This window comes from Talpa occidentalis, unplaced genomic scaffold (assembly GCF_014898055.3).
Source record: "Talpa occidentalis isolate TD23 unplaced genomic scaffold, MPIMG_talOcc4v2.1 talOcc4.9, whole genome shotgun sequence".
Taxonomy (NCBI): domain Eukaryota; kingdom Metazoa; phylum Chordata; class Mammalia; order Eulipotyphla; family Talpidae; genus Talpa; species Talpa occidentalis.
Window position 1 is genome coordinate 7,849,081 of NW_023605305.1, and position 114,511 is coordinate 7,963,591.

Genomic DNA, 114,511 nt, shown 5'->3' on the forward strand with positions numbered 1-114,511 from the left:
GGGAGCCCTGGGGCCCGCTGCGAAGTCCGAGGTTGAAGGGTGGGGTGCCCTGGCCCTATCCGGCGCTGGAACCCATCTCCCGCCCAGGCTGCACCCTCTTGGAGACCCGGGGTGCAGCCAGCCCCCCTAATCCCCGGACCTCAACTTCTCCCCTGAGATAGCCGAGAGAGAGCCTCAGACCCTCCTCTGTAACCATTCTTGGTGGCCTGCGGGGTAGAGCTGGAATTTGAAAGGCACCCCTGGTTCCCTGATTTGGGATTTGCGATTTGCGGGTCGCTCCCACCCAGTGTTCACAGCACACTGCGTCCTGCCCTGCCCTTCCTGGAGGCCTTGCAACGCTCCAGAGAAAATGTGCTGCTATCACCCGGCCCCCGGCCCATACGACCCATTCGGAAGTGGCCACGGGGCTACGGTGATTGAAGCTCCTTGGCTAGCAGGACAGCTGGTGTTAACTCGTTTTGAGTAAGAACGAATTGACAGAGTTTTACACGTTCACGTTACTTTCTACTCTCTCTTCAGCCAGGGGAGTGACTGCGCAGAGTGAAATTAAGGTGGAGGAATAGTGTCCCACCAGACAGCTGAAGAAATAGAACTTAAGTTTCAAAAAAGGCACTTGGGCTAGACGCTGAAGGGGAAAACGAAAGGCAGTTGCTGGCAAAGAGGACCAGCCAGCCAGTGGCACCGATGATTTGATGGCAGGAGAACATGGTACTTTTGAAAGAGGAAATGTCTTTTCCCCTAGGTTAATAATAGCAAACTTAATAAGATTTACTTATTTTTTAAAAAGGATTTATTTATTTTTTAAGTATACAAGAACTGGGGTACAGGCCAGAGCTGCGGGGGGTGTGAGGATTCACCAGAGACAGAGTGGGGAGCTGAACAGGCGGATCTACTGAAACACACCACTGAGGGGAACAGTGGGGAGTCAGGAGAGGTCTGCTGCACCATGTGGGTAGCTCCCTGGCTGGAGATCAAACTCGTGCTGCAGTGGCTGCGTCCAGCTTCATCGTTCTGCATCTTAGCCCCTTGTGCCACCAGGGAGGCCCCTAAAATTTGCTTCTTATGGTATGAAAGCATTGATGTTGGTGAGGCACCCCTAGGTGTCAAACGTTTACAAATATGAAATAAAACTGTGTGGCTTATTTTTATTTCTCGTGACCTCGGGTGAGAGCTTTCCTTCCTTTCAGAGGACAGGCATCCTGGTTTAAAGACTTGGTCATTGCATATCTCTGTCAAGAGACAGGCAAATGCAAATACCCCACCCCAGCCAGTGTCCCTGCTCTGGAGACCCTATCTGATCACGTGATTTTTGCCTTTCTCTGCAGTCCGACACTTTGCATTTCAGTGACCTTTCCACGGAAAGGAAAGGAAAGACACTTTGATTCTTTGAGGTGACGTGCGAGAACCTCATACTGTGTGACATGTGAAGGACATAACTCAGAATTCAAGGATCATATCAATGACTATCAATATTCTGGAACTTACTGCAGCCTCTGAAAAATTTGTGTTTAAAATAAAACATGTATGAAACTTTGAAATGCATCAAAATGTAAGATGGATGGATGGAGAACAAAATGGATAGATATGTGATAAAATAAATGTAGCAAAATAGCAATTTAGTATCTTTGTGGCAGGTGTACAGGAGTTAGTCACTTCTTCCAAGTTTTTGACATTTTTGTAATAAAATCGGGGTGGGGGCGGGTATATGCAGAGTCCTGATTATATGACCAAGCTATCATGTGGACACTTTGTCTCTAGAAATCATCCTTTTTTTTAATCTAAGTATGTGAAGAAATGAAGTGCTTTAAAAAGAAAGTACCACTGATAACCATGGCCTCAATGACTGACTTGGCTCTTGTAGGCAGCTCTTGGATTTAGAATTCCTTGCATCAGAGTTTGGAATTTAAATGAATGTTTAGAATTCCTTGGATCAGAATTCCTCAGATCAGAGTTGGAGATGCCCAAGATGAATGACAGAATAGTAGTAAAACTATTCTTTGTGTGGTGGCATTTAATCCTCACAAACCTTTTGGGACATTATTAAGCCCATTTTACTGATGAGGACACTGAGGCATAGAAAGAGGATGAGTAACTCGCTCAAGGTCTCAGAGTTGGTAAGTGGTAGGTTAAGAATAGTGACAGTCGATATATGATGGGTCATACTCATCTTAATGGAAAGGTTAAGATTAATCTTAATGATCAGAAGATAATTAAGTTATCAGAGGAATTACCCATGGGATTGTACTAGCTATTGTTTGTCTGTGCTGAGTTACATAAAGGGCTTCCTTTGTTTATCAGAACCAAGCTTACCTATGGTAAAACAATTGTCTCAGGGCCTCCCAGTTGGCCTAGGGTGATGTCTCAGCATTTTCACCACTAAGGCTTAAGTTCGATCCCAGGCCAGGGAGGTGACCCACATGGCGCAGCAGACCTCTCCTGTTCACCTGCTGCTCCCCTTAACAGTGTACCCCACTCTGTCTCTGGTGACTCCTCTCACCCCCTGCACCTCTGGCCTACATCCCAGTTCTTCTATACGTAAATAAATAAATCTTTTAAAAATGATATTATTAAATAAAAAATAAATAAAACAATAGTCTTCAAAATGTGCAGAATTATAACTGTGATCTTGTTAAGGCCATGTCTCCACTCCTACCTCTGCTGACTCACCCCCTGGATGTCATGATGTCTTCCATTCCCTCTAAATATGACATTACTGAGTGTCAGAGGACTGCAATTTCTAATGCAATTTTTCTGCCTTTATATAGGGCAAGCAGAGAGCATGAAAGCCTATCTAAAGAGCACAGATGGTTTTTTTGTCCTGAATAAAAGTACTACGATTGGCAGGCACAAAGACTCAGACCTTGTTTTAGAGGTAAGATTCTTCCTCCCATTCCCTACCCTCTCCATCCCCTAATCCTCTCCCAAAAATCCTGGTTGTTCTGTGGACCCCACAGCCTTTTGAAACACACCCCCCTGTGATATGCCACCTAAGTAACCATGTGCCAATGGATAGCTTTCCCTGGCACAGGCAGTGGGAAATAGGACGAGCTCTCTGTCCTCTGCTGCCCATGTCGGCCATGTCCCCCTGCATTGTCCCCTGCAGCCTGATGGGTGGTTTGGAAGGTGGGTCAGGCCTAGAGGGCTGGTCTCAGGCAGTGGCCTCTCACCCTTTCCAGAGCTTGGGCCATTCCGAGCTCACCACCCTCCTCCAAGCAGTGAATCAGGGTAAGCCCTGGGCTTAGCCCCAATGTTCTTTCACTTTATTCTCTAGTTAGCTGTGGTTTGGTCCAGCGCCTCAGCTCACTGACAGCCAAGGAAGTTGGATGAAAGAAAGGAATCATAAAAAACAGTGACTTTGAACCCTTCTAAATATTAAAAAGGGTTAAAATATTGAAACGGAAAGAAAATCTGTAGCTATGAAAAACAGGTCTCTCTCTGACCTCACTCAACAGATTTTTTAAAAATTTTATTTAAAATAATTGTAGGTTCACAAGAAATTTCAAAATAGGAAAACAGGAAATGGGACGTGGTGAGAAAGAGGTGTTCGGGATGGTTTCCCAGTTTCCTCCAATGGATTACATGTTATGTAACGATAGCAATATCAAAACCAGGGAATTGATCGAGTGTGTGTACAGGTCTAAGTGTTTTATCACTTGTGTGGATTCGTGTAGAGCCATCAAATGTAGACCCATTCCATCATCAAGCTCTCGCTTGGGATATTCCTTCATAGTACTACCTCTCTATACCCCCAAATCCTGAAACCAGTAATCTCTTCTCTAACTCAAAAATTTTTATCATTTTGAAAATGTTACATGATGGAATCATACAATATGTGACCTTTTGAGATTGTTTTTCCCCCACTCATCCTGGAGTCCATTTAGGTTATTACTTTGTCCCTATTTATTGCTGAGTAATATTCCATGGCATGAATATACCACCATTGTGTAACCATTCATTTGTTGATACTTGCAACTTTAACTGAACTTTCTAGAAGAATTTTTGTAGGTTTCTCGGGATTTTGTGCATAAACAATCATGTCATCTGTAAATAAGAACAGTTTTATTTCCCATTTTGTGACCTGGATGACTTTAATTTCCTTTTCTTGTTTTATTGCTCTGGCTAGGACTCCTAGTACTCTGCTGATAAGAGTGAAAAGAGTAATATAAATCTTTATATTTGCTTGTTCCTTTATATTTGCACTCAATCTTCCACCATTATGTATGATGTTAACTGTACTGGTTTTGTAGATGTTTTCATCAAGTTGAGAAAGTTCCCTACTTTATTCCTAATTTTCTGAGAGTTTTTACCATAAATTCCAAAGATTTAAAAATAACTCAATGGACCTCTCTTTTTGTGATTCTCATCTATGTTTTTTTTTCAATATTTATTTATTTATTTATTTATCCAAGCACTGGGTACAGTCAGAAGCGCGGGAGGGTGAGAGAATTCACCAGAGCCAGAGCGGGGAGCAGAGCAGGCAGAGGGACCGAAGTACACTGCTGGGGGGAGCAGCGGGCGGCAGGGGCGGTCTGTGCGCCATGTGGGACTCTCCTCCGGTGGCCGGGGAGCAGCCGGGGATCAAACCGATGCTGCAGAGGCTGCGGGCAGTTTCGCAACCCGGCGCTCAACCGCTGCGCCACCGGGGAGGCCCATCATCTATGTTTTGATCTCCCTACAAGGACACAGAAAAATCTGTTCAGTACATGAAGTGGGAAAAAGAAAAAGAATTGCAATTTCTTCCTTATCATGGCAAGGGTAGATCTTAGGTAGATTTACCTCCTGTCTAGCCAAAGTAGAGACAGAGACCTCTATTTTGAAACTGACACCATAGTCATTTTTAAAAGCCCAGGTGTGGGTGATAGGCAGAACTGAGCTGAAATCTCATCAGGCCGCTCTCTGGCTATATGACTTCAAGCGAACTATTTAAATACTCTGCATTCATTTTCCCTGTTTGTCCACAACTCACCTCACAGGATGATTATGCCCAGCACTCAGTACTAAGCACGTGGCACCATGATCATTATTACCATCTTGTAAAAAAAAAAAAAGGGAGTTGGAGAAGAATCTGAGATTAGCGCTGAGATGAGTCACTGATATGAACAGTTTGGAAAAGGGAACTAATGTGGAAAATTATTATATAGACAAGAATTGAGTTGCATTTGTTACATAAAAATGATTGACTGCTCACTGCTCCTTGGACTTCATTTAAGGAGAAAGTAGCCACGGCCAGCAGCAATCACACTGATTTATGAAGGCATCGGCTGCATTTGCAGAAGGGTGAGTTTATATTAGCTCCCCGGAGAACAGATGATACATGAGTTGCCAAATGTTTTGTGAATAGGTTTTTGATGGGCACTTCTATCTTTCAGATAAATCCTCTTCCCAGCGCTTAAATGGATTTGGGAGAGGAGTTATGCTTTCAGAAGGGCTGTGGGAACACAGCCTGCTCTGAAAAATTGAAACCTGCAGACTTGACAACATCTTCCAGTTTTATAAGACAGGAGGAGGTGAAAACTGCCTCTTTGCTGACTTCATTAGCCTCTTCTGATTAGAAGAATCACCCTTGATCAGCTCCCAGCTACTCTGAGTAATAATTCATCAGTCAATTTATAATTTATGTTATTTGTGCCACAAGAAATCATTCTACTCAATAATTACAGTAGAATGTATAATACAATATATAATACAAAAAATTCACCCTTGAAATTACCCAGAGGTTATATCTAGCAAATAAAGAAGACTGTTTTGTTTACTGGATAAATCCTAAAGAACAAGAAGTTGTGCTTCTAAAGAGTTTGTGTGGCTACACAATGTTTTGATGGTTGAGATCATAATATTTTGATATCACTTGTGCTGATCATGAATGGTAATCACATGCTTCTTGATTTTTAAAACTTGGGAGAAAGCAAAATATAAGCAAGAAAACCAAAGTCACCTGTAATCTTAGGACTCAGGGAAAATCATTATTGATATTTGCAGGGTTTTCCCTCCAGTCTGTATGGAGTTCGGTTTCCCTAGTAGCAATTGGAAGCCATTTTTAGCCGGCCTGGGCTTTACTGTTATTATACTCCTTCAGTCACGCCACAGATATTTACCTGTCGCCTAGTGCAGAGGCAAGCCCAGGATGTAGCAGTGGCAGGATCAGGCAAGGTCCCTGAAATCAGGCAGTAGTTAGGAGAGAGACATACGTCAGAGGACCCAACAAACGTGTGTTTGTTTCCATGTCTGCATTGGGCACCCAAAGGAAAGGAATATGGAGGGCAAAGAGGACTCAACTGGACAAGCAGAGAAGGGAGTGGCATGTGCAAAGGTCCTGGGGTGGAAGAGAATATGAGCATTCAAGGGACTAAGAGAAAACCAGTATGTCTAGAAGTAGAGTGGGCAAGAGAGCTAAGAGGCAAGTGGACCTCCTTCATGCCACCCAGAGGACTTGGTGTTCATCTGAGGAGTAAGGAGAAGAAAGCACTGAAGGATTTTGAGCAAGGGGGAGACCCTGATTGCCAAGGGCAAAGGGAAGATTTCATCTCTCAGGGGGCTAGAAAACCTCGAACTTGCTCATTTCAGAACTGAATCTTGTGAATTATAGTTTGTGTAATTTTTGATGTCACTTGTGAATTATGGTCTTTAGAGTTGAATGTGGCTTTTACATGCTACTGATCAAGGGGTTACAATCTGCCAGAGTGAAGAAATATCACAAGTCAACCATTGTTGAGCTTTTTATAGTATAACAGTTCCCGTCAAACCTGAGCCCCTACACAAATATAGGGACACTATAGGGTAAGGAAAAAGTATCAGGCTTTTCTGCCCTCCCGCCATTAGGATAGATGAGGGAACCCTGTGGTCCTGAATGCATGCCTGATGGCGGCACCTGAAGTGGGTACACCTGGGCTGAGAGACTGAGTTTATAAGGGCGGCTTCACGGGGACGCCAGCAGAAGCCAAGAACGAACTGAAGCGAAGAAAAGAAGCAGAGAGAAGGCCAGAGAGCCCAGATAGAGTGAGGATTTGCTGGGGGCACCCCTGCCTGCTGTGTACCTGGTAAACCCCAATAAAAGCCTGCAAAAAAGCCACTGAGGGCTCCAGGACTCTGATACCCCCTTCACCCGGTCTGCTGGGTTTGAAAACCTGCTCAGTGGCCATTCCTGCCCTCGACATACACGAATCAATGAAATAGAATCAAGAGCCAAAAAATAAATCCACATACACATCAGCACCACACCTCTGTGCTCTGGGGTTCAGGTGGGGGAGGAATCTCAGGGAATTGGTTCCAGCACCTCTCTTTGAGAACACCCCACAAGTACTTCTCCCCCCACCACCACCTTCTTGACCAGGGTGTAGATTTAGATTTGGGGGAACATCTAAAATTCTAAATATCTGAAGTTCCTTGTGAGTTAACAAGGTAGCTGACTAAGCTAGGGAGACTTTATACTGTGAAATCCTAAGTGAGGATTTTCAATGAACATGAAAAGACTTTTCTCGTGATCCTCGCTCACCCCACTAGGGCTGCACCATCTAGTGGGGGATTTGGGTAAAGAGGAATCGTTGACCTTCATTTTCCAGGGAAGAGGTGCGCAGGTGCTGAAGCAGTCCCACAGGACTCCTGTCTGGGGGCACGGGAGCACCGCAGAGAGACCAAGCTTGAGCTGCCTCTTTAAAGAGAAGCCTGGGGATTTGCCGGGTGTTGCAACCACATGTGCAAGGTCTGCAGGGGCTTGGTGAATAATTTGACCAGGGAGGAAAGGCCTTATTGGTGCAACCTGTAAGCCAGCTGAACACACATTTCTCTCGTTTGCAGATGGAACGTACCCTCCCTACCCCAGCAAATCCCACAAGGCTTTTAAACTGGGGGGAAATGGCTTGTCTTTGTTATTTGGGTGGGAGAACAGGTGAAGCGGCCTCGAGGGACCAGTGTGTGACCTGGGTGCCAGACAGCTGATCCTAAGCCTGGTTCTGCACCTCACCCCCACCATGAGGGGTCTCAGACCAGTGACGCCATTCTCAGTGGTGAGGTCTGTGGGTGTGACCGTGTAGGGTAAAGAAAATATCAGGCTTTTCTGCCCTTCCGCCATCAGGATAGATGATGGATCCTTGTCCTGAATGCATGCCTGATGGCGGGCACCTGGAATAGGGTGTGGGCATAGGTAGATGGGATTCAGCTGAGCTAAGACTGTGCTTTTAAGGGCGGCGTCACGGGGGGACGCCAGCAGCACCAGCACCAGCAGCAGCAGCCGCCGCAGCCGAAGCCGAAGCCGACAAGCAGCAGAACGAACGCTAGAGAGCCCAGATAGAGTGAGGACTTGCTGGGGGCTGGGAGGCCTGCCAGCCTCCCAGCCCCCCAGCCAGCACCCCTGCCTGCCATATGCCTGGTGAACCCCAAATAAAAAACCTGCAAAACTACTGAGGACTCTGACTCCTCCTTTACCCGGTCTGCATGGGATCAGAAAACCTGCACTGTGCCCCTTCCAGCCCCTACAATTGGCGTAAGTCGGCAAGATCCATGCAGACGGGTATTGGAGCCCTCCGAAGACCTGGAGGGACTAAGGAGAACAGACTTTGCCTGTGACGACGCTGGAGGCACCATGGCGGTATAGAAGATGGATACGTCCACGAGCTACAGGATGAGACCTGGCGTGAAGGAGACGCCCGAAAGGACCAGCCAACGACACCGGAAAGGACCAGCCAACGACACCGGATAGGACCAGCCAACGACACCGGAAAGGACCAGCCAATGACCCCTGAGGCAGCAGGCCCTTGCTGAAGCAGGGAGAGGCCAATGGACTGATAGACTGATGAACTGATGATTTTGGACTGACAATCCTGCCAGAAGGCGGAGGACCTTAGCAGGTTATGTTTATTTTTTGAGAATCTGGGGGTGGCCAGTGGGCCTAGATGGCCAAAAGCAGCCTGTGTATGCCCAGTGGCCAGGTGGAGGAGAAAAGCCAACTGAGAAAGCAAAAGCTGGTACTGATGATAAGTTGAGAAGCCCTGAGCGGCTGTTAAGCAGCCTGGGTATGCTGAAGAACTGTGAGTCTCGTAAAATCACCTGTGGGTGATGCCCTGCTCATTCTTGAGCGAGGGTGAGGAGCTGAGGAACCTGTCCTTGGGGGACGGGTGGGGAATGTGGCTTGGGGTGGAGCCCAAGCCGAATGCAGAGTTTGGATCCCCTACCCATGTGATTGTGCAGTGGGTTGGCTTGAGTGCAGGGGTCTGTGAGTCGCATGGGTGGCCATGAAGGCCGAGTGTTGGAGCGACTGCAGACAGAAACCCTGAGGGTTGGTGATTACCCCCAACAGAATAAAATTGCCAATCCCAGAGCTAGTGCATCCTGGGGGTGGATGCTGTGTGCCTTGTAGCCTAGACGACAGCCAGAGAAGGCCAGGAAGCCTGACGGCTCCTGGTATGTTATAGTAGATGCCGTGAGTGATTCCCCTCCCTCATATGAGCAGTGCCTTCGGCAGCAGATTTGGTGGCTTATCTGCTGGTACCAATAATTGTCTTTTGCACTAGGTTGGTGCCCTGCCTGGACTTATTTGTGTTCTGTTGTATTTTGTTATGTTGTATTTTGTTATTTGATGTATTTGCTTTTGTGGGCCATGGCTGCATTGTTTGTTTGCTTAGAAAATTGTGTATATATGTATAGACTGTATGGCAGAAAACCCTGAGGGGGTGGACTGTAGGGTAAAGAAAATATCAGGCTTTTCTGCCCTTCCGCCATCAGGATAGATGATGGATCCTTGTCCTGAATGCATGCCTGATGGTGGGCACCTGGAATAGGGTGTGGGCATAGGTAGATGGGATTCAGCTGAGCTAAGACTGTGCTTTTAAGGGCGGCGTCACGGGGGGACGCCAGCAGCACCAGCACCAGCAGCAGCAGCCGCCACAGCCGAAGCCGAAGCCGACAAGCAGCAGAACGAACGCTAGAGAGCCCAGATAGAGTGAGGACTTGCTGGGGGCTGGGAGGCCTGCCAGCCTCCCAGCCCCCCAGCCAGCACCCCTGCCTGCCATATGCCTGGTGAACCCCAAATAAAAAACCTGCAAAACTACTGAGGACTCTGACTCCTCCTTTACCCGGTCTGCATGGGATCAGAAAACCTGCACTGTATCCAGTCCTGCCCCTTACAGACCGGAATCACAGCAGTGACCTTCTAGGAGCCTGAAGACGGTGAGCTGCTTAGAACAGTGCCTGGTTCATTTCGATCATTCTATTTGTTTTCCACTTAAGACAAAAGTATTATCGCCCACATTCTGTAGGTCAGCAATCAGGGTAGACTCAGCTGGCCACACAAGGTCAAAATCAAAGATTTGACAGGTTTACGTGCTTATCCCAAGTCTCTGGGGTAAATCTACTTGCTGGTCCACTGAGGTAGTTGGTGGAATTCAGTCCCTGAAGCTGTGGATTGAGGTTCCCCACTTCCGGGCTGGCGGGCAGTGGGCGGCCCTTCCTGACCTCCAAAGGTCGCCCACATTCCACAGCCCCTGGCCACTTCATCTTCAAAGCTAGAAGCAGTGGGTGGAGGCCTCTTGTGTTTACAATCTCCACCTCCCCTTGTGACTCATTTCCCCAACTCAGCTGAAAAACTGTTCTCTGCTTTTAAATTAGGTGTTGTTAGGTTAGCCCGGAATTATCCGGGATCATCTCCAAATCACAGATTAGTAACTCTGACTTCTGCAGTGTCCCTTGTGCCATATAAGGGAGGTTCCAGGAATGAGGGCCCATTCTGCCCACCCCAGTTCATACTCCAATGCTTGGGCTATTGCTGTGGCAGGGGAGGGGGGTGATTAGGGGACCCATTTGAGGACTTTTCCAAGGAATCAGTAGGGTCAAAGCCATGGAACATGGAGAAAGGTGACTGGATGAGCTGAAAGCGCAGTAAATGCCATTACCGTCCATTTTCTTCTAAGGTTTTATAGTTTTAGTTTTTATACATTTAGGTCTTTTATGCATTTTCAGTTAATTTTTTAATTTGGTATAATGTGAAAAGTCCAACTTCATCCTTTGGTAGTTACCCAGCATTGTTTGTTGAAAGACTGTCCTTTCCCCATTGAATGGTCTTGACACTCTTGTCAGGATCATTTGACCATACATGTGAAGGTTTATTTCTGGGCTGTCTATTTTATTCCATTGGTCTATTTGTCAGTACCACACTATTTTGATTACCATAGCTTTGTAATAAGTTTTTAAATCAGGACCTCCAAGCTTTCTTTTTTGCTTTCAGATTTGTTTTGACTATTCAGTCCCTTAGTATTCCATGTGAATTTCAGGATGGATAATTTACTTCTGCAAAAAATGCCACTGGGATTTCGATTGGGATTGCACAGAATCTATAGATCCTTTTTAATAATATTAACATCTTAGGCCTACCTGGTGGCGCAGCAGATTGAGTGCAGTGCTGTGAAGCTGTCCATAGCCCCTGCAGTGCAGATTCGATCCCCAGCCAGCCAGGGAGATACCCACATGGCGTGGCAGACCTCTCCTGTCTCGCCCACTGCTCCCCTCAGCAATGTGTTCAGTCTGTCTACCTGTTCTGCTCCCCGCTCTGTGTCTGGTGAATTCTCTCACCCTCCCATGCCTCTCGCCTGTACCCCAGTTCTTGTATAAATAATCTTAAAATAATAATAATATTAACATCTTAATAATATTAAATCTTCCAATCCATGAACACAAGATGTCTTTCTGTTTGCATGTGTCTTCTTTCATTTTTCCCAGCAATGCTTCGTTCTTTACAACATATAAAACTTTGGCCACCTTGGTTAAGCTTGTTCCAAAGTATTGTATTCTTTTGTTGCTATCACCAATGAAACTTTTTTTTCATAATTTCCTTTTCAGATTGTTCATTGTCAGTGTGTACAAATGCAATTGATTTTCATGTTGATTTAGTATCTCACAACTTTACTACTGACTTGGTATATCAGTTCTAATAGGGTTTTTGGTGTGTGGAATCATTAGGGTTGTGTGTGTGTGTATGTGTGTGTGTGTGTGTGTGTGATGTCATCTGTGAACAGTGGTGATTTCACTTCTTCCTTTCAAATTCAGTGCATTTTTCTTTTTCTTGTCTGACTGCAGTGGCTAGGACTTACGGTACTATGTTGAATAGAAATGGCAAAGTCAGGTATCCTTATCTTGTTCCTGATCTGAGAGGGAAAACTTTCACTATTGAGTACACTGCGGGCGATTCACACAGGGTCTTCATTCTGTTGAGACAATATCCTTCTATTCCTAGTTGTTTACTACTTTTATCATCAGAGAGTTTTGAATTCTGTCAAATGCTTGTTCTGCATCAGATAGCCCTATTTGTCTTTCCCCCTTTTTTCTGTTAATGCGAAGTGTTACATGGATTGATTTTTATATGTTGAACCAGCAATCCTGCATTCCTAGAATAAATCCCACTTGGTCATGGTATATAACTCTTATAATATGCTGTTGAATTCAATTTGCTAGTGGCTTTTGTTGAGGGTTTTTGCATCAGTGTCCATGAGAAGATATTGGTTTATAGTTCCCTTTTGTTGAAATGTCAGTTTTTGGTATCATGGTAACACTGACCTCTCACTTTACCTTTTGAGTCTATAGTCTCCATTTATAGGGGATAGTAATGGGGCTGTGATGCTGATGAAGTGAGGAGATGCACACCCAATGCCCAGCTCCGGAAAACCTCAAAGCAGCTTAGTTAACAACAACAACAGCTTCTGTCACAGTGGGACAGCTCAGCTCAACACCCAGCCTACATTAACAGAAGGGCTTCTGTCTAGTAGTACCTGTTACCAATTTTCCAGAGGAGGCAGCTGTATTGTGAGGAATCCCTAGGAAGCTCTCTCTTGGCCTAACATTTGGCAGACACTTCCCATTTTGTGGACTCATTCAAAACTTCCTGCTTGCTTTGATTTCTTAATAATGGCTTGAAAGCTTTTGAGGAATCGAAAGTACTGAGTCCTGGGAAGAGAAAAACAAAGGCCTCACAGAGTTTCTCTCTTTGGTGGGTTAGCAAGGGGTAGAGCACCAAGACATGTGATCAGTGGGATTGGTGATGAAGGTGACGTGGGTAGCATTTGCCAAAGAACTAATGTGTTTTAATGTTTTGTAAAATACTTTATTGTTTAGAACAGTTTAAGGTTTATAGGAAATGGAGCAAATAGTACAGCTTTCCCAGACACACACAGCTTCCCCTTTTATTAACATTCTCCATGTTTGCAGTACCTGTTACAAATGATGAGTCAATATTGAGATATTATTATTAACTAAAGCCTGTAGTCTATATTAGGGATCTCTCTATGTTGTACACCCTGTGGGTTTTGACAAAGATGTAATGACAAGTATCTGCTATTATAGTAGCTTACAGGATGATTCCACTGCCCTAAAATCCCCTGTGTTCCACCAGTTCATCCCAACCTATTCTGATCTGAGCACTTAAAACAACCCCTGATGTTTTTACTATTTCTAATATCTTATTTCCCCCAGAATTTTCTACAGTGCAAACCATACATTTGTAGCCTTTTCAGACTGGCATCTTTCACTAAGCAATATACATTTAAGGTTCCTCCATGTCTTTTCCTGGTTTGATAGCTCATTTCTTTTTTTAAAAAAAAAGATTATTTATGCATACAAGAACTGGGGTACAGAACAGAGGTGTGAGGAGTGAGAGGATTCACCAGAGACAGAGTGGGGAGCAGAGCAGGCAGGTTGACTGAAATCCACTGCTGAGGGTAGCAGGGGACGAGTCAGGAGAGGTCTGCTGCACCATGTGTGTTGCTCCCTGGCTGGGGATCAAACTCGTGCTGCAGTGGCTGCGGATAGCTTCATAGAGCTGTGTCTTAATCCCTTGTGCCACCAGGGAGGCCCCACTCATTTCTTTTTATTTGGATGTATCACAATTTGTTTATTCATTCACCTTTTAAAGGACAGCTCGCTTGTTTCCTGTTTTGGGCAATTATCAATCAAAATGCTTCAAATGTGTGTCTAAAATAAATGAGTACTTATGTCTTTTTATTAGTTTAAGTCTTCTTTGATTTCTTTTGTCAATATTTTGTGGTTTTCTTCAGCTGCAGCTTATGCATATTTTGTTAGATTTATAACTATTTACCTTTGGAGGGGTGCTAATGTACACGATATTGTGTTTTTAATGTCACATTCCTGTTGCTTATTGCGAATACATAGGAAAGCAATTGACCGTATATTAACTTTGTATCTTGCAACCTTGCTATAATTGCTTGTTAGTTCCAGTGGTTTTATTTTGCTTTGGTTTATTCTTTGAGATTTTCTACACAGACAGTCAAGACAGTTTTATTTCTTCCTTCATTCCCTTTTCTTTTCTTGTTGCATTAACTAGAACATCCAGTACAATGTTGAAAATGAAACAGTCATCTTTGCCCTATTCTGATCTTAATAGGAAAGTTTCTGGCTCTCACTATTGAGTATGATGTTAGTGTTAGGACTTTTGTAGTGTTAGGACTTCTACTTTGTAAGGTTGAAAAAACTCCCCCCATTCTTAATTTGCCAAGATTTTTTAAAATTATGAATGGGTGTTGGGTTATGTCACGTGCTCTTTCTTCATTGATATCATCGTATGGTTTTTCTTCTTTAGCCCACTGATGCGATGAATTACATTAATTAATTTTCAAAAAAAAAAAACCAACCTTGCACACCTGGAATACGTTTCACTTGGTTGTGGCATGTAATTCGTTTTATACATGGTTTCTATTTGCTAATGTTTTGTTGAGGAATTTACATCTATGTTCATGTGAGATATTGAGCTGCAGTTTCCCTTCTTTGTCTGGTTTGAGAATTTTAAAAAAAGTTGGCCTCATAGAATAAATTACAAAATGTTCCTTCTGCTTCTAGTTTCTATAAGAGATTATAGGGAACTGGTTTAATTTCTTCTTTAAATGTTCAATAGAATTCATTAACAAAATCATCTGTGTCTGGTACTTTCCGTTTTGGAAGATTATTAATTATTGATTCAAATCCTTTAGTAGATGTGGGCCTATTCAGATTATCTAATTGTGCAAGTTTTTGCAGATTATATCTTCTACAAAACTGATCCATTTAATCTCTTATCAAATTTGTGGACATAGAATTATTCATAACGTTCCCTTCATAATTTGTCCTTTTAATGTCTATGGGAGCAGTGGTGATGACATGTATTTCATTCCTGATTTTAGCAATTTGTATCTTCTTTCTTTTTTCTTGATGAGTCTGCTGGAGGCTTGTCAGTTTTATTGATCTTTCCAAACAACCAGCTTTGGCTTCATTGGTCTTCTCTATTGATTTCCTCTTTTTTTTATTTCAGTTATTTCTCTTCTAATTTTTTTTTCTTCTGCTTGTGTTAGACTTATATTGCACTCTCATTTTCTAAAGTTCTCATTTTCATTAATAAGAAAAACATGTTATTTTTTAAATGAATAGAACAAATGAGTGAACAGCAATCACTTACAGAACCTCCCCTTAATGACCCACATCCTATGCCATAAATTTGGTGTTTTCCTTACAAGAAAATGGACAGTTGTCACTTGGCAACTGACCTCTCTGGTTTATCTGGACCCTTTGTGCTTTAAGTCTTGCCACTCAAGACAACCCAAAGCCTATCTATGTGGGGTGCAGAAAGTGGTCAGTTCCCTGGCCAAACTCATGCCCCATCCAGACTCCCCCAAGTTCCCTCTGTCTCTGTGCTGATTCTGCCCACCCCCCAACATTCTGGACACCTAGTTGGGGTCCAGAGTCAGACAAATCACATATCTCAACCCCACCAAGCACTAGGTGTGTGGCCTCACTTAGCATCTCTGATCCGCAACCTGGTGATGCAGGGCGTGTGCCGCATTCTGGCAGCAGTGCGGGTGACACCTAGCTCAGGAGCCCCAGCGTTATTCCTGCTCCCTGGCCATGACCCTCCAACTCTTCCATTGCAGTCTGCTGACATCGACAACCATCACGCGCTCATTGAATATAATGAGGCCGAGGGCAGCTTTGTTCTCCAGGACTTCAATTCCCGCAATGGCACCTTCGTCAACGAGTGTCACATTCAGAATGTGGCTGTGAAGCTGTTACCTGGAGACGTCCTGAAGTTTGGGTCTGGAGGGCTGGCTTATGAACTGGTCATGGAAAACCCATCCTCGGTGAGTCCCGGAGTGGGGGGCCGCGCTCTGGGGGACTTGGGTGCAGCGGGGGACTCAGATGCGGCTGCGGGGTGGAGACTGGCCAGGGTGATGGTTGCGCGCTGCTGCGCACTGGCTGCAGCCTGGGGACTCGGCACCCGCAAGCTCTGGCTGGACCTGCGGGGTCGGGGGGACGCGCTTGCTCGGGAGATCTGCTGGGCATTCCTTGGAATTACATGCCAGAAGGGTGCGGAGGCCATGCAACCTTAGCGTTGTCCCAACAGGTGTTTGCTTCTGGAAACAGCAGGTGCTTCTTTGTAGGCAGGTCAGCGCGCTGTCCAGTCCTCGCTTTGGGGCCCGGGAGGAGCTCTCAGGCGCCTCAGCGGTGTGTGCGTCCTGAGTGGATGCTCAGCCCCAGCACCTGTTACTCTACCCCATCAGAGCATCCCAGGGATCATGGCCTAAGGTCCCGCCCCAGTTTCAGCAAAATGTAACGCGAAACATGCCGGTGTCTGCTCAATCACGGGAACACACAGTGGCCGGGAGGCAGGACAGGGTGTAAGGGACCCAAACTTGGTCAGAATCCCAGATCTGCCACCTGCTTGCGCAGTGCGCTCTCAAATGAACCATTAGACACCTCGGAACCTCCATTTCATAATGTACAGGGTAGGGCCGGTGACAGCAGTGACCCTGCAGGCTGATGGTCCAGCTCATTGATGGCGAATACACAATTCCTATCCATTCCCTGTGTTCCGACAGAAGAGGCGCGTCCTAACCCCCCAGTGCCAAGCACTCTGCATAGACGAAAGCCTGTGAGGCTTACAGGCCTTTCCGGGAGGCGGCTGAGCATAAATAAATACAATGGAGAGGATCCAGACAGGACCCTGGGGTTGGGGGCCCAGAGCAGCCTAAATCTAGGCTCCTCTTGTCTAGAGCTCCCTCAAGCTGCCCAGCTGGGATGCCCCATCCACATTTAGCTGTGAAAATCTGGGCCAGTTTTTTTCTGCTGTTGCTACCCAACTGCCTTATCCCGCTTGGAGCAACATCAAAGCCTGTTTGTGCCTGGAATGCAGCAGGAGCCTGGCAGCAGGAGGAGGGGCTCCTGACCCAGAGGCTGGAGTAACCAGGTCTCTCAAGATGGCACCCTTCCCCCAGTCAGAACCACTCTGCAGATCACTCCAGGCCAGGACTCCTAATTTGGGGTGCAAAACTGGGTGTTTCTCATTAGACTCTATTTCCTATTTTATGGACTCACCAGGAAGCTAATTAGAACTTGAAAGGAAAGAAAAAACTGTAAAGTAGCCAAACTAGTGAAAATCCAAATAAACAACTTTGTGAACAGCTCAAAGTCACCTTCTTTAAGCTCCAAGACCTAATAGCAATATTTAACCTGGCGGTCTGTGCTCTAGAATACACGATGTGATTTCTGGCATTGCAAATTCTGAACATAATTTATCCTTTCTTGGGGACTTAGCATCATGACCCCATTTTGAATGCTGGCAACCGTCCAGGAGCTGTTGAGGTGCAGGCGCTTTGCCCTGGGGCCAATGGTGCCCCTGCTGGCCTCCAGTGCTGATGTCTGTGATTTCCAGTCTAGGGTGTCTCCTGGTAGCCTGGTGAATGTCCTTCCTGGTTTATCAGATGCTTTTCTCCGATTAGACTGCAGTTGTGGGCAAAGCAAACCACACAGGGATCCCCTATAGCCGCATGTATCCTTGGGGAGCTTAGCTTCTCATTCCGGGAAGCTGTGTGTGCCAAGTTTCTCCACTGTAAAGTCACTGTTTCTCACTTTCCATGCTCTCTGCTTTGGACGCAAGTGTGTGTGGAGCCCACCAGCAAAGGAGAGGGGAGAGGGGCAGCGACAGTGGGCATTAGCCCCAGAGCCTGCAGGAGGGCATAGCCACAGAGGGTGGATCCTTCTGCAAGGAAGAGAGTCTCTTTTCCCCGTTTATTTACTCGATCAGGTGTTTGCATCAGCATGGGCCAGTGTATATCCACTGTGTCCTTCGGGTGATAAGCCAATACTGCGTTTTCTATTTCATTGTTCAGACTCTCCTACCCTTGGCCCCTGGCTCACTTCCCAAAAGAATGCCCCGCCCTTCCACTTGGGATTAGTTCTTACTGTGAGACGTGCCAGGTTTCTGAACATTTTCCCCACCCTAGTCCTAGAGTAAGTCAAAGGTCCTCTTACTTATTCCCTGACTGCTGACCACTTGGCTCAGTCAACACCTACAGGATAGAATGTACTGGGCTGGTGCTGGGCACAGCCAGTGATAGGCTCACCAGTATTTTTCTCTGGGAAAGAAAAGTGTGAGTTTGTCGTGTACAGTTTAGCAATGCAGAGAGTGTACATCACATTCTCCATAATTAATAATAGTAAAATCTATAATGCTCTGTATTGCGAATTCCACGTGGCCCATTGACTCACAGGGAGTGTCACCGGCCTGGACAAGCGCTTGGATGATCCCTTATTGGTATTGAGTTTACCACTGCAAATGGCCAACGAGTGAGTTCCCAGCCTGAACATTGGTGGATATTTTTGTTTGCCGGTATGAGTAAGGCAAAAGCAAATTAAGCAAGGTGTGCATCGGAACTGCACGTGTTCATCAACGACCCAAGTGATTTCTTTGCTGCATTAGATTATAGTTTTTCAGTCCTGGAAAGCCTCGACTTTTGGTGCTACTCACAACGTAATGACTGCAGACAAGACGTGCTTTTTTATAATCTGTATTGCTAACATTTTCTCCATTTCTTCTTAAGTGTAGACAGTCAGCAAACAAACAAACAATAAAAAAAAAAACCCACAAGTTCTGATTTATAGCGCCTCCCAATTTCTATGGTATAAATATTCTCCTCATGACTGACTTCAGGCTACAGTGAAGCATCGCCAAGCAGGGCTGGAAAGAGATGGGGGCGGGGTGGGGGGTTGTTCTGCAGCATCTCCAGTGTGCGGAGATGATTATAAAATATAAAATATAGTTTCTTCTATAATTTAATTTTATGAATGGCTGTGTTTATCAGCCAGCTTACAAAATTCCAGAATATTTAATGATCAGCTCTCATGAGTGGGCACTGCTGACTCAGCACCCCCAGTGCAGCACAAACGGGGCATAGATCCACCTGGATGCAGGTGGGGTCCTCGAGCTGCCTCCCAGGTGCAGCATATTAATAACATATTAATAACATTTCTCTAAGCAAGTTGTCAGGCTCCTAAATAATCCCTTTTCCAATTGGCTGATGTACTGTGGTTTCTCACACCATCTATTTCTCTTATTTTTTTTTAACTCAGAAAATTTCTTATTCTTCACTAACCAGTCACCTAAGATTCCTTTGCCAGTATGGAAAGGAGGCATAAATCATGACTTCTAATAACCCAGACACTCCAAGAGCACAAGCATTGGAATCAAACAGCATCCCCACTTCGGGCTGTGGGACCTTGGGCAAGTCACTTAACCCCTCTGAGCTTCAGTTTCTTAATTCACAAAATGAGGGTAAAAATGCTTCCCCCATCCTGAGACTGTTCTGGTGATGGGGTCACACATGTGAAGGGCACCGCATGGGCTCTGGCACCTGGTGGCTTCTCTCCACGGTGACCCACAGCTGTCACGGCCTTGGTATAACTCACAGAGGGCAGGGCACACAACAAGCTCTCCAAGGGCCAGCCCTGGCTCCCGCCCTGCCACAGCCTCTGGGGCTCGCTGGCAGAATCCAGGTGGCCTGTCGCATTCAACCTGCACCCTTTATGGGGTTAGAAACACATTGGAGAGAACACAAAGAACAAGTAGACAAGATGAAAAAAAAATAATGTATGATTTCTTGAGGTAATCATTGACCGGTGATTGTTCAAGCTTATCATAAACACATCAGAGGGTGTGGTCCCCTGAATCCAGATGGCTGACAACCGGCTATTTTAAAGGAAACTTGGAAGAAATCAGAAATATAACATATGCTTCCTCAAAAATAAAGCCATAAAACAACTCTGTAACATATGGCAAGAGGATAAGAAAGGAAAGAGGGAAAGGAAGAAGATGTTGGCACATGTTTTTAAACTGGAATATCTAAAGACTTGGTAACTGACCTTGACCCCCAAACTCCAAGGACTTTCTAACATGTCCAGCCCAGAAGTCCAGCCTAGCTTTTAATGTGAGTCTTTTTTTTTTTTTTAAGATTTATTTATTTATGCACACAAGAACTGGGATACAGGCCAGAGGTATGGGGGTGGGTGAAAGGATTCACCAGAGACAGAGTGGGGAACAGAACTGGCAGACTGACTGAAATACACTGCTGAGGGGAGCATCGGGGAGACAGGAGAGGTCTGCTGCGCCATGTGGGTAGCTCCCTGGCCTGCTGGGGATCAAACTCATGCTGCAGTGGCTGGCGATAGCTTGATAGCTCTGACTTTAACACCTGCACTGTCAGTCTTTTTCTTACGCTTGCTTTTCCCCTGCCTGTTTCCTTGTCACCAGCAAGTTTCTGGGACAGGGGTGGACGGAGATTGGACAAATGTGAGCCTGAAGAACAGGTCCCCCAACATAGGCAGCAAATCTTTAAACTTAGATTTGAAAAGTTTGGGTTTTTTCTGCCAAGATGTTGGGCAGGAGGCTTGGTGAGGGAGACCCAGACACAGACAAGAGAAGTTTTCAAAACAGATCCCATTCCCTTTCTATATCTACCTGAACTTGGGGACACCCTTCACCTCTCACGCCTCATTTATAAAACAGGAGTAAGGAGGGCCTCCCCCTACAGGCCGTTACCGGTTTAGCCACCAAGCAGCAGGAGAAACAGCTTTAAAACAAGACAGCCAGGCCCAGCCCCTCTGAGCAGCGCCTCCCCATGGCTGGGCGGGTTTCGATGTGCTGTCCACTGAGACCAGACCCACACAGGGTCAGAAGATGCCATCATCTACAGATATTTACAGAGCACCTGCCAAGCCTTGGGTGTGCTGGATGTGGGTGAGCAAAGGCTAGTGAGACCATCAGGGTCCCTGCCATTCAGAGCACTTGACTTTGGGGATAATGGAAGCTAAATGCCAGGGAGTCTGACATGTGAATAGAAGGAGCAGACCGCAGGGTCTGAGAGCTGACTCGGGGCCCAGAGTCTGCCCTTTTGCTCTTCACCCAGCAGGTGAGGGCCTGCCCTGCCAGTGCCAGCCGTTTGTTCTAGCTGCTGAGGATACAGTGGTGAGCATGATGGGCAAGAAGGCCTGATCCTCTTAGAGGTGACATGTGACCGACTCAACAACTCATTTCCAAGTCTGTAGTCCAGCGAGAGTCACCAGGCCTTGCTCGTCACAGAGCACCAGGTGTATTAAATGAGGCAATGCTTGTGAATCTCTCGGCAGGTTGCCCAGCATGAAGCAAACCCAGTAAAATGTGGTGTGATGGTGTGCAAACTGACCCAGGGTGGAGAACACCATCCCCAACTTAGAGCAAGTCTGGGAGGGCTTCCTGGGGGAAGTGACTTATAAAGCTGAGGCCTAGGAACAGCAACTAAATGGGACAAGGGGATGGAAACTGCCCCAGCTGATTGTAACCGCCCCTGACCCTCTTGTCTGCCCTGCAGGCCTCCTTCCCATGGATGCATGGCCCGACTCTCTGGTCAAGGCCACAGCCGCCTCGAGCCACTCAGCGGCCAAAGGAGTCATCCTCACCACCACAGATGCCCTTCCATCAGGGTGCCCGGCCAACACCCGTGCAGAGGAGCTGGTCCCAGGGGTTCCCTAGGCCCACCATGGCCCCGCCTGGCCTGAACCAGCGGCCGGTGAGCACCAGCGGGCGGATGTTCTCCTTCGTGATGGACAGCTCCCCAGGGGCTCCCTTCATCAAGCAAGGTACCCCCAGCTTCCCTGTTCTGGGGGGTGGGCAAGAGTTATGAGAATGGGTCTTGCATTTTGCTCATTTTCTCTGATTCTAAAATCAACCTCGTCAATGGTTGGGTGCTGGGAGGGACAGGGATAAACAGAAAGTAAGAAAGGAGAGCTCAGCTGCCACCTGAGCGCCCCTGTTGACTCCTTGGTGCCGGTCCCTCCAGCCCCTGTGCACAGCCCGCACCCCTGGGGAAGTGCGTGTGTGAGTGTGAGTGTGCACACAGACAGGAGTGTGTACCAGGGTTTAAATGTGCACACTTTGTCTCAGATGTGCAGAAATATCTGCAGCTGAACCTCCGTTGTCCACAACAGCCCCAGGAGGTGTGTAACTGTTATATTACCATTTTCCAGGTGGGAAGAAACTGAGGCCTATTGGGGAGAATTGCCGCCAGAGGCGACAGATGCAAGGGTGTCCAATCTAATGTTTCCAGTCAAATTTAAGGCTGGTTTTCTCAGTGACTGTCACTCCAGCCTGGTCAGTTGGACCACACACAGCCTCAGGGTTTTCTTCCCTCTGCTTCTCCCCCTTGGAGCCCTGATGGCATTTGGGGAGATTTCCCGTCTGTCTCTGTCCTCTTGGGCTCGTCAGCCTCCCTGCGGAGTTGCCACGTGTCTCAGCCCCCGGCGTGGCTCCTGGGTCTCCTCATGTCAGAGGCCCTATTCTCTGGCCTCGGTGTCCCAGCCCCAGGCCCTGCTGAGTCCCCAACTCTCTCAAACACTCCACACCCTCCCCGGGTCTCATCAGGAACACTCACACCATCACCTCCCTCCACCACTGAGAGAACCATCATAACCACAAACGGAGGAGTCCGTGAAACCCGATGTTGTCACTCTCATGAGCATCATCAATAAAAGAACCCTCATGTCATCACTCCCTCAAGTTAAGAAATTCAGTCATTTTCCCCCAACATTTCCATATAAATGGACTATTACCATATAAATGGAATATTACTGTATACTTTTAAGTATGCAGTAAAACAAAAAATTTTGCAGAGAACCCCACACCTAATTCTGCCATTAATATGTTGCTGCTACACTCTTTTTAAAAAAAAAAATTATTTATGCATACAATAGCTGGGGTACAGGCCAGAGGAGCTGGGAGTGAGAGGACTCACTAGAGACAGAGTGGGGAGCAGAACAGGTGGCTCTACTCAAATACACTGCTGAGGGGAACAGCGGGGAGACAGGAGAGGTCTGCTGCACCATGTGGGTAGCTCCCTGGCCAGCCGGGGATCAAACTCGTGCTGCAGAGGCTGCGGATAGCTTCACAGTGCTGTGCTTAACCCCTTGTGCCACCAGGGAGGCTGCTATACTCTTGAGGGCATATCTACCTGTCTAGCCATCCTCGTATTCATTCATGACTCCGTCTTATTTATGATGCATTTCAAAATAAATCACACCTATCTGCAGTCTTCCAAATATTTCAGCATCCAAACAACAGGGTGATAGTATTTGTCTTTTGATGTAAAAGTAACACGCAGTATGTATCAGTTATCAATTAGCGCATAACAAATTATCCCTAAGCTCATCCTAAAGCAAAACAAACCAACAAAAGGAAATGTATTGTTTCATGCAGTGTCTGTGGGTGAGGAATTTGGCAGCAGCTTAGAAGGGTGACAGTGGCTCAGGGCTCTCTGAGCTGTGGTCATCTGAAGGCTGGAGAATCCACTTCCAAGATGGCACAGGCTCATGACTGTTGGTGAGAAACCTCAGTTCCTCATACACAGACCTTTCCAGGAGGAGAGAGGAAACTGCCCTTCTATGCTTTGTTGTCACCCTCCTCCTTCCATGGGCAATAAAAACTCAGGGCCCAGGCCAAGTCTTAACGGCAAGAACTTACAGGAGGAAGGATTGTTGACAACAGAAAACATGTCGGGTGACTCCTTAAAATATGCTGATGTACTATATTTTTCCCAATGATAGAATCATTTCACCCTAACATCAGTAATCTACTTTTTGTTGTTGTTGTTTTTAAAGATTTGTTTATTTTTATATAAGAGCTGGGGTACAGGCCAGAGGCACGGGAGGTTTAGAGGATTCACCAGAGACAGAGCAGGAAGCAGAACAGGCAGATTGACTGAAATCCACTGCTGAGGGGAGCAGCGGGCGGGACAGGAGAGGTCTGCCGTGCCATGTGGGTTATCTCCCCAGCAGGCCAGGAATCAAACCTGTGCTGCAGAGACTGCAGACAGCTTCACAGCGCTGCACTCAACCCGCTGTGCCACCGGGGAGGCCCTCAGTAACCTACTTTTTAATATTCAACAATATATCGCAAACACCTTCCACTCCAGTAAACTTACTGCATATATGGATGTTTAAAATTAGATGCTGTTCATGCATCATTAATGCTGGACTTTACGTTTGTCTATAAGATCAGTCTGGTTGAGCTATTCAAATCTTCCCCATCTTCAATTACATTTTTGATGAGCTTGATCTATCAATTATGGAGAGAAGAATATTAAAATGTTTCATGATAATGATAAGATTTCCATTCCACCTTACAATTTGGTAATTTTTGCTTTGTTTATTTTGAGGTGGGGTTATTAGGCCCCTGCATGTTTGGAATTGTGACATCTTCCTAGTAAACTGGATATTTTTTAATTAGGTGGCTCTTTTCTTTCATAATAATACTTTGACTTAATACTGTTTGATATCATTATATAAATATAACAGCAAAAAATTGAATTAAGATGCTTCCCTTTTTTATATTTATTTTAAAGGTTATTTTTTAAAATCTCACTTCTCACCTATTCATTTTTTTATATCCAGTTACATGTCTTGGCAGGAAAGGATGTAGTTGGTAAAGGAGAACCAGGGAAGGGTTCCAGTCCTGTGTTTCTGGTACCATGGCCACCAGCCATGTGTAAGCACCTGAAACATGACCAAGGAACTAGATGCTTCATTTTCATTCATTAAAATTGAAAAACCAACATTTGATTCAGTTATCAGAAGGTTTTAAACAGGCTTGGAACATCTTAGAAATGTGATTCTCCTTTTTCAACTATAAGCTTTTATGAAATCTAAATATGGATCAAGTCTTTCCATTGAAAATTGAGCTTCCAAATTGAGATGCATCACACATATAAAATAAGCCTGTTCAAAGACTTGGTACCTAAAAGAGAAAGAATGTAAAATATCTCAGTTTTGGTCCTGACTACATATTGAAGTGATAATATTTTAATGCATTGTGTTATATAAAATGTTATTAAAGTTAATTTCATCTCTTTACCTTTTTAATGTGACTACTAGGAAATTCTAAATTGTATTACATAGCATGCGTTATTTTTCTATTAGACAACTCTGCAGTAGTCAGTTAAGACCCAGCTCTCAGAACACAACGGACGGAGGGAAGGGACTGAACTAAATGAAGGTTTTCTGAACAAAAAAAATTAAGTCAACAAAGAAGTGCACCCCCATGTCCTTTGCAGCATTACAATTGCTAAGATATAGAAACAACCTAAGTGCCCATCAGTGGATGAATGGATAAAGAAAATGTGGTGTCTGACTTTGGATGTGTCTACCAGCACAGGTGGTAAATGACTTGGGCATAACTGAGGGAATTTACTTGTTTCCTCTTGGGAAGAATTGTGTTGGATTGGTTGTTTTTGTTGCCTTTGAGAAACAACTAGGAAATCCAACCCATTGAAATGCACACTTAGAACTCTCCTGTGATCCCAGCCTGTTCTGGTGCATAGACAGCGAGGTGGTTGGGAGTCCCTCCGGCTGGTGATCAACAAGCAGAGCTGTGCCTTCCCCAAGACCAAGGCCACTGGCTATGTCCACCAGTGGTCCTGGGAGCCACAGACACGTTTGGGACCTGAAGGAAAAATCATGGCTCCAAACTACATTTTTAAAAATGCAAAATCAGAAAGAAGGCACGATGTAATAAGTGTTTGTAAATGTGACAATGTGACTTCATTCATTATTAAGGTTAATGGTCATTAATGTTTCATTACCTTTGAAGACAATTGGCTCAATTTCTCACTTGTAGGAAGACAAGGATGCATAACCTTTGCCCAGATATCATAATCAGTTGAAAATTAAAAATACAGCACTTCGCCAAGTCATCTCAAAAGCAGAATTATAGAAATCACCTTCAAAAGTTTCTACACCCAAAAAAAAAAGTATTCAGTGTTGATGTGAATGAGATGTGGTATGTTTGATGTGATGTACAATGGAACCTCCAAATAAAACAATGCCAGAACCCCTGAAAATCATATAAACAGTTCTGGTAATATTGAGGGTAACTAGAAAAAAAATCAGGGAAACTTAAATGCCTATCAAGTAGATCTTAGTTAAATACACTTTGACAATCTTGTACAATAGACTGCTAAAAAAAACATACAGTATAGCTACAGACATTGGAAGGTATATTTTATATATTATCAAGTGAAAAGCTGGAGAAAAATCTCTATAATATAAATTCCTTTCTGTTTTTTTTTTTTTTTTTAAGATACAATAATAAAACGTGCGAACATTTAGTGCTCAGTGTTCTACATCAGGGACCAACAATATTTTGTGGTAGAGCCAGACAGTAAATATTTAGACACAGTGGATATTAGGTTCTCTCTGGCAACTAGTCAACTCTGCCTTTGTAGCTGGAATACATCCACAAATAAATGTAAATAAATGACTGGAGCCGTGATCCAATAAAACTTTATTTACAAAAACAAGCAGAGGGCCAGGTTTGGCCCTAGGGCCATAATCTGCCAACCCCTGCTCTTCATTATTTCATGTAGTGTTCAGTAACAGCCCTCCATACAGAGACTATTAGTGTCCCTAAGCTATATATCTGGAAACTGAGACTTAGAATGAATAACCAGCCCATGGCCATCAGCTCTTTTGCCTTTGTTTTCCTGAGTCTTTTCTCTGACCCTCCTCCAGGCTGAACGTCACTGTTAAGAAGAGGTGTATGCATGTGCAGATACATATGGGTGTGGGTGGATGTGTTTTAACTAAACCTAGATCCTGCAAGGTTTAGTGTCAGAGGAAAAGTCAGAGAGGAAGGGATGTCTTCTCAGGAGACCTGGCTGTATTCCTAACCTTTGGCTTCTGTCACTTCAGTTACCAAGTAAGCATCACACTAGTAGCCAGGGCTGCAGCCTAATGTCAGCTGTGGTCTAAGTACATGTAGATCTCACCCAAGCTCTTACATGGCACAGAAAAAGTCTAGAAAGAGACCCCTCATGGTGAATCAGCTAACACTAGGAAGAGGAATGAGGTGACTTCCCCTTTTCAGTACATCTGGAGTGTTTTCACTGCCTTTCTGTGGATATAGCCCACTGCGTAACTTTTTAATTACATAAAAGGCAAATCTCAGGGGAAATGAATGTGCAGGTTAATCTGAAATGTTCTCAAGGCCCCAGGAAAACTCACCATCTCCTCTGTGCTGTCTGTTGATCTCATGTGTTAGTGTGGGCCAATGCCATGGACCTGTCGGAACCATCAGTGACTGAGGAAATTCCTGGAGCAGGAATTCCCAGGGAGATTTATATGGAACAGGACCTGGGCCAGCACGAAAAGGTGAGGGGTCTTGGGGCAGGACAGAGCTACAGCAGCAAGAGGGACCTGCCACTGGCAGGGCATTCAACCAGAAGTTTGGTAACTGCTTATTTTATCCCAGATAACACCTACAACCACAAAGTAGTAAGGACCTACTGTGTGCCTGACCATGTCCCGCACACTTGACATTCAATTCACTTGTTTAATCTTCACCATCATCAACACAGATTTTATCACCCTCTTCTACGTTCTACAGTTGAGGAAACAAAAGCCCAGTGGTGTGGGGGGCAGGGCTGGAATTCAAGCACAGGTCTAGTTAACTTCCCACCCGGGGCTTCTAACTCCCGCACAGCAACTGCTGGGACAGCCCCGGGCGATGGGGAAATGTGCTAACAGTAAGAAGTGCTAACAGTGAGAAGTGGACACTGAGGCCAGAGAGAAAGGAGCCAAGAAAAGCTTGTTGAAGTACCAAAGAGGTTTGGAGAGTGAAACAGAAATGGGACACAAAACGGGTAATTTTGAGGAGTCCTGGGGAGGGGCCCATTGGTTGCACAACCTGAAAATTACCCTGAAAGCAGCCGTGCAACAGCAGCTTGCTTGCCTTCAGGCCCAGGGCCTGCGCTGGAAGGAGCTCGCAGACTGAGCAGAGCTGCCCAGGATCTTGTTCCACCTGGGAACCTGCAACTTGAGGTTTCAAGTGGTTCTGACACAGACAAAGTCAAAGCACACACGCCTAGAAATGGAATGTCAATGCTTCAAAAGAAGACAAGAGTCTTTCCAGGAACCAATATATGAAATCTCTGATGGGGCTCAGGCACACAGGGAAGAGGGATGTGAGGGAGCAGGGCATGATTGACATCCTACCAAGATGTCAGGTGTCAGACTTTGCTAACTGTTGCCGTGAGGTGAGAAGCCAGGTTCAAAGGCTGCATAATATGTGACCCCCAAATGGCTTAAAACAGCAAGCTGGGATTTCCCAGCATCTACAGGTTGACCTGGAAGTTTCTTCTGCAGGTGTCCCCTGACTTCACTCATGGAACTAAAGTTGGCCAGTGGCTTGGCCAGGTCAATGGTCCTAAATGACTTCACCCCCAGGCCTGGGGCCTCAGCCTTGATACCTGAATTGTGGGTTCTCTCTGCACCTAGCTTTCCTCCCAGGTAGCTTCATAGTGTGGTGGTCTTGGCGTTCCTAGCGGGCCAGACAGAAGCTGTAAAGCCTTTTAAGAACCTGCCTAGAAATTGTTCAACATCATTCCACCAAATTTTCTTGGTCAAACAAGTCACAGTCTGAGCTTAGGGGGTGGAGAAAGTAGACTCACCCCAGACTTAGGGGGTGGAGAAAGTAGACCCCACCGCTTGTTAGCGGAAGCTGCAGAGCATTCGTATTTTAATCCAGCCCAATTGTTAAACTATAAACATAATGAAATCACATTTTTACCTTTTTTTCTGTTTATGAGCCAGTGTGCCCCAGTGTGCCAACTTCAAGTGCAAATGGAGATAAACAAATTAACTTAGGCCAAAATTTATTTTTGGCATTTATTAGTTTACCTACTAGAAAATTTAAAAGTCGACTAGCATCAGGTATGGCTAGATCCAGGAGCTGGAATGATGTTATCAGAGTTGTTCCCTCCACCCCTCCCACCACCCTCTCCCTTCTGTTTCCCTTGGAGTTTGGCTTCTGTAGCAGGCTGGCTTCATATGTTGGAAAGACAAAGTCAAGCACACACGCCTAGAAATGGAATGTCAATGCTTCAAAAGAAGACAAGAGCCTTTCCAGGAACCAATATATGAAATCTCTGATGGGGCTCAGGCACACAGGGAAGAGGGATGTGAGGGAGCAGGGCATGATTGACATCCTACCAAGAGCACATGGAAGGCACTGAAAAAGCAGAAACCACACCCTGCAGGCTTCTTTCCACCCACCGGGGCCCAGTACAGAGCCTGGAATAGTTGCTGCTCAATAATGAATAATTAATGAGCACTTGACTGAACATGGAAGCTTGGAAAGACTTATAATTGTGTGAAGTGGGAACTTCCTGGGAGAATGGAATCTGTTTGATCTCATTTCTTGAGCTTTTGTATGAACATTTGCAACGACCCCCAGAAAGACTCCTGGCGGCTGTCAGCAATGCCAGCCCGGTGCAGTCATGACCACAATCCTGTCCTTCACCCAGTCAGGGAGCTGGAAGCTCCTGAGGCTGGCTGGGTGGCTCCCCAGGCCATGAACTGGCTGAAACTGACCATTTACCTCCTTCCACCAGACAGAAAACTGTTGCAAGAGTGGAAATCTCTTTCAAAGCAGAATTCTGTCACTACCCTTGAAAATACATCTGGGGAATTTTTGTCCACCCTTCTGACATTTTATTGATGACTTCCTGTAAGAAGTTTGGGGTGGGGTTTTTTTTTAGCCTCTTTTGAGCTAGTTCACATTATTTAGTTGCAGTGTTTATTTTCTTCCTTTTTTGAGGCATTGGAGCTCTGGGTTCCTTTTACCTGTGGGCCAAGCCAGTCAGCATCTGTTCCTTCCAGTCTATAGTTTGCATGAGCCACACAAACAAATCACCATTCCTGTCTCATTACTTCCCAGCCTCAGTTACCTGGAATAAATTTTTATTTATAGTCAGAGGGGCAGGGGATGCCAGAAAAGAGGAAAGAGAGAAAGCATTATTTCAGAACATGTTAAAAAATTTTAACTAAAAAACAGCCCTCATTATAAGCAGAATGTGATCAAGTAGAATATCATCTTCCTAATTACCTTTCCCAGGCCCCCTGTGTGCCAGGCTGAATATTATAAATAAAAAATAATATAAGTTAATTTTCTAGCAACCAAAGTTCCCAAGTAAAAAGGCTGTTCTCAATATGACAGCGTAATTGAACGCAAAAGGCAAGTTTCCTCACCACTGAAGTGTAAACAGCCTTTACAGGAGTATTATTCTAATCAAACTCTTGTCTCTATGAGTTTTCCAAGTGACAAACACAACCGACATTTTCTTAATGGATTCAGCCCTACACCCAGACCCCCACCTAGTAAATTTCCCTTCTGACCTCCACCCAGGACGAAATAATTCTGTTGCTGGGAAAAGAAGTCAGCCGCCTCTCAGATTTTGAACTTGAATCCAAATACAAAGACGCCATGATAGCAAACCTGCAGAATGAATTGGCCGACCTGAGTCAGAAGCTGTCGGACTCAGTCACCTCCAGACAAGAGAGGGTGGTCACACAGAAGGTTCTGGATGAAGACATCAGTGCCAAACAGAAAGAGATCCAGAACCTGAAAAACCAGGTAGGACTCAGAGGCGAGTCAGTCAGGGGTTTAGGGTCAACACCCAGGTAACAACTCCCAGGTGGGTCCTGGGGAGCCGCCCAGCTAGAGAAGGATGAGTCAGCATAGCGAGGTGGGTTAGCACACAGCTCCCAGGAATTAGGGAGGTGAGGTCCCAGCCTGGTGAGGTCCCAGTCTTTAAGAATATTAGATTTTTTTTTTAAAGCACCTACTACATGCAAGCACTGAGGCTTCCATGCACCAGCTTGATCTGACACGTAGCGTTATACCAGTGAGGAGATTGAAGCGGGCTCAGAAAGGCCTGGGAACTTGGTACAGCTTGCACAGCAAGGTCGAGGTAATGGTGTAACTCCAAACTAGGTCTGCTCCTTGCAGACCCCATGCTCTCACCTGCACGTCTTACTTCCCCCAACTCACTTCCATGACCAGTTCTCACCCCACCCCACCCCAGCCAGATCAGGCTGTGTGCTAGCAGCTGAGCATGAGGACAAGGAACCCCCATATCCCAAACACTCGGTGTTTTTCAAACCGTGAAGACGGTTGCTCACTGGCTCACTTATGGGGAATGTCATCAAACAAAAATTCTCTACCTGGAATTTCTGGATTTACCAGTCATGTGCCTTTCTCTTGAAACTAGATCTAAACAATAATTTTTTCTTAAAAAAGAACCACTTTAAAATTGGCTGTTGATCTTGTAGATAGAGTATATCTCAACGAAGTTGATGAAAAAGAAATTGGCCCGGGATGAATTCTGCCCTCGGTGCATTTGCTGCTTAAAACCCTGGTTATGCGTGAGGCCTTTTCTCTCTGGCTCCTGTTTCAGCTCCAGTCCTAGAGATGGTGCCCTAGAAAGGACACAGGTTGTGTGTAGTGAACCTAGGAGCTTCTCCCAGGAGACTGTAAGCTCCATGAAGGCAGACTATGCCCTTCAGAACTCTGATTGAACCTTGTCTGTTTGTTCATTTATTCATCTGCCCATCTACTCATCTGCCCATCCACCCACCCACCCATCCACCCATCCACCATCCACCCATCCACCCATCCATCCATCCATCCACCTATCCCTCCATCCATCCATCCATCCATCCATCCATCCATCCATCCATCCATTCACCCATCCGCCCATCCATCCATCCATCCATCCATCCATCCATTCACCCATCCCCCCATCCATCCACCCGCCCATCCACCCACCCACCCATCGATCCACCCACCCACACATCCATCATCCACCCATTCATTCATTCAAATAAATATTTATTGGGTGCTGATCCTGTGCCATGCCACTTCCAGGCTCTGGGAATTCAGCAAAGAACAAGATAGACCTGATCCTTGCCTTCCCTGATTTTTGCAGTCACTTACCAGTGAGGCCTGAACAAGTAGACATTTACACTCCCCAATATTTAAAAGAACAAATGACTGTCTTGACTTTCATTGTTTGAAAAAACAGCAAAGGCAGGGGGGCCCTGTAGGCGCTATCCCAGAAAACAACTAACTTGACCCCCACAAACAGTCACAACCCGTTGGCAAGCACCTTTTTTTCTATCTGAACCCCATTTTGCAGTGGCTGGAGAACTAACCCCTCCAGTCATCTTCCCGCTCTCCTGAGCCAGGTCGAGCGTGGCCTGTCCAGGTACACGGACGAGGAGGAGCAATTCCCGCATAACCATGTCAGCAAGTCACGATTTGAGTATTGTTTAAAGTGGTGAGTGATTGCCGGAGCAATCTTTTTTACAAAGAAAATATCTAGAAATAATGGCCCTGATTCATCACATGGTAGCCTCCCCCCACCCCTTGGTCTTCACTTATAACAGAAAGGGAGTGATTTAGAACAAGGCATTTCTGAACCAGAGGCAGCCATTGCTTTGAGCTCATCCAGTTTCCTCCTGCTCACATTCTAGCTTCTTAAGTATCCTGTTGCCTGCAGGACATTCGGCCACAGGAACCGCCACCCGACAGGTTGATTTATTGCCTTATATATTCTCTCTCGACCCCTGAAAGTGTGTGCATGGCGATTTGCTCTAAGACCTTCGATCCTCTCAGTATCACTGGGAGATGCTCAGCTCTGGGGCCTCCCGTGCTGCCTGCTCATCAGCAGCTGCGTTACTACCTGGAGGCAATCCCTTCTCCTGATGCTATTAACTTTCTTTCAAGTCAGTGCCCATTTTATTACCTAGTATAACAGACATTAACCATCCTGGAATTTACAACAATTAAAGCCAATATCTTTATCTTTATTTGGGGAGTGAAGGTGATAGAGATGTTTAAGGATGGTTTGGAGTTTTCCCACAATTTGAAATCCTAAAACTCTGGCACGCAGAATGAAATATTTTATATCTGTCAGAAGCACCCAGTCTGAGGGCAGTGTGCCGGCTTGCCCATCCCTTCTGGAATCTTCTCTCTGTGTGGTTCCTCTGGTATCATGAAAATAGACGCGTTAGGCTAAGACGAGCTGGAGGCATTTTTTTTCAAAAATCATTCCAAGTACCTTTTTACAGGAAGGTTGCACTTCCCCCAAAGAGAACAGTAAGAGGGGAATTTTTTTATACTCCAAGTTTCCACACATGCAAAAGTGTGGCCTTGGGAGGGAGGCAGGACAGGGCGACCTGCGTTCCCCAACTTTGGCATTGGCCCCTCCCTTGATGTCTCAGATGTCCCAGGGAGAACGGAAGCATAACTGCCCCACATACCATAGAACCTGAACCACTAGGGTTTAAAAAAAATGACTCAGAGAACCTGTGAAATCTTGATGCTTCGGTTAATTCCACCACGATTAACACGATTTTCAGGGAGTAACCAAGGGCCGGGACTATCTGCTGGCACCATCTGGTGGTGAGCCCTCCGCCCTGCCAACATGGTGACTTGGCAGCTGACAGAGATTCCCGTATTTCTGCTTAAGATGGGTTTCTTAAGCTGGACGCAGGAAGGGCTTCCTATGAAATATAAGCAATTGCTATTATCACTAGAATGAATTAACTTTCTAATGAATTAATAATTGAATATTAATATTAAATATTCATTAATAATTTTATAACCCTTTGTGGGCACAAAGATATGGACTGGTGGTCACTGAACACGTCCTCTGCTGTCCCTTCCACTAGTTAAAGCTAAAAAAAAACCCCAAAGACCATTCTGAGTCTCCCTGCCCAGCCCTGGAGAAGTGCCTGTGCTTCTGGCAGACCCAGACTGTCCGGCACCTCACCGTGTTCCTCCTCCTACAGATCGGCGCCCTCCAGAAAGGATACAGCCAGGTGCTGTGCCAGACAATGTTGGAGAGGAACTCAGAAATCACAAACCTGAAGAAAGAGGGTGAGAACTTAAGGCGGGACAAGGCCCTGTCCGCAGGTGAGCAACCTGGGGCGCCAAGCCCGAGAGCCACCGCCCCCCCACCCCCTGCTTCCAAGGCCAGGGCAGACATCACCAATCAACTGCTGCACTTTTTCTCTCTGAGCCTGGATGCAGCCTCAGAGGTGTCCACAGCTCCATAGGCTGCTGTGGGTCTCTGAATTAGAGTCATCCTCCTGAGCTTTAATGCCAGTTCCCAGGGTAGGGCCTGACTCGAAGGAAGGGTTTGATAGAGATTCCAGAGACTGTCACCTCGCCAGCAAGAACTCAGGATGCTGGGTGGCAAGGGCCCTCCATAAGCCAGCTCACTGGTCACAAACCAAATGTGGGCTAAGCGGGGTCTCTGCTTTGAGGCACGGTCATCTAACTCCTTCACCCCAGGGCACCTGGGCCTGAGTGAAGACATTTTTCTAAATGACCCACAGGGAGTTCGCTACTGTAGGAGCTGGGAGGGCGTGGTCCAGGCACAACTACCCAAAGCCGGGCCCCTTCAATCCTAGGACGGGTTTGCTGAGCACCTACCAGGTGCCCATTCCATTCTCCTGCACAACAGTTAGTCCCTGTGCTCGTGGCGGTCACATTTGGGGGTGGGTGACATTCAACAAGTAATCATGTAAATAAAATATTTTAATTTATAAATTTTGGACAAGGCAGGTGGGCAAGGCAGGTGGGGAAGGCAGGTCTCTGAGGAGGTGAAAGAGCAGAGCAGACACAGATGGGAGGGAATGGTGTTGCAGGCAGAGAGAAGACAAGGGCAAAGGCCCTGAGGCTGGAACAAACTGGCTGTGCCTCAGAGGCCAACATGGGTGGGCCTGGCATGTCACGAGAAGGGATTGTGGGTTGTGTGAAGCCTGAGGAGGTGTCTGGGCTTTATTCTAAGGGTGATGGGAAACCACTGGGGATTTTAAAGCAGGAAAGAATCCCTCTGGAGAGGGAGAGGGTGGCAGAGGCCGCTTGGGGTAGGGCACATCGCTCTGAAAGTCCCTGGTACTCTGCTGGAAACGCATGCACAGCTGCAAAAGCAGCGCACTGAGCCGCGTGTGAGTCAGTCTGTGAATCCCGCCAGCCTGGGCGCTGCCCCCTCTCTGCCCATCTCCACGCATCCCTCACTCTACCACTAGGCCTCTGCCCCTGCTCTCCTGAGCTCAGAATGTCCTCACGTGCTTGTCTGAGGTGCTTGCACCTCAGAATGTCCTGCACTGGACCAGGCACCTCGTGGGCACCAGGAACACAGAAATAAACTCATTTGTCCCTCCCCTGCCTTGAGCTTCAAGCACAGCTCGATACCACTTTCTCTCATCAGGATGCCAGTTGAGTAACACTTGGGGTGGGCTGGAAGGACCTGGGTCAACATTCCCTGGGTCCTTCTGAGCAATGCAGAGTCTCAGGCCATCTTCTCGACCTTCTCAGCCAGAACCCGGTCAGCACCCCAGGTTTCTGTGGACACGTGCAAGTACAAGAAGCACTGGATCACAGAATGCATGTACAGACGGCCCCCAAGTCTCAATGGCTCACTTCCTGCTTCCACTGGGGTCCATGGTGGGTACACTGGGGTCTGTGGTGGGTCCACAGGGCCCTTGCTCATGGCAGCCACTCAGGGAGCCACTGCCAGAGGCCATCACACCCCCAGCTTCCATGATGAGCGAGGCAGGGTCCAGGAAGGAGTAACAGGGCCTGGATGTACTCCTGGCCTGAGACAGCTGAGAAACAACAAGCAGAGCAAAGATGAGACCATGGTGTTCACACACTGAGCCCCACACAGCACATGGCACGAGAGGAGAATGAGCCGCGAGGGCTGGCTGACCAGCAGACTGTCCCTCACTGCAGTCAGCAGGCCAGAGTCGGGCCCTGCCCCGCCCAGCAGGCCCCTTAGGCAAGGGGATGGGGCTGGAGAGACCAGCACAGCTGGGGTTTGCTGGGCCAAGAGCCAGGGAGAATTAGGCTGCCCCTGTGATCTGTGGGGGGGTCCCCACAAGTGTTCAGCTAAGTACTGGTCAGCTCAGGTCTGTGGGCAGGAAAATCCACCCACAGGAGCAGAGGGAACAATCTGGAAGCACACTCCTTTCCCCTCATGCAGAAGGGAGAACCCTGATCCACGCGGGGCTTGGAAAGGCATGGCCTCCACTGAAGCCAAGATAACTCAAAGGGCAGCTGCTCCGGCGGCACCTGCCGAGCCTACAGACAAGCCCAAAGGGAGTGACCTCTTTGCAAGGAACTTAATTGTGTTCTGGGACAGAGCTGACTTTCAAAGTGAAATTCTTTTTTTTTAAAGCTTTATTTATTTATTTATTCATTTATTCATTCATTTATTTATTTATTTATACAAGCACTGGGTACAGTCAGAAGCATGGGAGGGTGAGAGAATTTACCAGAGCCAGAGCGGGGAACAGAGCAGGCAGAAGGACCGAAGTACACTGCTGAGGGGAGCAGCGGGCGGCAGGAGAGGTCTGCGCGCCATGTGGGACCCTCACCAGTGGCCGGGATCGAACCAGCGCTGCAGAGGCTGCGGACAGCTTCACAGCCCGGCGCTCAACCATTGCGCCACCAGGGGAGGCCCTCAAAGTGAAATTCTTGGCCCTAGTGCTCTTTATTCACAAGCCTTCTTGGTTGACACTTACCAGTACAACTAAGCCTGATGTTCTCCCAAGAAAAGACCCTTGTGCCATCATCCAAAATTACTGATTTGTTTGTACCCGCCTTGCCACACCGCCTCCACAGAACACAACAATGCGTTTATCATCTTCTGCTACGTAACAAGCCATCTCACAATTTAGTGGGCAAAACCTAACCAATATTTAGTATCTCGCCCATTTCTGTGGTTCAGAATTTGGGGGGAACTTAGTTCTGGCTCGTGCTCTTCCATGGGCTGCCCCAAGGCTGGGGCACCTACAGGCTGGAGGCCCCCTGCTGCTCCAGGCTGGCTGGCCCGGGGTGGCTGCAGGCTGGAGGCTGGTTCCCCCCACTTCCCCTCTTCTGGGGCGTCCTCAACATGGTGGTTGGCTGGGCCAGGGTGAACCATCCAAGAGAGAGCAGAGAAGCCACCGTGGTGTCCTTCCCAACCCAACCCAGGAAGCCACCCAGTGTATCACATTTGGTTACACTATTCAAGGGTGGGGATTCCAAGAGCCCAGGGTCGTGGCGCCATTTTGGAGCTGGCTCCACAAAAAATAATAGGCACCATTAACAAACACTGAGGGTCAGCCTCGCTACTGTATACTTTATATACGTCATCTCATTGAACCCTTATGATCACTCTGTGGGCAGATACAGTGCCTGGTGAATGGTAAGACCCCCAAGCTATCAAGTGGTAGAGACGGTTCCAAACTTAGATGAGAGTGAATCCATCAGCTGTCATCCGCCCCCAACATGTCCACTCTGCCATGAACCCATCCATATCATGGCCGCTGGAGAACGCCCGGGCCTTCTCAGCCCCAGGAACAGAGCCTGCTAGCTCTGAGATGCTTGGAGGTAAACCTCTTCCATTCCAGGCAAGCTCCAGAGGTAGCCCAGGCTTGGAAGGGGCACCCTCACAAGCAGGGTGTCAGTGGTGAGCAATCCTTACTGCCTCTTTGACCACTGTGAATTTTTTTCCGTACAGGGATAGTGTCTTCTCTGCAAAAAGACTTGCTAGACAAGGATGAGCAGGTCCAACAGCTAAAGCAGGAGGTGAATCAGCTGAAAAGTGAGAACAAAGAAAAGAATCACCAGCTGGACGCCCTCAACTCCAGAGTGAGTGTTACCTCATCATCGCTGTTTGTAGCTTGAGGGGAGATTTGGGGAGCAAATAAGGTGGAGTTGTATGACACACTAGTCTCCTTTATTCCCAGGCCCTGGATTCCAAACCTGGCCCTCCTCTCACATGGCAAAATGGGGCCGGTGCCCAAGGGCTTACGGGGGAGAGCTGCAGGATGGGCCAAAGCCAGACTTGGCCACCCAGAAGATGAAAAGCAAGGTTTTGCAGCTTTTTAAATATGGCATGTAGCTGGCCCAAAATGAGCACAATATTTATTCAAATGGAGTAAACTTTCTAATACCGAGTATCAATTCATTTGTTTTTCTCAAGGGCAAACACAGGCACAGGCAGGATCGCCTTTGGAAGGGTCCATAAAACTGCCCAGGGGGTCTCCAGGGGGTGAGGGCCACTGGGCCTCATGGCTTTCAGAGTCGCCTTCAAAGCAGAATGTTTGGAGGGCCAGGTGCAGACCGGGGCTTCCTCTTTGGCCTTCCTGCTTCAGTGCACACATGAATTCCCCTCCGAAGAGAGAGGAGCCTTACATAAGCCACTGAGGAGCTGTTTACATGTCATTTTGACTTTCTGCAAACGTTGCATTCCAAGCAGATCAGACATTCGCAAAGATGTCTCGGTGTCTGTGCGATGGGCACGATGGAATGAGTCAAGGTGAAAATGACCGACTTTCATCTCAGCTGCCAATCTGGAGGTTCACAGAGGCTGCCGCAGAGAGCCCTTCCTGCTGGGCAGGGAGAGAGCCTCAAGTTCCAAAGCAAAGGCTGGAGAGCAGTGCAGCCTGGTGCTCAGGCCGGTCGAAGTCAGAGCACGAGCTTCGGGGTCAGACAGGCCAGGGTCCAAGCCACTTCTGTCGTGAGGCATGGCTGACACCAGTCTCTTTCTGTGTTGTCCTTTTCTCTGCAGTGCTCGGTGCTGAAAGAAGAGTTAAAAAGAGAAGAGAGTCAGAAAGAGCACAGGGAAAACCAGGAGAAAGAGCTAAAACTCTATAAAACTGTGAGTTGAAACACCAACCCCCTCACCCCACCCCCACCCCCGCCATTGGTAGGTGACCTTCGGGGCATGCCGGGAGCCACGGCCCCCTGGATGGCATAAGTGCTGGTGTTTTCTGGTCTTTTTTTCACTAATGAAGTCTCAGAATTCTTTGATTTGCTGCCTCTGGCCTCAAAGAGATGAGTGAAAAGACTGTGGGAAATAGACTCTCCCAAGACTCTCTGGACAGTTTCCTCCCAGGTCCTCATCTGGCTTCCCCTGGTGCTGGGCTTGGGATGAGGATGGGGGGGAACGGGTGACCTCCTGACCCCCACACGCTGCCAGCAATTCATTCTGGTCCTCTACCCTGGACCTGCAATGGCCAGGCCTTTGTGTCCCACCGTATTGTATCAGGCTTGGCTGTCTACACACTCGCTTCCACAAAGCAGGTTTCACTTATGACTCACGTCAATGCTTAGAGCCACAGTGTGAATGTACTGGAGGATTCCACGCTATATAAGCCTACAGTTCACTTGGCAACAAAAAAGGGAACAGTAATGGACCTCTTGGCAAGACTGGTGATGACACAGCGAGGGTGGGGCCTGGCCCCAGAGCCCCTGGACTCTGTCCACCTGCAGGGAGGGCATGGCCACTTCTGAGCCCATCACGGTGGCTCTCACCAAAACCTGGCGCCTGTAGACCTGCAGGTGTGGAGTCCCTAAGCATCTAGAACTACAAAATTTTGGTTCCTATATTGATACCCATTTTCAGAGGCGTCTTATAGGAACCACCTGTTAATTTTAATTTAGAAGGGAACCACCCAAAATTGCTTCTCGGCCTTTTGGCTAAGATCAAGTGTAGAAGGGAAACCCTGACTTCAGCCAGGTTTATCAGTCCTTGCCGTTCTCTTGTCTGTTTATCAGTGTCTTCATAAATGAGTGGTTGCTCTTTAAAATTCTCCCTGACATATTTTTAATTGAGTACATCCATCTTATACCCATCCTTAAACATAAAAGAAAAAGAAAAGGTATCCTTTGATTTAGATAGAATGTGACTGCAAAAATAAATACAATGATAATTTGACCATCAAAATGAAAATATTCATTCCCCAAGTCAGCTGAACTCTTGCTCACAACCAGTTTTAATTTTCCACCCATTGGGGAGCACAGCACTCTAGGTGTGAGGTGGAGACATGCTTTTCTCCACACTGGGGTCATTTCTCTTCTCTGCCTCAAATTGGGAAACAGAAGGTTTTCATTGTTCTGTTCCCCCAGGTGATGCCCATTGTGTCTTCTACTAGCCTTATTTACATTGATCCCAAAAGTACATCCCTAAAGAAGAGATTCTAATGAGTTGATGGATGTCTTGTACTGTTTAATCCAGGATCCGTGCTGATTTTCAAAAGAAACTAATCACATGCGTTTACTCAGCACTTTCAATATATCTATATTGAAAAGAAGGTTACTTAGCCCTACAGATGTGGAATTTTCCCTCAGGGAAGAAATTACCCGAATACCAGACTAGGTGTCCATCTTAATGACCAGCTGAAATGAGTTACGAAGATTCAGCCCTTTCCAATCAAGTTGACTCTCCGGTTGTTGAAACTCTTTCAGCAAATCCAAGACATGGAAAAAGAAATGAAGAAGCTCAAGGATGAATTGAAGAAGAGTTCTACCGAACAGAACATGATCTCTAAGACGCTTCGGGAAAAGAGCAAGGTACAGCAAGGATAGTGTTGGCCCAGTGGACCACCTGGGCTGCTAGTGCCTCTTATATCACCTCCCTCCATCCTCACAGTGACACCATGTGGTCAGTGCTGGTATTAACCCACCTTGACAGGTGCAAAAAACTGAGGCACACAAAGGTGAAGGAAGTCACTAAAGTTTACTCAGAGAGAGTAGTTGGGTCAGAATTTGAATCTAGGTCTTTCTGACTCCAAAGTTCCCATGTGTAGCCACTTCCTTAGACTACCTTATCTTTGTAAATTTATCCAGAAAAGAATTGGTCCATTAAATCAATTTTTCCAAGGATGTTGTTTAAATTGAAATGGTCTCAATTTTTTTTTTGGTCTGTATGTTCTATCATTTGTTGAGAGAGATGTGTTTTTTAAATCTCCTCTTGATTGTGGACTTGTGAATTCTATTAGTATTGTCAATTTTTGCTTTATGTATTTTGAGACTGTGTAACTAGGTGCACATAAATTTAGAATTTTAATCTTTGCTGTTGGAAAAAAACCTTTGGCCATCATAAAATGCCCCTCTTCATCTCTAGCAGTATCTTTTAACTAGCCTACCTTGTCATTAATAGACTCCAAGAGCTACCCTCGATTTTATTGGTTAGACTTTACATAGCATATTGTAAGGTCAGGAATGACACAGAGCAGGTTTTCTATGATCCCATGCAGACCGGGTAAAGGAGGAGTCAGAGTCCTCAGTGGCTTTTGCAGGCTTTTATTGGGATTTACCAGGTACACGGCAGGCAGGAGTACTGGGGGGCCGGGAGGCTGGCAGGCTTCCCAGCCCCCAGCAAGTCTTCACTCTGTCTAGGCTCTCCAGCGTTCTCTGATGGTTCTGCTTCTCCTTCTCTGCATCGGCTTCTCTCGGCTTCTGCTGGCGTCCCCGTGACGCCGCCCTTAAAAGCCCAGTCTTAGCCCAGGTGAATCCCATCTACCTATGCCCACACCCTACTCCAGGTGTCCGCCATCAGGCATGCATTCAGGACCGCAGGGATCCATCATCTATCCTGATGGCGGGAGGGCAGGAAAGCCTGCTACCTTTTACCTTACCCTACACATATCTTTCCCATATTTTTCTGTCAAACTTTGTTTTAAACTTTAGCTATATCTCTTCTAAATAGCATATCATTTTTATAAAATCCAGTTTGATGACCTTTACCTTTTAGTCCATTTATATGTAATGTAATTGTTGGTGTGTTTGTTTTACATTTACCTTCTTCCTCGGCACCATTTATGCCATCTGAGCTGTATTCCTTTTCTCTCTTCTCTTGACTTTTGAGTTGATTTTTTTCTGTCATTCCTTTTTTCTCTATATTAGCTTGGAAATGTTTCAGAAAAAGCATTTACCTTGACTTAACAAAATTCAGTATAAACTGAGTTTCTTACTTCTACTCTTCTTTCACAGTACCCCTAAAGACAGATTTTCACACTTAAAACACATTTTGCCTAAGTATTGAATTCTATGTAGTGATGGAAGAATCCAGCACATTATCAGCAGGATTAGGTAGCTCTTTCTATTGTCTTTTGGCTCTTGTTTCTAATTAGAAGTCACCTGTAAGTATAACTATTGTACCTTTGTATAAGCTTCCTCTGACTGCTTATAAGATTTTCTTTTCCCTTGATTTTCAGCACTTTCATTTTGACTAATCTAGGTGTGGACTAATTTTTATCTACCTTGTTTGGAGTCCATGTGGGTTTCCTGAGTCTTTGGCTTGGGTTTTGCATTAGTTGCAGTGCTCCGGCTGAATACTACATCAGTAATGGGGAGCTTCTGAAGGCTTTGGAACAGCGGGCTGATGTGATTACATCCTCAATTAGTAGTGATGGCAAAAGGATAGCTACAATGTCTCCTGTACTAGTCATTAGGCCACACATTGTCTCTCTTTTCTTCCTCACAATAGCTCAATGATCTATTTTACAGACAAGAGATTCAAGGCTACTAGTCACTAGTAAAGTACCTACCACGGCCACAGAGCCAGTAAGTGAAGGGAATGTGGGAAACCAGCTTTGTCTTACACCCACCACTAGGCACATCCACGAACCTCTTGCAACTGTTTATATCAAAATTAACCAAAATTTAAAAAACGTTTAAATTCAGCTCCTCAGCCACGCCAGTATTCAATAGCTAGATGTGGCTCATGGCTGCCATAATAGTGCAGATACAGAGCATTTGCGTCACTGAAGATTTCTGGCACACAAAGCAGCAACGTGGCTTGGCGACCCTCCCCTGCCACACCCCAGCACTAGCAAAGACGTACCAGAAGGAAATAAAACAGAGTCAGGGCTATCAATTATCACAGATCGGAGGTGCTCATTGCCTGGCTGGGGTCCTGCACAAGGTCTGCGGGAAGGATCTACTGGCATGAGGAGGGCAGCCTCTGAAGCTGGATCTGAGGCTTGGGGCTATTTAGCAACATTTGCCTCATTTCCTGATTGTACCTGAGCCCTGGGATCAGCCGGCCCTCCAAATTATTTCTTTAGGGAATGAATTGAGCAGCTGCAGTTTCCTATAATGGCCAGGAGAGGGGAGCATGGAATGCGCCCAAGCTCTCCATCGACACAGAGGAGTAAAAGGGCAGATTTTCCCACTTCAGAAGCCTTCTACGGCTGCAATTCCTAAAAGGCATTGCTTAGCAATCCCCCCAGAGCAGTTTCCTCCAGTGAGTGTGTTAAACGTGGTGCTGACAAATAGTTATGATCATAAACCAAAAAGTAACATTTACCCATCAGGAGCTGGTTCCTGACGCCTTAGTAGGTGGGTGTTTCTGTCCACTTTTATAATGGACAACAATACCTATCACACTCATAGAGCCCTTGCCAGTGTTATCACCCGTTTGACAGGAGGATGAGACAACCAGTCCCTGCCCGGCTTTCCCAGGGGCCCAGAGCCTGTGGAGCCTGGGATCTGACAAGAGTCGAGTCCAGGGTGCAGGGCTCTGCCTTCTCCCCTAGGCTCTGCCTCTTGGGGGACTGCCTCCACCCCACCCCTGCTCAGTGTGACCCCTGCCACATGGGCTGCAGGGTCCCCACGCCTCCGGGCCTCCCCCGTGGCCATTAGACCTCCTGGAAGAATTTCCCCAGAGTGCATTAGGACCACATTAGCAGCGAGAGCATGCTTTCATCGTCATTTCAGGTTGAAGAGAAGCTTCAGGAGGATTCCAGAAGGAAATTGCTTCAGCTACAAGAAATGGGGAACAGAGAAAACCTCATTAGAGTCAATTTGGAAAGGGCAGTAGGTCAGGTAGGCTCCGTAGCCCCTCTACTGGCCCTTGTGCCCAGGTTTCCTGCTCCCACGGGGCTGGTGGGCACAGGAGGAGGAAGACACTGTGGTCTCACACTCCCGCTTATCTCCAGGCAGAAGCGTTCTGTGGCTTCTGCATCCCCGAGGCGCTCATGAAGCCTTTTCCTGCTGGGAAGCCGCCCACTTTCATTGTTTGCGGTTGCAGGACCCTGGCAAAGCAGCCGATCCTGGCTCCATGTCTGTCCCCATTAACGGACCATGCAGATCCTTCTTGGGGAATTTGAGCCTCTTACCCCCAATGGTATTACCAGCACTTTCTCTCTCACAGTGTTTGTCCTGACATTCATCACCATTTTTCTTCCTCTGGGCCCCCAGCAGCTGTCACTGTCAGTGTCCATTAACAAATGACACTTTTCTTAATTAAGTAACATCCAGGATGTCAAAGCCCAGGGCTGCTGGAGAAGGTTCTGGGTAGGGTGGCGAGTGGGCTCTGGCCGGGCTGGTCCAGGGCCATTTCTCTAATGCTCTGGACCAAAATGACCCAGGAGCCTCCCTCAGCCTGTGGCCGGCACACGGGGGCCAGAGCATGCAGACAAGCCTTTACCAAAGGGCCAGGGGGAGCAAATGGGAAACCAAGGTGGGGGCGCTGACTGTCTGGAATATACCACAACCCTTGGCTCCCTCCATCCCACCAAGCAAGCTCCAGAGACCTGCCATTTGGTGCAGTCCAAGCCATGAAGCACATGACCAGGTTTTGTCCCATGAACCGCAGAGGCTCATGGGTGTTAAGTCACCATGCTGACCATGGGCAGCATTTAAGCCCCTTCAACTAACGTCCACCATCACCATCTCTCGTGTCATTTCTCCAGAGGGTGCCGACCTCATCACAGGGAAGAGAGACTGCCAATCTAGGGCCCCCTTTGTGTTCCTGGGCTACCCCCTTCGCCTTTCCAGCACTCTGTACCCCCAACACACCCTGGGGTGCTCTATGCCACCTGCCAAAGGGTCCAGGTCCTGGCGGTGGCTCTGAGCACCCAGAGCACCCCAGGGAGACTGACGCTCTAGACTCACCCGAGGAGGGTGAGGGTCCTCTCTGCTTCCCACCCACCTGCTTGCCTCCATGTCCCTGCTACCCGTGCGGCAGGTGACCCCAACACTGAGCCACTGTCCAGAGAATTGTCCGTCTACCCCACACAGCCCCACATGTGTCTTTGGTGGCCATGGGGGACCACCACTCACAAGACCCTCTCTATGTACATCACCCTCTCCATGGGCCAGCTGGGACCCTCCCCTCGGCATGAAAGCACAGGGCAGGCTGGAGATACTCTAGCCACTTCCAGCTGCCTGACTGGGAGGTGTCCTCAGGACGTGCTCCATTCCACTCCTTGGTTTCCCAGGACTCCCCGGGTACAGTAAGCACCTGTGTCCTGGGGCCTGTGGACCTTTAAGTTGATTCAGGAGCCCTCATGGTCCCTTCAGAACTGGATTTTAGAGTCCTCGGAAACATTTTGCCAGGGAACCAAAACTCAGGGCCGCCATGTTGGTGAAATCCCAGAGAAAGTTGGGTTTCATAGTCTCGCATTCTCATGTGCCTGGGCCACCTTGAACTCAGTCTCAGAAGCCTCGATTTGATTGAGCCACACTAGCTCACCAACTGTCACCTGAAAATGCCAAGGAGGCACCTAGGAGGCACTCAATAACTGCTGGTGGAACTGAAGCAGAGGACCCTGGCCCTACATGCAAGCCTCCAGCAAGTCATTGCAGAGCACCTGCCGGGTGCCAGGCACTGTACCAGGCTCCGGAGAATAGAGATGAATCCAAAGACACACTCCTGGAGACACGTACAGTCCAAGGCACAAAATGCAGAAGGGAGCCCTGGGCACGGTTGCTGATTACACAATTGGCTGGGTCTGACAGCCTCAATATTTATTTCACAGTCTGGTGCCAGCTTAGCAATTAGGGAAGAGTGCTCCAGGCCCCAGACTTCCCACTGGATAATTGGCAGCAAATGGCACTTCTGAGGGCTCAGGACGTGTGTGCGCTGACCACGTGGGCGGGGCGGGTTAGGCGGACCGGCCTACCCAGTGATTAAAGCCTGCTGTGCTCTCCCCATCGTGGATTCCACCCCATCCAGAGAGAGGTGAAGGTCCGAATGACCCGTCATGACCATGAAAGATGTGCAGGTTCCTTACGGACTTCTCCTGCACCGGGGCGGTGGGAAGAGCCCACCCAGGCTGCCCCTCTGACTCAGTTTCCCCCTTTGTGTTACAGCTGGAGCACTTTAGGAGCCAGGTCATCAAGGCCACCTACGGACGCGTGAAGCCGTCCCAGGACAAGCCCATCACCGATCAGCAGGTGGGCGGGCTCCCCCTCTCGTCTTCGTCTTGGGGGCTCTGGGGTTCCAGGCCCAGGAGCAGCTGCTTCTGTTGTTGTTAGAGACACTTATTTTTCACACTGTTGCTACAGCACAAAGATTTGTTATGATTTGATGGGATTTCCTGGCTTTTAAAGTAAAAGCCAGTTAAACTCCCTTGAAATGTTCCTGTGAAAATCAAAGGAAACCCCTGAGGCCTATCTCTGGTCCCCAGACACAACGATTAACCTCTGTTAGCTCTGTGAGAAAATGGGGGCGGCCTGGCCCCAACCACACATCTGGGCTCATTCCTCCTGAAGAGGAGAGATCAAGGGGACCGTGGGCCTCCTGCTGTCACGACTGCCTGCCTTGTCCCTCTTCCCGTTATTCTTGTCCACCCTCTGTGCCAAAGCACGGGCGAGAAAACGCCTTGGGCGGCTGCCGCCGGCTAGCAGAGAAGGGCCCTTCTCTTTCTGGGGTCATGGCGGCAGGCTCCGTGTTAGGAATCATGGCCACGAGGCAGGAGAATCTGGAACAAACTCGTGGCAACCGTACAGGCCTCCGGTTCTAATGACCTCTGGTCACCGGAAGCATCTGGGGGACGGGCCATGTCCCCGCAGAGCCGCTGTCCAGACCCTCCCTGAGTCACTTGCCTCTTAAACCTCTCGCGCCTTCTCTCACCAGTTAATCGAGAAGATCACCCAGGTCACGGAGGACAACATCAGCCTGCAGCAGAGGAAGTGGAGCCTGCAGAAGGAGACCCAGCTCAGCAGCTCCAAGCAGGAGGAGCTCACCGAGAACGTGGAGAGGCTGAAGTCGTCCTTAGACAGCTGCCAGGTGCCCCCCTCTGCCTTCACAGGTGTCCCCTGGGTCTCAAGGTGGCGCCCCTCGTTTGGGAAATGCTTCCGCCTCCGTGGAGCGGGTTGGGCAGACACCCTCAGCTTCCCTCCTCCACTATCTTGTTGGAGACAACAAGGGCCTCCAAGATGGAGGTGGAGTTGGTGTGGCCCAGGAACGCACCCCCAGCAACTCCAGGTGCTGGCGTCAGGAGGCCCCAGCCCCGGCCAAGAAAACAACCCCGTGTTATCTACAGAGAATCCAAAGGCCATTCCTGCTCTGGAGTCACACTTTCTCCTGTAGCCCAACAACTCAGAGGCTATTTTCACCGCTGTGGCTATGTCCCTGGAGGAGCCAGGACCAGAGGGTCTGGTCGCCCCCACAGACCGAGAACCCCCGCAGGGACAGAGCTTATCCGGGCAGACAGCTGCTTCTGCTTTCTCTGGAAATCAGCAGCTGCTATTTGGGGAGTCTGTGCAAACACAGACTTGTCAGCACTCTTCAAATAGGAAACCCCGCTTTCGGACCAGCCTGTGTGTTGATCTCAGCAGGAATCGGGATGAATAGAAGCAGCCAGATTTGGTTCTTGTTTCAGCCAAAATGCCCTTGGTAGTTTGACTTTGGAATTAATCACTTGTCCCTAGAACTGAGGGCTCTGACCATCAAAATTCCAGGGCAGAGTGCAAAATCCATCAGTAAAAGCTGCCCCCCACAAAGAACAGCCCGGTGGCCCCAGTCCAGTCCAGGCAGGACCTGCCCTCTTCAAGGAGGTGAGACTCCTGGCGAGTCACGTCGGGGCTACTTCCGATGACTGTGTCTGGTCTCCTCACCGTCTCGTCTCCTTCCAGGTCTGCATGAGGATGTCTGGCTGCAGCAGGGACCTGAAGAAGGAGGTGGACCGTCTCCAGTTCCTGCAGACCAGCCCACCGGTGTCGGGGCTCCAGAAGGTGGCGCTGGACATCGTGCGTGGGGCACTGTCCTGGCTGGAGGACATCGAGAGGCTCCTCCAGGACGTGGGGATCCAGTTATCCAGCTCGGACAAAGGTCACTGGGGCTTTTTTCTGTTAGTTGCATGATTCGAACATGCCGTGTAGAACCTTGCATGGTGGAACATCTGCTGAGGAGGATTCCTAGGTCCGCGGCCAAGGGTTCCCTTCTGCCGGCAGACTCGGCTTCCCCACTTGAGAAGCTATTTTCCTTCACACACACACACACACACACACACACACACACACACACACACACGAGTGAGGTGTGATGACTGGGGAAATGAGGCATGACTGAGGCCAAGGGAAAGTTACATCAAAATGGTGCTAAATCCGATCGCTCAGCAGTAACTACCACTATGTGTGCTAACAGACTTTTTTCTTTATTTTTTTAATAATCCAGGGAAGTTTTTTTCATTTTTAATAATTTATTTATATATATTTTACATCATTGTTCATTTTTTTTTACATTGTTTGCTTTCTTCAGACTTTTTTTTTAAGATTTATTTATTTATGCATACAAGAACGGGGTTACAAGCCAGAGGTGCGGGCGGTGAGAGGATCGACCAGAGACAGAGTGGGGAGCAGAACAGGTGGACTGACTGAAATACACTGCTGAGGGGAGCAGCGGGCGAGGCAGGAGAGGTCTGCCGCGCCATGTGGGTAGCTCCCTAGCCAGGGATCGATCTCGTGCTGCGATAGCTGCGGTCAGCTTCATAGGTTGCATCTTAACCCCCTGTGCCACCAGGGAGACCCCGAGTCTTTTTTCTTTAAGAACAATTTTAGGTTCGCAGCAAAATTTAGAGGAAGGTGCAGATTTGCTGGACACCCCCAGCTCCACACGTGCACAGGCTCCCTTATTATCAAGTTGGGTCGAAGGGCACCTTGGTTACCCCTGAAGAAGCTGCACAGACCCGCCATTATCACCCAGGCCCACGGTTTACACCCGGGTTCCCCTAGTGGCGATGACGTCCCGCGGGTTTGGACTCATGTACCCGCCCTTAGAGCGTCCCCCAGGGTGTTTCACTGCTAAACATCCCCTGTGCTCCCCCTTGTCACCCCTTTGTGCCTCTTCCACCCTCCCTCAAACTCACAGCCCATGATTTTTTCACTGTTTCCATAGTTTTGTTTTTCCCAGAATGTCATAGAGTTGGAATTATACCACTTTTCAGATTAGGGTTTTTTGACTTAGAAATAGGCATTTCCTCTTCCTCCATGTCTTTTCGTGCCTTCGTAGTGCACTGAAGAACATCTCCTGGTCTTCACCCGGTGCTTGTTTATCCTCCACCCACGAGACGACATCTTGCTGCGTCCAGCTTGGGGAGGTTATGAATAAAGCCGCCACAGACATTTGGCAGGCAGGTTTTTGCGTGCACGCAAGTCTTCAGTCCCTTTGGGGAAATACCAAGGAGTGCGATGGCTCGTGGATGGTGTGACAGCGCGTGCTTAGCCTTGTAAGAAACCTCCAGGCCGCCTTCCTGAGTGGCTCTGCCATTTTGCATTCCCACTGGCAGAGAAAGAATCTGCTATTCCACATCATCCCCACCGTTGCTGTTGTCAATACTGTGCGATGTTCTGTGTAACCTCCAAGGCATTTTCTCTGGGAATGGCTGTGTGGTTTGAGGAGAGTCACTTACCCTCACTGTGCCTCAGTTTTCTCCCCTGTGCAATGAGAATAATAAGGAGTGCCTGTCCTTCAGGGTTTCTGTGAGGATTAAAATGCATTGTTCTAGGTGGGGTGCTTGCAACAGTACTTGGCACAGAGTAGGCGCTACCTATATATTTATTGATTTTTCAGTTTTACCAAAAACAAAACAAAACAAAACACCAGTGTCGTATCCAACTCTCTTTGGTATTTTCCCCCTTGGTACGTCGGAAACGCCCATGTCCATCCACACAAATCAACATCATCATTGTTACTACATGGAACCCCATCGTGTAGGATGTACCCTAATTTATTTAGCCAGTCCCCTGTCAGGGGCATTTGGGTTGTTTCCAGTTTTTCACACTTGCAGATAAGGCTAGGAAACATCCTTGCTTAGATCCATCACATCTTCGTTCTCCCGGAGGAGGAAGGACATCGACCCCTTTGAGCAACAAAGATTCAGCTCATGCCTGCTAGACACCAGGCACAGTGCGGGGCAGGCCCAAAATGGCTCAGAAACAGGTGGAATCTAAGTCACAGGTGTATGGATGTTGGCACCAAAATTCCCCCAACTTTATATTTGAATTTTTCATTATAAAAATTGGGGCACTATCCCTGCCCCCATAAATCTTACAATCTTGGTGACCATAAGATCTAGGGTGGGCCTTTGCTGAAAATCACATGTAAAACTTTCATGGTGACAGTTGCTACAAAGGAGAAGTGCAGGACTCTGTTCTGGTCAGCGAGGGCAGGGCATTGCAGGATGCATAGGAGTTATTTGCCAAAGAAGGGAAGGGGGAACATTTGGGGCAAAGGGAGCCATGGGGTAGGGTAGGGAGCATGAAGAACAAAAGGAGCCAAGAGAAATGAGAGCACAGGATGGGGCAGGGCTGGCAAGGAGGGTCTGCAGGGGGGTTGCAAAGCCCTGGTAAGAAGCCCTGCTTTGTCCTAGGAATAGCAAGAAGCCCATGGTTTTAAGTAGGGAACTCTTGGAAGGGATTTGCATTTGGAGGCGACCATCTTGGACACCAATGGAAAATATGGGGAGGAAAATGTGGGCCACCATGGAGCAGTACCAGGGAAGGCATTAGGAAGCTGTCAAAGAGAGGGGGTGGCCCACACAAGGCAGGAGTGGGAGCAGAGAAAGAGAATATTCCAGGGACAGTGAAGAGATCAATCAACAGGCCTCTGTGGTGCACTTGGATATGATTGGAAGGAAAGTGACAGAGAGAAAAGGGTCTATAGGCCTTCAGGTTTCTGCTGTATGAAAGGACAGATGTGGTTCCTTCACCTACATCCAGAGTATCCAGAACACGGAACACAGGACCAGGTTTGAGGAAGAAGATGAGCGTGAGGTGTCCATGGGACGTCAAAGTTGGGGTGCCAAGGTTTTATCTATTAATGGTGTGTCCCCCAACCTAGAAGAACACGTGCTAAACAGTAGGTTCTTAATATCTGTGGGATGGATGAGTGGATGGAGGATGGATGGAGGATGGATGGAGGATGGATGGATGGATGGATGGATGGATGGATGGATGGATGGATGGATGGACAAGACATAGGCGTGACTGGTAACACTTACAAAGGAAGTATTGAATAAGAAGGGAGAGAACCCAGAGTCAAACCCTAAGGAGACACACATTTAGAGATTGTTAATACTCCTTGCCAAATCACCCTTCCGAGAGGCTTAGGAATTTGACATTCTTGCAGCAATGAATGAGAATAGAGGTGTGATTTTCAGTTCTACTGATTCAACATCCCAGCCAGGATGTCTCCAAAGCAATCCAGAAGGTGATGCAAAGTTCTTTAAAAAAAAAAATCAAAAGCAGAAACAAGATAAGTACCCCTGCCCTTCCCATAGAGCATACAGAAGGGACTGGTTTTACCCCAACAACCCAGGGGCTCCCCTACCCCAGCGTTACTGTTGTAATCATGGCAGAGCAGACAGGAAGGTACATGAAATCAGGTGAAACGAGGACCACAGCTTTAAGATTGGAACTGAAAGACAGGCCGTGATCTGTCCTAGTAATGGTGGCCGAGCCATTTGTACATGTCCCCTCCCCACTATTTGGCCCCCTCCAAGACCGTTCCACTCACTGTAGCCAATGCCTGTAAGTTACATAAGATCATGTGTTACCTTATGTAATCTGTCAGGCTAGCAATTCCAGAAAGGCTGAGTAAGACTTGCCTTAGGCAGTATTTTTCAGACCCACCATCTTTTTCCCTAAATTCATGGAGTCAGGAGACTTGAGCAAGAGGCTCTAAAATAATATGCTCTGTGGGTCCAAAAGTACAGGATAGAGAATAGGGGGCTCCCAAAATACATGTCTCCTTGCTGCCCTTAGCTCCCATCTAACATCTCTTAAAACATGCTCTATGGAACATCCGCTGGGGGAAAACAGACTGTATTCCGGGATTACAGCTTCTTGGTTCTAAGAAGCCAGAGAAGGATGGAGGGTAATAACAGGAAGGCTGATGAGTAGGGCTCGTTTCTAGTTCATTCAGCAGTAGGGGGAGTTGATGGTGAAAGGCACCTGATCTTCTAATACAAGCAATATCATGATAGGGTCCCAAAAGGTTAAAAGAAAGAGAGGAACATGAGTATTTTCTGTATTCTCTGCTACTGTAATTCCTAACACAGCCATCTACATAGGAGGGGAGGAGAAGCAAAGGTTATGATGGTGAGGACGGTGATGGTGAGGATAATGATGGCGAGGCTGGCTAGGTGGTGGTGTTGACGGTGAAGATAAAAATGGTGTTGAGGGCCTCCCCTGGTGGCACAGCGGTTGGGCACTGGGCTGTGAAGCTGCCCGCAGCCTCTGCAGCGCCGGTTCGATCCCCAGCCGCCAGGCGAGGGTCCCACATGGCGTGCAGACCTCTCCTGCCGCACCCGCTGCTCCCCTCAGCAGTGTACTTTGTCAGACTGCCTGTTCTGTTCCCTGCTCTGGCTCTGGTGAATTCTCTCACCCTCCCGTGCTTCTGACTGTACCCAGTGCTTGTATAAGTAAATAAATAAATCTTAAAAAAAAATAATGGTGTTGATTATGATGGTGGTGAGGAGGAGGATGTTGGTGATGGTGGTGAGGATGGGGATGTGGCAATGACAGCCATGATGGCAATGATAATGCTTAGAATGGGGATGGGATGAGAATGATGACAGCGATGATGAAGGTGAGGACAGTACTGATGGCGGACAACATTCATCATTGAGGGCTTGTATTCTAGTTGCTGTTCTAAGGATTTTCCATACATTATCCCCGTCCATCCTTCCAGCACCTCTGTGAGGCAGCTACCATTATCCTCATTTGCAAATGAAGAAACTGGCTCATAAAATATTGTACAATTATTCCACCTTGATAAGGTGATTCAAGGTACTTCCCATTACTGAGATCATCAGGGGTTCCCAGTCACTCGTCAGCACCCACAAGCACTCCTAGGAGCTGTGCTCACAGTTTCTAGAAGGGCAGGAACCATGGTTTATTTAGCTCCGCCTTGGTACTTACCAGCATGTCAGGCATTTTATATGCATTGTCTACTTTTAATCCTCCCACAACCCAGTGAACTGGGTACTATTGTTGTCTTTATTTTGTGGGTAAGGAAATTGAGTCTCAAGAACATTAAGAAACTTGCTCAAGGTCACACAGCTGGGACATGGTAGGGCTAGGCTTCCTGTGTATGAGATCATCGTGATCCCAATGTCTGTGTGTTTTTCTGTGACTCTGCACTCCCTCTGATGATCCAGAGTATAGCAGGTACATCCCCAATTCCTTGAGACAGGTTCTGTCAATAATTTGGGCAGAGACAGAGCAAGGAGGTTTTGTTCCCTACAGTGAGCTGCCCCTGATGCACGCCATGAGCCATGCCCAAGTCAAGCCTCATTTGCCTTAAAGCAGAGTGGTTTGGGCTTTGGGGCAAGCTGCCAAGGTTTGAGTCTCAACTGTGCACTTACTAGTTGATTGAGCAAGTGACTTACTTTCTGTATGTCTCCATTTCCTTATTTATATAAAAAAAAGGGATAAAATCTTATGGGGTGGTTTGAGGACTCAATGACGTGACGTGAAAACAATTCTAGACCCTGGGTCACAGCAAGCCTCAGTAAATGGCAGCTGCTGTCACCATCAGCAAATGCTTGTCAATTTAACGTGACCTAAGTGTGAGTGGCACCCAGATGGGCATACGCTCAGGCAGGGCAGTTTGATTTTCTCACACCAAGGTCACTTTACCAGGAAGCCCTGCCTATCCCCACTTGACCCCAAATGGGTCACAAACACTCCATTGGGTGGGAGCCCAGAGAACCTTACCCAGGCCACCTTGTAGTCTTGACAATGGCCTGTGCATCCCAGCTGCCAAGTGGTATAACTGGGGCTCCATCCAGCTCCCTCAAGAAATAAAATCCCTGCTCTTCACCACCGTACCATCTGCCTTTTAGAATATTATCCTAAGAGATCACACCTTCGAAACTAGGTTGGTTAATCCTGGGGAATCCAGCTCTAGTACTGCAGAGGGAAACTACTTGAAGTATTGCTGGGTGATGTCATGAGCAGCCCAGCAGGCTGGAGTTATTACTAAAGATCTGATGGGTGAAGGACTGGCTGTGTGGTCCAGCCAGGAAGATAGGAAATATCTAAGGACTCATGAAAGTTGATTCTACAATTCTCCTGCCTGGTTTCTCATGCTACTCTTGATAAGAGAAAGAAAGAACTCTTTACATTTTTCTTTGCAAGCTCAGTTGTTTGTGACTTTTCTACAAGACTTTGTTACAAAGAAAAGGCTTTCCTGCACCCATAGGAAATTTTTTGTGCTCAGATATCTAAGATATGCAGTATTTTTAAATTAAAAAAATAAGTTGTGATACAATATGTATGTGTAGTACTGGGTTTGTATTTCTTTTGGTAAAGATTTATTTATGCATACAAGAGCTGGGTACAGGCCAGAGATGCGGGGGGTGAGAGGATCCACCAGAGACAGAGTGGGGAGCAGAACAGGCAGACTGACTGAAATACACTGCTGAGAGGAGCAGTGGGAGAGACAGGAGAGGTCTGCTGCGTCATGTGGGTAGCTCCCTGGCCGGCCGGGGATTAAACTCGTGCTGCAGAGGCTTTGGATTGCTTCACAGCGTGGTGCTTAACCCCTTGCGCCACCAGGGAGGCCCCCGTGTTTGTATTTTTAAAGTGTCAGTATCCAACCAAAAGAGAAATCTGGGGAAAGAGATATAAAGCTGGTGAGAGCATTGCCCCACCATGGGGGTTCACAGAGGACCTTGACTTTCACTCCGTCATGCAACAGTTATCCATCATGGGTCTATTGTGTGCTGGCCAGTGAAGACAGAGATTTCTGTAATGTTTGAGTTTGTGTCATAGACACGTGTAACTTTTGTAACCAGAAATATAATAAAGAATTGCTCCTTCTCCCAAAGGGGGAACCTGATTCTCATTATGGCCCATCATCAACTCTAAAAATGTGGCCAAGTTCCCCCATCCTCCCATTCACGTCCTTGACACCCCTCCCTTTAATTCCTCTGTGGATTCTACCATGATGGAGACTTGCCCCGGGCCACAGGTCTCAGCTGTAGCCCTGCATACAGAGCTCTACCAGAAGGTTCTCAGAATTACGTGAAATCGGTTTCTAGCACGGTGTTCTCCTGGCCAACGCCACCGTGCACGTGTTGCCTACGGAACTCTTCCAGGAGATTTCCAGCCCAGTCTAATCACCACAATTCCTGCACCACCAGGCTCCTATAATGCAGGCCAACATCAGCCATGCCGTCTTGCCTCTCCCACCCCGCCATCTTGATATCCTTGCCACACACTTCTCCCAACTCACAATTCACATTAGCCAATCCAGCCCTTCATGCTCAAGCCTCCAGGGTCTCTGTAAAAGAACAGGTCCAGGACAGAGCTAGGTCTGCCTGCCGATCCTACCACCTACATGCTGAGCTCCTCTCAGCTCAACTATCAGCGCAAACACATTTCCTTGCTGGGTTTTTTATAGCCATTAGAAAATATCAGGTGTCAAACTGCTGGCATGATGTCTGCACACAACAGGTGCTTGATCCTTGATAGCTGTTATTATAATATTATTCTCATTCTTCCCACTGGAAATTCTCAGAGTGGCGCTGTCAAAGATGGAGGCCTCAGCTACGCACATGATACCCTCTTCCTTCCTCTCTATACCCATCTTTCTCCTCCCACCCCGCCATATCCCCCTTCCAGACACAGCTCTTCCCTCCTATGTCTCTCCTTATCCTTCCCTCTCTGGCATCCACCCACTATTTTTTCTCTTATTCTTCCCCTTTGCCATCAAACTCAGAGGTGAAATGATCAGGTGGTGGGGTCCCCCAGTGAAAGCAAGTAAAACTTCATTTTTATCAGTCCTTTCAAACCAAATATGGGGGGGCGGAGCAACATGGCAGCGAGGAGACGCTGCGAGTAAGATTCCCATTAAAAAAAGTGAATAGGGAGGAAAAGCGGCAGGTCCCAGTGAGAACTGGGACACGGAAGATAAACGGGTGACGCCAGCGAACTGCCCGAAGAAGAAACTGGCCATAAAAGAGGACCAGAAGGGAGGGAAGCGCAGAACCCTGCTCCCCTCCCCCGCCCACAGAGGCGGCACTCTCCAACCGCAGAGAGGAGGAAACAACAAACCAAAACGGCCCACAAGAACAAACGACGCAGCAAGCGGGACTGTGAGTGGAAAGGAACTATTGCAGCCACCACACCCCGTGAACGGGAGCTGAGGCGAACCCTGCAGGATCCGCCGCGGCGGTGAGCGAACGGCTCCGGGCGCCATTAGAGAAGAACAAAGACCTCGGAGACGCGCACACAGCCCGGGCTGCCGGTAAGCCTGCGCGGGAAAAGCGGCGCCCTCGGGGAGCTTGAAAAGCAAGTGCAGACCTGGATCGCGGCTGCCCAGGTCCCCGCGCCTGCGACCTAGGCTTGCGGGGAGACGACCTAGGCTTGCGGGGAGATGCGCGGAGGTCCTCACTGAGGTGAAGGTCCCTCCCTGAGTGAGCAGGAACCAGGCGCCCAGGCACGGGAGCTGTGCAAAAGGCGCCATTCCCGCGCCACTGAACTGGGCTACAGCCCGCGTCCTGGAACTGAGGGCTTTGAACTGAGACCCGGGCACGAAAATTCGGGGCGTGGTTTCTCCACGACGGTGGGGCACAAGGCAGACACAGCACCCCAAAGCTGTTGAGGTGTACCCTACCATTCCCGCTCTGTTCTCTGTCCCACGGGGTGGGGGGAGGCGAAAAAACAGCCCCCCAAGGACAATAGGAGAGATCTCTGCGCCACCTAGCGACCAGGAAAAAAAAAAGTCACTAACACCCTATAAAACAGGACATTTCTTAAGACTGCTTGAAAAGGGCAGAAGGTTTCTGGAGGACCCAGTGGCCAGCCGGGAAGTTATTCCACGCCAGGCCCCTTCCGACCAGCAGTCTGAGCCCAGAGGGAGCAGGCACCACGTCTGGGGCAGACCGGGTGCGCAGAAGAGTGTGCCTGAAACCGGAGGCGCAGGGACTGCATCCCGCTTCGCCATTTGAGAACAGGGACATTTCTTCAGTAAAAACTGCCTAAACCAGCAGAAAGCTCCCCAGAAGACAGAGATGGCTCCTGGAAGAGCCAGAGGGGACCGGAGAAGTTCACCCAAGATGTCAGTCCAGTCCGAGCAACACAGTGTCCCAACGCATACGACAAATTAGAAAACAGACAGTAGGGAGTAGAAGAACCACACGCAACCTAAAAACTCCTCAGGAAAGAAGCACACCACAAAAAGAAAACCACTCCCCAGATTGCAACGACAGCAACTTGGAAGAACTTCTGAGCCTTCCAGAAAGAGAATTTAAAATTGCCATGATTAAAAAAGTGATAGATCAGAAGAAGGAAATTGAGTCCCTAAAGAGGGAAGTAAGAGAAATGCAGGAGATCAAAGAATTAATGGAGGAACTAGATGTGTATAAGAGACAGACTCTGGGAAAAGCAATGAAAGCAGAATAGATGAAATGGAAGAACGAATAAGTAATCTTGAGACACAGAAATAAAAAGAACCAAAACAGAAAGGAAAGAGAAGTACGAAGGAAAAAGAATGAAGAAAGACTTCGGAACTATCTGACTCCATGAGGAAAGGAAATATAAGAGTTATAGGAATTCCAGAAGGAGAGGAGAGAGATGTAGGAACAGAGAAAATATTCATGGATATAATTGAAGAGAACTTCCCAAATGAGAAGAAGGAGCTGAAAATTGATATACAAGAAGCAAGAAGAACACCAAACTTCCACGACGAAAGGAAAAACACAGCAAGCACATAATAGTAAAGCTCCCAAGAATCCAGGACAAGGAAAAAATAATGAAGCTGACAAGAGGGAAGAAACAGATAACATTCAAAGGAAAACCAATCAGGCTGACATCAGACTTCTCTGAAGAAACACTACGGGCAAGGAGAGAGTGGAGGGACATAGTCAACAGACTCCAAGAAAACAGATGCCAACCAAGAATACTCTATCCCGCAAAGCTCTCTTTCCTCCATGAAGAAAGAATATGGACCTTCCCAGACAAAGAGAAACTCCGGAATTTCATTAAGACTAAACCCCCACTCCAAAAATAACTACAAGGAATCCTAAAGCCAGAACCTCAGAGGGACGAATAACAACGAAAGAAGACCAAAAAAAAAAAAAAAGTTATTAAAAGAATAAATAAATAAAATCAAAGGAAAGACAAACATAATGGCAAATACAGATGCTAACATATCAATATTAACTCTAAATGTAAATGGACTAAACTCTTCAATAAAAGACACAGAGTTGCAGCCTGGATTAAGAAACAAAACCAACCTTTTGCTGTCTCCAGGAAACACATTTAGCTACAAAAGATAAAAATAGGCTCAAAGTCAAAGGATGGAAAACAATCCTACAAGCAAATGGGCCAAAAAGAGAAGCAGGAACAGCTATACTTATATCAGAAATAAAACAGACTTCAAACTCAAAAAATAAAAAGAGACCCCAATGGTCACTACATTATGATTAAGGGGACAATACTTCAAAGAAGAAATAACACTCATTAACATATACTCACCAAACGAAAGAGCACCAAATATATCAGACACTGTTGTCCTCTCTGAAAACAGACATCAGAGAAACACATTGTAGTGGGAGCTTCAACACACCACTATCAACAATGGATAGATCAACAAGACAAAAATAAGTAAGAAAACTAAAGCTCTAAATAAGGACCTAGAGCATTTGGGCTTAACAGACATCTATAGAACACTTAAACCCAAAAAAAAACGGAGTACACATTTTTCTCAAGCGCACACGGATCATTCTCCCGGATCGATCACATACTGGGGCACAAGACAAACATCAACAGATACACTAAGATTGAAATCATACCAACCATCTTTTCTGACCACGAAGGCATCAAACTAGAAATAAATCATAAAAAGAAGGCAAGGAACTATCCTACCTCATGGAGATTAAAAGCCACACTACTGGAAGACCACTGGACTAACGAGGAGATCAAAGAAGAAATTAAAAATTCTTTGAATTGAATGACAAGGAGGACACCAATATCCTAAATGTATGGGATGCAGCAAAAGCAGTAATAAGAGGAAAATATATAGCCAATAGAAGCTCACATCAAAAACAAGAAAGAACTCAAAGAAACAACCTAATCTCGAAGCTCAAAGATCTAGAAAAAGAACAACAAAAAAACCCCAGAACCAGTAGAAGAAAAGAAATAATAAAAACCAAAGCAGAAATAAATGAAATTGAACTAAAAAAACAATCCAAAAGATCAATGAAACCAAGAGCTGGTTCTTTGAAAAATAAATAAAATAGACAAACCCCTAGCCAGGCTCTCAAAAGGAAAAAAGGGAGAAAGCACAAATACACAGAATCATAAATGAAAGAGGAGAAATCACAACGGACACAGCAGAAATCAAAAGAATAATCAGTAACTACTATAAACAGTTATATGGAAACAAGTCAACAATCTAGAGGAGATGGACAAATTCCTACAACTCTACAATCACCCAAAGCTAGATAAAGAAGAAATAGAACACCTAAACAGACAATTACAAGCAGCGAAATTGAAATGGTCATTAAAAACCTCCCCAAAACAAAAGCCCAGGACCTGATGGATTTACAAATGAATTCTACCAAACATTCAGAGACGAATTAGTGCCTATCCTTCACAAACTCTTCCAAAAATTGAGAAGGAAGGGACAATACCAAACACGTTCTATGAAGCCAATATTACACTAATACCAAAACCGAATAAGGACAACACAAAAAGGAAAACTATAGGCCAATCTCCCTAATGAACACTGATGCAAAAATCCTCAATAAAATTTTAGCTATCAGAATCCAACAATGTATCCATAAGATAATTCACCACGACCAAGTTGGATTCATTCCAGGGCACAAGGATGGTTTAACATCCGAAAATCAATCAACGTTATCCAACACATCAACAAAAAGAAATAAAAAACCATATGATAATATCAATAGATGCTGAGAAGCTTTCGACAAAGTGCAACACCCATTCATGATAAAAGCCTTGAAATTCTTGGGATACAAGGAACATACCTCAACATCATAAAGGCCATCTCTATGACAAGCCAACAGCCAGTATCATTCTCAATGGTGAAAGCTGAAAGCAATTCCATTAAGATCTGGAACAAGACAAGGATGTCCACTCTCACCACTGCTTTTCAATATAATACTGGAAGTCCTAGCCAGAGCAATAAGACAAGAGAAAGACATCAAGGAATCCAAATAGGAAAAGAAGAAGTCAAACTATCACTATTTGCAGATGATATGATAATATACAAGAGAACCCCAAAAATCTCCACAGAAAAACTAATTCAACTCATCAATCAATTCAGTAAAGTGGCAGGATACAAAATCAACACGCAAAAGTCAGTAGCCTTCCTATACACAAACAATAAATCTGAAGAGAAGAAATAAAAAAAACCATCCTTTTATTATCGAAACAAAAAAATCAAATATTTGGGAATAATCTAACAAAAGAGGTAAAGGGACCTATAACAAAGAAAAACTATAAAACACTGTTAAAGAAATAGAAGAAGACACAAAGAAATGGAAAGACATCCCTGCTCATGGATTGAAGAATAAACATATTAAAATGGCCATCCTACCAAAAGCAATATACAGATTCAATGCTATTTCCAATCAAATCTCAATGGCATTCTTCAAAGAAATAGAACACTTATTGATGAATTCATATGGAATCACCAAAAACCCCGAATAGCCAAAGCTCTACTGAAAAAAAAAGAAGGAAATGGAGGCATCACACTCCCAGACTTCAAACTATACTACAAAGCCATAATCATCAAAACTGCATGGTATTGGAACAAGAACAGACATACAGACCAATGGAATCGAATAGAAAATCCAGAAATAAACCACAGATTATGGTCAACTAATCTTGACCAAGGAGCAAAGACTATGCATTGGAGCAAAGAAAGTTTGTTCAATAAATGGTGCTGGGAAAACTGGGTCGCTACATGCAAAAGAATGAAGCTTGACCACTACCTCACACCATACACAAAAATCAACTCAAAATGGATTAAAGAACTAGACATAGACCTGAAACCATAAAATACATAGAAGGGAAATATAGGCGAAAACACTACGGGATTGCACATCAAAGACATCTTTACAGACACATCACCCAAAGCAGTGATAGTGAAGAGAAGATAAACAGCTGGGACTACATCAAATAAAGAGCTTCTGCACAGCAAAAGAGACAATAACAAAAACAAAGAGAAACCCCACCAACTGGAGAACATTTTGCACCCAACACTAATGATAAAGGACTGATCACAAAAATCTGCAAAGAGCTGATGAGACTCAACAACAACAAAGAAAATAATCCAGTCAAAAATGGGCAGAAGAGCTAAAAAGAAACTTCTCTGAAGAGGAAATGCAAATGGCCAACAGACATATGAAAAAATGTTCAACATCACTTGTAATCAGGGAAATGCAAATCAAAACTACCATGAGATACCATCTCACACCAGTGAGAATGGCACATATTAAAAAAACTAGCAACAACAAATGTTGGCGAGGATGTGGAGAAAAAGGAACTCTTGTGCACTGTTGGTGGGAGTGCAAACTGGTCCAACCATTATGGAGAGCTGTGTGGAGATTTCTGGACCTACTAAACATAGAGCTTCCATATGATCCAGCAATTCCACTCCTAGGTATTACCCAAAGGACACAGAAACATCAATTCCAAAGAGCACCTGCACTCCTATGTTATAGCAGCACTGTTTACAATAGCTAAGCTTTGGAAACAACCCAAATGCCCAAAATAGATGACTGGATCAAGAAGATGTGGTACATATATACCATGGAATATTACTCAGCATTCAAAAAAAGATAAACACATGCCATTTGCAGCAACATGGATGGCACTGGAAGGGATCATGCTCAGCGAAATAAGCCAAAAAGAAAAAGAAAAATACCGGATGGTCTCACTCATAGCAGGAATCTAGAAAACTTAAATAAGGGACCAGGAAAATGAATATAAGAAAGTGAAAATCAAAATCAACAAAAAACTATGAACCAGAGACACTTTGGGGGTGGGGGGCGGGAGGGGAAGGATTGGGGTCAGAATGGGGCGTTTGCAATTGTATGGGGGAATATAAAAAAAATTTAATATTTAAAAAAAAAAAAAAACCCAAATATGCCTGCTCCTGCTGGCTTCCTGGAATGGTGGTTTGGGCCAGTCCAGAGGTTGATTCAACTTAAAGGGAACAGCAAATGGTGTTTCTGCCACGGCTCACGCAATTTTAAAATGGCTCCAGTTTTGTCAACTTTTCAAAAGACCTTACCCAAAAGGCAAAGCAGGTGACCTGAATTGATTCTTAACCTTCTTCTTGCATGTCTTTTTAAGGATTCTCCTCGTATCTGAAATATCTTCTGGAACACTATAAGAAAATTACGAGCCACACCCAGGAACTTCAGGTATTCTTTTCATTTCGAAAGTTTATTTCAGCTCGTCCTTGGCATTTGCATAGCATTGTGCACTTTGATCTTGTTAGCGCACATCCTCCCGAAGGTGAAACAATATCTCCATTTGCACATGAAGAGACTCAGACAGGGCTGTGGGGTCTTCCCGGAGGGCAAGGGCAAAGACAGGATGCTGTTTTCCTCTAGTCAAAATCTAAAAGACCTAAGTCCCATCAGATCTTAAAAGCTGCATTCAGGGGCCTTCCCTGGTGGCGCAGGCAGTTGAGCGCAGTGCTGTGAAGCTGTCCACAGCCTCTACAGTGCAGGTTCGAGCCCGGCCAGCCAGTAAGATACCCACATGGCACAGCAGACCTCTCCTGTCTCACCTGCTGCTCCCCTCAGCAGTGTATTTCATCGGTCAGCCTGTTCTGTTCCCCGCTTTGTCTCTGATGAATTCTTTTACCCTCCCACACATCTGGCTTGTACTCCAGCTCTTGTATGCATAAATAAATAAATCTTAAAAAAAAAAAAAAGCTGCATTCATTAACTGCAGTGGAAGAAGTGCAGCTAGCCACAGTTCAGGGGCAAAATTACCAAAAATTACATAATGGCTACAAGTTAGAGGCAAAATGACCCTTAGGGATTCTGTCCTTCTGGGATCTATGGCCATAATGCTGTCTGATAAACAACCACAAGGTGTTAGTGGCATTCCACCATCACTGTTCACCTCGCACACACTTGGGATCAGCTGCCAGCTGGGTCACCCCTCTCAGATGGGCTTGTGCACACGTGTAGATGTAATAAATAAATAAATAAATCTTTTTTAAAAAAGAAAAAAAAGAAAAGAAAAACACGGAAATGACTCTTTAGTTATTCCTGTTCCCCCCCTCAGCTTCAGTTTTCTTTTCTCTCCCTTCAGATCAAGATCAGCAGTTCTCAGGAGACTCAGAAGATCTTGCTGCAAGAAAAGCTACAGGAGCATCTGGCTGAGAAGGAGAAGCTGAACCAGGAAAGGCTGCAGCAAGAGGAGAAGCTAAAAGCCAGAATCAAGCTGCTGATAGAAGAAAAGGTGGTAAGGTGGTCCTGCCATTTTCTTCACAATTAGAAACTGCTGACATGGGCTTTCCCACAGGAAACTGAAGACAGAACTCAGAGGGCGAAATCTCAGCAGCCCCTTGTTGGGTGCCATGAACCAAATTAATGAAACATGTGAATGACATTAAAGACATTAACGTGAAGCTTAAGTTCTAAAGCTCAGAACAGAATCAGCCTGCAAAGGCAGGTTATTGGAATTTCTGGAAATGATTATCCTCTTTGTTTATATGTTGCATTTGATTCTCCAAATCCAAGTCATTACTGCAGGTCCCAGTGTATAACTGACAAACTGCCTCCAAGAATGTGTAAGACCGACCTCACAGTATTTCAGTCCTTTGCTTTCTCTTCATACATGTCAGGGGGGAGCAAATAACCAAAATTGCTTTCGTTTCTAGAAACCAAAGCAATTAGAGGCTGTTTGTACTGCAGGTGCTCTCTAACTTAAAGGTGCCCGAGAATTACCTGGGATGTGGTTAAAATGCAGATTCTGCTCAGCACACCCAGGCTCTGCATTTCCACAAGCTCCCAGCTGGGACGGGCAGCGCGGGATGCCTGACCACATTTTCAGCAGCAAAATCTTAAAGGAAGCTTTTCCCAAAGTTGCCTGATAGGAACCAGCTGAATGCTTGTTGAAAATACAATCCTAGGGGGCCTCCCCTGGTGGCGCAGCGGTTGAGCGCAGGGCTGCGAAGTTGCCCACAGCCTCTGCAGCGCTGGTTCGATCCCCACCTGCCGGTGAGGGTCCCACATGGTGCGCAGAACTCCCCCGCCGCGCCCCCTGCTCCCTCAACAGTGTATTTCATCAGTCTGCCTGCTCTGCTCCCCACACTGGCTCTGGTGAATTCTCTCACCCTCCTGCGCTTCTGACTGTACCCAGTGCTTGTATAAATAAATAAATAAATAAATAAATAAATAAAATACAATCCTAGGGCCCTACCCTAGACCCATTTAGCCAGAATCTCTGAAAAATGATGAGAAACTGCATTTAATAAGCCAGTTCTCATCATGGTCCAAGAGTGGGTCTTTTTTGACATTCAGGGACCTGTGATGACTTAAGGCACCTCATCACCAGGGTCCTAGGTCAGCAGTTCAGAACTTTGGCATTTAAGAAACCAAAAGAAACAATGCCTTGCACCTTCCCTCCCCCCTCAGGCTCTGATCTAATGGGGTGAGGGTGTGGCTTGTGCCTGGGATTTGTAGAGGGTAAAACCAGCAAAAAACCTAGAAATCTCCAAAATCTTCACAAACTCCCCACCTCCTACCTCACACCTCTCTGATTCACATCTCCCTTTCCAAATGTTGTCTTTTATTTTAATTTGGGGTTGACGTGCTCCCTGGTGGGTGTATGGTACATTCCTGTTCCACATTGCTCTGGGCTCCAGCCTGAGCCTCCCCGATGCCCACTTGTAGCAGCCTCCCTTATGGACCGTTCCAAAGGACTGGTTTCAAAGCCCCCTGAAACAGAGCAAAGCTTAGGGCACACTGCCCCTTGCAGAGGGGGGAGGCGGCATCACTCTCCCCAACAATGACCTGCAGATGGTCATTACCGCTCCCAAGAAGGGTCACCACTCCCCAGACACAACTGTTGACCAGCTTGACCCTTGAGACTCATCTGGAAGTACCAGCCCAGATCTTGGCACCAAGCCCAATTTTACAATAGCAGAGGACACTGTCACCCACTCCTTTCTAGAAGTACACATGTCAAAGATCATTAACTCAGGCCTCCCTGGTAGCCTAGGGGTTAAGTCTCAGTGCTATCACTGCTGTGCCTGAGTTTGATCCCTGGCCAGGGAGCTACCCACATGGCACAGCAGACCTCTACTGTCTCTCCTGCTACTCCCCTCAGCAGTGTATTTCAGTGGATCCGCCTGTTCTGCTCCCCACTCTGTCTCTGGTGAATCCTCTCACCCCTCCCACACCCCACACCTCTGGCCTGCATCCCAGTTTTTCTACTAAAAAATAAATTATCTCTTTAAAAAAATCATTAACTCAGTTTTTTCATGAATCCTACCTGTTTGGGGACTCTTTCAATGGTAAGAAATTCCAGTGCCTTTATCCAGCTAACATCTTTTAAAAAAAAAAGAACTGTTAACCACATTATAAGTGATCTAACGGTGCACGCGCTGTTTCCGTCAGGGGTCAGCAAGCTCCCCCCACATAGACTAAAAATAGTAAACTGTAAATCCTCACTTAACATCACCCGTGTGTTCTTGGCAGCTCTCACTTGAAGCAGAAGCACATAGAACAAACCAATTTGATCTTAGACTCATTGATAAACAAAATTAGGTTCCTAAGGCAGACTTCTGACCACAGAAACGTCACCAAACTTCAGCATAAAGACCCAAAACACTTCTAACATTAAACAATGATGTTTTCATTCCTTCATTGGTTCATTTTCCAACCCATTTATTCCAGTTCAGGGTCAAGGGTGGCAGGAGCCTCTCCCTACAGCTCATGGTCAAGCTGGCGCCCACCTGGACCGGATGCCCTTCCCTCTCAGGGCACTTGCCCACACGCACGCACACACCATACATGAACACAAACACACACGAACACACACACACAGAGACTGACTGGGACAATTGAGACATTCCCATGAACTTTACATGCACATCTGTGGAGAGAACCCACACAGACCACAGAGGGTGCTGGGGCGGGGGAGGGACACACAAACCGCACAGAGAGTAGCCCCCGCCAGGAATGGACTTTATTTGTTACCATCAATGTTTAAGGAAATGAAGTTGAACAAAATGACATCATTCAAGAACCTGTTACATATATTTACTTCTGCAGGCCAGACAGTCTTTGTTGTGGCCACTCAACTCTGCTGCTATAGCATAAAGGCAGCCGCGGGCAAGACACAAACATGAACATGGAGGCGTTCCAATAAAACTTTATTAACAATAAACAGACAGGGGGCCAGGTTTGGCCATAGTTTGCCAACCCCTGGTTTACAACAAGGCTCTAGAGTCAAGTAAATTGGGTGGTCCTCAATCTCTCTAAGCTTGCTTCTTCCCCTGCAACGTGGAGATGACAGAAGAAATGAGTGATTCTTATTCACAAGGGGTTATCGTGTGCCAAGCATGTCATGTTCATCATCCCACCTGCTCTTCACATCAACCCAAATGCAGGAAGCACTCTTATGTTCCCACTGCACAGGGAAGGAAACTGAGGTACCCACCCTTCTCACCTGCCCAAAGATATAGACCTAGGAAGGACTGACCCAGACTCTAGTCTGGGCCTGTGCTCTCAGCAGCTGGGCCAAGCTGCCCACAGTCTCCCCACGGGGTTGTCCTGAGCTGTGAACAGCTGAGCCATGAATTGCTAGCCAAGTGTCCACACTCCTGCCATGGTAACTCTATTAAACAATGGTCATTGGCTTTCAGGCTTTGGAGGAAAGCATTACTCAAGAGAGAAACAAAGTGCAAGAAGCACTAGAGGAAGAACGGAAGAGAGTCCAGGAGCTGCAGAATTGCTTCGCCCGCCAGAAGAAGGTACGTAGCTCAGACACAGAGTTGGCCTGAGGCCAGATCAAGTCCACGCAGCTAGAAAGGGTTGACCCGGGACTCTGGTCTGGGCCTGCAGCTCCTGAGCGCATGCTCTCAGCTCCTGGGCTAAGCTGCCCAGTCTCCCCATGGGATTGTCCTGAGCTGTGAACAGCTAAGTCACAAAGTGCTGGCTGAGTGTCCACATTCCTGCCATGGTAACTATTAAACAATGGTCATTGGCTTCCAGGCTTTGGAGGAGAGCATTACTCAAGAGAAAAGCAGAGCAAAAGAAGCATTAGCGGAAGAACAGACCAGAGTCCAAGAGCTGGAGAACCTTTTAACCCAGCAGAAGGAGGTATGCAGCTCGGGGAGATAGAGTCGGCTCGAGCCCAAATCTGGCTTGTGGGCCTCATGGAAGTAAGTTCAGAACCTCCACTGGTGGGGGATTGAGAAGGGGGAGCTTGCCTTGCTCCTTGGGCTGGCTCAGCTATTTTGAGAAGAATCTTGGGGCACTCAAGGAAAGACCAAAGAGTTGATCTTGAGACTTGGAAAAACTGCAGAGAGCATAAAATGCAGGTGTAGATAGGGCTTGAAGACAAGTTGGGACTGTCACCCCATCTCTTTGGCATGAAGATTGCATCCCAAAGCACAGAAATGCAGGAATTGTGGAGTCCTGGGCCTTTGGGGCTTTGTGAATCTTCCATTAAATCATCCCAAAATCATCCAGCCTTCAGCTCCACCACTGAAAAATTTCTCCAGCCAGGGTTGTCCCTCCCAATGTTGAGTCTTGTCCAGATAAAAAATCCTTCCTCTAAGTTAAGTTGAATCAAGCTTTTTCTCCCAGAAAGGTAGTAATCCTCCCCCTGGGGTCCTCCAAGGCCTACCCACTTCCAAAGAAGTGGGTGTTTGAAAATAGAGACCCTGTTCGTCTCCAGACTCCAATGCCCTTGTTTCTCCTTATGTGCCTCACAGGACTGCAGCCTGGCCTTCATCCACTCCTCTGACCTATTCTGCTCTCCAGAAGTCATAGACAAGCAGCTGACTGGCTGAAAAGGGCTTGTGGACATGTCATATTTGACCTTAGAGTGTTTTACTTAAAGTTCACAAAATTTATTTAAAAATCCAGATTTCCACCCTCTCTTAAAAAGTCGGAAAATCTGGCCCTTGTTTCCACTTGGCCAAAATGGACTAGAGTTGAGCCAAGCAGCAGTATTTGCCACAATCCCCACCATTCCCTATTGCATTAAATGCAGACCACTTGCTTTTTGGTGTCTGGCCCCTATGCACATCTGATCTTGCAATCCATCACCGATTTTCTTCTAAACCGAGGTTCCCAGACCAACACGTTCTCCAACCTTGGTGGCCTAGGACAAGACTCTCCTCTCCCTCATTGAAGACTTTATACTTCTATTGATGTGCTCAAAAAAGCTTTGGGGGAAGCTCTATTGTATTATTGACTCATACTTACCTCATGGGCATCCTCAGCTCCCTGTGTCTTTTTCACATCATCCTTTCATTAGCTCTTCAAGCCAGAGGCAGCACAGAGAAGTGAAGAGGGCAGACTTTGCTGTCAGATGAGACATGGTTTCACTCCCTGGCTACTGATGGCCTGGAGCAGATCTCTCAATGCCTGCTTTCTTTAAAGGGTGCAGCTAGTGAGGATTAAAGATAATGTCCAGTGAAGCATGTGACCGAGGACCACCACTCAGGGAGTGGCAGCTGTTGCGATCACTGCCACTACTGCCAGCTCCCTTCTGTCTGGGCACTGGTTTGCTCTCAACCCTACTCCAACCTCACTCCCCAGAGTGGAACCCTACATCCTCGCCCACCCACCCCAAGGGAGAAACAAGGAGACTGCAGGACAGAGCTCATGCTGTTTGACCTGATCCACAGTGAGGAGCGGGGGCTCACTTGGGGTCCCCTACGCAGCTGTGCCCCTATCACCAGTGTCACTGAAGTTTAATGCTGAGTTATTTTCTGGGGCAAGGGATGGGGGGATCAGGAAGATTAAGGTCTCGAAAAGACTCAAAGGGATCCAAGGCCACTGAGAGGTCAGCAGCACAGGACTGGGGGAGGCCCTTGAATTTAGAGTTTTCGAGGTCATGGGGCACGTCACGAGAGAGATTTAAGGAAAGTGTGGCAGGGACAGCCCAACAGCAAGGAGGAGCTGTGCTAGGTCCCCCCAGGCCTCGCCAGCCCTCTTCTGGCACAGCCCCCCTCCCCAGGTTCCTTGTCCCACCCACAGAGCTTGTGCAAACTCAGTTATGGATTTGTTTTATCAGAGCTTCTATCACTAGCAAGTGAATCTTAAGGGCAAGATCATCATTGATCATAATGTAGGGTTTGAGGCACCAGAAGGACCCACTGCCATCACCTGCCTGGGCACTTGGGGGAGTAAATGGGGGACAGCCCACATGAGTGAGTCCTGCTGGACAGCCCACCAGTCATGGACTGTCAGAGGACTACAGAGAAGCAGAGGTCAAAGCCCCGAGTGTAGACAAGAGCAGAGGCAGTGGAGTCGACCCGAAGTCCCTGGAAAATGCTTGAAGTCTCTTTCACAGCTTCCCCAGACCCTGCCTCAGTGCTCAGAATGAGGTGACACTCCCCAAGGTTACTGCCTTCTGCTCTGCAGGGCTGGCGCTGGGACAGCGGAGTGTGGCCTGGGGCTTACGCTGCCTTTCTCTGTAGCTTTGCAGCCATAGGTTGGGTCAAATGCTTTGGGCAGGACCCTAGACACTGGGTATATTGGAAGCCAGTTCCAGCTCTCTGATAGCCAGGCTGGCATTTAAAAGGTGACCCATCTGAAGCTGGAGCCCTTTCCCGGGTGACTAGAAGCAGGGGCTGGTGGTAACTGACATCCAAGGGCAATTAGCATAAAGCCATTTGACTGACTAGCAGATAGTAATAGCAGCTTCTTGGCTAAAATTCTTGGTGATGAGCAGCAGATACTGACCACACTTTCCTCCCCACAACCTGTGAGATCTTCCCCCTTGAGGATAATCCCCACCCTTCTAGAAATGGGAAGGTCACAGTTCATGAATCCACTACGATGCCCTCCTCCCAAAACCTGGTTCTCTTTAAGCGATTTATCTCAATAACGGGAGAGTCCATTCTTAATGAGATTCTGCTTATCGGAGAGGCCGCCTGGCGTGGTGATAAGAGCTTGAGCTCCAAACAGGACAGGTCGGGCTCCCGCTGCTGGCCGCAGCTTTCCCCGAGCCTCGTCTCCGGCCTGGCTCTGCCTCGGCCATGCTGCATGGCCCCGGCCCCGACCAACCTTTCACTCCTCAGTGTCTCATCTAGCAAATGGGCCATGCACAGCATCCCCTGGCAGAGATGCTGTGAATGCGGGGTGCTGGCACAGCCCCCCACCCTGGTCAGCCACCCAGGGATTAGCCATGCTCACTGTCCAGGGGACTGGCCTCGTCTGCAGCTCTGCTGCTCCCCCTCCCCTCGGACAGGCGTCCAAAGACACTGGCTGTTGGTTTGCAGGTTTTGGAGAACAATCTGGCCAGGAGAAAAGAAAAGCGAAGGAGCCTTAGAGATGGAGAAACGGAAAGTTCAAGATCTGGAGAACCACTTAACTCAGCATAAGGAGGTACGGGAGGCAGAGAGAATGGGGCGGCTGTGGCACTAGCACGGCTCTGGACGGAGCTCCCCGCAGACACAAGGCCACGTGTTCAGGCCCTGATGTAGAGCATGGGGTGCAGAGGCAGAGGCCAGAGCAGCGCCTGCAGTTGAGGGCCAACACCACCTCGCACAGCCCACAAGCCGTGTGACATGGGGCAAGGCAGGCAGCCTGCTGTGCCTCAGTTTGCCCATCTGTAAAATGGGAGGGTAACTGAGCCTGACTCCTGGGACTAAATGTGTGTGTGTGTGTGTGTGTGTCTACAGTATTGGAACTGTACCTGGTGCAAAGAGCACCCTCTACGTAGCCTTCCCTGCTAACTGCCTAGGGGAGAGAGGTGCCCGCCAGGAGAGGGCCCTGGTGGCATCTAGGTCGGCTCCCCAGCCATCAGCCTCCTCCTGTCATTGACAGGCAGCCCAAGGAGGGGTGTTAGCCAGGTGGCCCAGATGCTCAAGTCACTCCCTGGGAGGCAAACCAGGGCTCTGGGGTGCCTGGAAGCCAGGGAACCAAGCACTGGGTGAGCCCTGCTCAGGGCTCCAGGGATGGAGAGACACAGACAGACATGTGCCAGCCCAGTTGGAACCTTCAGAACCTGAGCTAATGGCACTGAAGGCTTTGATTCAGTTTCCTTCATCCGGGCACAAATATTTACTGAGCACCAGAAGTGTACCCAGTCCTGTTGGGTGGCACCGGTGTACCCATGACAACCACTCTAGGGTGGAGGGACAGACAACCACGAATACAAAAGCACAGAGTAACTCCAGGCCACACCCTGGGCAAGAGGGTGGCCCACAGGCAGGGAAGACAGGAGAGCTCGGAGGACTAAGAATACACGTGCTAGTTCTAATCCCAGCTCTGTCTCCAACATGCTGTGTGATGCTGGGTGAGCCCCTGCCCTCTCTGTGCCCTCCTCCATAATGTGGGTGGAGACAGAACCACCCTAGAGGTTTATTGTGAGGAGTCAGGTTCATTGTGGGCCACCTGCCTGGATGAGGTCAGAGTCAGGCAGGGCTGGGGAGGATGGTGCACAGGGGCGAGGGCAGGCGCCTGGGACAACAGTCAGGTAAAGACTGCAGGGAGCTGGTCCAAGTCCACCCAGGCACTGAGTCAGAGTGCGAGCAGCACCCACACAGAGCCAGGCTTGTTCGGGTAGGCACCAAGCTGTGGCAGCAGCTGGACCATCCCTTACACATAAGGGACAGGCTGGCAGCCTGGCACGGGCTCCTGCTGGGTGGTGTGGCCAACTCTGCGCCCACCTATGCATAAGCATGGCCCTGGGTTTGCATCAGAGGACAGGGAAGGAGGTCTGGAGGCCACTAGCTGAGTGGTGAGGGCCGGGGCTGGCATCGAGCTTGCAGCTCTGCTACTCGGTGGCGTGACTGTGGACGTGACTTGTGACTTGTCCTCTTCAGCTTCTGTGCCCCCATGTGTAAAACGGGGGTCGCTGGGCAGACACCGTGGGAGATGGCAGATCAGATGTGCTCTTGTGTTCAGAGCACAGTTTATTTGTGACATGCCAAGTGGCACAGCACACAGGAGGGAAAGAGACCCGCCTTGGGGGATGCGGAAGGCGGTTGGTGGTGGGTGGGGGCTGCGCCATCTAAACAGACTTGGCTTTGGGGAAACGCCCAGCCCAGGCAGGGAGGTGTCAGACCCGAGGAGGGGGCAAGAGTGGGGCCAGGGAGGCTGAGTGCACAGCAGGACAAGACAGAGGCCCAACGCTGTGCTAAAGCAGTGGGAAGATGGACTTTTCCCCAGGGTCACGCACCACACTCTCACCACACCCCCAGCACTGCATTCCCAAGAACAATTTCCAGCAATTTCTCGCTCTGCCAAATAATATGTGCTCCCTAAAGAAACTTTAGAAGATGCAGACCTGTGAGAAGCTGGATATAAATACAACTAAGGTAAATAATAAATAATAAGTAAATAAATCATAAATATAAATGGCCACAACCCCAGTTCCCTCTCCCAAATAACCTCTATAAATGACTCTCTACATAGCTCCCCAGTCTTTATCTACGCATGTTTGCATATTCTTAAAGTATTCTCCTTGTGATCACGGGGGCCATAACTACAACAGCTGCGGGGAGTTCTCCACCGACACCCCGCACAGTGCACCTCCCAGGCTGTGTAGCTGCAGATGGCTCAGATCGCCTTCCCATCACCAATCTTTTGGGGTGTTATATTATGGGTTCCAAAATGTCCTGGACATCCCTTTTTTGGGCTAAACCTTTGCAGGCTGGGGAGAGACCGCCAGGGTCCTTTGAACCCACAGACATCGGGCTTGCCGGGACAGGAGGCATCTCCCCCAGCCTTGTCTCCCACAGAGGCTCCCAAAAAGCCAAGTGCTTCCCAAAGGGGCCTGCTTGGTGCCAACAGCCCAGCTGAGTCAGTGGCCCAGAGCCAAACACCCTGACACACTCACCAGCGTGTCACTTCCCAAACACCAGCCCAGAAACCCTGAATGATGACGCATGGCTCTCTTTATGCCCCTGACTAACCCAGTCGTGACTTCCGGGTGTCACCTGCCGCACCCGCCTCCTTGACTTCTGGATCCCAGCCCTGACTCACTGACCTCACCCCTTCCCAGCCCTGCTCCCCTGCGGCGGTGTGTTCCGTCCTTCCTCCTGCACACACCCTCCAACCACATTTCATTGACTTCCAGATTTCCGAGAGCAGCATTGCCTACGAGAAACACAAAGCGAAGGAGGCCATCGAGAAGGAAAGGAAGCGGGTGCAGGATCTGGAGAACCACTTAACCAAGCAGAAAGAGGTACAGGCCTCAGCGAGGAACACGCGGAGGAGCCCACAGGGCCACCAGCAGGGACCCCAGGCCTGCCTTCCTCACATGGCTGCAGACTTCCATTAAACACTTCCATTAAGAGTAGGGAGAAAGGAGGGGGTTAAAAATTTCAAGTAGATTAGTTGAGTCATCAGGGAGATCAGGAATGAGTAATGCAAAAAATAAAATGTGTATCATGAAGTCAATGAATGAATGGGTCACAGTTTTTCTCCAGCAGCTACAGTGAACGGAAAGCAGGAAGCTGTGCGATTCGCTAAGTAGAAATGGACCCGCTGCTCGTGGGAACTGGCCCATTCTCTGTGCTCGCCCAGAGACAAGCTCTAGAGACCGTCCCTCAGGGTCCTGCGAAGCAACCAGCAACACTGTCATTGACAGCCTCGGCACAGCGGTGACATCCGAGGGCAAGGTCTTATGACAACCCTCAGGGTAGGCTGGTGGCATCGAGCAGATGAGAGGAAATGGGACTGAGCTGCAGGGACACCCCACTTACCAGGGAAGACCAAGCACAAGGTCAAAGAGCCACCCACGCTTAGACATTTGCATGTGGCCTTACTTGGGGGAGCAGAAGAGCAATGGAAAGATTGGACTCGTCCACAAAATAGAATTCTAGAAGAGAAGGAGACATAAGAAGGCCCAGGGGTCCAGCACAGCACAAGCCAGGTCCTCCTCCACGGCAGGTGGTAGAGGTACCTCACAGTAACGGGGAGGGCCGTGCACATATGGGGGATTTGTAGGAAATCTGTGCCGTCCTCTCGATTTTTCTGTAAACCTAAAACTGTTCTTTTTTTTTTTTAAGATTTATTTATTTTTATTTATACATGCACTGGGGACAGTCAGAAGCGCGGGAGGGTGAGAGAATTCACCAGAGCCAGAGCGGGGAGCCGAGCAGGCAGACTGACGAAGTACACTGCTGAGGGGAGCAGCGGGCGGCAGGAGAGGCCTGCGCGCCATGTGGGACCCTCCTCCGGTGGCCGGGGAGCAGCCGGGGATCAAACCGGCTTCGCAACCCGGCGCTCAACCGCTGCGCCACCGGGGAGGCCCCTAAAACTGTTCTTAAAAATAAGGTCAAATACGGGACTATAACCAAGATGAAAATGCATACATTGTACAAAAATGAAAAATGATGTAAAAAATATATAAAATTTTAAAAAATAAGATCAAATAGAGTGGGACAGGTGCACACATGCAAGAGCAAAAATGTAACCCCAAAAATGAACATAAAAATTTGTTGAAATATAAGGTTAAATAAATAAGTGAAATTCATAAAGCCCCCAGCTCAGGGCTGGCCATGACACCCACAACCCACATTATTTGAGGAAGGTCTCGGGACGAGAGCAGAATTTTGACAAAGACTACAAGAAAGGGTTCCAGGGGACGGGGTGAGACACTCAAGGACTTGGGGACTGGAGACCCCTCCCTGGGACCGGGGGAGGGGGCAGGAGCCCTCCCAGAGTGGAAGACACGCAGGAAGCGGACACGTGTCCTCTGACGAAGGGCGGAAGGAACTTAGCACATTTATCCTGGAAAATAGGTTTAGAAAGAGAGATGACAGCCCTCCTCAAATATTTAAAGGGCTGTCTCATAAAAGAGAAATAAAAGTCACTCTGAGCTCCAGGTGACAGAACTGAGCTCATAGACCAGAATCACAAGGAGACAGGTCGCAGCTGGATGTGAAAAAAGAGTTCTAGAATCATGGGAACCTTCCAGAGAAATCCCAGAGTTCATACTTGAGAAGAACCCACAGAAAGAGAAGAGGCCTCCCCTCCTCTTTGTAAAGGGGGCGGAGGAGGCTGGGGCAAAGATTTATTCCTGAATTGTTAATCTGACTTTTGCTGTTTGTCTAGGAAATAGATTCAAAAGAGCAAAAAGAAGATGTTTTAAACAATAAATTAAAGGATACACTGGCCATGTTGGAAGAGACTCAGAAAGCAAAGATGTCGGAGAGTCTCAAAGCAGAGGGCCTCGCCTTGAAGTTGAAGGAGACACTGGCTGAGCTGGAGACAGCCAAGACAAAAATGGTGAGTTGGTGCCTTGCAGAGAAGGCGCATTTTTCCCTGGATGCACCATCCCGTTGCATGAGAATCTGTGGTTTCTCGGCGGTCTCTCGGCCTCAGCGCTGTTGGGGTAACTCTTTCTTGCAGGGTAAAGGATGTTTCGCAGCAGCCCGAGGGTCTCTTCAGACTTTGCCAAATGTCCTGGGTGAGGAGGTTGGGGGGTTGGGGGGCCAGGTCACCCCCATTGAGAAACATGACTGAGAAAGGTAAGCAAAGGCTGAGATGGCTCTTTCCGGCACATTGCAACACGGGGTCCTCACGGGATCAGCCGAAGGGCTGAAAAGCCCCAGAATTCAGTGAGTGGTGACCACGCTGCAGACATTAAGATGTTTCAGTTTCAGCTCAGCATTTGAGGCCCACAGTCAGGACCCTGACTGCCTGGCTCATGCATTCAGACCTTCCAGCGTCGGGTCTGTGGGCGAGGGGGTAGTGAGACCCATCTCCATATGGTACAAGGACACAAGTGAGTTGGAGAGGGACTGGAGTTGGAGAGACAGGCTCAGGCGTGGCCGGTGGTTGTGGTGCTGTGGTCTGGAATCATCAGGACATGGACACTCAGGATGGCAGGGTGGGGGAGGAAGTCATTGCCATAAAGAGCTACAAGAGAAATGGAGAAAGGGCCTGATGACCGAGGGACGGGACATGGGTGCCAAGGAAAGGGAAGCCAGGGAGACAGGCAAGCTTCAGGCCGGGCGCACCCAGGGAGAAGGAGGCATATGATGAGAGGGCCTCTCAGAGGAGGCAACACGAAGTCGAGACTTGAAACAGGAGAAGGCGTCAGTCCTGCCAGCAGCTAGGGAAGAGTGCACCATGCAGCAGGAACAGCACGTGCAAAGGCCCTGGGTGGGACTGAGTTTAGCACCTGTGGGTACCAAAGGGGCCTATTGTCATTGTCATCCTGTCTGGCTCCCAGGGTCACGCTAGCTGTGTCTGCTTTCCCAGGTCATGATGGAGGAGCAGATGCATCTGCAACAGCAGACAGTAAAGACCTTCCAGGAAAAGCAAGAATCCCAGAAATATGAGTTTGAAGAAGAAATCAGGCAGTACAAGGAACAAATCAAGCAACACTCACAGACCATCGTGAGTCTGGAAGAAAGACTCCAAAAAGTGACTGAACACCATAAAAAAATAGAAGGAGAGATTGCAACGTTGAAAGACAACGACCCGGGTAGGTCTGCAAGGTGGGGAGGAAGCCTCAGGGCTTGGGGAGGTCCTGCTGATGCCGGGGCCTCCGTGGACTGATGGAGAAGGAAGAGCTTGTGCCTGTTCCTTCTCTGGAGGCCCCTTTTCTTCTTGTTACATGACAAAAGTGGGGGCCCTCGAGGCCCAGGCAGACAGAAGTAACGAGAATGAACTAGGGCACCTTTGTGGCAAGCCTGTGAGATGAACAGGCTCAGGTGTGAGGGTGTCAGGGCAGCCTGCCGGGACCATCTTTCCCAGAGGAAAGCATCCCAGGCGGACTTTCACAGGCTGTTCTCTGCCATCAGCAGTCAGAGGCTTGATCTAATGCACTTTCATAACCAACCAGGGCTTGTTTCTTAAGAAATAGACCCCAAAGAGGGAGAGACAGGGTGAGTTTGCAAGCAGCGGGGAAGGAGAGAAGCGGGTGTGTGAGGGTGTCGTGACACGTGTCCTCTGATGCAGCTCAGGAGGAGATACAGCAGGAGGCTCCGGCAGCACCCCAGTCCATGGACAACACCAAAGATTCCGTGTGCGACCACCTGATGTGAGTGCGGGGGTGCGAGGGCCTTCCTCAGGCCGGTCGCCAGAGCCTGGGAGAGGGGTCAGGCCTGAGGGCTTCCCTTGTTACTTGAATCTCTCCATCCCTTTAGCAAGTCAGGATGGTGTCAAGGGTAGATCTGTGTTCATTCCCAACACACCACTGCATTGTGTGACCCTGGGCACGCCACGCCTCCCCCCTGCACCTTGGCATCCGCGTTTGTGGTAAGGAGGTCCCTGCGGGCAGAGTCACTTGGACAATGGGAGCTAGCACTCTGATTAGCTGTTCTTGGGGGGCAAGCCTAATCCTGGGGTGATAAGCAGACAGTGGAGATTCCGGACAATGGAGACACTCAGTGCAGTGGGGTCCTGGAGAGGCTCATGTGTTACTAAGTGGCCTTAGGACCCCTCCCAACTCAAAAGTTCATACCTTATCTGGCACTTCCCAGAAAAACAAAATCCATGCCGGGAAAGCTCCAGAAAACCACTGCCAAGCAGCGTCTAAACAAGAAAGAGCTGGGGAGGTACCGAGAATGGATTCAGAAAGTCTCTCAAAGGAGACCAACCACCAACCTGACCCCAACCCCAAAGTCCACTCCCTGAAGTCTAATCTCATGGGGGATTTTATGCCCAAAAGGCCAAAATATGCAGCTTACATATTTTGAAAAGTTCCAAACTGATTCCTCCTAGTAGAACCGTGACTGCGGGCGCCTGAAGAGGACGCTTCTCTGGTCACTTTAGCACCTGTGTAGACACCTGCATCCTAAAGTTTCATCCTCAAGTAGGAGGTGATGAGCAAGGACACACACGCACGCACACGCATCTGTATATACAGTTATTTCCATCCCAGTGACCACCAACCTGTTTTTTATTTCCTAGCAGACACATACTCTACCTTCAAAAGTCTGTATAAGAGCCTGGGATCCAAGGGCCTGTGTGCTCCAGGGAAGAGGCATTATCACCTGCCCCCAAGACTGAAGTTCTTGGCCCCCTTGGGAGCACGCAAGCCCACAGCTCTTCCCGCTGCCCCCAACACACACAGGCATCTCTGACTTCCCCAGGGCCTCTCAGACACACACCCAGGTTCTTCCACTCAACCCCATTAGGGCACCTCCCCCTGCCATACCAGGGCCCCTCCATGCCATACCAGGGCCCTTTTGGTGCCACGCTGTCCACCAAAGATGTGCCACCTTCTGGGGCATGGGCTCAGGGGTGCCCTCATCTCCCCCTCGCCTTGCCCCCATTGGTTATCCAGCCCCAAGGCCCACACATCTATAAAGGATCCCCTGAACACTGGTGCCTGTCGGGCCCCGCCTCTCCCCATCAGGAGTTAAGGAAATTGGCGAGAACAGCAGCCATATCGCCTTCCGCTGTCTCTTCTCCATCCTAAAGAGTCCCTGAGATCACAACAAAATAGTCTTTCCAGCAAAGAGCACAAAGTCCGCACCTTATCCATTCATGTTGAGGGACCTGGAGCTGGCAGGTGCTTCACGCGCATGGAACCCAGCGGGATCCTTCCTTCTACCTCCATGTATGTCTTCAAATGAAGACGCAGCAAAATGCATTTTTGTTCCGGGACTTTTCCAAGCGCATCTACATCCCCCGGCTGCCCCGGGCTCACCGGGCCACCAGCCGCTGAGGGTCACCTTGCATGTATGTGGTCCCGGGACGCTCAGAGCCACCATGGAGTGAGGAGACTGACTCTGCCTGTTTCTGTGAATTTCAGAGCAGATTTACTGATGGCTCAGAAGGAAATCCTGTCCCAGCAGGAGCTCATCATGCGGTTAAGGAAGGACCTCACTGAAGCCCACAGCCGAATGTCAGACCTGAGAGGTTGGTACGATCGCCCGTGATTCCTGACGTCTTGACCCACTTGGAGACAGGAAGGAAGTGAGGCTCGCGAGTGGAAATGTGTGGCGTTAAACGTGCCCGGGCCCCTCTCACGGCGCCTGTCACAGCATCACTTGGGCTGAGCGCGCGCGGCTCAGGGACGTGGGCCTGGCTCCATAGCTGGTGGCCACGGGGTCAGGACCCCTTCATTCAAATGCAGCTCTCTTTTGGGGGAATCTCTTTTTGTCTTTCGCCAGGATTTGTCCCTGGATGCAAAGACTTGGAAGGCAAACGTGGGTCTGCCTGGGTCAGGGAGCTGGCCAAGCCCTCACGCTCCCCAGCCAAGCCCTCACACTCCCCCGGCCAAGCCCTCATGCCCCCCGGCTGCAAGATCTGAGGGGCTCCCCTTCCTCTGATGCAAATCACCTGCTTCTAGGTGAATGTGGACATCGGGAGGCCACCCAGACCAGGGTGAGGCAGATACCCGCTGTGCTGTCAGTCAGGGGTACGTCGGCAACAGGCTTAACTTCCCAGGGAAACGCTAGAGGCCAGGATGGACCACACACTCTGGGGTGTCCACCTGAGGGTCAGGGAACTGGCCGTGTACCCAGCTCCCCCTGTCACAGGCAGACAGGTGAGCAGAGCAGGCCCCAGAGACCTCAGAACACCCTTAGGCAAACAGAGGAGAAGCAGGCAGCTGAGAGTTGCCCGAGAACCCCAACACGCCAAAAACCACGTGATGGGGGACCCTGATATCATCACTGCCATCCCGCAGGGTGAGGCAGGAGAACGGTGCCTCACGGAGCCAGCGCCCCTGGAAGGTGGTGGTGGTAGCTATTTTGCTGTCATTTGCAAAGATGCAAGCAGACCCCCTGGCCATTACTAAGCCCTCTGAGAACCCCTGGAGGGCAGACCCACCCCAGGCTTCTTGGGGCCTGGCAGACCTGCCACAGCCCCGGCGGAGACCCAGGCAAGAGCCCCCCGCACGAGCTCTCCTGTCCCACCCAGGGGAGCTTACTGAGAAGCAGAAGATAGAATTGGAGCGGAACGTGGCACTGGTCCAGCAACAAAACAGCGAGCTGAAAGGGCTCAAGGAAAAGATCGGGCAGTTGACCAGCCTGGTGGAAAGCAAGGACCAGGAAATGCAGGTCCTCAAGGAGGTGGTCAGGTAAGGGGGGTTCCCAGGCAGGCTTTGCACAGGGAGGGGTGTCTCTGTAAATGCCCCTTGAAGAGTTGGACGGCGGACTGGAAGGATGAGTGAGTGAATGAATGAATGACAGGTGTGTCATTGCTTCTCAGCCTCATCCATTAAAACAGGCCTTTGATTAGTTCTGTGCTTCTTAAAGACGCCTGCCCAATCTTCTGACAGGTCTCAACTTAAGTGTCACTTCCTCCAGGAAGCCTTCCATCCATTGTCACCACCAAACATAGCCAAGGGCTCCTGCTCTGCCTGGGGCTCCTCAGTCCCTGCATTCTGCCTACCCTAGCACTCCTCTCACAGGCATACTGTGCCATTACCTATTAACGCTCTGCCTTCCTGGTGAGGACAGGGTTTTTCGTACGATATTGACTCTCCAGCATTCAAACAGAGCCTGACAATCAGGGAGTTTAACAGGTATTTATCAGACCATTGTATAAGCTGGAGGTGTCAGAGGTCAGCTTGAGACAAAAATAAAGTACCTTTGCCCATGGATTAGTCTTAAAAGCACACTGGAGTTTGCATTTTCATATAACTGCCCATATTTTTATCTGAGTAGTGTTTTCCCCAAGAAAATCTGAGTAAAACTGATGTCTCGTGTAGCCCTGTAGCTTCACCTGCCTGTGAAGGGGCCTTGGCAGGGTCAGAGAGCTGGGACAGACCGGCAGCCAGCCTCAAGGCCAGGCGCCTCCACACGCAGCCTCACGGCCCTGGGCCCCACTGTGTGCCTCTCTCCTTGTCTGGAAAATGGAGCAAGATTTCCCGCCTCGTGGGATCATTAGGAGAAACCGAGGGGCCGGCGCGTAAACCTGTTAGCAACAGTGGACGCAGTAAATGCTTCCACTGGGGCCGCACACCCAGCTGGACAGCCAAGACAGGCAGGTGCCCGCAGCCCTGGCCACTGCTCTTTGCGACCCCTTAAACCAAATCCTCTAGAAATCCATGGGCAGGAGACACGGGGGCTTGGTGACGTCATGGAGCTCCTTTTCCTGTTGGGCCAGCGAAGGGCAGAGGTGGTCCCGGAACCTGGTGATTCTGCCCACCCCACTGCGCATGACCCGTCTCCCCTGCCCTAGGGCCTCGCAGGAGAAACACAAACCCCAGCCGCACAAGGAGAAGGGGGAGAAGCCCCAGGATACGGCCCGGACATGTGACATCTCGGTGCAGATAGACCCAGTGCAAACCGATATCTTCCTGAACAGCCAAGAGGTGAGCGCCCACCCACTCCTGGACACCGGAAGACGTGCTGAGAGCCCAAGGGTGGATTCCTTTGCTTTTGAAAATCACTTCATTCTAAGCCCCCCAATGATGACTTGCTTGTGTGAAACGTACCCAGTAGAACGCGGCTGTCCTGTCCCTCCCATCCCAGGACCCAGAGGTGACGGATGCCAACACCTTGGTATGGGGGTCATGAACTGTTCCCCAGGGGACCACCAGGTTCTGGCACGATGGTGCTGGCCTCGGGGAGGCTGCTGTGTTGCCAGTGACTGAGATCTCAACCTTCTGCACACACACCTGTGCAGATGCGTGTCGCTAGATCACAGCTTAGCAAAATAACAGCGCTCGGCCGCGTACACCCTGCAGTTTGCTTTCTCCTACCTAACACTGTCGGGGGGCCTCTTTTGCAGTAAACATGGAAGGATGGGCCTCATTCTTTCATAGCCGCCTACAACTCCATTGTGTCTCTTTTTCCAGCCACTCCCCTGCTGATGGGTGTTTAGGCCACTATTTCTGCCCTCGCACGAGGCTGTAATATCCTCCTACGTCCGTAGAACAGGTTCCAAGACGTGAAACTGCCGGGCCCAGAGGACATCTTTGGTGCTGCCTGCTGGGGCCAAACCGCCTTCCCGCTTCCATTTTGTATCACCGAGGTCTCCCGGGGACAGGCCTGGGGGGCGGCCCGGCAGGGAGGGATATCCCGCAGCTCATCGCCGGAGGCCCATGGTTTGAGTGAGAACAGCCCCCACCAGGTGACCCTCAAACGTGCAGGGGGCGTCTCCAGGGCTGGGATGCACCCCAGCAGCTGTGGTCAGCTGACTACAGGGTGCGGTGGCTCCTGGAACCCCAGGTTCCCTGGAGTCCAGGGATATCCCTCCCCATTACTGGAGAGTAGGGCGTTTCAGCAAAGGGCTTTGGATCTTTATTTGGAAACAGGGCCAAATGTGTCAGCCTGCCTTCCTGCCTTCTCGGGGATGCCTTCCCCTGCCAAACAGCAGGGAGCCAGGCCGAGCTCGGTCTGAAGGAAGGACTTGGCGGCCGCTGGCTGTCCCGGACACTGACCCAGGTTCAGAGCACTTAGCATGAGTGTGTCCTGGTTGCTCAGAGTGGCCAAGAGCAGGAGCCGCAGAGAGTTGTACACGGTTATGTTCTGTGACGGGTGACAGGGTCTCACTCCCACGGAACCCCAAGTTCTGACTATAATGCCCAGCCCATATTTGCTCACTCATTCAACAATGCCAGGCCTGGGAAGACATACAGGATCCCTGCCCACACGGGACCCCCTCCTCACGTGCGGCATCCCAGGCCGGATTCTTGAGGGGACGCCTGGGATGTCACTTGGCTATTAGAAGGCAGGATAAGTTGAGGGGATGGGGGAGGGAGGCTGCAAGATAAAAGGGCAAAAGTATTTGTTCCTTCTCAGAATGCTTCTCCCCAGTCGGCTGCTTCCTGCTTTCTAAGCCAGAGTGGGTCAGAGGGCTGAAGAGTTGTATGAGAAAGAATCTCCATCGTCTCTAAATAAACAAATTCCCCAAAGAGCCGAGAGTAAGGGTCACATAGAGCCGGAGGACTCTGCAGGCCGAGCGGCCTGGTGGTGGTGGCTGCCCTACCCCCACTCTCGGTGGCTCCTGCCCTCCTCGACACACTCCTGCACACACACGCTCAACGCGCACACTCACACACATGCATGCACACACACACACACATGCACGTACACTCAGTGTGCACACTTACACACATGCATGCATGCACACACTCTGTGTGCACACTCACACATGCATGCACATACACACTCAGTGCACACACTCACACATGCTCACGCACACACGCATACTGCTGCACTCATGGGGTGGGGCTGCTTTGGGGTCAGGCACTCGGGGGCCCCTCCAGGAGGACAGCTGGAGCAGAGCCTGAGGAAGAGACAGACCAGTGGGGGGACACAGGTGGGCAGAGCAGCCCCAGGAGGAGCCAGGCTGCTGGGGCGGGGGGATCACAGGCCGTGTACTCCTGGGGCCAATGTGGCCATCACCCAGCCTGGGACGCGTCGGGTAGGCCTTTACCAAGCATTTGGTGAATCAAAGACAGGATATCTGAGGCTCCTTCCGCCACCCCAGTTTTCTACCCTAGGAAGCACTTGTCTCTTTCTGGGGTGATGTACAAGCTTGTCTGGGTGCTTGTCGTGTCTGCAGAGACGGGCTCCAGGCTGGGACCACCTGCTTCCCTCCTCCCTCCCCAGCACCCAGAACAGTGCCTGGTGCACGCACCCTCTCTCTCTCCATGTGCTTATGTCGTTCATCTCCTCCTTCACCTCTCCCCTCACTCGCCGTTGCCATGACGGATCTCGTGCATTTCATCCACGGCCAAGTCCCCAACGCCTGGACCAAGACTTAGTTCAGTAAGTCTCGGTGAGATGCATGAATGAACGATCCACTGACTCGACAGACACATTTAACTCAGCCCATGCCTGAGCTTCCCAGGGCCCCAGAACCTCTAGAAGTTCTAGGCAAATCATGGCATGTCTGTGAATTTTTCTGGAAGAAGGAACCCTGCATTCTTCCAAATCTCAAAGGAGCACGGAATCCTTACAAGATGACAAAGACATTCCATGTCTGTTCCCTTCACAAATACCCAGTTCTAGTTAGGTGGCTCATGGCTCCCGTGATGGATGGTGCAGACACAGAACATTTCCATCATCACAGAAATTCTGTGGAAAGTCTCAGAGAAAGGTTCTTCTTTGTTCAGACCAGCCAAGACTCGACTGTCACACGCCCCCACGTTAATATCACACAGTCCTCCTTATTACTGGTTCAGAAGAGTCACATGTCACTCCCGGAGCAGAATTGGACATGTTTGTTCAGAGACAAGAGCAGAATGACAACCAATAGAAAGCCAGGCCTAGCAGAATATTAGGGAAAATAGTATTGGGGAGGCAACATGGAGATTTTTTATTTATAGTGAAGCTGAGTAGGTAGGAAAGTTGGCAATCTTCCTAGATGTGACTTTACATTAGAGATGAAACACATGATTTCCTTCTCTTCCCAAGCCCCTTACTCTATTTCCCAAGCTCTGAGTGGCAAGGTGTCTGCTCTCTGAATCGCTTGCATTTCGTCCAATATGAGAGGCGCTCTGATCCCCAGTAAAGCCACCACTGTTCTGGCCACAGGAGCAGTCCTTCAGCGACCTTGGGGCCAAGTGCAAGGGGTCCCGACACGAGGAAGTCATCCAGCGTCAGAGAAGGGCCTTATCTGAACTCCGAATGAGAATTAAAGAACTGGAGAAGGCCCACTCATTGAGTAAGTGTCCAGCTTCCCGGGCCCCCTCGATGCTCAGAGCCCAGGCCTCAGATTCTGGGGTTCATTTCAAGGGCCAGCTAACTTGCCAGGCCCACTGTCTTTTATCCCCGGCCTGTCATAGCCAAAAAGACGTTGTCATACCGACAAGCAGACATCATCTCAGAATCAAGGGCAGACCCTGATATTAGATAATAGGAGTTCATTAAAAACTCCTTTTCTTGTTTCACTGTGGCCCGACAAAAACTCTGTCAAAGATTAACACCATGCCAGGGTCAGCTCTGCAGAACCTTCTTGGATACCCTATTCAGAGGGGAGGGGACTCTCTCAAGGCAGCACGCTGCAGGCCAAGCCACCTGTTAGACCCCATCCTCGTTCCTGTGGCTTGCAGTCACCCCCACTGCCTGGGTACCAGCGTCCTCAAGGCTGAAGCCCAGGTGACCTTGAACATGTCCAGTGAGCGGGCAGCTGGTTATGACACACAGCAACTTTTTCCTGCACTTTCCTTTTGAGTCTAAAGTATTTCTTTTACAGATCATAAGGACCACCTGAATGAATCATTTCTCGACTTAACGGCTCCCAGGATGGAAAAAAATGTCCCGAAAATAATGGACATCAAGCCTGACCTGCCAAGTCCCTCAAGACTAGAGTTCCAGATGGTAAGGTGTCCTCTGCCATGACAGACACATGGAGCTGGGGGTGCAAGGGGGGACGCTGGTTGCGTGGTTCAGGGCCAGTTTCTCCCTGACGGGCCAGCATCAGTACCAGCCGGTGCCCTGCGAGCCAGGGCTGGGATGTTTGAAGCGAAAGGCAGTCTCCCATTTCTGCTCAACGTGATAGGGCGCTGCCCTGACGTGGGGCCAGCCCTGCCTCAGGTGGGCCCTTGTCCTCACGTCATATGTGATGTTCTGCAGAAAATACTCAGCAGCTAATTTACAACATTACATGTGGGTTCTCCTACAGTTTGCTAATCTCTGTAGACTGAAATCCATGCACACAGGCAGGGTAGCAGGATGCCGTGACAACGAGGCCAGCAGCTCAGGGGTCGGGGAGACCCGTGCAGGCCAGGCCTCTTCGGGCTATGACTGTGGGCCTGTTCTCAACCTTTGGGGCTCCACTGCCCATCTGCAAGATGGTGGGAGAGTCAAAGGAGGCCATCATGTGAGGTGCTTACCCCAGGGCCTAGCTCACAGCCAACACTTAATGAATGCTAGCTGCTGTTACTTTTAAAGGTGTTTAAATCATGGCATTCCAGAAAAACCTTCCTTTCTTTGAGGGCATTGTTTCATCTGCCAGGATCTTCAGAAGTGACTTGATTGTTAAGTGGAAGGTACCCTCAGTTTTCAAAGGGTGTTGATTGACACATGGCAATGGACAGCTCAGGTGCACGTCACAGGGTCCAGTGGGCATGGCTTGTTGCCACAGCTGAAGCCAAAAGCTGCTTAGGATCTTGGAAAAGGTAACAAGGTCTTCCTATCTGTGCCGGCATCCCCTCCAACAAGTTTTCTAAACATTTGCTAGAGACGTGACTCTTCAGAAAGGTGTTGGTTTTCTTGAAAAAAACTAAACTCTCAATTCCGAGGCTGGAATAGTGGGGTGATCTCCATGTGGAAGAGCAGCTGAATCCTAATCTGAGCCCCTTTCCAAGATTTATCTCGGCATCGACCTCTAATCCCACCCTTGACAGCACGGAGCAGAAAACCCGCCGACCCACTTAGAAAGCCTCTGTTTCCAAGGCCGGCAGTAATTAAAGTTAAAAGCAGTGAGAGGGGAGGAAGGATAAGTGGCATGTACAGTGTGCTCACGTGTGCCGGGCACTGAGCTGCGCCGTCTACACGCATCATCTCATTTAATCCTCACAACTGCCTCGTATCGTAGTTGCTATTATTGTCCCCATTCTACGGATGGGAAAAATTGAGGCTCAGAGGTCAAGACCCTCCCTCAAAGTCACAGAATAATGCGAGGCAGAGCCAGGAATGTGAGGCTGGCAGCCTGTCCCCAGCACCCTGCTGGGCTGCAGAGGTGGGACTGTGGGATTGAACTCTAGCCCAATCTCCCTCTCTCAGGAAAAGAGGGGCTGGAGCAGGGTGCAGAGGACACAGCTCAAGGGAGCTGGGGACACAGAGTGGCATTTCAAGTTATTTTTGCAGCAGATCTGCCCAGTTAACTGTCATCTCCAAAGACCCCTTTTTAGTCTCATCTCTATAGATGCACAGATAAGTGTCACCTTACCTAGAAGTTAACTTTGAGGGCCTTTATATTTTTGTAGTTGGGGCTTCTTGTTTTAACTTTAGAGGCTTGCAGTGCAGTGCCATCAAATGCAAGAGCCTAAGAGATGCTCATTGCAAGTGCTTAAAACCCAAGTTTGTTTTTTAGGGAGATTTCTCTGCAAGCTCCCTGGTCAGTCTGGGGGTTTCTCCACGCTGTCAGTAGGAGCTTTGGCTGACTGCCGGGGTCCCTGTGAGTGCACAGCTCTCCACACCATCCTGCACTGTCTCTGGAAAAATCTGACGTGCTGCCAGCCCACCAGGTCCAGCAGTAGGAGAAGAGTCACATTTTGTGAGGGTGGTATTCCCGTTCATTAATTTAATGAAGGGAATTTTCTATTGAACCTTCATTCATTCATTCAACAAACATGCTGCCGGTGCCAGGTGCCATACCTGGCACAAGAAGTGAACAAAGGCACGCCGGTGCCTTGTCATCTAGACCTCAGTGCTACTGATAATTTGGGGGGCTGCCCTGCACACCGTGGAACGTTTAGTCTAGTGCTTCTACCCACTAGATGCCAGTAACACCCCCTACTCTCAGTTATGACAACCCAAAATGTGTCCAAGCATTATCAAATGTCCTGAGGGCAGGGGCAGAGGTCAAGCAGAGACAAAATCACCCCCCTCCCTCTGCTGAGAACCACTAGGCTTGACAGTGACTGAAGAACAAGACATTTTTTAAAAAGAGCCGTGCTCGGAAGCTCAAGACACTGTCAGAAGAGAGCAGTGGACGAGGGATCAGACCAAATCAACTCAGCAGCCACCAGGGTTTTAACTTCCGGTTGTAGCAATTCATAATTAAGTGCCAAATGAGGGTTTTCTCTTTTCTTTTTTATTTCAGTCTCAAAATGGCCTTGCCGACTCAGAGTTCATCCCGACCATGGAGAAGTCAGGGAAAAAGGATGTGGTGGAGGCTTTAGATCTCAGCGAAAAGCTGGTAGGTGCTGACGGCCTCCAGCCCCTCCTGCCCGGCCCTGAGACCCCCCCAGTCTGGTGTAACCACAGGGTGGTCTCACGAAACACCAACCTCACACACACCTTTCTTGCTTCTATAGCTCTGTAGGGCGCAGCTCCCATCCCGGCATGGGTCACAAATTGCCTAGTCGAATTCTTTGACAAACTGGGTAGTTCAAAAGAATGTTTATCTCTGTTGTGATTTCTCCCCCGGTTCTCAAAAGAGTGTAAGGTAAATGAGCGTGGGCAAAACAAAAGTCAGCCGAGAGCCCCAGCTGCGCTGATTCCAAAGCATGTGTGTGTTGTCTGCAAGTGCAGAAAATGAATGAAACAGAATTAGACGTTTGCCTCCTCCAGGCCGTCACCAGCGGCCTCGGGCCGGCTCCGACCCGCGCCTCGCTTTCCTTGCAGTACATGGACATGAGCAAAACGCTCGGGACACTGATGAACATCAAAAATCTGTCTGGCCATGTGTCCATTAAGTACCTGTCCCCCAAAGAGCGGGAGAAAGTCAACCATCTCCGACAGAAGGACCTCGATCTGGTGTTCGAGAAGATCACCCAACTCAAGAACCGGCTGGAGAGAAAAGAGGAGCTTTTGAGAGGATACGAGAAAGACATCGAGCAGCTCAGGTACTGCCCGGACCCCCAAGAACGGCCCAGCCTCCACCCTCCAGGCCAAGCCCCAGACACAGCAGATACCTAGGAAGGGGGCGGGAGCCCGGAGCCCCAGGTGGGGAGTATCCCGAACACTGGGGAAGGGGTGGGAGGGAGGGACAGTGACGATAAGTCACTTCGACTTCGTGGGGCAGCAGCCCCTGACATGCTCGGTCCCCTCTTTTCTCTGCTCTCCTGGCGAACAAGCAGTGCCTTTGTGCGTCTTGGCTCAAGTCTCCCACTTCTGTCCTTTTCTTTCTAGCATATTTCCAACAGCCGCAGCTCACCCACCTGCTCTGGAAACTTGGGAGGGGGGCTGGGAGCACAGTCCCACTTGCTGTTCACTCTGCCCCCTTCTCCCCAGGGCTTCATTGTTCTCTCCCGCTTTGTAGGGAAGCTGTTACAGGGCAGCCCCGATACTGAACGGGTTCCTGGCTGTGGGTCCTCACCCGCATGCTTTCAAGGGACTTATGAATACTCCACTACAGGCTACACAAAATGTTAATAAAAGGTTTATTTACAAGGGAAAAGGAAATAAGGAAAATGTACAACTCAGGGAGAAAATAGGGAAATAAAGTCTTTAATGCGTCCTACCCGATCCGCCGACCTGGAAACCCAAAGGCACTCTCCGAGCTGGCCGGATGCTGCGAGCTGGCGGAGAGCCAAAATGGGGGACTCCTCCAAAGCCCACGTGTCTGGCTTTATACCCACCTGGCTGCTTCACCCCACCCTCAGGTCCCAGCCACCTTCCCTTTGGTGGGGATGGGATTTGTCTTTCCCAATGTCCTGATGGCTTTGGCCTGGGGTGGGGGTGGAGTCCACAAAGCCTGTATGGAATTAGCTTTAGGACACCTTTTCCCCCTAACACTACCACTAAGTTAGCCAAATACTAAGAGACTCTCCCAGGCCGGGGGTTGGATGGGGAGTGGGAGAGAGGAGGGGAACAGACCGTCTCCCCGCTCCGCTCAGGCAAAGCAAAGTGTCGGTTCAGATGTACCAGTCACAGGTGGCGAAGCTGGAGGACAACATCTACAAGGAGACGGAAGAGAAGGCCCTGCTCAAGGAGGCCCTGGAGCGCACAGAGCAGCAGCTGCACCAGGAGAAAAGGCTCAACAGGGCCATGAGGCAACAGAAGGTGAGCGGCCCCCGCCATGGCCGGTAGCCCCAGAAACTGAAAGTAGCCCCGGATGTGGCTTCTCAGCACTCTCCACTCTGAATAAAACATCACAGGCCTCTCTCTGCTTGTGTCCTGGGGCTGCCTCCGGCCCAGGACAGTTTCCTTTCATACCCCTGGCGCCAGGCAGAGCTGGGCCCAGCGACAGAGCTCTGGCTTCTCCTTTGATGCGCCCTCTGGAGACTTCAGTGCTCCTGAGGGGCACCCCCCACCCCCAGAGCTTGGCAGGCTAGGCCCCAAAGGGGAGACACCAGACCACAAAATGGGGCAGCAGAGGGCCCCAAAGGGTCATTGTCATGAGCTGGCTGGGAGTGTGAGAGAACCTGAGGATTTGCATAATCAGGCCTCACATGCATTATTCAGGGCTGCCTCTCCCCATACAGCAAGGCTGTGCAGCCTGTTCCGCCCAGCACCCTTTCCTGCAGAAGGCTCAAAAATGGCCAGGTTGAACCTGTGTCCAGGTACCCAGACGAGCTGAGCTGGGGACATGCAAATTCAAGGAATTCACATGTTAGAGCAAGATCTCCAAGGAGGGCAGCCACAGTCACCCCCACCTGACCACACTGCTCAGGGGACGCTTGCTGGGGGTGGGCACCAGCCCCGCATTGCCCACGACCTCTCCCCCAGCAACCCTGCAAGGAATGCTGGAGAGTGTCAGTCCACTCCAGAGATGGGTAAACCGAGGTTGGCAGAGAGAACACAAGCTGGCTGCTCAGCAGCGGAGATGAGACTCTGGCCCACACTTGGGCCTCCCGTGCACCTTTTCACACGCACTGTCCTCCACACCTTGCTCTCCTGAGCTGCCCCCCTCAACCTCCACTCTCCTGGGGGTCTTCGTGCCAGGGTGCAGGTTTGCATTTATGATTTGTTATTAATATGTTGTCAGAAACCCATTCGTTTGGGACAATGTTACTATATCCCAGAGGGACCTCAGATACATCTGTCCCGGCCTCTGTTCTTTCCAAAGAGCATATTTTCATTTTTAAAATAGAAACTAAAGGAACATAGAATTCTGCTTTTCAAATTAAAGTTATATATCTAATATTTTCACAAGGAGGCTTAATTTATTTTTTCTGGTCTCCTGTGTGAAATTTCACCCTTTCACAGATAAGTTGGTTGAAGCACTGGGAAATGAAGTTACTCACCATGAGCTTCAGAATCACCACCCCTCTCCCCAGAAAATATATGCTTGGTGTTAATGTTTGAACATTTCTTCGCCAAGCAGAACTTTCCAGAATCAGAAGTCCTACTTCCAAACTAATACCTTTGGCTGTGAAAACAAGACTTGATATAAAATGCTGGGGAAACCTCAGTGCATTTATGGAGAGCCTTGTGTCACTGGCCTCTTGACTCAGGAATGTCCTGGGTTTGTGGGGACAGTGGCCCAGACTGTGCTCAGTCTAGACCACTTCCCACTTCTCTGGACAAGGCGGCAGCATCTCTCAGAATTCAGTGATAAGCTTAGCTCCCATGCCTGGCCCTGAATGACCTTGAGCAAGGGACTTGACCGCTGTATCTCAGGATCCTCAGCCACCCTAGGTGGTGAGAGACCCACTTCGTGGAGCAGCAGGAGGGTTAAATGACATAGTGCCTGCAGTGCCTGGCACAGGGCAAGCTCATTACTATGGGGGAGAGAAAAGGCAGCTCATGGATAGAGGGGAGCGGTCCCGCATTTCTTTCAGAGAACTTCCTGCCAGCTGACATGTTCTCAGACCCTGAGATGCCTTCCCCCCTCTCCTCCTAAAGCCAGCAGCTCTTTTGTGAAACTCTTTTCTGTTTGGTGAATACAAGTAGGACCACAGCCAAGAAAGGGCCCAGATACTTTGTGTGACGGGTTAGGACTGGAGTTTTCAATAGGAAATGTTTAGATGCACAGAGGCTGCCATCTGAGAAGCACGCAAGCCCTTTCTTAGCCCTTTGCTGAGAGCTGGAGTGGGAGAAAGCCTGGAGTGCACCTGCTGCTTCCCGCTTCAGGAAGCACTCAGCTCCACTTCCGGCCTCCAGCCAGTCAAGACCTAGCATGGGGCATGGCCACAGCTTTGGCAGGTGGTCTCCCCCAGGCTGGAGCCCTTGACCTGCCTTCCCTTGGCTTGGTTAGCTCCGGTCCCTCATCTTTAAGATGAGAATAAAAATGGCGCCAAGCTGATGGCCTGCTATTCAATGAGAACATTCTTACAAAGCCACATAGGGCTTGATACACGCCCTGTACCATCATCATTCTATCACAGTGCTATTGAACTCAGTATTTTCCAGGATTTTCTTGGGTCCAGGTATTCTCCAGATGCCGAGTGCCACTAGTATGTTTTTGAGCAGAGTAGAAACTGGTTGACTTGTACAGGATGAGAACAGGTTGAGGCAGCTTGGGGATGGTCCTCTCCAGCTCATACAAGGGTGAAGCAGTAAAATATGGTTAGGGTCCTGCAGCCTAGAGATGGAAGACGGCTGAAGGAAGAGACTGATCCTCCCAGCCTCCATCTTCTCCCCACCAGTCCCAGTGAGGCCCAGTCTCCTAGACACACACCCCAGAGGTATGTCCCAGAACAGACCAGGAAGGACACATTAAACATTCTCTTGCCCACTTGATATTTTCACTCAGGAGTGTTTAGAAGATCAAGAGCAGAGAAATACAAAAGAATCAACACCTTCCAACTTCTTCAAAGAGAAAGAGAGGCAGGTATGAGGGTTCTTTTGATCTTGTAGTCAGGCACAATGTAGATACAATATGTTCAAAGTTTATAGGGTATAAATGCCAGGGCTTGCTGGGAAGGAATTGCCAGCACTTCTGCTCCCTTCCCCTGCCCCTCCCTCTTCCCACCTACAATCTGAACAAAATCCTGGGAGACCAGCAAGCATCACCCCAGGTCCTGAGGGAAGAGAAGGCCTAGGGGACATGCAAGTGTAGTCTTGGCTGCTGGGACACCCACCCCCACCTAGCCCACACTAAATGATTTGGGGACTTGAAGACAAAGCCCCTAAGAGAAGGAATAAGGAAGAGTGGTAAGTCCCAGGAACCCCTGCCCTAAGAAGGAAATAAGGGCTGAAAGAAGGAAGGGCAGAGGGGAAGTGAGTACAAAATGAAGCCAGGAATGAGGATGGATGTGCCAAGTGCACGGACTTCCGCACCTGCTGGGGGGAGCCCAATTTGATCACGGCCTTTCTGGTAACCATTGGGAAGTGGTAAGGCCAGCCTGGCCCGGGTTCAGTGTCCACTTGGCAGATAGATGTGATGCTCAGAAGTGTTTACTGAACAAAGACAGTCCTGGATTTTCCCCCAGAGACTCTGTGTGATACAATGAACAGCATCCCTGACATCAATGCGATGTTGGCTCACCCAAGTATGAGAACAGCTCTTAAGAGACAGCCTGATGTCATCACAACCCAGGGAGTTCAGAGGAAAAGCAGTTGTGCAAGAGCCAGGTTCTGCCCCTCAGCACTCAGCTGTCCACTGGTTGGACTTAATCCAGGAACATATTTTGGAGCAATGTTCAAACTGGGGTTCCCTTTGGGAACCCTTGGGTTCCTGGGATGGTGCCCCTCTCAACACCCCTACATATACACACATCACACCTTGCTTCCTCCAGTGCCTCTCTCCTCTACTCACCCTTCATGGAAGGCAGAGAGGTTGTTGGTTCAAAACACTGCTTTCCAATACCTGGGAATCCGGATAGCGACTATTATCTGGGCTCAGTTCCTCTCAGCTGTGGTCAGTTTTGAGTGACCGCATGCTCAAGGCCTTTTCCCAAGAAAATGCCTGGAGGACAACTGTCCATTAGACACAGGCCCATGAGCCTCCATGGGGGGGGTCACAAGGGTAGAGCTAGCATCACGCTGTGAGATGGCAGACTTACGAGCCCCTGTCTCAAAAGACAGCCATGAATTTTGAGAATGTTCAGTAGGGTTGATAAAGTTGGGGGGCAACAAATCAAAACAAAGCAGAATGCCCATTTAAACTTTAATTTCAGGTAAGCAAGACACTTAGTTAAGTGTATCTCAAATGTTGCATAGGACACACCTATACTAAGAAATTATTAGGTTTTATTCTGAAATCCCAATTGAACTGGCATCCTATACTTTATCTGGTGACCCCACCCACAAATATTTACTGATGGTGGAGGGGCGGGCTCTGAAGTAAATGAGGCAAGATGGCCGCCCACAGATATATTTCATTTCATTCATGGAACAGTTTTTTTTCCCTAACATTTCAAAATAGGGCACTTCTGTGGGACACTCTGGAAAACTAGGCAGATCCGGAGATGCAAGGTCCACAATCCCACAAGCCACCATCTTCCAGGACCCTAAGAAAGTCCCAGGCTGGTGGGATCACTGGCCCTCTCCACCCACTGCTGTTGCTTCCCTGGCCCCCATAGGACTCAGGCTGGCGCCCCGGAAAGTGCCCAGAGCACGCTGGGAATGTCCCCTTCCCAACACCCTGCACCCTTACCTCCTGAGTGTCGATCTGTGAGGGAGGTCCCAGCTCACTCGCTGTTGTGTCCCAGGGGATCCTCCTTCAGTGAATTGTCCTTGAGGTGTCCTTGAGGAGACCGGGCTCAGCTATAGCGATCACACCCCAGGAACAACAGGCTCCAGGCCCTGTAGCCCCTGACGGGGAAGTGAGTGCAGCTGTCGTCCTGTCTGGGCCCTGGGCGTGCTTGGCTGGAACCTGCTGGGCATCTCCGGCCTCATCCACTGACTTGGGAGGTGCTTCCAGCCAGAGCGAAGGGTCCCCCAAGGAGAGAATAGTGTTCCTCGCTGCCCGCTCCTCAGTTGACTAGCCCCCTCCTCACAGATTCCTCTGGAGTCTGGAACAGAGATGGCCCCAGAGGCTCAGCCACACACCCCTTCTGCAGACCCACAGTCTCAACCCAACCACACCCCAGCCCCTAGAAAGGCCCAATGTGCCAAACGAGTAGCACCTGAAAGTTGAAAAAAATCCAAGTTTCTTTGATGCTAAAGGCAAAAAAAAAAACCATGAGCTAAAATTTTGTCACTGTTCTTTCTATATTAAAGAGACAAATGTTTGTAGAGATGGTGAAGAACAAGATGCAGAACTCGAATTTCCAGGTGAGCCAGAAAGAGAGGAGAGAGACAACAGTGGGGGAGCAGCAGCAAACCCAGGTCATAGGACACGCCACCTGTTAAGTCCTGAGCAGTTGGGTTTGTGGGGCACCAAGCTAAGCCCCAGGGGGACCCCCTCACCTCAGCTTCACAAGGACACTGTGGGGCGGGTCTTACTTTAACCTCACAGCTTAGTAGGGAGCCGGAAGTCAAGGTGAATCCAACGCCCAGGTGAAGACGCAGCTTGACCTAGTGTGGGTAACAGGCCTGATGCACTGCAGGTGCTCTCGCTTTTCTATTTCAGGGATGCATCCGTGGAATACTCTTTTCAAAGAGATGAGAATCCAGACTATGAAATCTCTCAAACATATCGAAACTCTGCCATTCACAATTCAGAGGCGAGCTCACTCGGGGAGCCTGCACACTGCCACATTTTGGTTGAATAAGACAGGTGATAGATTCGAATTTGATAAAAGGCTACAATCATTCTGAGACAACCAAATTATCACTGGAAAAAACTAAAGACATTCCAGGACATTTTTGGAAAACGAAAGCCTCTTCTCAGCCAACACCACTGTTCTAACACCTCCTAAAGCAGGAGGTTACAAGGTGTTGGGGCACCCTTAGAGCCCCCCTAGATCTAAGACCTTCATCCCCTGCAAAGTGGGAATGAGTGAGAGATGTATCCCTTTTCTCAGAAACATATATGCTTAAGTGGGGAGCAGGCAGCTCACCTACAGCTAGTTTTTTTTTTTTTAATATTTAGTTATTTATTTATACAAGCAGTGGGTACAGTCAGAAGCGCGGGAGGGTGAGAGAATTCACCAGAGCCAGAGCAGGGAGCAGAGCAGGCAGAAGGATCGAAGTACACTGCTGAGGGGAGCAGTGTAGGAGCAGGAGGCAGGAGAGGTCCGCGCGCCATGTGGGATCCTCCTCTGGTGGCCGGGGAACAGCCGGGGATCGAACCGGCGCTGCAGAGGCCGCGGGCAGCTTCGCAACCCAGCGCTCAACCACTGCGCCACCAGGGAGGCTCTACAGCTAGGTTTTGTCTGAGGACCATCAGAGAAGTAAAATGACAGAGCATTTGAGGTCTGGAATCTCCTCTATCCCCAAGGGTTTCTTTCCTCCAGCCCCTTGCAGAGTGCAGCTGGGGTCTCCCTCCTCTACTGTGCGCCTCATGCTCTCTGGCATCGGAGCCTCAGTGCCCACTCATAAAAGAATCTCCACCTCCAGTAGCTTCAGAACTGGCCTCTCTTTTCTTTTTAGGGTCCCGTGGTATTTTGTTTCCTGTCCTCCAAAATGCCATTTATCAACTTCATTTTCTTTTTCCATTGCAACTGGAAATTGCAATGGAATTGTCAGTTGTCTGCCAAAGAAGAAAATCTAGTGAGCAAATTTGTACTGAATACCTAATTTAGGCCACACACAGTGCCAGGCGCTGGGCTAGAAGAGTGAGTAACGTCTCATCCATTCACAAATATTTACTGAGTCTAGGCTGTGGCAGGTACTGCCCAGGTGTTGGGCAACATGGCAAATTCTCCATGGGGGCAACATTGCCCCAAGAGGGCAAACATTCTTTGCATGTATAAAGCGCTAATACACATACAATGCTTTCTATAATATTTCATTTTCATGGGGGTGAGAGCAATTAGGAAAAAATAGCTAAGAAAGCTGCTTAGGAGAAGACGATTGTGAAATAAAGGTTGGGGTAGATCAATGAAGAGACCCACAAAACTCCCTGCCTTTCTGGCTTACATTCTTGGGTCACTAAAAAAAAGGAAATATAAGTAATGATTAAATACAAGTGAACACAAGAATGATTAGGTAATTACCTTGCACAAAATGTTTTGAGGACAAAGTCCAGTGGATTGAGCTCAGGGACCCACCCAGTCCAAGGGCCAGGAGAAGATTCTCCAAAGACCTGCGAGGTGTGGGGAAGGACTTCTTTCTAGAACGGATACTTGCACTTGCCTGAAACATCCACTCTGCTATATCCTGAGTTGATTTCCAGTTAATTTCCTAATTTCCAATTTGGGTGTCACTGTTGAAATGTCCTTTCATGCTAAGGAGGCTCCAAACACCCCGGCTGGATGCCTAGGGCGCACCTGTGGCCACAGGTTCAGGGTGGACTCGGCCAGCCCTCCCCAGCCCTGACATTTGCATTTTCATGGCTCACGTTCCCCATCTCTCCCTCTTCCCAGATCAGCCACTGCTGTGCCTTCTGCCACCCTGGGCCTTGTCACTCCAAAAAGCAGACCAAAGCTTGCCCTGGGATGCGCCCCCACATGAGCTCCTAGCAGGCCTGGGGGAGGCGGACTCTGGGACCAAGAATCTATTTTTAACAACTCTCTGGCTTCTGCTCTGGCAGCCAACCCCAGACCAGGTCAGGGCACTGGCATTGGGAACCACCCCAGCCAGCAATTTTGCTAAAAAGCAAATAAAAGATATAAAGGAAAGGTGGTTTACAGGGGAAGGATTTTCAGTGCCAGCTGTCTGCTTTCCCTCTCCCTGGGTGTTCCATGCAGCAATTATCGTGCGGGCTAGCGTGGAGATGTTAGCCTCTCACCCTGAAATTACTTTGATTGCAGAGTCTCAAAACACAGTCAAAGCTCCTGTCGGCCCCTGGCACACGTCTCAGGAGATCATTTTTTTTAAACTTGTCTTTAAAGTGAAAGAGTTGAAGAGATGGTCCTAACAGCCCTTGCAGTGAAACCCTTCCAGAAGCCCCTCTCGACCCCTGTGAAGACTGGAAGGGTATCATTTGAAAGATGAGGAAACCTAGGGTCTCATAGTAAGAGACAGAGCTCAAACCCACTCCCCAAGCCCTCTTCCTCCAGGGGCAGGGGTGTGGTAATGACTGGAATAAAAACAGGAAGTGGGACTGGTCATTCAACCCTAGCTGGGAAGAAATTTACAAGTTGTAATTGCGTCTGCAGTATGCGCAGAGTGGGTGGGATTTTGGGTTGCAATGAATAGAAACCTGTTCAGAAAGAGGAAGAGGCTTCTATAAGGATACAGGAGTGAGAGTCTCAGACAAAGTTATCTCAATTCAAAAGAGAAGTGGTAAACTATCAGGTCCCAGACATATGTGCACACACGTGCATATACACACATGCATGTACATGCACGCACATGTTTGTATGCACACACGTGTGTGCACACGTGCATATACATGCATACATATGCGTGCACACACATGCCTCCTCTGCACCACTCAGTCGCTCTGCCGATCTCATCTCTCTCCAGTCAAGTAACGGAAAGGAATGACCTCATGGTCCTCTGATTCAAAGGACCAACCCATGGAGAGAATAACAGCTCCATGATCTGGAGCATGATTATCAGAAAAAGCTCACCCTGTGCCAAGTGTCAGGTCCCACATATGGCTGCATGGTGGGGGGCAGGAAGGAGCGCAGTGCTCAGAAAGTATTAGACAGACCTCTATCAATATTCTCCTCTTCTCCTCCTAAGACACCAGAGACATGAGACATAAGTCATACTCGATTCAGTAAAGCTTTTCAGGAGAAAGAAGCCACCACAATGAACGTGCCCATCTTTAGAAGCTCCCGGTTTCAAGATCATGAAAATATTAAAAGAGGGAAAACGACTGTTTATCTGCACGGGGCTTTATCAAAATATTAACAATGCTGACTTTGGGGCAGTGTGATAATGGTGAACCATGTTATCTCCCTTTTGCTCTGTGTGTGTGTGTGTGTGTGCATAGATAATATATATATTTATATTTATATAACAGCATATTTGTTTTATTTTGTGTTAAAAATTTTGGGGTCAAATATTTTGGGTCGTCTTTTTGGGACCTCGTTGCAGTGATAGTTTTTACATTGTTTTTCTTGCTCCTTGAAGGTTGGAGCCAGAAAAGCCACCTCGAAGATCGACCAAGAAAGAGAGATACTGAAGAAAGAAGCCCCCGGCAAATCCAACCAGAGCCGTCCATTTCCTAAGCCTGCTGGAAGGAACTAGAACTAGAAACGCCATCCTGCCCAGCCTTGTGTGACCCTCCGTGAGTCCGTGTGACTCTTCTGTGTCAAAATACTAAGATGCTTTTGTAGGACTTTAAAGGTTGTTATCCTCACATTTGCTTCCTAGGCTGGTATTTTGCACAGTGGTATGTTCTGGAGTGCGTGGGGAGAATTGTTCTTTTTATTTATTTTTTTTTTTTTTAAGTTCTTTTTACCAGAAGATACACTGCTGAGAGGAGCAGTGGGCGCGGCAGGAGAGGTCCGCCATGCGGGAAGTGGCCGGAGAGCAGCCGGGGATCGAACCGGCACTACTGCTGGCAGCTTCGCATATGCGCCACTGGGGAGCAATGTTCCACAGGTCTAGAGCCAGACTCCTAGGCCTGGCAGATACAATTGTGTGGTTCCATGTTGGAGTCGTGACGTCCCCGACTTCACACCTCTAGGGAGCTCCAAGTAACGCAGGGTTGAAAATCCCACAAGACGAGTCGTGGGGCCACAGGACAGAATGGCCAGCTCAGGGCTGTTGGGGCCGTCATGCAGTGCATTCATTTCTGGATTTACAATAATAAATTTAGAAGCCAATCCATGTTGCCACTTCTGTAATAATGTCGAACATTTACACAGCACTCGGCAGTTTTCAAAACACTTCTCATGTAATCCTCCCAAACCCCAGGAGGGAGATAGTATTATCTTCCCCACTGTACAAAGGAGACCCAGAGAGGTTAAGTCAACAGTCTAAAATCACACAGCTAGTGAATTCAAGAATCTGGAACCCCGGTTTCTAAGGCCATCTCGCACTGCCTATTCTGAGCTACCAAGATGGCCACAGCGTTCAAGTCCCAGGCCGCAAGGTCAGACCGAGACCCAGCCACCAAAGAACACACACTGCCTGGGGGAACGCAGCCATTTTTCTTGTTGTTTGCAGACACCTTCATCTTGCTTGCTCTACTTTCTGCTTCTCCCATGCCCTGCCCTCTCTCCATCCACTGATGTCTTGTGGGACCAGGATGGCTTAAAAGAAAAAGGTGTGGGGAGAGGGGAAGAAGAGCCACAGTCATAAATATCATTTACTTTTTATTTTTTTAAAAAATCACAATAAAAAGATTTTGATATTTTACAACCAAATGTATTCTTTCATCCTGATTAAAACTAGAAGCAAAGAAGAAACATTCTTTGTGTGATATTCCACTGGGCTAGGCTTGAAAGCCAGTGAGAAAGAGGACAATCACCCAGTCTTCAAAACACTCTCTGAAATCCCATAAATTTTCCATCAAGAACATGCCATGTCCTATCCCAAAAGTCAGAAACAGCAAGTTTTTCTCCAGTAGCAGAGAAGAATATTTGGTCAGGCAGCAGTTCAAAGAGCCAGCTCATGTTTGGAAGCCAAATTGCATGGAATAAATACCTCGTTGGCCGGGCATGTGTATTGAACTTGTATGTGGACAACAGATTGCCTGTCTGACTCCACAGTCATTGAGAACTTTGAAAGGACACATTCACTTCCATCGAATATCATATTACAGCTCATGATGGCAATTTCTTTTCCTCATTCTGTGAGCTAGATAGTTTTGGGGGTGTCTCCTCAGCTACATACCCCTTACCCTGAGACGGCACCCCCCATCAGGTTTGCCCCACCTAACGCTGCTCTCTTGGCCACAGCTGGTTAACCCATAGAGACCCAACCTGAGCCACACCATTAGGCTCAACTTCTAACTCAAGCTGAGCCCGTCAGCATCTCTGTCTTTGATGTTTGGGAATACAGGGATGCCACACAGGTCAGTCTCAATGCAGTTCCAAAACCAGGGTGACCACTTCCTGCCTTGTGTTTGGGGAAACAAAACCAGTCTTCAAAAAGAGACAGCTGGGATGGATAGGCAACAAGAAGACACAAGAAACCAGGAGCTCAAACAGTGCAGCAGACACGGTAGCAGGTGCTACAAGCCCCTTAGTCATCACTTCCCTCTGTGATATAAGCTTGATTGAAGGCCTTGATTTCCCAGCCTCCCTTGCAGCTAGAGCCAGCCGTGTTGTTTAGCTCTGGCCGATGATGTGTGAGTGAAGAGCCCTGAGGAAGTTTCCCTTCTGGAAGAAAAGACAAGACTTTGCTAGATGTGAGCGTTCATCCTTTGTCCTTTTGCCTTGTCTCCTTTCAATCTCCCGAAGCTCAGACTTGGAGCTGCAGCCATTTGTGGGATCATTGGGCGACCAGCAAGAGCTTGAGCCCACCAGCCAAGGACAATGGAGTGGAAAGATAAAACAGGTCCGGGTGCATGCTTGGCAGCACCCCTGAGCTCTGCACCCTACCTGAACTCTACCTGTCTACCTTCTGTGTAAAACGAATAAATCCCTCTCTGCTTAAGCTACTGTAGTCAGGTACACCTGTTTGTGCTCTAGAAGGAACCACTCAAAGCTTAGTGACTGAACATGATAAATTATCTCTCATGGTTCCATGGCATAGGCTGGGCACTTGTGCTGGCCTGGGCTGGCCTGGCTAGAGCAGGATGGTTTAGAACGGCCTTACCTGCACACCTGCTCCGTGGTAGGCAAGTGGGGTTGGGGCCCTGGCCCTCCACTGAGGCAGTTTTGTCCCCTAGGGGATACTTGGCAGTGTCTGCGTACAATTTTTGTTGTCACAACCTGAGGCGGGGAAGGGGGGGGTGTGCTACTATCATGTGTGGGTAAAAGCCAAGGACAGTGCCCAGAATTGCTCCCCACAACAAAGACTTATTTGATCAAAAATTCAGCAGCACTGAGGAGGAGAAGCCCTGGTCTGGAGAGGCCTCAGCTGGGACACTTTGTCTCTGCCTGGTGTGGTTTCTTATCAGCCCGCAGGGAAGGGCAGGCGCAGTCACGTGGTAGCGGGAGCAGGTGCCAAGAGCATCAGGAGAGAGCAAATCCCAAAGCAAAAGCTCTCGTCTGCCTGGCGTTCATTAATATCCTGTCAGACAAGGCAAGTCACGTGACCAAAGTCAGTTTGGGAGAGGCTCAAATTTTTTATTGTCTCCCCATGCCCAGGGTCCTGTTATTTGAAGCCGAATGCACCCCCCTGGCAGACAAGGACAAAGTTGCTTTGACTCCTGATGCCTTTCTGCTTCTCAGTTTATTCCCTCAGAAAGGCCAGTTCTACACCTGCCCTTGGGTTCCACTAAGATCCCGTGTATCACTTGGGAATCTTTGGTTGCAAGCAACAGAAGCTTCCTGTGGCTGAGTTGAGCAGCAAGGAGTTTACTGAAAGGAAATAAGTGAGGTTAAGAAATCAAAGGGCAAGCAAAGCTAAAGAGTCAGGTCAGTCAGGAGCTGCCCCCTTTGGGCTTCAGCTGGTGTAAGTTCCTGTTATGTGCAACCAAAATGGCCTTGGCTCTGCTATCCAGCCCCCTTGGGCAGCTCTGAGAAGCTGCCGGCATCCCTTTCCCTGGGGTTGCACCAAGATACAATCAGGTACGGCAGTCCCCCCAAAACCTCTCAATCTTCTTCTGATCCCAGACAATTTCCTTCTATCCTCGCCCACGGTGGGCCACGGGGATTCTTGGATTCGTGACTCAGCAGAGAAAGTGCCCTTCTCCAGCAACTTGGCAGGGCCACACATGCCTGCTGTTGTGGAAAGCAGTCGTGAAGTTTCTGTTGGGGAAAAAACAGCTTCCGGATCTGCATGCTCCTGGCAGGTGGAATGGCACCCGATCTTTTAGGGTCTTAGAACGAAAGCAACAGACCAACTATGATAGGAAACCCGAAACCCACTAATGCTAATGTGTTCCTCTTTTTCCTGCTGAGGCCTGGCAGGAGGTAGGGCGCCCAGTAAGGGTAGACTATTTCAGCTTATCAACTTGGCCTCATTTCCATCAAGATGTGCTGCTTACATCCGGCTGCTCAGTGTCCCAAGTTATTTTGGGCCAATTCATGACCCTATGTGCCTGCTTTTGTTTTTAAACATTTTTCTCTGTCCATCTGCTTCCCAGGCATCCATCGCAATGCCTTCAGCCTGCGGTGGGACGCATCAGCGGGCTTCTTGGTTTGCTTGCTCTCCTGTTGGCCACACTACTTTCACCCCTGAGACTGGAAAGTATGAGAGGCAGAACTCGTCACCTCTGGCTAACTGTGGTTTCAGCATCACAGAGATCAGCGGTGCCCTTTATATGATAAATTTCGGTTCAAAAAACAGCCTTCATTTATTCAGGCGACAAACAAGGATGCCCACTACGCACCAGGCACAATGACACTGAGCTGACCTCGCAGTCAGGAGCTTTGCTCCGCTTGCCTTCCCTGTGCTGATCTGCTGCCCTCCGGGAAAGCGGTGCAAGCGAGCTCGCATTTCCTGGGTCTGTTGCCTGGGAGAGCTGCGCTGTGACACTCCATCCTTCTTTCTGGCTTCCTGTGGGATGACTGCTGGTCGGGGAGTGCCCTCTTCCCAGAGTCTCCGTGTGCCTTCCAACCCCTGAGGCTGAGCAGCTAATAATAGTGACGACTTTTTATAGTGTCTTTGCCTGCCACCAGGCACATGGTAAGCAGGGCCCAGACATCATCCCCCTTAATTCTCACTATCTGTCTTACTCCTGTTTCACCTGTGAACATGCGTGTAGGTAGGTCAGTAACCTGTGCGAGACAGTCAGAATCCAGACTTTGAACTTTTAATTGCTCAAGTTAGACGACTTTCCTCAGTGAAGCCCAGGAACCAGCAGGTTATCTAGCCCTCTGGGGTTAGGTAAGGTCAACAAGCTTTTCCTGTAAAGGACCTGAGTAAAAGTTCCTGTCCTATAAAGGGCCATTTCATTATGTGCACAACAGGGTCTCTGTCTCCACTACTCAAGATAGCCTTTGCAGCACAGCACCTAAACAAACAAGCGTGGCTGTGTTCCAATAAAACTTTATTTATAAAAATAGCCAGAGGGCCGGATTTGCCAATCCCAGCATTAAACTCTCCCCTAGACCAGATGATTAACTTCTGCACATCTACTGCCTGGTGCAAGACTCCTGGGAAGCTGGATTATCATCTGAGAGCATTCTGAGCTTTTACTAATATAGTAAAATAGTATGCCACACACTATTCATACACGTTCCATACATGTTCTCCCTTAATCCCCTCAAATACTCCAGCGGGAGACAAGGTAGTGCCATTTTATAGTCTATGCCACTGAGGCTAGAAAGGTAAAGTAACCGGTCAAGGTCAGCCCATGGGATTTTCGACCCCAGCTCCTAACCACGATACTGCAGCACCTTTCAGGGTCAGAGCTCTACATCCAGACAAGGAGGAGGTGACAAGGACAAGTGGGCCTGGGGAACTGCCTTTCACCAAAACAGGCTTGCAGGAGACAGTCTGCAGTATCCAAGCTTACTAGCCCCCTTCGAGAGCCACATGCTCTCTCCAGTTAATATCAGGGGTCAGGTGTCCCTGGCCAAAGCACCCTGCTCTCTTTTGCAACTGACTTTGCCTGTTTGTGCATTGCATGAATTTTACAGCTCTCCTTTCAGCTTCCTGAATTCTCAGGTCCCCTGCAGCTGTCACATGCGGTGCTTACTTTCCAATGACTCCTTCCCCTTGCTCACTGAGCAGAGAGCTTACCAAATGACCTCTGGGCCACACTGATGCCCAGGGGCAGAAGGTCACCTTGTTCGATCCCTATCTGATGCTGCTGACGCTGGCCTAAGAGGTGTAGGGGACAGACACTTGAGAGGCTTGTTTTTTAAGAGCTCCTGTTAACTTTTGTGTTAAGTCATGTGGGTACAGAGAGGTGTCACTTTAGCAGCTTCTCTTTCTTAGCAGTGTACTTGAGGCCTAAAAATGGACCACCGGATGCTGTGGAGGGATTTCTCAGCAAAGACCCCATCTGCCCCCAGCCCTCTGATGGAGGTCATCGCTCATTCATTCAACAATCACTTCCTCATCAGATACTTCCCGTCGAGCCTGCTGGGCACTGAGGATCCAAAGTTGAACCAAAGAAAAATTCCCTCCCCCCAGGAAGTTGTATTGGAGAAGAATGGGTGTGATGGGGTCAGATATTATCTGTAATAAATGCTGTGTCCCAGCCAAAGGAGGGTTTGGCAGGAAGAGTTATAGCCTCCCTCAATCCCCCAATGTGGGGCTGAACCCACCCACTGGCTTCTTCACGCCGGCTGGTCCTGCTCCCCCACTGCAGCCACGTGCAGAAGAATTCCAGGCCCAGAGCCTGGTGCACAACACACTTAATAAATATGTCTTGATTGCCCAGAGGTCAATGCATACTACTTTCACGAAGTCATATAAAATCAAAATCAGCTGCCCATATTATCACCAGCTTTGGAAGGGGTCCAGGAAGGCAGCACAGATGCAGCATTGCTGGGTCTTAAGCCACAAGGTACACATACATGCACACACATGGACTCTTGGAGAGTTTAAAAGAGGACTGAGACTCCTAGGCCTGCCTGGTGCTACCTGTGGGCATTGACTGCCTGGGGCTGAACAGAAGCAGAAAACACTTGCAGTTTTGTGTTTTTTTTCCTGCCTGCCCAGTTGTGCATATGCAATTCGTTGGAAAGATCCTGGTTTGCAAGTAGATTCATAGCATCTATGATAACCACAGAGAGAGCGCTCGGACCTGCAAGTGAGACTGTTGCTGGCCCCATCACATCCCCACCCCCTGCCCTGCTCAGGGCCAGCCTGACACAGCTCCTCCCCCACCGCACCCTTCTATGGGCTTCTAGATTCTGCCAGAGGTGTGAAAGCCAGACCAACCAGGCTATGACCCTCTTCCCTGCTATCATTCCTCCAGTTGCTCCAAACAAGTATCTGGGCTGTTTCTGAACCTTGACCTCTGTGCATCTTTCTCAATCCATCACGTGTACCCTGGTGACTACAGAGAGTTTGTGATGATTAATTAGTAATCTGGTATTTGTAAAGTGCTAAGTGAGAGCCTCAGCTTAGGAGACAACTTGATCTCTGCCGGCCTCCCTAATCCCTTCTTGTTTTCCCAGCATCTCTCCGGCTGGAGGGACCACCCAGTTCTTGCAGGAATATCCCTCAAAGTGCATTCCATCTGCCCCCGTGCCCGAGAACTCTCCCACCCCTGCCCTGTTTCTCCCCTCTTTTCCAAAGTGCTGTTGTTTTTCCTGATATTACTTTGCCCCTCCCCAAAAGACAGTTATACAAGTAGATGTGGGAGGAAGAAACGAAACAGCCAACGATGACTAAGTCCGCGTGCTCCAGAAGTGCGGCTGGAATATTGTCAGAATCGGCTCTCACTCACCCCTGCCTCTGTAAAAATCCTTTGCCGAGGGTGTGATTTTTCCTGAAGATCATTCTTTCCACATGACCAAATGCTGTAATGTAGAATCAAGCCAGATAGTTTGTTTCTTCCCTAATCCACGCTTGGGGCACAGCATTCTGAGGCATTCAAAGTGACTTCCCCTAATGAACAAGCAGTGGCTGGTTCCTGAAAGGTTTGTGATCGATCAGTGCTCCTCTCAGCCCACCCTGCTTGTCCTTCCTTCATTAGATCTTTGATTTCTGAATAAATCCTGAATTCCAATGAACTCAGAAGGAAGAAGTTCAAACAAAAGATAGCCGGGCCTCCCTTGACTAACCGGCACATGGGTTAGTCTCAGCGCTATCAAGCTATCAATAGCTACCTGCGGCATGAGTTCGATCCTGGTCAGGGAGGTGACCCACATGGTGCAGCAGACCTCTCCTGTCTCACCTGCTGCTCCCCTCAGCAGTGTATTTCAGTAGATCTGCCTTTCTGTTCCCCACTCTGTCTCTGGTGGATCCTCTCACCTCCCGCCCCCACACCTCTGGCCTATACCCCAATTCTGGTGTGCATAAATAAATAAATAAATATATTTTTTAAAAAAGACAGCTCCCAGCATATCTTTCTGGCTTTCAAGTCAATTCACAGCTGTGGGTCCAGGCAGCGTCTGCACCCATAGCCTCTGAAATGGAACAGTGCACTGGGCAGCTTGACCTCTCAACCTATGGTCACAGAGACTCCGGGCCCTAAAACCCTGAGAATCTGTGAGAAAATCAACCCAAGGGGTGTTCAAAGGGCTTACTCATCCCGGCAGTGCGAGAGCAGCCCTGTGCTGCTCCCGGCGATAACATGCAATAGGCAACCAACAGGGACTCCCCAACTGGGCACCCTTCAGCCCAGCTGGCCTCCGCAGTGTTGTGCCCACACAAGCCAAGTGGGTATTGGACCAGGGGATTTAATACCTGCTGCCAGGGTACATCATTCAAACCTAAACCGCAGATTTTGCACATACACATAAGTCATTTTTTCAGAAGGTAAATCCTCCCCCAATGACTACTTTGTGATACGCTTGTTCCCACATCAAGCAGAGGCAAAACACTGTGTGATTAAGGCAGCCCCGTTCCACAGGTTATAAACCATGAGTTGGGGTAAATTGAGACTGGCCAGATTTTTTAGAGCAATCAGTTACATGTGAAGAAGACTAAGAATTTGGCAAAGCCAAGCATCAGCAGACAGAAATTTTAAAGTTTCAGTCTATACACCCTGCCCCAAGTTTTTTGCATTCCCTAAAAAACAAACTATTATGCTTCTCTTGGGTCCTCCGAGGCTGCATGTGAGAGAGGCAGAAAACTTGCCTTTTGCAAGTAGCTGGATCACACTGCCCCAGACTGACAGAAACCTAATTCTCCGTCTTAACAAACAAAATCGGGTCATTTAAGCCTGAAGATCTTTACTGCATTCAGAAACAATCTCAAGAATAAGTTAATGAAAGTTTCCCATTTTCCGAGCCCTGAAGCTTTTGTTGTGGTTGCTTTTTCTCAATTTCATTCTTTTGCAGAAGCCCTTTGAATTAATCCAGCAATATTCTTAAACGATGGCAAGTGGGCAAATACTGAGGGTCTCTACTTAGGAATACCGGCATTCCTAAGCACATTCCTAAGTGTTCTCCACCTGCAGAGCCCTGGCCTTTCTCTGCCCATTAGCGGGTGAGAGTGGTTTCTGCACAGGGGTCTTTGGTGTCATCCTGAAATTTTAGAGGATAAACCCAAAGCACAGTCCTCCCTCTACATTAGAGAGTCAGTGTGCAGGATTCCCTGGCCGTTTCAGGCAGGTTTCCAGGTCCTGCTGGAGACATCACTGTTGTCTGCCTGGATCTGAGCCTGGGAATCCGTATTATTAACCATCCTGCCTCCCCTTGGTGCTGATGCTGGGGGTCCACAGCTTTGCAACCTCTCCCTGAAGCCCTGTCCCATGAGTTTGTGGAGTGGCTCTCTCTCTTCTGGGGCCCTTGCGGAAATGGCAGCACTGAGATCTCCCGGCCAGTTACCCTCTAGCAGAGTCACAGGCTAAGTAAGGCCCAGGCCCGGCCGCTACTCCGCCGAGTCATCCACGGGGGCGCGGGGAGGTGGGGAGCAACCAGCCCCCTCCCCCTTTTTCCCTCTCTGCCGGCGCCCGCCCGAGGACCTTTCGGGGCTGAGTCCCCGCGCCTTCTCCCTCTCGGCTGCTGATCCATCCTTTTCCAAAGATGCTGCAGCCCGGACCGTGGGGAGATCCAAAAGGGGCTCCCGCTCCCCGGGTCCCCCTTCATCATACCCCTGCAACCCTCACTGCCAACGCCAGTGACGAACATCGAATCGTCGCCATGGCAACCGACAGGGTGTCAGGGACCAAGGATGACGACTTCACTGCCTGGAGATTCCACAGAAGAGGTTGGGGGGCGGCGCCCCCATGCGCCCCTGACCTACACCCAAACCACAGCACAGGAACCCCTCTTCCTTCCCGCCGCGGCCCGGGGCCCCCCGCGCGGCTTTCTCCGGCTCAGCCCGAGACGGGGGGGGTGACTTTTCCGGGCCCCCCGACTCGGCGGGGCGGGGAGGGGCGGGCGCGGGCTGCGCGCGCTCGGCCCGCCGGGGCTGCGCGATGGGGCCGGGGCGCGCGCGGGCGGCGCGGGGCCGGGGCGGGGGCGGCGCGGGGCGCGGGGCGCGGGGCGGGCGGTCGAGGGGCGCAAGTCCCACCCTCGGGGCGGGCCCGGCGCGGGGAGTGTCAGGAAGAGGAAGCGCCGGCCAGAGGCGGCGCGGGCGCGCGGCGAGCAGGGGCCGGGCCCAGCGAGCGCCGCGCGGGCCACCATGGCCACGGACGAGCTGGCCAGCAAGCTGAGCCGGCGGCTGCAGATGGAGGGCGAGGCCGGCGCCGAGGCCCCGGGGCAGCCCGGGCTCAACGGGGCGGCGGCCGCCGGGGCGCCCGAGGAGGCGGCCGAGGCGCTGGGCAGCGCGGACGACGAGCTGAGCGCCAAGCTGCTGCGGCGCGCCGACCTCAACCAGGGCATCGGCGAGCCCCAGTCGCCCAGCCGCCGCGTCTTCAACCCCTACACCGAGTTCAAGGAGTTCTCCCGGAGGCAGATCAAGGACATGGAGAAGATGTTCAAACAGTGAGTGCCCGCCCGGCCCCGACCCCGGCCCCGACCCCGCGCCGCCGGCCGCGCGCCCCACAACTCCGGCGCGGCGGGGGTGGGCACCCTCGGCCCCTGCTGCCTAGTCGCGAGGCTGCGGGACCCGCCACTCCACCCGCTTCTGGGCGCGGGGACCCCCGGGCGCGCGCCCCCTCCTCTGGGGGATGCTGCACCCCAGCACCATGCGTGAGCGCCCCCGGAATGGGGGCCCCGGGGCCCCCTCCGGGTAATCACGAGACTCCGCGAGCCCCCCACGCTGCCACCTTACTCAGAGGTCTGGAGACTCTGGGCGTCTGGCCTAGGACTCCGGCCGCGGCGCTGCCCGCATCACCCCACACTCGCCAGCACTGAGATGGAAGAGCCAGGGAGGGGAGCCCGGGGCCTCCCGTTCCCCCCAACACACCCCCAGGCTGTTCGAATTCCCCACCCCCACCCCATACACGCGGATCACAAATACCCACCACCACCCCCAGCACCTCCACAAAGGTGACCATGCCCTGCACCCCATCCCACATGCATGCCTTCCTTGGGGGTCCTTTCATGGCCTCTGCTTATCTCAGATCCCCTCAAGGTAGGATGTGGGCAGAGCCCCCCTCCCTCTCCTCAGCTCCTGTTCCCCCCCCCCCATCTTCTAGCGAACTGTGGTCAGAGACCTCCAGCCCCTCCCACCCCTATCCCATTAACCCTCGCCCAGACCCTCCACTCTCAGGTCTCCCTAGGGAGGATCCCTCAGTCCCTGGCCCCATCTTCCCCCCAAGACCCCCCTATGCACTGTCTCCTGCTCCCCCCATGCACTGCCCCAGCGTCCTCTCACCCTCCTGCCCCCCCTCCTGTACCCGGCAGCTGTGCCGTCACTGCCACCCTGCTTTGGCTCAGAGGGTGCCCAACTCCTCCCTCTGTCCTGTGACTCTCCTGCCTCTGCTCTGTGCCCCCTCACCTTCCTATCCAGCTCGCCCACTTGCTCTCACCCCTGCCCAGTACTCCATATAATTCATATAGTGTCCAGCTGACTGGACAGGCGCCCTAGACTGCAGGCTCAGCCCTCCCCACCTCAAAACCCCCCTGATTATCTCGTCTCTGGAGGACTCCAGAGAAAAGGCTGCAGGTCCCCTCTGGTCTATCCCTGGGTCCACCCAGTGGGAACTGAAATGGCCAGCCACACACCCCCACCCCAGCACATTTGTGCCAGGGGGTATGCAGGCCCCTCTCTTTGGTACCCTTCCCCACCCCCTCTTGGCCACCCCCCCACCTGGACTGCTGGTTGGGGAACAGTCAGGGATTTGGTGAGAGCAGATTCCTAAAGAGGTAGAACCATCTGAGACCAACTGGAGTCTCAGGTACGGGAGTTAGGAGGTCCTACCTACCCCCAGCCCCGGCAGGTAGGGTGCTGGCCCTCCGTGGCTGGGCTGGGCAGGAGGTGGGGCACACAGCCCACCATAGCAGTTGACCTTCCCAGGTGCAAGCAGGAAGCCCAGGAAGACACTGTCTTGCAGCCCCACTGCTTGAGAAAGACTCATGTCCACTTCTCACTACAGCTGCTTCTGCATTTGACCCTGACACAGGGGAAGAGGTTTTTGGTTCCCAGATCTGTAAGGCTGGAAACCCCATACTTGTGGCCTTTGGGGGTCAGCCTGGGGGGAAACCGACTCCTTGACCCCACCCTGGGCCTCTGCATGGACATCCCTGGGCCCAGTGGAGCCTGCCTCTTTGACTCCAGGGTCTTGGTTGCGAGTCCTAAACTTTCTGCCCCGCCAATGACCGGTCAGGTCAGGATTTCCAAGATTCCAGGCAGAATCCAGATTGAAAGCTCCTTGAGCCCAGGGCTGGGTGTAGCTTCACTGTCTGGAACTTCCTTGAGGAACTTGACCCAGGGGCGTTCCTGCAAGGTTATTCAAATACAGCAGCGATCCCTGTATCAAGAGTACCAGGAACGGAACCCCAGGAACCCCACCTGTAATCATCCAGGTGCTGGTAGGAGAGTGTGAGCGCAGAGAAGTTAAGAAAACGCGCCAGGTCTACACAGCTAGCAAGTGACAATGCCAGGATTCGAACCCAGGTCTGACTCCAAACCCCCTGTTCTTTCCTTCTGAGTTTCCTGTCCCAGACATCCGCATCCACATGGGAAACACACTCCCCCCACACCCCTTTTCACGCTCGAGGCTGATTTTCTGCCTCATGTACCCACCCGCAGCCTGCTCGTTCTTTCCCCCAGAGCCCTCCTCCTCTGCCTGCACAGCATCCCTACCCCTCTCCCCCCACCAAAAAAAAAAAAATCAAGCTGTTTGGGAAAACCCAGACTAGGAGACTTAGGAGGTGCAGCTTGAGTGGCAGGGGCGCGTGACACTGGGAATGGTCTCGCAGCTGCATTTCCAGAGGGAGCTCACTTTCTGCAGAGGCTATTTTGGATGTTGGTTTGATGAGGGGTAGTCTGATGAAAAGGGGCGGGGGAGCTGAGCCCCCTGCAAGCCACCTCTTGGCACCATTGCTGTTTGCTGGGCATCGGGAGTGGGAGGGGGCAGGAAGGGGGCAGGGAGCTGGACTTCTAGGGAAGGAAGTGCCGCACGCTGGGGGCGCCTGGCTGGAACGGAGACCTGCAGGTTTTGTATTCAAGGAAACAAGGCTGCACTGTGCCAGCCCAGCCAGTCCCTGCTGTAAACAGCCAACAGACAGGCTCTCATGGAGGACAAAACCTCCTTCTGCTTCTGCTGTCCGAGTGGGGCTGCGGCCTCCTGTGCCCAAGCAGGGGCTGGGGACCGCAGCCAGGACCTCCTAGCCAGGCTCTTCTGGAAGACCTCCACCCTGGTCTCCAGCTCCTGGGACAGGAAGGAGGGACCCCAACCCTTCCAAGCATCCACCAGAGCCAAGTGCAGGAGATGGGGGAGGTCTGAGGGATCTGGGAGCTGGCCTTCCTCGTAAGCCCGGAGCTAGGAAGCCTGGGCTTGCGGCCTGGCTTCTGCCACTGAATTCCCCATTGGGCTGCCCTCCCTGGGCCTCAGTCTGCCCATCTGGGCAAGGGGCGGGCCGTAGCTCTGATTCCCAAAGGTGATTAGGCACTGACCTTTTTATTCTCCAGGGGTCCTGAACCCTCTGGAAGCCAGAATTGCCCACACGACCTCCGAGATCATCCTTTCAGAGTTTATTCAGCAGAAACCGCCCTGGGATGGAGATGGCAGGAGACCAGAGGAGATGGAAGGGAGTTGACAGATGAGGTGTCCCCACCCCGACCTCACACAGCCAAGCAGTTTCCACCTGGATGAGATCCGAGGGTTGACTCCATCCCTTTTCCCCATTTTATAGAAGAGCAAACTGGGACCCAGAAAAGCATCATAACTTGCTTAGGGTCACAGGAAGGTTTTCTGGCTGAACCAGAGCATCCTGTCCGCACATGGGGGGAGGGAGGTGACACACGAAGAGCTCTGGGAAGGTGCCAGGCATGCGGAGCCGCTCTGTCCTCCCTCCCCTTGCAACCTCAGGCTTCATCCACCACCTCTAACCTCACCCACTCCCCACCTCTCTCTGCCCATCCATCCAGGGCTGCTTCTGGAATCCTCCAGACAAGGGGGAGAAGGGTGCCTTGAGGGTGTCCCTTCTGGGCTGGCAGCAGCCTAGGTGGGACTCTGCTGGGCTTTGTAAACCAAGACCTCCTGGAGGTACCCACGTAGCTCTGAACCCGCCCTGGAATCCGAGGAAGGTGCCCTAGTGCCCTGCCCTGCCCTGCCCTGTCTCCAGCCGCATCATCTCCTGACCCCTTGCGTCAGAGAGGCAGGCTTCCCCCTCCCCTGGACGCCTCTTCCCGCCTGCCCTCCCTCCTCTCCACCTGCTCATCCTGCTCCAGGTGTCTCGTCAGACTCTTGCTGCTCACAACACACACACACACACACACACACACACACACGCACGCACGCACACACGCACACACGTGCACACACGCTTGCCAGTCCTTCCTGGCACAGAGATAATAACAGTATCCGGCTCACCAGGTTTTCATGAAGTGCTTAACCCAGTACTTGGCACAAATTCAGTAGCTCTTGTGTTCCCATCACGGCCATCCCCAGCCCTGGAGGGGTAGCCAGGCCACCTCCACCGCCCCCTCTGAACAGAGTGACCAGACCCGCTGGCCTGGGCCCCAGCGACAGCGCCCAGCATGAGGACCCTCCTTTCTCCTGCCGCCCTGATTGACAGCCACACATGGCTTTGATAAATAACAAAAACCAGGGAAGCGAATTCATTATCACTTAATTACATGAAAGGCAGGCAGCAGGATAAACACCAGCTCTGGGGGACACAAAAGGGGGCCCTGGAGCTGCCCAGCTGAGTGACTTGGGCAGGGCTCTAGGCCTCTCAGCCTCAGTTTCCCTGGGACTGAAGAAACTGCCTAGTGAAGTTCTGAGGATTAAGCTTAAAAAGTCTTGAGCCTTTGTGAAGAGGCCACCTCCGCCTCTGGTCTGTGGGCTGTGAGAACAACAGGAGATGTATTTTTTAAAAGTCACAGCCCACTTGTGTGACCATCCACCCAACGGACAGGTTGTCCCCAGAGGATTACGTGAATAAAGCTCCTGCCCTCAAGAAGCTGATAGTCCCCCGGGCAACACGGGAAGTAGGGAGGATGGGCCTGCCCAGCTGAAAAGGGGAGCTTGCACTTCACCCTGCCTCCAGGCCCTCTCCTTGGCTGGAGCCTCCAGGTCCAGCTGCCCCAAGGCACGCCAGTGTATATTATTTAGGGAGTTCAATTTTTAATCCTCGCAGGGAGGCAGGTACTCCTGTTGTTCCCATTCGCCAGATGAGGATATGGAGACATAACCCAAGACTACCCTAAGGGGCAGACGCAGGATTAAAACCTGCCTGCAGCAAGCTCCCAGGGGCCAAGCAAAGATTATGTGGATGGGGGCAGGGGGCTCTCGAGTCTCAGGGGGTCCCTCTGGGACCCGCGTGGTCCTGCACCCCTGCAGCAGCCCGGAGCCTGGCTTTCTGGGGAGGGTGGCTGTCCCGGACCTGGTTCTTCCTACTTCCCCTCTGTCTGAGTCACCTCTCTGCTCCCTCCCCCTGGAGACTTTTAGTTCCCCTTCTGGTTTGCACTTTCCTGCCTGCCTTCTCCCCTCCTCCACCCCCTCTGGGTCTTTGGCCTGGGCCTGGCTTCAGCCCTGAGACCAG

General features: G+C 49.4%; 2 protein-coding genes across 2 annotated transcripts in view; both read left to right on the forward strand.

Annotated features, from left to right (window-relative positions):
• The first annotated feature begins 561 nt into the window (after positions 1-561).
• Positions 562-99,152, forward strand: FHAD1 (forkhead associated phosphopeptide binding domain 1). The gene is given in 34 exon segments (XM_054691201.1): positions 562-708; positions 2,766-2,872; positions 15,897-16,103; positions 21,645-21,912; positions 27,362-27,471; positions 30,506-30,733; positions 33,955-34,078; positions 37,677-37,807; positions 38,730-38,819; positions 40,409-40,513; positions 43,664-43,771; positions 46,043-46,126; positions 46,809-46,961; positions 47,810-48,005; positions 62,510-62,580; positions 63,485-63,637; positions 67,047-67,154; positions 67,396-67,525; positions 70,664-70,746; positions 73,445-73,552; positions 75,427-75,600; positions 76,579-76,804; positions 77,281-77,362; positions 79,082-79,188; positions 80,194-80,353; positions 81,460-81,592; positions 84,765-84,894; positions 85,426-85,550; positions 88,000-88,095; positions 88,524-88,744; positions 89,738-89,903; positions 92,539-92,616; positions 94,950-95,003; positions 98,859-99,152. Coding segments are annotated over 34 exon segments (4,449 nt in total). The 5' UTR covers positions 562-692; the 3' UTR covers positions 98,976-99,152.
• A 9,876-nt stretch (positions 99,153-109,028) lies between these two features.
• The window catches only part of EFHD2 (EF-hand domain family member D2), a 14,507-nt gene continuing 9,024 nt past the window's right edge, over positions 109,029-114,511 (forward strand). The window contains exon 1 of the mRNA XM_037499684.2: positions 109,029-109,339. Within this exon, the coding sequence (XP_037355581.1) occupies positions 109,038-109,339 (302 nt within the window). The 5' untranslated portion in view covers positions 109,029-109,037. The remainder of the gene's footprint in view (positions 109,340-114,511) is intronic.